Here is a 144,179-nt window from a genome sequence, read left to right as displayed (position 1 = left end):
CATACTTTCACCATCAAAGCTTCACCATCAAAGCTTCACCTAGCAAGCTTCATCTACAAAGCTTCATCTACAAAGCTTCACCATCAAAGCTTCACCTAGAAAGCTTCAACACCAAAGCTTCACCTACAAAGCTTCAACACAAAACCTTGCTCCAAATAAACAAATTTTGTTCACAAAACCTAAACATTTTTTGTTTTACACCCACAAGGGCCCAAAATCTTCCTTCTTATTTATTCACTTATATATGTTCCCAAACATATTATGATAGATCAAATAATAATTCAAAGTCCAAAATTTAGTTATGGACAAAAATACAAGCAATTCACCAGTACTGAAGTTGCTACAAAAACTGGAATCTTCCCCAGCCTAGAAATCCAACAAAGCTTCGCCTCCTTTTCTCTATCAAATTTTTGCAGCTGCTGCTTCTCTCCAATGGAGCTGAATTTTGGACACCCTCTAGTTCTTGAGCAGATGAACAACTTTCAAGAAGGAACCATTTCTGTTTGAGCCACGGAAATTAAAGTGTTGAAGCTCCAAGCATGACAGTCGGATTCTTGCAGATTTCGAAGCTGCTGTGATGTTTCGAAGATCTGGAAATATTTAACCATTAGTTCATTCTGAATTTTTGATATGTTATGAAAGAGACGATGAGGAACAACTTCAATGAAGAAAGTATGCTGATCTGAACAATAGAAACTGGAGTTTCGAAGCTCACAACAAATCTGACGGGTTGACAGAAAAATAATAACCAGTCATTCATCATACCTGAATTTCTTGAGTTATACAGCTCCGAGGGATCTCAATTTTGGATATGTTGTAGTTCACAAGTTAAGGAACAACTTCGCGGAAGAAAGTTTGTTGATCTAAGCAAGAGAAAATGGAGTTTTTGAAGCTCACAACAGATCTGACGTGTTGACAGACAAATGATGAACAATCACTCGTCGTACCTGAATTTCTAGAGTTGTACTGATCTGATGGCTCTCAAATTTGGATATGTTGTAGTTAAGGAATTAAAGAACAACTTTCATGAAGCCAACTTTGTGATTCGAGCTACAGATGATGGTCTTATATTGAAAACCAATTCCGGGTGTTAGGGGAAATGAAAAACAATTCCACCAAAGAAACATCATTATGATGTTTCATCATTATGGTGTTTTCATCATTATGATGCTTTCATCATTGTGATGCTTCCATCATTGTGATGCTTCCATTATGATTGTAATGCACCAACGGTTACACCCTCTATCATAGCAGTATGTGTGTGTATCTCCCTATAGTCATCCTGTGCAAGACTATCGTAGTCAGATGGCTTTCCATAAAACAGCTACCAACCGTTACACCTTCTGCAATTCCACTTATTCGGGCCTAGCAACCTTCATAAACAAAATATATGAAGAAAAAGTCCGGGGCTACCACTTAGAAAACAAAAGAATGAAGTTTTGGTACTTACGACATGGACTCTTAGCAAGACACCTCATTCGTCAACTCCCTCGACTAGAGACTTGGGGGACTCCCACCATATGCTACTACGCCTTGGTACTCAAAAGTTCGTGACTACTCAGTGACTTGGATTTTTCAAGTCTCCAACCGAGAAGTTTTTCTCACTCGGGAAATTAAGGGAACACTACCTCAAACTACATGCTTCACTCACAAAGCTTCAACAATACAGGTTTCAACAAAAGCAAAAATTCAAAGAACTTTATGAAGAAGGCTTTGGTGTATTTAACACAATATGTTGAAATGAAGCAAAGCTTATTTATTAATATTTTCGATAAGCCACAAATATGTACATATACATGAGTCAAAATAAACAAACAAAAGGGAGCCTTCACAAAGGTTGCTTAGGGGAAGTCTCAGCAGTCGGTAGAGCCCCAGAAAGAGAAAGCACCGGAGGGTGGTTATCCGGAGCCTCAGTACTTGACAAAACCCCAGAAGGATGAGGCATTGGAGGTTCATCATTTGAAGCTTCATTACCAGGTACAACCCTAGAGGACGAAGGCAATAAATGCCTTTGGAACAAACCCACAAACCGCTGATGATCAAGTAAAACCTTACCATCAGATTCCTTCATCTGGTCAAGTTTCCTCTTCATGTTTGTAGCATAGTCATGGGCGAGCCGGTGCAACTGCTTATTCTCATGCTTGAGCCCTCTAATCTCCTGTTTGAGACTCATCACTTCAGCAGCTAATGATTCAACTTGGCGGGTTCTAGCAAATAGGCGTTGGGCCATATTAGACACAGAACCTGCACACTGAACACTAAGAGCCAGAGAGTCCTTAACAGCCAACTCATCAGACCGTTTGGAAAGTAGTCTGTTATCTTTGGGAGTGAGAAGGTTCCTGGCCACCACTGCAGCGGTCATATCATTCTTCATCACAGAATCCCCAACGGTAAGAGGACCAGTAGGGGATATGAAGGATGGGCGCCATATGTTGTCTGGAGAAGGCGTGGCTGTCTCTTCTCCAAGGTTCAAGTCAAAACGACGGTCGGAGGGTCCAGACATTTTCAAATGTGTTGAAGAAGGAAGAGGTCAGACAAATCAAGATCTTAGAAGTGCAAGAAATGAGCTTCTACTGGTAGAGATTCAAGTGTGCTGTGGAACTTAATGCCAGCCTCTATAAAAATCTGCACTCGACGGAGCTTCAGAAATCGAAGAGGCGTTTGCTTTCTCAAAAGCTGGGCTGCTCAGAGACCACGAGGGCCGATCTCAGAAATCGAAGAGGCGTTTGCTTTCTCAAAAGCTGGGCTGCTCAGAGACCACGAGGGCCGATCTCAGAAATCGAAGAGGCGTTTGCTTTCTCAAAAGCTGGGCTGCTCAGAGACCACGAGGGCCGATCTCAGAAATCGAAGAAGCACCTGCTTTTTCAGCCTCGTCAGCACCTGTCACATGCACACTCAGCTTTGCGGAAATTACGGGCAATCTGTCGAAGATTTCTGGTGAAGTAGAAAGCACGTGAATCTTACTGTTCAATCACCGCTCTCCATATGCACCATCAACTCCTCGGGTACCACATATAACTTTGTCAAAGATCTCTGACAAAGTTTAGGCACGAGAATTTCGAAGTTCCAGCTACCCTACTATTACCCATAAGGGTAAAGGAACAGCACCACTGCTTGACAACTGGAAAGTCCCTATGTGTGTCGACCTCCGTGTTTTGCAGCAAGACAGGTTGGCAAGAACGTCCAACCTTTACTCACATTCGAGAAAAGACTCCCAACATAATTACTTTCTCAAAAACCGGAGTAGCACCGCTTTCCGAATCTCGAGAGTCAGATCCTCGACGGGATTGCTTGTTCGAAAACCGAAGAGGCACAACTCTCAGAACTTCGAGAGCCAGATTTCCTTAGATAAAGCTTGTCTGTAATCTTCACACGTAATATCAGCTTTCCAGATACCACATACCACTTTTTCAAAGTGCTCTGACAAAATTAAAACACGTGAAGCTGGCAGCTCCCACTACATTGCTGTGACCAAGAAGGGTAAAGGAATAGCATTACTACTTGTTATTGGGAAATCCCTATATACATTGACATCCCTCCTCAACGGACAGGCAAACCTGCAAAAATGCTCAACCCTTTCTCGCATTCGAAAAGGCACCCTCAACATAACCTCTCGAAATACTCAGCTTTATTTCCCCCCGATAATACCTCAGCAAATAAGCCACACCAAGAACAAGAGTATCTCATATCATCAGGGTCGAAAGCAAGAGTATCCCATATCATGCTTTCTCCCTGTCTTTGTCTTTGTCCTTGTCCACACCTGCAGGACAAGGAGAAAGAGAGCAGTCAGTCGGAACCTGAAATCAAACCTCCAATTTGGAACTGACTGCCTGGAGCCTTTGCCTGGTCGCTTACTTAGCATTGCTCTCGAGTACTCATCCTCAACTGCTATCAAGGTCACGAATTCCACCGGCAAATACCTCATGACAGTTGATCAGATATTGGCTCTTTACACTGAAGCTGCCAAGCGTGAATGAGTCACTATGAAGGAATGTTCTGAAGGACCATTTAAATGCAAAGTTTGCACACCACTTCTGCCATGCAAAAGATTGAAGCAGAAGGTTCAACGGTGGGCTGAAACAGATCACTACAGCACGACACCTTTCCATACCACATTCATTATTCCGTCAACAGCAATAGTATCCCATATCATCAAGGTCGAACGTACTCTAGATTTGATGGACTTGTTTTGACCCTCAAATTTTTGAGTCGGCCTTATACTCTGAAGGGCACCAGAAAACCCTCCAGCACAGTTCAAGAATAAGCCTGTGGAAAGTTACTTCTTCAAAAGCAAAAGTATCTCATATCATCTCTTATCCATTTGCTTCTCCTTATCCTGGCAGTTGAATGAGAGACAAGGAGAATGAGAACAATCAACCGGAAGCCGAAGTCAAACCTCTGCTCCTGGTTTGCTTACTTGGAAGTTTGACTGCTTACCTTGTCTGTCACCTCTTTCGGCAGATCTCCTAGCTCGGCGACTTGGGGGACTCCTACTATAGGGTTTGTATCGCACTTGACCAAGCCCGAAACTACAAGTAAGCTTCAAGTGAAATTGATACATTACCTTGTGCGTCAACATCAGCTAAATACACCATTCCCGGATGGAGGAAAGGTACTTCCAGAGAAGGGCAGATGAAGATCAGACCACACTTCGGTACTTAGAAGTTTCGTGATTACTCAAGGGATTGGATCTTGCAAGTCCCCAACCGAGGAGTTTCCCTCACTCGGGAACTTAGGGGAGCACTGTTTGTACCATACTTGACCAATCCCGAAACTACCGAGCACCGGCCAACGCTATACTGTCAAGGACCCAGAAGAGTTCCCCTCCGACCAGGAGGCCAATCACTACTCGACACGTGTCAAGATTAGAAGCCAATCAGAGCGCAGCACGTGTCGACATCAAGAACCAATCACAACATGACACATGTCAATGTGACAAAGCTACAAGTTTTTCTATAAATAGGGGTCATTCCCCCACAATATTGCCTAATGCCATTTTGTGTTAAATCATTCACAAGAACTCACTAAATTGAGAGCTTGATCCTTTGTACTTGTGTAAGCCCTTCACTACTAATAAGAACTCCTCTACTCCGTGGACGTAGCCAATCTGGGTGAACCACGTACATCCTGTGTTTGCTTCTCTGTCTCTATTCATTCACGTACTTATCCTCACTAGTGACTGAAGCAACCAAGCAACCAAGCGAAGGTCACAAAACCTGACACTTTCTGTTGTTCCAAGACCTCCGGTTTTGTGCATCAACACTGAGTATAGTGATTTGAGTGATCTTAGTAAAGCTCTTCTAAATTGTTGACAAATGTGGAATGATAGAAATAATAAAGTTTTTAGAAGTATGAAACATAGTTTGGCTAGGAGTATCTCCATTGCCGCAAGTGTAGGCTTATCATTTTTTAATGTTAATTGTAAGAAGATTTCTAGGGGTGATGCTTACCACCAACACCCCATTTGTTGGCGTCCTCCTCATCATGGTTATGTGAAAATTAAACTTTGATGGGTATGTTAGTTCGGATCGTTCTACAGTTGCTTTTGTTCTTAGAAATGAAGAAGGGCAACTTGTTGGTGCTGGGGCGTTGAACCTTGATGGCGCCACCATTTCGGTTGCGGAGCCTGTTGCTTTAAAGGAAGGAGATTCTAAGCTTTTGTTCGCCAAGCGCAAAGGTGTGAAGAAGTTGATGGTGGAAGGAGATTCTAAGCTTGTCCCTCATTTTTAGGATTACTGCCTTCCGATTTTGGCTACAGGGACCTTTAATTTTGATTGTATTGGAAACGGTTGTATTATAGATTTTAAACTTTAATAAATTTCTTCTTCATAAAAAAAGAAAAGAAATCATTTTAAATACTTTTATTTAAAATTAAATATGAACAATATATGACGAAAACTGACCGTACGATATATGATAAACATACATAATTTAAAGATCTCTAGAATCCTCACAAGGAAAATCCGAAAAAAAACCCTCATTCCCCATCCCTACCTTCTCATTTTGCTACACACATTGGGGAATGGGTGCACCTCGTCAATCTTAGTAAAATGGGTCACAAAAGGGGTTAAAATTGGAAAAAATCAATTAATGTGTGGACCAAAACTAGGGCATGCCTAATTATCAATTATTTTTAGGTTAATTGTTTGTCAATTGCATATGATACTACGTACGTTTACGGTTCTACCATCGATTCTGTCGACTATTATTTTTTTTAAATTTATTCAATCTAAATACTAAAAAATTGAACACGAAAGAATAGAAAAGATAATGGGATAGAAGATAAGAAATAACACAAATTAAATGAAAATAAAATATCGACAGTAAAAGTAACTTAAAGTAATTTTGTTGTTAGTGTTTAATTTCATTATGTGCATTTTTGTCTTTGAGATGTCATAATTTCTCATTTTGGTTGTTGAGATTTAAAGTTTGTAGAAGTAGATCTTGAGATAGTCCGCCGTCAATCATTATGGCTCTTCTGTGAACTAGTGGTTTCTTAAATTTAACAGAGATTTTCACAAAAGGACCAAAATGATAAACGGTGGACAATCTCAGGGATCACTTTTATTAATTTAAAATCACATGAATCAAAGTAAGGAGTTATGCCAATTTCAGAGACCACTAGTACTACAATCTAGTGATATTTCTTTTCACTTGTAAGTGAGAGGTCTTAGATTCAATTATTGTCAAACGTGAATTTAAACCACATTATTGATAGCCCATTGTGAGGTTAAGCATATTTTTCATTTTAGCGTAGATAATATCGTTTGTTAACAAAATAAAAAATAAAAAATAAAAAATAAATTATTAAATGAGTTAGTGCTAGCAGATTTTGTTTAGTTCGACTACAAAGTTAAATCTCTCCCAAAAGGCTACCTTAACTTTGTATGTTAAGTTAATACTCGCGCTCCAAACAATTACTCTTGCAATGGGAGTGCCCGCACCGGAGTCGCGCATGTGAGACCAAGTGGAGGTGGTGTGGCCAAATAGTCAGAAGGAACACGTCATGCAAAAATGGGCCGTTGATCTGCTGGCCGGATGAATGGCGATGCGTTTAATGCGGTGGACTAGGAAAAGGACATGTTATTGGGGGGATCTGACGTGGTAGCCTCTTTTGAAAAAATGAATGAGATTCTCTTCGAATCTTTTCTATCAAGGTAAATCAAATAATCTGAGCTTTCAAAATTTCATTAAACGATCTACTTGTTATAATCTTATAAAAGTTATAATAATTTTTTACGATTAAATAAAATTTTAAAAATCCAAATTATTTGATCTGATGATCTTAATGGAAGAAATTTAAAGAGCATCACTTTCCTTTTAAAAATTTAATGGCGTGGTGAATAAGTCCAGGCAATAAAAAGCAACCTTACCCGCAAGGTTCTTCAAACACGTGGATAGCAACGCCACGTTGGTGGGCCCCAGTTGACGTGGACCTTAAGACAAAAGGTTTGAGATCCGATCTATTTTTTTTTTTTGGAACTGAAAAAAATAAATGCAAAAATATAATAAGAATGTGAAAAAGTAAAAAAAAAGAAAAATTAACGAAAAATCCAAAAAAACTTATCTTTTAACAAAAAGTTATTTTTAAAAGTATAGTAAATAGTACCAGTTAAAGGTAAAAATGTAGTTTTTCATTAAAAATGAACAGTATCATAAGTGTTTTGTTAAAATTTAAAAAAAAATAAAGTGTAAATAGAACTATCAATTTTTTAATATTCAAAGGCCCAATCATAAAAACGAAACAACAAAAGGCCCGCACCGTGAAAATTAGACAAGCCCAAATTGAAATGTGGGCCCAATTTTCCAGTGTAAATGTGTAATTTTCTCCCCTAGCAACAGAGACAGTGGCATTGATGGTGGTAAAGAGTCCAAACTGCAGTGCTTTGAGGATGTCATGAAGTTGAAGCAACTACTTCCGAAGTAACAGTGAGAAAGAAAAGCAAACAAAACCATGCATGAGGAGAAATATTATCTTGTTACTAATTCATTGTGGCAACCGTTTATTGGACAAGTATTCTACTTTTTGAATGTGTGACGAGCTTCTAATGGACGAATGACGCCATTGGAACTATGTATTGGCTGCAAAGAAAGATTGTCTCATGCATGAGACGTTCATCTCCAATCATGGTTCAAAGAGGTCTCAGTTCTCACGCATGTCCTGGTTTGATTCCTAGCACTGATGAATCGCACGATGATGACCAAAAAGATGCTGAAATGTCTATGTGAGTTACAACAGTATCGCAATAATGCTACACTCCTAAAAAAGGATAGTTGGAAATAAGAACCAAACATATCATAATATACTGAAGTAACTTCCAGCTCCCCTTTTTCTAGACATACAATTAAATAAATCAAAGAAAAACAATAAATAGAAACAAGCGAAATAATTAATAATAAGAAAATGCTAGTTCGAAAATCACTATCTAAAAACATGTTTCTCGTATCCATAAGAGTCCAACCCTAAACTTCTTCCAAACAAGGAAAAACGACTACCAATATAAGTCGAGAACAAAAGCTAGCCTCTTCGTTGGTTCACAGACTTTGCCATTTATTGGAATTCTCTGATCTTCAATGCTCATCGTCCTCCATTTCAGATTAAAATGTTTACGTTAGAAGAATAATGAAGATTTAACATTTTAACCAATGATCACTTTAAACACTTCATTGACATTGGGGTTTTATCTTTCCTTGTCTCTTAAAAGTGATTAGACTTCAAAACTAAACAACATTAATTGACATCAATATATATATAGCTGTATAAACATATCTAGAAGAACCATGCAACAAATTATATGCAGAGTTCACGCCATATAATTCTTTTAATGGAGGTATGAGATTTGAACTTGACAGCATGATCGACGCATGGTGGTGCGTAAATCTCTAAAAGGGTTGGGTTTATTGGATTTGGATTGAGTTTAACTAGATCCGTTAATCTAACGGGTCATCCGAACCCAACCCGTTAACAATATTTTTTTTTTCTTTTATTTTCTCTCAAATCAAATCAAATTAAATAATTTCTAGAGAAAACACTACACACAAACACCAAACGCAAACAAATCAGCAGCAGCAGCAGCCGCCATGGGAGACGTAATAGTGCTGTACGCAGCTCCAGGAATGGGTCAAAATATTTCAAATTTCATCTTTAGTTCATAAGTCAAAAACACATAATCTTTGGGAACAAAAAAGATACCATCAATGGAAAAAATTAAGAACCCAGGTGAGTTGCATGTTTGTTTTTCTGGTAAATGTAAAAATTTGAGGCAAAACTGATGCAGAAAACAAAAACCCAGAAGCGAAAAAGGGAAAGAATTGAGGATTTTGAAGCAAACAAAGAGCTCAGGCCCCGCCTACATCCGCCGCATCTCCCACTCCCACGGTGGGAGTCCCACCCTTCCATTTCCTTCCCGCCAATTCCCTACAAATAAAATTACCCAAAACATCGGCACCGCAATCATGGTCGACTTCGTTCGCCAGGCCTGTGTTCCTCCATAACGGGTGTTAACGGGTTCGCGAGTTTACCCAAAATGATCCGTTATTTAATGGGTGACTGTTAATCACCCGATCCGTTTATCATTAAACTGAATACTAATTTTAACGGGTCGGGTCGCATCGGGTTAACGGGATGGGTTGAAAATGCCAGGTCTAGTGGTGCGAAAGTTTCTTGCGTCTGAACTCTGTAATTATGCGCCTCACCTTATGTATGTGTATATATATATGTGAACACGGAAAATTCCTGAAACGAAAGAGACAAGAACAACGACGTGCACAAACAAATATTTGTGTTTGATGATTTTGGGTTACAATCTCTCTCTATTTTGATCCTCTGATTCGATCTCCGTAAGGTGTTGATTTGTGGGATGTGCGATTGATCCAAGGGCCGTTGAGGCTTGATCTTGGATGAACGAGGATGAACGGATCTTCAAGGGCTTTTGGGCTTGATCTTGAAGAATGGTGATTGACGGATCTTCAAGGGCTTTTGGGCTTGATCTCGAAGAACAGTGATGAACGGATTTCCGATGGCTTTTGGGCTTGAACTCGAAGAACAGTGACGAACGGATCTTTGAGAGCTTTTGGGCTTGAACGGATCTTCGAGGGCTTTTGGGCTTGATCTCGAAGAACAGTGATGAACGATGAACGCTTTCTTCAAGGGCCGTCGGGGCTTGGGCTTGATGAACAGCGGATGAGCGGATTTGTTGGTGTTGTCGATCCAAAGGGGCCGTTGGGGCTTGATCCTTGAGGATGAACAGTTGATGAACGATGAACGCTTTCTTCAAGGGGCCGTTGAGGCTTGGGCTTGAAGGTGGATGATTGTTGATCCAAGGGCCGTCGGGCTTGATCTTGGAAGAACGATGAACGAAGAACGCTTTCTTGATTCTTCGGGAACCTGGATGCTTGAGAGCTTCGGAGTTTCAGAGCTTCAGAGCTTCAAGAGTTTTGCCTAATGATTTTTGGTTCCCCTAAATGAATGAAATTGGGCTTGTATTTATAGAATTTTCCAAGGCCTAATTTTGAATATAATATTCCAGATGAAATAAGTCGTTTCTGCCAGGTGTTGACACGTGTCCTATTTGATGACTTTTCCAACTCATTTCAATTTTCGTTGAGTCACACGCTACGTGTAAAATTTATGTAATACATGAGCGTTGACACTTTGATTTATCGGTCAACATTTATTTACCGAAATTTCGATGTCTACAAATGCCCCCACTTCAAGGCGCGTCGTATACATGTGATTGTCATGTGTAGGAGATGCGTTTTGAAGTCCCTTACTGTAGATGTCGATCCAAGGGCCGTTGAGGCTTGATCTTGAATTGGGCTGGAGATTTCTTCAAGGGCCGTCGAGGCTTGATCTTGAACTTTTGTTTGAAATTTCTTCAAGGGTCGTCGAGACTTGATCTTGAAGGTTGAAATTGGACCACAAGGAGCTTCATGTGGTAGATGATCTTTGGCTTTGGTAGTGGGTGAATCAGCACGTATTTTGTTGCGCTTTGTTGACTTTCCACAGCTTTGATCTTGAACTGGGTTGGAGGATTTTCTGGATTCCTCCACTTGTTGATTTTCCACAGCTTATTCTTGAACTAGGTTTTGATTCAAGAGTCGTAGACACTTGATCTTGAATCGGACTTGATTTCTTCCAGGGCCGTCGAGGCTTGATTTTTGAATTTGGCTGGAAGCTTCTTCAAGGGCCGTTGAGGCTTGATTCTTGAAGGTTGACTCGAACACATGACAAGCAGGCACGAGGTAAAGGCGACAACCTGTTTCTTTGTTCAATCTTTCTAATTCACACCTGAGCAGTTTGGTCGACGGTATGATCTTCAAGATTGATGAACTCTTCTTCCAGTTGGTGACTTGATCTTTAAGGATTCGATTCAAGGGTGGTGAATCGGCACGTGCAGCCCACAACGCCTAGTAAGTCGACCCAAGAATTTGAGGATCAAAACAAGTTCACTGTCCTCAGGCAGATGCGACATCTTCTCGAGTTCTTCATCTCAGACTCTTTCTGCTGAGTTGACTGTGCATGCTGCATTCTTCTCTGCTTGTTTCTTCAGGTAGATATGGCAGCTTCTCGAGTTCCTCAGTTCGGACTCCTTCTGCTGAGTTGATCGTGCAGACCGCATTCTTCTCTGCTTGTTCCTTCTGCACCTTGTCTCCACATGCTGCAATGTATCATTTTCACTTGCCTTATCTGTCCTCCAAGCAGATGTGGCAGCTTCTTTGAAAGTACAGCAGCAGTGGAAGGCGAGTACTCGAGAGCAGTGCTAGGTAGGCAATCAGGGAAGGGTTCCAAGCAGTCGGTTCCTTACCCGAGTTTGAGTGGAAGTTCCGGCATATTGTTTTCTTTATCCTTGTCTTTGTAGGTAGGAACAAGGACAAAGGAAAGGACAGGGAGAGTGCATGATATGAGATACTCTTGCTTTCTACCCTGGTGATATGAGATACTTTTTCTTTGGAGTTATTGGCTTGCAGAGGTACCCCAAGGAATAAGGAACACTGGGTAACTCAAGAGGCTTCGTTGGGAAGGCATTCTCAGAGATGAAGAAAGGTTCTGTATGTCTGCCTTGCTATGGAGGGTGAAGATGGACAGTTATAGGAAGTTCTTTAACACCTGTAGATGTACTATTCTTTCACTCGTGTCGGCAACCGTTGGATGATTGAACAGTATACTTCACGTGCTTTCTCCTTCACCGAAAATCTTCGACAAATTGCCCGTGATTTTTGCCAAGCTGAGTGTGCATGTGACAGGTGTTGACGCGGTTGAAAAAGGATGGCGCCTCTTCGATAACTGGGATCGGCGCTTCGACAAATTACCCGTGATTTCCGCAAAGCTGAGTTTGCGTGTGATGGGTGATGACGTGGCTGAAAAAGGATGACGCCTCTTCGATAACTGGGATCGGCGCTTCGACAAATTACCCGTGATTACCGCAAAGCTGAGTTTGCGTGTGATGGGTGATGACGTGGTTGAAAAAGACTGGCGCCTCTTCGATATCTGGGATCGGTGCTTCGACAAATTGCCCGTGATTTTCGCAAAGATGAGTTTGCGTGTGACGGGTGCCGACGCGTCTGGAAAAGCAAGATGCTTCTCCGATTTCTGAGCTTGCCTCTTCGATTTTTGAATGGCCTCTTCGAATTCTGAGCTCGCCTCTTCGATCTCTGAAATCCCATCGAGTGCTGATTTTTTTTTTATAGAGGCACGCTGTTCGTTTCAACGCACACTTGAATTTTCGCTTGTGAAAACTCCCTTCTTGCACTTCTAAGATCTTGATTTGTCCGATCTCTTCTTTCTTCAATACTTTGAAAATGTCTGGACCCTCCGACCGTCGTTTTGACTTGAATCTTGGTGAAGAGGCAGTCCCGCCTTCTCCAGACAACATATGGCGCCCATCCTTCATATCCCCTACTGGTCCTCTTACCGTTGGGGATTCGGTGATGAAGAATGATATGACCGCTGCGGTGGTGGCCCGGAACATTGTCACTCCCAAAGATAGCAGACTGCTTTCCAAGCGGTCTGATGAGTTGGCTGTTAAGGAGTCTCTGGCCCTTAGTGTGCAGTGTGCGGGTTCTGTGTCCAACATGGCCCAACGCCTATTTGCTCGAACCCGTCAAGTTGAATCGTTGGCGGCTGAAGTGATGAGTCTCAAACAGGAGATTAGGGGGCTCAAGCATGAGAATAAACAGTTGCACAAGCTTGCACACAACTATGCCACAAACATGAAGAGGAAAATTGACCAGATGCAGGAATCTGATGGTCAGATTTTACTTGATCATCGGAGGTTTGTAGGTTTGTTCCAGCAGCATTTACCTTCGTCTTCTGGGGCTGTACCGACTGCTGAGGCTTCAAAAAGCCAACCTCCGACGCCTTCTCTTCCTGGAGCTCTGCCGAGTTGTGAGGCGCCACCTGATCGTCTTTGAATATCCCCTCTTGTAAATTTGATTTGATTTGATTTTTATTTTATTTTATTTTATTTTTATGTATAATGCAAATTTATGTAAAATTTCTAAAAAAAAATAAATAAAATGGACCTTCTATTTCTCTCTATGCATTTTTTTTTTCTTTTTTTTTCTTTTTTTCTTTTGGTGCTGGATGCACCAAGTTCCATCATTTTTTTTTTAATATTTATTATTATTATTTTTTTTATTTTTATTTTTTACAATATTTTTTTTTTCTTTCTGCACATGGTGCCATGCACCACCAGAAACTTTTGATCTGCCATGGGGCTGTACCCCATTTTTTAATCCACCATTCCCTTTTTTTTCACGTGGTGCCAGATGCACCACCACCCTTTTTTTTTTTTTTTTTTTTTTTTTTTTTAATTGTATTTCTTTCTGTATAAATTAGGATGCTTGGCTAAGGGATTTGTAGGGAACGGAGCAAGGAGGACGGAGAAGATGGTGCTTCGAGCTTCACGACCGGCTAGTCGTTTGACGGCGGTTGTTGAAGTCATTGGCAGCTGCGAGGCAAGAGACGGAAGAGGTGGAGGTGACCTTGACGTCGGATCCAGCTAGAACCCAGAGCATAGCCACTGAGCCCAACCACTGAACACAGCCGCTGCACAACCGTTGTACTGCCACCGAGCATAGCCATTGCGCATCCGTTGCACTGCCACCGAGCACCGCCACTGATCGAGCACAGCCACAGAGCACCGCTACTGAGCACCGGCACATAGCACAGCCAACAGACTTCACCTTGTCAATTCCTACCGAGCCCATACCGTCATCATGCACGCCATTCCTCTGACAGCCGCTCATAATGTATTTACCATTTGTCACAGAAAATGTAGATGTTATGCAATACACTTTATTCACATGACCTGTATGAATCTTCCGAAGCCATTTCCCCTTTCAGTCGCGACTTCCCTGAATCTCAAAAACCGCCGCGAAGAGAAAGAATCTGCAAACGATGGCCACCGTCGATAAGGGAGTAGAGATTGGCAAGGAGAAGGAACTGAAGCATCTAGGGTTTCTGAGGGTGGCGGCGATTCAGACCCTGGTGTGCGTTTCGAATCTGTACGATTACGCCAAGCAGAACTCCGGGCCGCTCAGATCGACGGTCGGGACGGTGGAGGGCGCGGTCACCGCCGTCGTTGGTCCCGTATACCGGAAGTTTAAGGGTGTTCCTGACGATGTCCTCACTTTCCTCAACGCCAAGGTGGATGAAGAGGGAGAGACCCGTTGCTTGATGGGCTCCAAGAGCCTGACGGTGAGGTTGAGGTATGGGATCGGAATCTGAAGGGTTTGGTGGGTTCTAGAGATGTGACTGTACTGTTTGTTGTCACCGTGTCTGTAATCCCGTCGTCTTTGGATATGGTTCTCACGGTTGGTTTCTTGCCATTGCTCAGATGGCCTCTTGCAGCAACTTTCTGCTCCAAATTGTATAGCCACTGACCTGCTTATCTCGGTTTTTTCTTCCAAACCCAATACGTATCAAGGCCTTGCCTTAAGAAAGAGCCGACACTGAGCTTCCCAACACCGTCATTGCTTGCACAAATCCTGGAAGCGTAATCTGCAAGCTTACTGTATTCAAAATCACCATTGCACTCTCTCTCTGGACTTTCATCAAACACCTGCTTCACCTGAGCATAATCCATCAAGTTCTTGAACAGAGACGAAATGGGGTCCCCCACATCCGGTTCCAGCTCCAACCCACCTTCCGCGACGGTGGTGGACTCATCGGAGGACCCGTCCATGCACTCCCACGGATGCGCTGACTCGAGGGCATTGATTTCCTGAGCAATTTTATGAACCGGGCTGCCTCCAATGCCTTGGATCTAGGTAGCTCCCATCTTAATCCGGTCGCCGCCGAACTCCGACGTGTTGATTCTGTCGCCAATTCTCTGATAATCCTTTCCGTCGGCATGTCGAAACCCTCTGGAAGAAATGGCAGTAGACAACCGCAATTTGATGTCTGATGAAGGCAGTGAAGTGGTCGAAGGAGTCCGGGTCGACCCGGATGAGCTGAAGCGATCCGATGACGGGAGGGTCGGTGGCAATGCTGTAGAAGCAGATATCGGCCTCAGAGTCGGCGACGAATGCGAAGAGATCCGAGTAGGCGCCGGTGCGGGCGAGGTCCTCGGACCACGGGGAGCGCCAGGAAAAGACAACAGTGCCCTTGACGGAGACGTCGAAGGAGGGGGAGTGAGACCTGCCGTCGTAGTTGTCGTAAACAGTGAAGGTGCGGACGTAGTAGCGTCCGGAGGGCAAATTGGGGATTATGTAGCAGTTCTTTTTTTGCCAGAAGATAGAGGGAAGTAGCGGAGGGTCTTCTCTTGTGGGTGGTGGAATTGGAGAGGCTCGGAGACGACGGAGGTTGCGCCGCCGGTGAAGAAGCGGTCGGAAAGCACGGAGGCTTTGGGCGAGCTGGAGCTGCTGTTTAGAGGGTGAGGCTGCTCATGTTGTTGACGGCGCTGCTACAAGCGTCAAAGACGATGCTAGAAAAGGAGCAGGAAAGACACGGGTCCAGTGGTTGCTGGAATTGGGCTTGGAGGCTGTCACTTGGGCCTGGATGGCCTCTTTTTGAGAGGCTTGCTGCTGATGGACATTCATACACATATATATATATATATGTATATGTATGCATATGTATGCATATGTATGTAAAAGAAATCCCTTTTTTTTTTTTTTTTTTTTTTTTTTAATACATAAAACATATGTATATATATTTTTTTCTAATAAAACATTATTATAATAATTTTTTTTATTTGATGTGACTGAACTTGAAATTGAATATTCAAGCTGCCTACGTACCCTTCCAAAGAGATCAAGTCAAAACGTAGTTCAAATGCATATATTTTTTTTTGGATTTTCTTTTCTTGTGCCGTTTGCAGTTTCAGCTCATGCAGGCAAGGAGCGTTGGTGTTGCCTTTTATGCTCGTGCAGACCAGGAGCGTTGTGCCATGCAGTTTAGGCTCGTGCAGGCGAGGAGCTTTGTGTCTTGCAGTTTAGGCTCGTGCAGACAAGGAGCTTTGGTGTTGCCTTTTATGCTCGTGCAGACCAGGAGCGTTTGGTGCCGTGTTGCAGTTTCAGCTCGTGCAGGCAAGGAGCGTTGATGTTGCCTTTTATGCTCGTGCAGACCAGGAGCGTTTGGTGCCGTGTTGCAGTTTCAGCTCGTGCAGGCAAGGAGCGTTGGTGTTGCCTTTTATGCTCGTGCAGACCAGGAGCGTTGTGCCATGCAGTTTAGGCTCGTGCAGGCGAAGAGTGTTGTGTCTTGCAGTTTAGGCTCTTGCAGACAAAGAGCTTTGGTTCGTGCAGTTTTAGGCTCGTGCGAACAAGGAGCATGGTGAATTTGTCAAGTAATTTTGGAGAGGCGTTCCTCACAATCTTCATAGCAAGGAGCCTTGACCGAGTGATTGAAGAAGTATTCAGGAAAGAAATCACGCATCGTGATGGGGATGGACGATCTATGTGTCGAAATTTCATCATCTTCAACACGTTCATGTTGCTTTGAAGGTTGACAAGAGCTGCTTTGCCCCCTTTCCGATTGGCGGACATGTGGAGGAGACGTATGCTTCTTGTGCAATTTCTTAGGAGTGACTTGAGTCCATCCTTTAACTTTGCTTGTCTTGGACGATGCCCCCAGCGGTTGAGGTGAAAATTTTGAGTCGGAAGAGCCAGAAGTGAAGGTGGTATAGTTTGACTTCACCACATCGTCAAGATCTAGCTCGATGATTCCTTTCTGAGCCAGCTTCATGATGAGATCTTTCAGCACGAAGCATTTTTCTGTCGGATGACTGATGAAGCGGTGGAATTTACAGTATCTTGGACTGTCAGTACGATTCATCTCTTCCGGCCGTCTGCACTCAGGCAAACTGATCACTTTCTTGTCCAACAGGTCATCTAGCATGGCAACCACATCAGAGTCGGGGAATGGATAAGTCTTCTCCTCAAGCTCCTTCAAAGTGCGTCTACGTGTCTCTTGATCACGAAAGCCTTCGGCTTGAATCGCCTTGCCTCGTGTGGAGATTTTGACGGGAGCTGTGTTGACCGTCATCGCTTCCTTGGTGGGTTTGCATGCAGTCTTCTCCAACTTTGGCCCAAGAACTTTGTCGTTCTTGTAGTCAGCGATCAGTTCTTTCTTCCCATGATGGGCGATACTCAACTCCATGTCATGGGCGCGAGTGGCCAATTCCTCGAAAGTCCGTGGTTTAATGCCTTGAAGGATGTATTGCAAACCCCATTGCATGCCTTGGATGCACATCTCGATTGAAGAGGTTTCCGAGAGCCTGTCTTTACAGTCGAGGCTTAGAGTGCGCCATCTGTTGATGTAGTCAATGACTGGCTCGTCCTTCCACTGTTTTGTGCTCGTTAGCTCTAGCATGCTCACAGTGCGGCGGGTGCTGTAGAAGCGGTTGAGGAATTCCCGCTCCAATTGCTCCCAGCTGTTGATGGACTCGGGCTCCAGGTCCGTGTACCACTCAAAGGCGTTTCCTTTTAACGAGCGCACAAACTGCTTGGCGAGGTAATCTCCCTCCGTCCCTGCATTGTTGCATGTTTCCACGAAATGTGCGACATGTTGCTTCGGGTTTCCCTTTCCGTCAAATTGCATAAACTTCGGCGGTTGATAGCCCCTCGGCATCCTTAAGGTGTCGATCTTCTTTGAATACGGTTTTGAGTACAACTCGGAGGTATTTGAGCTCCCTTCGTACTGTGCCTTGATGGTGTTGGTGATCATCTCTTGCAGCTGCTGGATAGAAAGAGATCCCATGAGTGCCGCTGCTTGATCTGGCTCGGGCTTCGCATCGTTTTTCTCCACCTGAGGCTCATCTTCTGGGTTAGGGTTCTCGTCGTCCTGTGGCTCCAGTCGGCTGACGAGTGCAGCGATTTGCAAGTCTTTTTCTTCCACAGTTCGGGTTAGCCTTGCGATTGCTTCATTCATTTGAGCCAGCTGCTCATCGATTGAAGTTGCTCCAATGGTCATGACTTGCATGGCTGAACCGTCGCTTGAATCGGCATCCGAGAGCATGGATTCGGAGTATTTCCTTGGGCTTTCCCCCCTTGGTGCCCTTAGCGAGGCTAAGGTGATCAAAGGCTCGTGCCTTGGGTGCTTTTGTTCCCTTGGCATAATTGATGCAGAGGTGAAAGAGGCGGCAGAAGTAGCTCTTGCCATGCTTCGAGTCGTGATGCCTAAAGTGACACCAGTTGCGACGAGGACGCTTTTGTTCTTTGCGCCGGTTGCGGGAACAGTTTGAGCCTTCCTTGATGCCATTAATTTTGGAAGTGCGCTTGAATTTCTTGAACGGAGAAAGAGATGAGAGGCAGAGATGGTCCCACTGGGCGTGCCAATTTGTGAACACGGAAAATTCCTGAAACGAAAGAGACAAGAACAACGACGTGCACAAACAAATATTTGTGTTTGATGATTTTGGGTTACAATCTCTCTCTATTTTGATCCTCTGATTCGATCTCCGTAAGGTGTTGATTTGTGGGATGTGCGATTGATCCAAGGGCCGTTGAGGCTTGATCTTGGATGAACGAGGATGAACGGATCTTCAAGGGCTTTTGGGCTTGATCTTGAAGAATGGTGATTGACGGATCTTCAAGGGCTTTTGGGCTTGATCTCGAAGAACAGTGATGAACGGATTTCCGATGGCTTTTGGGCTTGAACTCGAAGAACAGTGACGAACGGATCTTTGAGAGCTTTTGGGCTTGAACGGATCTTCGAGGGCTTTTGGGCTTGATCTCGAAGAACAGTGATGAACGATGAACGCTTTCTTCAAGGGCCGTCGGGGCTTGGGCTTGATGAACAGCGGATGAGCGGATTTGTTGGTGTTGTCGATCCAAAGGGGCCGTTGGGGCTTGATCCTTGAGGATGAACAGTTGATGAACGATGAACGCTTTCTTCAAGGGGCCGTTGAGGCTTGGGCTTGAAGGTGGATGATTGTTGATCCAAGGGCCGTCGGGCTTGATCTTGGAAGAACGATGAACGAAGAACGCTTTCTTGATTCTTCGGGAACCTGGATGCTTGAGAGCTTCGGAGTTTCAGAGCTTCAGAGCTTCAAGAGTTTTGCCTAATGATTTTTGGTTCCCCTAAATGAATGAAATTGGGCTTGTATTTATAGAATTTTCCAAGGCCTAATTTTGAATATAATATTCCAGATGAAATAAGTCGTTTCTGCCAGGTGTTGACACGTGTCCTATTTGATGACTTTTCCAACTCATTTCAATTTTCGTTGAGTCACACGCTACGTGTAAAATTTATGTAATACATGAGCGTTGACACTTTGATTTATCGGTCAACATTTATTTACCGAAATTTCGATGTCTACAATATACTTACATTGGAGTAAGCTTGGTATTATATCATTCTGTCTAGCTACTGAAAAAATGAGCCTGTACCAAAAATTTGTGTACTCAACAAGATTTTAATCGTCTGGATGACAGTGATCGCAACTTTGAGTTGTTTAGGTCATTCTAAAAGTGAATTCGAGGCAATTTTCAATTTTGAAAATTCGAACTCAGATACAGGCCGATTTTGGGCAGCTTTTCTGGCGCAACCTGGACCCTATGGCATGACATACTTCAAGAGACCTGTTGGTCGGGCAACGGATGGGAGGCTCATTGTTGATTTTCTAGGGAACTCACACAATCTTCAGTTTGGTGTTCTTCCACTACTTTATCAGCCAAACAGGGGACTTTGTTGATTAGGAGGTCAGATTTCATGCATGTTTAGTACTTGTACTTGTTCAGCAATTGTCATTTGGCTTGATATTTTCCTAATCCTGTAGGATATGGGAGGCCCTACATTTGACAGGTCAATTGGATTGTTTTATTAGGCCCTGTAGGATATTTATATCACTAATTATATCACCAATGATGTAGATGTTAAGGGATATAGATATAGAAAATATCTAAATCATCATAGGTGAAGTTATATTTTTATACATGCGGTAGTCAAGCTTGTACTAATTTATGAGAAGGAGATTCAACTTAGGGGCATACAGATGACACGCTGTTCTGACTAATTGACTTAACTTACATATGTATACCTCCTAGGTAAGCTAAACTGATTGTGTCAGAAGCAAAATTACTTAACGGTAGATATGCTTCTTGATTCTTTGCTTTTGTTGAACTTGGCAGCTCAAGCTCTAGGGTTACCATTTATAAGTCCATATCTGAAATCAATTGGATCTGATTATAAACATTGGGCAAACTATGCAACACTAGCATCCATTGTGCTTTTGCCAAACACTTCATTGTTTGTCACTGGAATCAGCCCATTCTCTCTGGCCATCAATGAAGGTATTCAAGACCCAAGTTGAAGAGTTTCACCATTCCTCGGATCAACAAGGTAACATATACGTATTAGTACATTGTCTTGACTAATTGTCTTAATTAACATATATATGTGAGTTTTTGTTAGTTCCTGACTCTGATTGTTGCTGCTTAGAACTGAAGAGACTTCCTTCCTTGGATATTTTTGGGAAATCAGTCTACACATTCTATATTGGCCAAAACGATTTCACCTCCAATTTGGCAGCCATCAGTGTAGGTGGAGTGAAGCAATATCTTCCTCTGGTCTCCCAAATTGCTGGTACCATCAAGGTGAGTCAGTTCTTAATTCCATATATGGTCATGTGCGAGTCATGTGCTACTCGCATGATATAGTAAATGTGAGATATGTTGTTTCATGCAATGGGTGTAGAAAAGTTTTTCTACTTTAGAGAAGATGCAAAGCATGCCTTAGTAAATATTGCATGCAACGTTTGAGAAACAAAAAAATGTTTTGAAAATGGTTTCTTATTAGATTGTCTGATAATATAAAGATCATTTTTACAAAGACTGAAATTGGATTTCGTTAAAATATATGAATCAAATTCACAATATGTCAGCGTAACTATTAGTCCGGCAAGAAAACATTACTGTATCGTTACAATAATAACTAACTTTGCTTATATTGGTTTTCAAAAATTATAGGAGCTTTATACATTAGGAGGGCGTGCATTTCTGGTTCTTAATCTGGCACCAGTGGGTTGTTATCCATCATTTTTGGCGGGGCTTCCTCCTTCAGAACTCGACGCATTTGGATGCTCAATTGCTTACAACAAAGCGGTTGTGGACTACAACAACTTGTTGAAGGGGGCACTTAGCCAAACTAGAGGCTCCCTCCCAAATGCTTCCCTCGTATATGTGGACACCTCCTCTGTTTTGCTTGAGCTCTTTAAGCATCCCACTTCCCATGGTATAGCTCCCAACAATGGCGTAGCCAGAAAAACTTTGAAGGGGGTCAACTTTAAATAACTATAATATTAAACGATAAAGAAAAATTGATATAAAAATAACAATTCTTAGTCTTAGTAAATATTCATAAAACATGTTGTCATTCATCCACATATCTTTTATTTGGTTTCGCGAATCACTTTCCAATATATTCATAGTAGAAAAAACTCTTTCGGCACTAACTCTATGAATTACAATGTTTTTTTTATTAATAAATAATAATAATAATTCTCACCAATAATTAAAAAAATCAAAAGAAAATTGTAAACTAAGAGTTGAGAATTACCTACTAATTTGTTGATTCATAAAAGAATTCCAAAGATGAACTAATGAAGGCTTGCTATCTTGGAGGTGGAGATGCCTGATTCTTTGAATAGGAGAAGTTTAAAAGTATTTTTGATGATGGAGGATAAGTTTAAAGTTTAATGCTAATTGATTAATTACTTTTTCAATTTGTGTAATTTCTTTAATTTTTTAAATATTTTAAATGCATTAAATAATGAAAGAAGACAAATGTAAGAAATAATTCTTCCATATTGGGCCTTTTCGGTCAGCTAACAAATAGGAATTAAGTTGTTTAGTGGGCTACAAAGGGCAATATATAACAATACAACATATCATTAATAAACTATAATATAATACATGTTGTAAATATTATGTGGATGGTCCACATGAATAGTTTGTTACTATTTATGCACAGTATTTTCACTATTCATTTGTGGAAAATTTGTAAAGTGAATAGTGCTTTCTTTTGTTTATATAAAGGAAGAATAGATAGATGAATGGGAGGAGTTCACGGGAAGGAAAGAGAGGAAGGAAGGAAGAGGAAGAGAGAGAAGGAAGAGGAAGAGAGAAAATAGAGGAAGATGAGAGGAGATAATAGAGAGAGTTATCTTTGTACTCCTATTATTTCAAATTATAATGAAAGCACCACTGCTGCCCCGAGGACGTACTCCAGTCACACTGACTGTAGAGGAACCTCGTAAATTTTGTGTCTTGTTTCATTTATTCCACTGCACCCACAGTCGATTTTACAACACGTTATCAGCACGAGAAGCTCTCATGTCAGTGGAAAGCACAACGCCACAAATCCTGTTCACCTCCTTCAGCTGGAATCTCACAGATAAGAAACAATTTTCATTTCATCTTCAAATCTCAGTACAATTGATTTACTTGAAGCAACTATATATATTGTTGTATGACTGTATATCATCATTTGCAGAAGCAAAAGAGTACATACTCAAAATTCGTAAAGAATTTGACAGCCATGTAAATAGCCTCGGAACTCTAACTTGCGGACCTCGGATTGAAATACTTTCTTTTTGAAAGTTGTTCGTCTGCTCAGTATCTACAACATATCAAAATTTCAGAAAATGTTAACGGTGCGATCGTGGCAGATGTCTGAAATACCAAACCAGTTTCCAATTTCCGCAGAAAACTGGGCAGCCACCTTATGAGTACCAAAACGCCATTTCGATAGCTCAAATCGAAATTGTTTCTTCACGAAAGTTGTTTGGTATCCTCTTATCCATATCATACTAAATTTTGAATTAAAACTAACGGTTAGATCTTCTCATAAGTTGCAGACACTCTTGACTCCAAAACTTATGGGAACCGTTTCGACTTTTTCGAAACTCACCGGAGGAGGAACACCAATTGGAACTTATTGTTACTATTATTTACTGAGTAACCAAAATGACTTCGAACTGTGAAATAATAATAAAAATAAAAGGGATGAAACAAAAGAAGTGGCAGACCAAGAAAATGAAAAAGCAAAACATGAGGACTTAATCATTGTATTTTCTGTTTTGGCATATTTATGTGCATGGTGTTGGTTTAAAGCCCATGTCACAAGTTCTATTTATTTAAAGCAATTTATTTATAGTGGGTAGAATTATTACCCTTTGCTTTAAAGCTTTGATATTTATGTGAATGGTGCTGAATCAAAGCCCTTGTCACAAGCTTTATTTACTTTAAAGCAATTTATTTACCATGGACGGTTTTACCGCCTATTGCTTTAAGTTTTGATGGTGCTGAATTAAAGCCCTTGTCACAAACTTTATTTACTTAAATGCAATTTATTCATTATGGCTGGAATTACCGTCTATTGCTTTAATTTATTTATTGTACTTATCTTTTGTTACTATGAGTATATACAGGACCTGAAGTTCCTTGATCAGATCAGAACCTGCAGTTTCTTGATCCTCATCATATAAAATGATTGGACCCGAAGTTCCATCATACAAAAGGATCTGGCATGAAGTCCATTGATCCTGAAGATCAGGACATGATGTTCCTAGATGAGTACCATTAGTTTGAAGTGCCGCAGTGCCTTAACTTAATTGTAATAAAAGCCATAAGAGTCTCAGTTTACAGACTATTAAATAAGGACCAGAAGTTCCTTATGTCCATACTCAAAATGGTTTAGCAGAAGCCTTTATTAAGCGAATGAAATTGATTTCCCGCGCTCTGCTCATGAAAACGAAATTGCCAATTTTCTACATGGGGACATGTAAACTTTACATGATGCATTATTAATTCGGTTGAGATATGTTATCAACCATCAATATTTCTCAGTACAACTCGGGTTTGGGAACCAACTAAACATTATACATTTACGAGTTTTTTGTTGTGTTGTCTATGTGCCTGTAAGACTACCACAACGTACTGAAATGAGGCATCATTGCAGATTAGGCATTGATGTTGAATACCATCTATCATTCAATATTTGGAATTCTTGATTGGGGATATGTTTACCGCATGGTTTGCATACTGTCATTTTGATAAGACAATTTTCCTGCCATTAGGGGGAGAAAATAATATCGTTCCAGAAGAACGATGAGAAAATATCATTCCAAAAGAATGATGAGAAAAGACCGTTCCAGAAGAACGAAGAGAATTTGTCTTATTTTGATTCACGAAGCAATCAATGAGAAAATGAAATATGAATAATTGAATGATGCAACGAAAGTGATGAAATCATATATACTTACTGCAAATGTGCCTACAAGAATTGATGTCTCAGTTGGATAAAATAATGAGACAGTAAATGATTTATCTGTTGCACGCCTGAAGCATGGCAGATTTTTAGACTCAAAAGGTTCAGTTATTCGAAAGAAGAATAATATGGCACTACTGAACTATTGCATTCCCGAAGCATAACTGTTGCATGCCAGAAGCATGACAGTCACCGCATGGATACACGTCCCAGATAGGACAATCCACAGACATGGGAATGTTGATGTCTCATACATGAAGCATAATAGACATATAGGTTCCAATGACTTAACTCCCGGAAGTGGAGATTAAAATCCAAGCTCTATAACACTCAAGAGGAGGTTATGATCCACATTCTCTCAATTATGACTATCCTGGAAGAGATAGCGTCATGCCCTTGAAGAGGCAATGGATATCCAAAGAAATGAAAAGCTTTTATGCATGCGCATGCACATGAGAATATGGGATCACAGATTGATGATAACCAATGGTAATTTTGGTTTTTACAAGTAGCTACTAAATTCATCAATGAGCTGTGTTAATATTGAGTCACGTTCTTTTGTTCGTCGACAAAAGAAAAATTATTGGCCAAAATGGAGAAAGGCAATTCCATTACAAATTTTGTAAGAACGTGGGCAAATGAACCTATATATATTTGAATACAATACAAATAGCCAAAGAATGTTAAACCAAGGAGGTTATATATGGGCATTTGTAATATAGTTTAATACACTTACATGATATGACACAAGGTTGTAAACGAGTTCATATGAATGGAGAATTATATACGAAGGGTTGTGAGTCGCCCACATTATATTTCCATAAGTAAATCCCTCAAGTATACATGGGAGCAAATTGCTCTGTATAAATTCCAAAGGAAAATGTGTCATGAAGTGTAGAAAACCCTTGAAGGATTTAAATTGCTTGAAGTAAGCCTCTGAAGGGTAAAACATAAAATATGTACTCAATACCAATGGATGATATAAATTGCCTTAGTGAGTACTATCATTATGATATTGTTGCAACATACTAAAATCTCTTGCAAGAGTCAATAACATTAAATTATAACTCTTGAAGAGTTGATGATATTAAATTGGGACTCCTGAAGAGTCTAGAAAAAATTATAAAGTGTTGAAGGAATTATTGTCTCGAGCTGCAGATCGAACAATCTACCAACACGAATCTTATCCATGATATTTATGATATTAAAAGAACCATATGGTTTGAAGATTATGAGTTGAATACTCATATGATGAAGACACTAAGAATAATCATTTATCTTCGTGAGGGTAAAGATAAATTAATATTTGGTCCAGAAGTACCACATCTTAGTGAAGTATATGCTTTATTGTATTTGGCACAATACATTGAATGAAATAAAGCTTATTTATTAATATCTCCAAGAAATTACAGATATATACATACACATGAGTTAAAACAAACAAACAGGATGGAGCCTTCACAAAGGTTGCTCATGTGAAGCCTCAGTACTCGGAAGTACCCCAGAAGGGGGAGGCACTGGAGATTGATCATGTGGCACCCCAGTACTTAGCAAAACACCAGAAGGGGAAGGCATCAGTTGCTTTCGGAATCTAGCAACGAACCTCTGGTGATCACTTTGAATCCGACTTTCGGATTCCTGCAGTTGGACGAGCTTTCTTTTCATGCTCGTAGAGTAACTATTTGCAAGCACGTGTAACACCCTATTCTCGTGCTTAAGCCCTCTGATCTCTTGTTTAAGACTTGCCACTTCCGCCATCAATGATTCAACTTGGCGAGTTTGAGCAAGTAGGCGTTGACCCATATTGGACACAGAGCCAGCACACTGAACACTGAGAGCCAATGAGTCTTGAACGGCCGACTCTTCAGACCGTTCTGAAAGGATCTTGTTATCCCTTGGAGTGAGAAGATTCCTAGCTACCACAGTAGCGGTTATGTTATTCTTCATCATAGAGTCCCCAACCGTAAGAGGACCATTAGAAGATAAGAAGGACGGGCGCCATATATTATCCTGACGCTGCTCGTCTGTATCACTCCTAAGACTCAAATCTAAGCAAATGTTAGATGGGCAAGTCATTTTTCAGAAATGATGAAGGAAAAACAGAGGTCAAATAAAATTTCAAAGGTGCAAGATAGGGGAAATTTCTACAAGCAGCAACTTTCTGAGCATACTCTTGAACACAATTGATGTCTCTATAAAAGAAGAGGCAGCAGAGCCACTTGTTCAAAGATCGATGAGGCACCGCTCTCCGAATTTCAAAAGCCAGATTTTCCTGAATAAAATTCGTTGGCATTTTTCAGACGTAATCTCAGCTTTTCAGATATCGCGTGCAACTTTGTCAAAGATCTCTGACAAAGTTGAAAACGCGTAAATCTTACTGTTCTATTTACACCACAGTTGCTGACAAGAGTAAAAGCACAGCACCACCACTTGCTATTGAGAAATCTCTATATATGTCGACATCTGTTCTCCATAACAAGGCAGACTCGCAACACTGCAAGAATACCTAACTCTTCCTCATCTCCGAGAATGCATCTTCAACATAGCATCTCGAAATACTCAGTTTTCTTCCTCTCCGAGAATACATCTTCAAACATGTCACACCAGAGCAAGATTATCACATATCTTCAGGGACCAGAGCAAGATTATCTCATATCATGCAATCTCCCTGTCCTTTCCTTTGTCCATGTTCTTGCCTGCAAAGACAAGGATAAGGAAAGCAATATGTCGGAACCTCCACTCAAACTCCCGGTAAGGAACCGATTGCCTGGAACCTTTCCTGATTGCTTACCTAGTATTGCTCTCAAGTAGTCATCTTCAACGGTTGGAGTTGAGTCTCCAGTCACCAAGAAGTGATGAACCATCCAAATGCAAGGGTTTGCATTCCACTTCTGCACCAGGGGACAAATCCTACAAGAGAAGATGCCACATATGCATGGGGGGGGAAAGCAGTGAAAATACTACTTAAGCAAGGGGAGCAAGTAAGGAAAGTGAAAATGATACATTGGAGCATGTGGAGACAAGCGCAACCAACACGTGCTGATTCATCCCCGACAAAGTCGAAGAAGCTCTTCACGGTACAATTTCATTCAAGATCAAGCCCCGAAGTCCTTGAAGAAATCACAAGTCCGATTCAAGATCAAGTGTCCACCACTTTTGAATCAAATTCCGCTCCAGATAAAAGGAGTAAATTCCGATCTTCGATGCTAGTCTAGCAGAAAGTCCTACAACCCAGTTCAAGAAAAAGGCTGTGGAAAGTTAACAATAAGTAAAGCAACTCTTTTAGCAACTCTTCTTACTAAGAGACTAAAGCAGAACAATCAACGATCAACCTAAATGATTTGAAATCAGGGGGAGATACTCATCAGGGGGAGCATCCAAGACAGATCAAGATTTTAACGAGTCAATCCAAGACTTGTGGCCATCCAAGGGGGAGTGTTGTAAATATTATGTGGATGGTCCACATGAATAGTTTGTTACTATTTATGCACAGTATTTTCACTATTCATTTGTGGAAAATTTGTAAAGTGAATAGTGCTTTCTTTTGTTTATATAAAGGAAGAATAGATAGATGAATGGGAGGAGTTCACGGGAAGGAAAGAGAGGAAGGAAGGAAGAGGAAGAGAGAGAAGGAAGAGGAAGAGAGAAAATAGAGGAAGATGAGAGGAGATAATAGAGAGAGTTATCTTTGTACTCCTATTATTTCAAATTATAATGAAAGCACCACTGCTGCCCCGAGGACGTACTCCAGTCACACTGACTGTAGAGGAACCTCGTAAATTTTGTGTCTTGTTTCATTTATTCCACTGCACCCACAGTCGATTTTACAACAATACACACTATTTTAGTGAGGATCATTACAATTTCACAAGGGTCAAATGACCACTCTAATCACAAGGTGACTCTGCCCCTGGCTCCCAACCAAGGTTTTACCATTTAATTAGGTTTTATATCATTAGAGAAATGTTTTTTTTTTTTTTTTCTTTCGCCATACTTAAATTGATGGACAAATACTTATATTGTCAGACTGTAAATCTGGATCACACATTAAAAAACAAGTCAAACTAATATGTGGTGTACAATCAATCTACTAATTGTCACGTAGTCTAGCAAGAGAACATTTCCTGATAACATATCATGTCAAATAATGTGGCCGACGAGAATTTTTCATGTCATCAAGTATATTTTATGTTTTTATGTTGTAAGTTTAGTTTTACTTTGTTTTGAAACAGGTTTGAAGTATGGTACAAAATCATGTTGTGGGCATGGTGGTGGTACCTATAATTTTGACCCCCAAGTTTTTTGTGGAAATACAAAGGTGATCAATGGGAAACCTGTGACTGCAACTGCTTGTAGTGACCCTTACAACTATGTGAGCTGGGATGGAGTCCATGCCACAGAAGCTGCAAACAAGCTAACGACATTGGCTATCCTCAACGACACTTTCTCAGACCCTCCCTTTCCCTTTGAGCAGTTCTGTGACCTCCACGGTATTGCCTGAGAAATCCTTTTTCTTTCAAAGATTGGATTGGATTGGATTTTAAAAGTTGTGTTCTCTACCTGCAAATCTCATTCTGCAAGAATGTAATAACTTTGTTTTCCAAAGTATTTGGTTCATAAGCTTTTATGTTATGGGAGATCCCGCAGTTTGTTTTACATTATGGGTTTAAGGCGGCTTCAAAACCCGATAGTTAAACTGTAATTATAACTGTACTGATTTGATTGATAACACAAGGTACAAATATATACAAGTCAAGTGACTTGGTGTAGAAGTAAACTTAAGCCCGCATGGATGTACATAACCTAGCCAAACAGAATCCTAACTAGATTCTCTATATTAACAGTGCCCCTCAAACTTGGTGGTCGTTGAGTGACAAGTTTGGACCAGAGTGGGTTGAACCCCAAAGTCGGAAGACCCTTGGTGAGAACATCCGCTGGTTGATCAGTGGATGGAATAAACTGTACCTCGTGGGAACCAAGCTTCACCGTTCACGAACGAAATGATAATCAAGCTCAATGTGCTAGCAATAATATGGGGAGGGGGTTGGGTTTAGCCTCACAATAGGCTAGCAATAATATAGTTCAAATTTTCCTTTGGCGAGAATTGAACCTAAGCACTCTCACTTACAAGTGAAGAGAAAATGAAAAGAAAATAGTTTTTGGAAATCAAAGTTGTAAAAGCACTAGGGTTCCGTCATTACCTTAACAATCCTATGTAGTTTTATCAATTACTTATGAATTACACATGCAACTTTGAAGGTTAGGTTTTCCTAATGCATATTCTCCTCGTGATATTCAAACAAGAAGTTATATCTAACATGCAATCCATTTGTGATATTCAAATGAAATATGGACATGTGAGACTTATTAAGTTTTGTGATTTTTTTTTTGAAAAACCATGCAACCCCTAAAATGTGATATTCATCCTAAGCGAAATTACAATTATTAACCACAAAAAGCAATACTCAATCCTTCGGTGATATCTGACCGAATTGCAACCAATTACTTATCTAAACATCTTAATGGTCGTGAATCACTAAGACATAAAGATAGTTTAAACACAATATTTAATAATTCAAAGTATGCATACATAATATCATAAGTAATTAAATAAAGACTATATATTCATACTAAGACTTATGACTTCGCCTGAGCAAAAGAAAGTTAGGTACGCATAATCATAATTAAAATCAAAAGGAATTTAATTGAAATAGAAAAAAATGGAAACACCTTGAATGTAAAAGTTTGAAATCTCTAAGCTTTGGCCTAATTCCTCTATCAAAAATTGCATAGAGAAGAAAAATAGGGCCGGCCACAATGGCTTATTTATACTACATAGAATATCAAATCCTTCCTAGAAAAGGTCTTAGAATAAACTAGGAAACCAAATAAATTAAAATAAACTAGGAAACATAATTCTAAAGTGATGAGGAAAATCTGCCTGTAATATGAAAACCCACATTTTGGACCCAAATCTCTTCCAAAACCAACCCAAGATGGCTAGATTTAAAGCTTGAAACATTTTAAACACTTCTCCAAAACGGCCTGAACCCAAAAGAGGTCTTCTTGGACTCTAAAAAATGCAATTAAGGCCGAAAACGCCACTTTTCCAACACCGTATACTGCTTTTTTATTTAATCGCTAGAAAATAACCGTTTGGTAGAAAAATCTGAAACTTTGATACGATCAAACTAATGGACTCACGAACGTCCTCCAATTTGAATCACTCCAAAATTCGTCTGTTTGATCAAGTTTTGCTCCAGAGGAAGTCGAATGTCCTATATAATGCAAGGTATCAAAAATTACCAAAATAATAACCAAAATTTACTAAGATTAGAGTAAAATATATAATATAAAATTGACTCATTAGTCATTACGAGCGTTTATATATACATATTTTATTTATTTATATTTTCACACTTGTACATTAATTAAAAAAAACCTAATCTTCTTAAATCCTTACCGGTGGATTCTATCTATTATTATAACTTTTTTTTTTTTTTTGCATATCCTTGAACATTTGATATTTTGTAGTAAGGTACTAATGCTTTTTCATTAGGCTCTTATTTTAGATATGTAATACTTGAAAGGAAAATATGTTTTTATGTATTGGAGTAATATTTACGTGACAATGTGGTATGTATATACTAATTTAGTATTATATTTTTCATTTGATTATTTATTGATTTAAAATATATTTACTTTAATGGAAAACGGTTTTGGTAATATTACCCGTTAATATTAACGGGTCGAGTTCGGGTAAGTTCATATTACCCGTTCATTTTAATGGGTGTTACAGGATACGACCCGTTAAGATGTCGGGTATGATACAAACAAGAAAAACACGACACAAATGTCAGGTCTAATTTATGGTGATAAAGAGTGCGAACTGATGTGCATTGAGGATGTCATGAAGTTGAACCAACTATTTTCGAAGTAAAAGAAAGAAAGAAAAGCAAACGAAACCATTTATAAAGAGAAATATTATCTTGTTACCAATTCACCACATAGGAAGCGTTTATTGGACAAGTAATCCACTTTTTGAATGTGTGATAAGCATATAATGGACGAATGACACCACTAAAACTATGTATTGGTTGCAAAGAAAGAACGTCTTTCATCGCCAATCATGATTCAAGAGAGTCTCATTTAGCGGGAAAGTGCTCAAAACCCATCTCTAACAAGAGTGGGAAATCATAATCAGTAGGCTAAACAACTATGAAGCTTAGCCATTTCTTGGAATTCTCTGATCTGGGTGTTTGCTACATCTTCAATGCTCATCGTCCTCCATTTCAGATTAAATGTTTACATTAGAATAATGAAGATTTAACATTTTAACCAATAACTTTAAACACTCCATTGACATTGGGGGGCTATTATTCCTTGTCTCTTAAAAGTGATTGGACGTCAAAACTAAACAAAAATAATTGACATCAATATATACAGGGTAATGTTAGAGAGATTAAACTTTTAAAGTAAATTTGCAAATTAAATGATGTGTCACATGTGGATGCAAATTTCCGCATTCTTCTTGGACAAAATTGCACCTACAAAACAATTAACATCTTAGGTCAAGGCCAAGAGCCTCACACACCCACGATGAATTGGGGGGGGGCTTTGGCCGAAGAACCTCTGATGCCAAAGTTAGAATTTAGAGAGAAAAATATTTGGAGAGTTTTTGGGAGTTTTGCAAGAGTATGGAACTTAACTTTTTAGAAGAAATAGGGTCATATATATAGGGAATGGGGTGTGGCCGGCCTTTAAGTGTGTTTTGGGGTGTTATTTGGTATTCAATTAGCAATTAATATATTAATTAGGTATAAATATATTAATTGGCTAATTATCATAATAAAAGAAATGTTTTGGGAGGTTTTTGGAGGTTATGGTATGAGGATGGATGAGACAAATTTGAACTTGTTACCTATTTTGGATACTCCTGATTTGGTTGATGGATGATTCTCCACTGCTCACGTGTAGGAGACCCGGTATGACTCGAGGGTAAATTTGTCATCTTCACCCAAAAATCCACATGTTGCTTTGTGATTATTTTTGGCTCCACAAATGCCCCCACACCTGCTGGGCTGCTCATAGGAAAGGGTAGCAGGTGTAGAGATCTTCTTGCTTTAGGAAACGCAGGACTGCTTCCTATTTTTATGTAGATTCCCTCTTTAATAGGAAATTAGGTCCTTCTAGGAAAGGGAAATACATTTCTCTCAAAGCCTATTTAAGTCCACCTTAAGTGGGTTATTAAATTAACTTTGGAGAGCGATTTATTCTACCCTACAAGAGAGAGAGAGCTTAGAGGATATTTGTTCCCCCTCCTCTAGCAATCTTCTAGATCTTGCCCGTGCAAAAAACAGTCTTTCGTTGATTTCTTCGTCTTCTTCGTGCCGCACTAACGTAAGAAAAATTTAATTTTTTCTTGTCTTCTTCTTGGGAGGTGCTGCCACAGGGCAGGGTGGTATGGTGCGTCAGCTGGCATGGGCCAGGAATCAGTTTGTCATGGGCTAAAGAGGTGGTGTGGCAGGGGCCATTGCTTGTGCTGCTCAGCTTGATTGAAGCCAAGGATTAGCTCGGCATGGGCCGAGGAAGTGGCGTGGCATGGGCAACGGTTTAGGCTGCTTGCCAAAAATGAGGAAACTACTTGAGTTTGATTTCTCAGCTGTCGTAGATAGAGCAGTCAAGGATAAAGATGCCAAGATCAGAACTGCTGAAGATAAAGTGTCGGATGAGTGAACTGTTAAGGGAAAAAGTGGCTGTTGCCCCTGACCATTTGTTGCCTAGTTGATCTTCAAGCATTCGATCTTTTAAGCTATGTGGCATTCTCGCACTGGAGAGCTTACCCAAATGGGTGTCGGGGAATTAGTTTACCCTAACGCACTGAAGAGCAATTAGTTTATCCTCTCGCGTTGGAGAACAGACCTTTTTGGGTGTCGGGGAATTGGTTTACCCTCTCGCACTGGAAAGCAATTAGTTTACCTTCTCGCGCTGGAGAGCAGACCCTTTTGGGTGTCGAGGAATTGGCTTACCCTCTCGCACTGGAGAGTAATTAGTTTATCCTCTCGCATTGGAGAGCGAACCCGTATGGGTTTTTAGCAGTCGTTGTGGACAGCAGTTGAGCCATGCTTGTGAATAACTTCTTGAATCTTCATTGAGAATAAAGAAATAAATTAATTATGCTGGAAGGCAGAAACTGCATAACAAACTAGATAATCTTCGGCTTGTGAAGCCTTGTTCGTTGAGCTGCTTGAGACTTCAAACTTATTTGGAAAAACCCCAAATGAGGTTTAGGGGGTGATGGAGACTTCCCCTGCTTGTGTAGGCCGTTTCATTGACTTGTCAAGATACTCGTCGCATCGGCCCTTATTTGTCAGCTTCTTAAGATACTGCTTCCACTTCAGGCAGCCGTTGGTAGCGTGGCCTGGTCCTTGATGAAATACGCAATACTTTGTATGATCTAGCCTGGTAAGATTGGCTTTCATGGGTGGCGGCAGTTCGAACCAAGGTTCGTTCTTGAGCTTGCGGAGAATTTGGCCGATTGGAACTATGAATTTGGTGAATGTTTTAGGCGCTGAGTCTTCTTTGGTTGGGGAACGTTCCATTTGCTTCTTTTCTGACTTGTTTTTGTTAGACTGCTTGGCATCATCCCATAGTGCATGTTTTTTCTGCTAAAACATACGAAGCTGCTAGGGTCAGTTCTTCTCCCATGATCAGTTTTCCGAATAAAGGATGTTTGGTGGGAAGTCCATTTCTAAATGTTGCCGTTGCTGTCTTCGTTGCAACCAACAATCTTGACCTTCTCCGCTTTGAATCTCTTGACATAGTCATGAATTGTCTCCCAAAGGTCTTTTACGATGCTGAAGAGATGGTCGGATATCCTTTTGATTGAGCGGTTAGACGAATACTCCTTAGTGAAAACAAAGGAAAGTTTGTTAAAACTCTGGATCAATTACGGCAGCAAAGTGTGAAACCAGTCTAACGCTTCGCCTTGTAGAGTTGTGGCAAAAATTTTGCACATAAGCACATCGTTGTTCCTATAGAGGATCATGGTACTGCGGTAGTGCTTGAGATGTCGATCTGGATCTTCATCTCCCTTGTACGGAATAAAGTGAGGCATAGTGAACCCGCGAGGTGGATACGTCCGCTTGATCTCATTCGTGAATGGTGACATGCTTATGTTGGTCATGTCTCGTCGAAGCGCATCGTCAACAGCCTCGTTATGTTGGAAATTGTGCAATCGTTCGGTTATGAGTCTCTCAACTTCTTATTGAATTTGCCTTTGCTAGGGCAGTGGAACTTTCGGCTGCCTCCAATCGTGACCTATGGGTCTAGGCCGCTCTTCCCTACGCTCGACTCGTCCATGTCGCGGCTGCGGCGCATGTGGCATGTACTCGGCAAGCAAACGGGTCGTTTGCAGGCTGCCGGTTAAACTTGAGTCAGATTGAGTGACTGCTTCTCTCTGTCTGCCATGTTGCCTACTCCGATGTGAGGTGGAGAATGCTCCTTGTGAGCCTAGTTGTGAATGAATATTTCGCCTGGAAGGTTGTCCATGTTGATAATCAGAGTATGACCTCAACTGTGAACGTATGCTCATCCGTGGGCTTGATTGGGAAGACACGTTCCTTCGCGCGCTAAGATGAAAGTATACGCTATCCCAAAGACCCAGGCGGGAGCGTAAACTGTCAGAACGCTTGGACTGTGGCTAGTTAAGGGGCTGTTTACCGGAACGCTGGTGGAGAGGTTCGTCTGCCCTTGTCCTACTTCAGGACACCTCGTCCGGGGCACATTGGATCTCGGTGCGTTGCAAGAGTTGATTCACGAAGGTTGTCTGTTGTGCAAGGGCGCTCGTCAACTCTATGACTTGTCGAGACAAGTGTCGTTCGCCATTTGGATTGGAAGAGCTTGGAAGGAATGTGCCTCCTTGAGCAGTGGAAGTGTGGTAGACTCCGGATGCAAGATTTGAATTAGGAAATGTCAAATCCGCGGAAAAATATGGTGAAAATACCCCTAGCTCGATGGTTACTCCGGATAGTTGAGATATTCTTGGGCTAACTTGAGCTGCTTGGGAAACCATGTGAGGTAGGGTTGCGGGAGCAGGCTGGATTACGGGAGCAAGCAAGGTCGCAGGAGCAGGCAGGGTCACGGGAGCAGGCTGCTCAATGCATGGTGCATGCGATTGCGAGGCTTGGGCTTGGGCCTGTGCAAGCTTGGATGGCATGGCTTGGGCCATGGTGGAACCTTGTAGTGGTGGTGCCACTCTGCTTACGATCACATTTTGCCTCATGGATCTCTGTGATCTCATTTCTTGAGTATTGGAATTTTCACTTATGGAATTTTCTAAATTTCTAACCATTATATTTTTCCTATACGTTTTATCAAAGAACCTTTGCAAATAAAAAATTCTAATAATAAGAACGTATGAAAAATATTCAAATGGACTAGAAAATAGAGAAAAAACCTTTTTATGCGAGAGTCTTATACGAGTATGGATTTCAACTCTCAATGAAAACACCAATTTGTGGATGCAAATTTCCGCCTTCTTCTTCTTAGACAAAATTGCACCTACAAAACAATTAACACCTTAGGTCAAGGCCAAGAGCTTCACGCGCCCACGATGAATTGGGGGGGCTTTGGCCGAAGAACCTCCAATGCCAAAGTTAGAATTTAGAGAGAAAAGTATTTTGAGAGTTTTTGGGAGTTTTGCAAGAGTATGAAACTTAGCTTTTTAGAAGAAATATGGTCATATATATAGGGAATGAGGTGTGGCCGGCCTTTAAGTGTGTTTTGGGGTGTTATTTGGTGATTCAATTAGCAATTAATATATTAATTAGGTATAAATATATTAATTGGCTAATTATCATAATAAAAGAAATGTTTTGGGAGGTTTTTGGAGATTATGGAATGAGGATGGATGAGACAAATTTGAACTTGTTACCTATTTTGGGTACTCCTGATTTGGTTGATGGATGATTCTCCACTGCTCGTGTGTAGGAGACCCGGTATGCCTCGAGGGTAAATTTCTCATCTTCACCCAAAAATCCACACGTCGCATTGTGATTATTTTTGGCTCCACATCACCAATAAGAAATAAGCACGTTAATCAACACTTAAGTAATAATCTAATCGTTAACAACCACATCATTTAGTTTATAAAATTTAGTCTTCCTAACATTAAAAAAAATAATTCTGAATCAATCAACTATTACAAAAAAATTCTCAATCAATCAAGTCAGTCTTCAAGATATGAAACATATCTAGAACAACCATGCAACAAATTATATGAAGAATTCACGGCATATATTTTCTTTTGACAAGGGTAGGATGTGGAGCTAAAAATATTTGAGAGGCGACACATGGATTTTGGATAAAAGAGGGCAAAAATACCCTTGAGGCATATCGAGATTACTACGCGCGAGCAGCAGGCAATCATCCCTCATCCAAGTCAAGAATGCCCAAAATAGGTAACAAATTCAAAATTATTTCATCCATCCTCACCCTATATTCTCCACAAGGTAATTATTTCATAACCTCGAAAATATTCCTTTTAAATTATGTTAATTGGCTATTTAATGAATTTATTACCTAATTAATCCATTAATTGCCAATTAAATCACAAATTGCACCCAAAAAATACACAAGAGACCGGCCACCCTCTCTCCCAAGAGGACCGGCCATGCTCTATATATTCAACCTCATTTTCTCTAAAAAGGGAGGTCTTCACTCTTGCTAAAATTCTCAAAAACTCTCAAACACTTTTCTTTCTAAATTCTAACTTTAACATCGGAGGTTCTTCAGCCAAAGTCCCCCCCAATTCATCGTGGGCGCCTGAGGCTTTTGGCCTTGACCTAAGGTGTTATTTGTTTTTTAGGTGCAATTTTGTCCAAGATCAAAGAGGAAGAAATTTGCATCCACAAATTGGTGCTTTCATTAAGAGAAGAGTCACATACTCGTAGAAGACTCCCGCATCAAAAGGTTTTTCTATTTTCTTGTCCATTTGTAGATTTTTCGTACATTCTTATTATTAGAATTTTTTATTTGCAAAGATTCTTTGATAAAACGTAAAAGAGAAATACAATGGCTAAAAATTTAGAAAATTCCAATATTCAAGAAATGGGTCCACGATGATCCATGAGGCAATGTGATCATAGGAGCAGCACCATCGCTACAGGATGCCACCATGGTAACCACCGCGGTGGCCACCACGGTCACCACTACTCGCGGCGAGGTCCATGGCATCGCTACCACGGCCCGAGCCATGCCATCCAAGCTTGCACGGGCCCAAGCCTAAGCCCAAGCTGTGACATCCGAAGCCCATGGCACCAAAGCCACGACCCAAGCCTCGCACTCGCATGCATCACGCACTTAGCAGCCTGCTCTCGTGGCCAAGCCTGCTCTCATGACCAAGCCTGCTCCCACGACCCAGCATGCTCCCGTGGTCTCCCAAGCAGCTTAAGCTGGCCCAAGACTATCTTAACCATCAGGACCTACCATTGAGCCAAGGGCATTTTCACCATATTTCTCCATGGATTTGACATTTCCCAACTCAAATCTCGTGCCTGAAGTCTACCATCATTCCATTAAGGAGGCACATTTCTTCCAAGCACTTCCAATCTAAATGGTGAGCAACACTTGTCCCATCAAGTCATAGAGTTGACGAGCACCTTTGCACAACAAACGACCTTGGTGAATCAGCTCATACAACGCACTGAAATCCAATGTGCCCCAGACGAGGTGTCTCACACTAGGACAAGGGCATACGAAAAGCCTCTCTAGCAGTGCTCTGGTAAGCAGCCACTCGACCAACCACGAAACGAGCATTCAGGCAGCATACATTTTCGATTGGGCCCTCGAGATAGCGTATACTCCCGTCTTAGCATGCGGAGGAGCGTGCACTCTTGACTAGGCCCATGGGCAAGTATTCGTTCATGGTTAGGGCCACGTTTCGATAATCAATATGAGCAGCTTTCTAGGCAAAGCGTTTATTCACGGCTAGGCCCGCAAGAAACATTCTCCACATCATATCAGAGCAGACAACACGACGACAGAGAAAAGTAGTCACTCAATCCATATCAAGTTCAACCGGTAGCCTGCAAAGAATTCCTTTGCCTGCTAGGGATGGACCATATGCACCACCGTCGCAGCATGAACAAGCCAAAGACATGGAAGAGTAGCCTAGACCAGCAAGTTAAGACCGAGAGCAGCCAAGAGCTCCGCTCCCCAACAAAGGTAAATCCAAGAAGAGGTAGAGAGACTCTTCAACGAACGATTGTGTGATTTTCAATGCAACGAAGTGGCTGATGAGGCATTACGGCGGGATATGACCAATATAAGTAGATCACCATTCACGGACGAGATCGAGCAGGCAAAGCCTCCACGAAAGTTTAGCATGCCACATTTTACATCTTTCAAAGGAGATGAAGATCCGAAGAAGCACTTGAAGCACTATCGAAGCACGATGATCCTTTATCGGAGCAATAATGCCCTTATGTGCAAAATATTTGCCATTACTTTACAAGGTGAGGCGCAAGATTAGTTTCACACCTTGCCACCATGATTCATCCAAAGTTTTGATAATCTTTCTTTGGTTTTCACCAAAGAATACTCAACCTACCGCTCGATTAAGAAAAAGTTCGACCACTTGCTTAATGTGAAGAAGAACCCAAAGGAGTCACTCCGCAACTACATGAAGAGGTTCAAAGCGAAGAAGGCGAAGATCGTCTAATGCGACGACTCAATAACAAGTGTAGCTTTCCAAAAAGGACTCCCAACAGATTACCCACTGTTCGAGAAATGATCATGAAAGAAGATCTAACTTTAGCAGACTCATTAGCTCTAGCAGAGAAGCATGCACTTTGGGACGAGGCTCGGCGAGCAGAGAAGGGCATCTGAGCAGCCTCGAAAAGAGTCGGTAGTGGCTCAAAGGAAGGAGGACGGGAAACATTCCAACAAAAGCAGGCATGAGGCCAAGTGTAGGGACAGACCCACGAACAAAAAAAGCCTAACGACCAAGAACTATTCTAAGTTCTTAATTTTGATCCACAAAATCCTTCGAGGCATCAAGAATGAGCCATTGTTCAAACTGCCGACACAATCAAAGGGGGATACTCCAAGTTGAATCACACCAAGTATTGCGCATTCCACCGAGGTTCCGGTCACATAACTGATAACTACTACACTTGGAAAAACTACCTAGAAAAACTCGTGAAAGAAGGCAAGGTTGACAAATACTTAGACAAGCCAGTTGCGCAGCTTAGAAGGAATGCAGACAACGATGAGAAGTCGCCAACCAAGATGATTCGAATTAATGGCATCTTCGCCGAATCCGAGCACTTGGGGGCCACCAGCAATTCCAAAAAAAAAGGAAGATTCAGCAGGCTCTACTAGTCTCACAGGTCCAAGCAGCCGACATCCAACCTGGACCTATCATTGGCTTCACCGAACAGGATGCAGAATGAGTTGACTTTCTGAACGACGACGCACTAGTGGTATATGTCCAACTAGCCCATGCTATAGTCGATAGAATGATGGTCGACAATGAAAGTGCAATCAACCTACTTCAACTTTCAGTTATTCAAAAGATGAGCCTAGAAAGCACAATCATACACCGAGTAGAGATACTCACCGGATTCAACGGGAATACCTCAACTGCCATCGACCATATCATACTTGACGTGAAAACATCTTCAGTTGTCTCAAAGCAGATGTTCATGATCGTAAGCGACCCATTTCCCTATAATGGGATTCTTGGAAGACCTTGGTTGATCAAGCTAGACGCCGTCACTTCCGTCAAGTACTAAAAAATCTGATTCTGCATCCTGGGAGGAGGAGTTGGAGAGATCAAGTCTGACTAGGCCGTATCTCGACGATGCACTGTGAAGGAGTCAAAGAAGAAGACATTTACTCCCGTAGAGGCTACTGAGATCCAAAGGGATGAAGAAGCTACAAAATAGCAATTACAGCAAGCAAATTGAGAATATGACGCACAAACAGACGAGATAGGATGGAAACCCGAAGAGGATGCCGATGACATCATTCTTGATCCCCAACAGTAAAAAAGGACGGCCAGAATCAGATCACGTCTAAACCCAGTCGAGAAGGAAGAACTCACAGCTTTCCTTAGGGAAAACCGAGATGTTTTTGCATGGTCATCGTCTGACATGCCGGTATCAATCCTGAGGTATCCTACCACAAGTTGCACGTCAATCCCACTGCCAAACCGGTGATCCAAAAGAGAAGACATTTCACACCTGAACGAGTGGCGATCATTGAGGTGGAAATTGACAAGCTATTGGAGGTTAGATTCATAGAAGAGGTAGCACATTCAACATGGCTTGCTAACGTCGTGCTAGTCATGAAAAAAGAGAAGGACAAATTGAGGGTTTGCGTAGATTACACTGACTTCAACAAGGCATGCCCAAAAGATTCTTATCCTGTCATTTGAATCGATTTATTGGTAGATTCAACTTTTGGGAACCAGCTGCTCAGTTTCTTGGACGCATACTTAGGCTACAACCAAATAGCCATGTATAAACCTAATAAGGAGAAATCCGCGTTTGTAATCAAGCGAGGCACCTACTGCTACAAAGTTATGCCCTTTGGCCTCAAGAACGCGGAAGCCACTTACCAAAGGTTAGTAAACATAATGTTCAAGAAGCAAATAGGGGTAACCATGGAGGTCTATGTTGACGACATAATGGTAAAGGGCAAACAATGGTTATATCATATCCGTAACTTGGCAAAATCTTTCAGCATTATTAGAAAGTACAAGATGAAGCTCAATCCTACCAAATGCACATTTGGGGTATCTTCAGGCCGATTCATAGGGTACTTAGTAACCCAACAAGAAATATAAGCACATCCCAAGAAAATCTGAGCGATCATAGAGATGAAGTCTCCAACCACCTTGAAGGAGATCCAAAGCTTAACTGGACGAGCGGCAGCCCTCAATCGCTTCTTCTCACGGTTCACCGATTGATGCAAACCCGTTTTCAAAGTTATTAAAAGGGCACAACGAGACAAGTGGGATGAAGAGTGCTAAAGAGCCTTTAAAGACCTGAAGAAGTATCTCACATCACCTCCTTTACTATCAAAGCTGAAAGCAGCGGAGGATTTATACATCTACTTGGTAGTCTCCGAAGTAGCAGTGAGCTCTGCCTTCATACGAAAAGAGTTAGGGGCCCAACTGCCAGTATTCTACACTTCTAAAGCTCTTCTCGATGCGGAAACAAGATATCTGAAGATTGAAAAATTAATTTTGGCATTAGTTATTGCGGCTCGGAAGCTCAGACCATACTTTCAAACTCATGCAGTCATTGTCATAACTCAGTATCCTATACGATCAATCTTACATGGTCCAGACGCTTCTCAATGAGTGATGGAGTAGGCGTTGGAACTCGGCCAATATGGTTTAGTTTTCCGACCTCGCACGGCAATAAAGGCCCAAGCCTTGGCAGACTTCATAGCAAAATTCACGCCTAGCCTAGGCGAGTAACAGAGCGGCCTAACAACGTCCCAGAAGCGGCCAAGCACACCTTAGCTGCGCTTATTTCATCCAATGGAGACTTTTGGCATTTGCATGTCGACGGAGCATCCAACTACAAAGGCTCAGGAGCAGGCATGGTCCTTGTCACCCCATATTGTTCAATGCTCGAGCATGCGATCACTCTAGGTTTCAAAGCATCCAATAAAGAAGCAGAATATGAGGCTCTATTGGCAGGCCTCCGAATGGAAAAAGACTTGGTAGTGACGAAGCTTGCAAATCATTCTGATTCCCAGTTAATCACCAGCCAAACCACTGGGGAATACACGGCAAAACATTCGAGGATGGCGTAATACTTAGAAAAGGTATGCAAGCAGCTTGAGGTATTTCAGACTTACACTCTCACTCAAATCTCGCAGGCAGACAACCGCCATGCAGATGCATTAGTCGGCCTAGGCTCAGCCTTTGACCACCAATTCAAATGCTTTATTTCAGTGGAATATCTAGACAAGCCAAGCATAGAGGCTGAGCCAACGACTGAAGTGTCACAAGTTAGTATAACTCTCAATTGGCAAAGTTCTATTATAGACTACCTGGTCAACGACATGCTCCCCTAGGAAAGATTGAAGTCTAGGAAGCTCCAAATCAAGGCAGCATGCAGTAATATGTGGAATGACATTCTCATCTGAAGATCTTACACCGGACCACATCTCCGCTGCCCAGCACTTCCCGATAACTTAAAGGTTCTAAGTTCAATCTATGAAGGCTTTTGTGGAAATCACTTCGGAGGTCGATCCTTAGCACAGAAAGCTTTTAACGCAGGCTATTATTGGCCTAGCATGCACCAAGATGCTAAGGAATTAGTACACAAGTGAGTTACATCCGCAAACGAGCCCTTGGCTGTTCATGCAATGGGCAATCGACCTGGTAGGACCTATGCTGCCTGCTATTGGAGGGGCAGAGGCATGATGATCATGGCAACTAACTACTTCACCAAATAGGTAGAAGCAGAGCCCATGACCACCACGAATCAGACGAACGTAGAGCGCTTCATATGGAGGAACATCATTTACCGATTTGGCATCTCTTAGTCCATCATCACAGATAACGGCCCACAATTTGTGGGCCAAGATGTGGCGAAGTTCTTCCAAAAGCATGGCATCAAGCAGCACATGTCCATGCCAATATATCCTCAAGGCAGTAAGTGGGCCGAATCATCCAATAAGATGATCCTTAACTGCCTTAAGAAATCTCTCACCAACAAGAAAGGAAAATGACCAGACGAACTCCGCGGATGTTTATGGGCATATTGCACCACCAAAAGACGAGCAATCGATGAGACTCATTTCTCTTTGGCGTTTGGCTCAGAAGCAATCATTCATCCCAATGTCATCAAGCGAAGTATCACCGCTCTACTACTAAGCATTGAGCAGAACAGTAAGGAGATGGCCACAAGCTTAGATCTGGCACAGAAGAAGCGCGGGCGTACCATCACCTACATCGCAGCCTACCAACAACAGCTCATTTCCAGTTACAACAAAAAAGCTAAGATCCGGCAGTTCCAGCCCAAAGATCTAGTCATAAGAAAAGCCTTCATCACTGCTCGCAGAGAAGGCTCCAAAAAGATGGATCCCATCTGGGAAGGTTAGTACAAGATCAACAGAGTAGGCTGCAAGAGTAATTACACCTGTGCCACCATGAAACGGTAAAAAAATCGAAAAACAGTGGAGCGCTTACAATTTGAGGAAGTACTATGTGTAACCTCCCGCTACATCAAAGCCTGAAGATTCAAGCAGCTCGACGGGTATCACCTCACAAGCTGAGGACTATCCAGTTGTTATGCAGTTCTTACCTTACATCTAAGTTCTCGTTCGTTTCACTTATTTTTCAATGAGGAATTCAGAAGTAATCACAACTTGGCTCGGCTACATGCTTATAACAATTGATCACTCCTGCACTTTAAAAGAAGACCGCACCCTTCTTAGGGATTCATCGTAGGAATTGCGCCCCCCGAAGGACCAACCATACTCTCCAGTGTGAGAGGGTAAATCAATTCGCCAACAACCATATGGGTCAGCTCTCCAAGACGGGAGGATAAACTCTACACTCTGAATATCCAGACGTGGATGACCCTGGCTACCCTAGTATAACTAGATGCACGATGGCTTGCGCCGTGATTCCTAGAAGTAGCCACAATGGTCTTTTTCAAGGCTTAGCGCACTGAAGGATTTTGGGTCTCTTGGCTTAATCAGCGTAGAACCGAGCCCTAGAGACGGGGGGGGCACATTACGCAGTACGCCCTACAGACGGCTGCCCTGGAACCCTAAAGCTACTACCGAGTGCACTAAGGTAGCCTACGGTTTCCGGAAGACTGCCTACAGCTTGCCCTTCGAGCAGTAAAACCACGCTAGACTTATACAACCGCACATTCTTGTGAAAGGTTAAACAAGCTAGCGTGCATATACAAAGCTTTATCCACTGCCGACATGCTACGTAGTCGATAAGCTTTACATCTGCCAAGCGCAGAACAACCTACACCAAGGCCTAAAGTGTTGTGATACTTGCTACGCAACCTACGAAATTGGAGAAAGTTAGGGTTAACAACCTAGTGGTTACGCATACTTGTCTACTTCTTTAAGTGAGGCATCAGGCTGCCAACCCTATAGCTAACAACTTTGCAAAATTTTACACCAACACCTACGGCTGCATAGGCTAACTGGGCCTGTCTGCTTTAGAAAAGTAGCACGCTTGCCACCGGTCTATAAAGTCTAAAGGTTAGGGCATGAACAAAAGAAGTGAAGGTAAAGAAAAGCGAAGGAAACATGTTTATAAACAACTAACAAATGCCGAATGAGTTCAAGCAAAACAAGAGGTACAAGGAAAAACAAAAAAAATTCTAAAGGCTACTTAGAAGACTACATTTCAGCAGCTTGGACATCCCACGACTACTCGGTCGCCACACATTCAGCAGTAGCGACGCTCTAAGCAGTTGCATCATCCAGCGCTTCACCCCCGATTGCCCCAACCTAGGCACCAACTTCTCCAACTACTTCACCAATGGAAGCTTCAAAAGTAAAAGCAAGCAAGTTTTTCGAAGAAATAAAAAAGGTCTCGAAACCTCGAGCCCATCATTTTCACCCTTCAGCTACTTATCCTCATCGAGCAGACCAGCATGGACGCGCTGCAACTCGTCCACTTCATTCTTGAGACTTTCGTTGATATTCAGTACACCTTGAAGTTCCAACACTTGAGCTTCAAGCCTATTAATGATTCTCTTGAAATGGATCACTTGATTATAAGAAGCAATTAACTATTCATCCTTTACATAAGTAGCGAAACGAAGCTTAGAAACTGCAAACTCAAGATCTTAAATCTGAGGTATGTAACATCCAATCTCTTTCTCTGCACTTTCATACTTAACTTGGATCGCGTCAAGCTTAGTCTTCAAGTCAACAATATCTTGGCGAGCGGTCTCAAGCTGCAGAGAAGTGGGGGCAGAAATATTAAACCCCTTCAAAGCAACGAGCTCCAAATCCAACCTCTTGATCTCCTCGGCCAAGGAATAAGCTTCAGTTGCCATAGTCTTCGCCACCTCTTTAACAACCTTGCTATATTTGCAACATAGCAAGCAGAACAGTCATTATATGTTGGGTCGTATGCTTCGCAAAGGAACTTGGGCAAACAAACCTTTCTAAATGCCATCAACAAACTTGGCACAAACGTCTATGTCTTCAAGCAGATCTGGTTTCAAGAGCACACAGATCTCAGCAGCCTCCCCAGAAGCAAGCTTAGTGGATTTCTCACAGCAGCCTACGCGAGCAATCTCCTCATTCCCAGCAGGTAAATCAATCTCAGCAGCAGAGGGAGTGGGCCTTAGCGCCACTTTAGCAGCAGAGTCCACCTTATCGCTTTTCATAATAGAAAGTCTCTCCAAAGGTGAACCAGACTTAGCTCCCAACGGACATCTTGGTATAAACTTCGTCACTAGGGGCATAACATGTCATCTACGCTGAGCAATCCTATCAGCAATCACACTAGCCATTCCTCACATGGCAGGCACCACATGCTTAGATCTAGTGGCCTCATTTTTCTTCCCATTAGAATAAGTCATGTCAATCATAGGCCTTTCGGCAGCAGGCAGACCCTCATGAACAGCAGAGGAAGTCTTCAGTTTTTTCTTAACCAACATCTCTTGAGCAGACAGGGAAAATCTCTTCTTTCTATCTTCATTCACAGTAGGCTCCATGACAGCGATTAGACGAGCCAAAGTATCCGCCTTGATCCTTTTTACCTTCTCTCTCGGGAGCAACCCACATTTCTCCCGGCGAATATAACTAAGCAACCAACGCTATTCATGGTACTCAGCAGAGGAACTCAACCTATGTTGGCTTTTTCCTCATTTTTTCTCTCAAACCAGCAGGCAGAATGCCTGCATGCCCAGCATTTCAGCAGCCTATGAGGCCCATGACCTCCACATCTTTCTTAATCATTGGCCTGGCCCCCGTCAGGTTCAAGAACTTAAAGGACATAAGCCATGTGGCTCGCCTGGCACTAAGTCCTAGCGCCTCAATCCACGGCCCCAGCCACACAAACTGCCCTTGGCTCTAGCCAAGCTGAGCAGCCTAAGCAGTGGTCCCTACCACAATACCTTCTCGGCCCATGTTAAGCTGACTCCTGGCCTCTGCCAGCCGACATGCCGCACCACATAGACAACTGCCCCGCGACAGCACTATCCAAGAAAAAGACAAGGAAAATTAATTTTTTCTTACCTCGGTGCGGCGCGAAGAAGACGAAGAAAGCAACGAAAGACGATCCTTTGCACGGGCAAGATGTAGAAGATTGCTAGAAGAGGGGGAACAAATATCCTCTAAGCTCTCTCTCTTTCTTGTAGGGTAGAATAAATCGCTCTCCAAAGTTGATTTAATAACCCACTGAAGGTGGACTTAAATAGGCTTTGAGATAAATTTATTTCCCTTTCCTAGAAGGATCTAATTTTCTATTAAAGAGAGAATCTACATCAAAGTAGGAAACAATCCAAAGTTTCCTAAAGCAAGAAAATCTCTACACCTGTTGCCCTTTTATGCGATCAGTCCAACATGTGTGGGGGCATTTGTGGAGCCAAAAATAATCGAGAGGCGACACGTGGATTTTGGATGAAAGAGGACAAAAGTACCTTTGAGGCATATCAGGATTCCTACGTGCGAGCAGCGGGCAATCATCTTTCAACCAAGTCAAGAATACCCATAATAGGTAACAAATTCAAAATTATTTCATCCATCCTCACCCTATATTCTCCACAAGGTAACTATTCCATAATCTCCAAAACATTCCTTTTAAATTATGTTAATTGGCTAATTAATGGATTTTTACCTAATTAATCCATTAATTTGCACCACATAGGATATTCGAACTTGGAAGTATTTTACGAATTGAAAATAATTGTCAATCAACGTATACATCAAATGTGGGCAACAACCTATGTGGGACAATTCATAGCATGACCGACACATGGTGGTGCTAAAGTTTCACGCGTCTGAAAAAATGAGCCCGTGTGGAATTATGTGCCTCACCTTATATATATGTATATATATATACTGGAGTAAGCTTGGTATTATATACCAGTCATTCTATCTGTTACTGAGAACATGAGCCTGTGTGTACCCAAAATTTGTGTCCTCCACAAGATTTTAATCGTATGGATGACAGTGGTGGCAACTTTGAGTTGGTTATGTCACTCTAAATGTGAATTCGAGGCAATTTTCAATTTCGGAGATTCAAACTCAGATACAGGTGGTTTTTGGGCAGCTTTTCCGGCGCAATCTGGACCCTATGGCATGACATACTTCAAGAGACCTGTTGGTCGGGCTACAGATGGGAGGCTCATTGTTGATTTTCTAGGTAACTCACACAACCTTCTGTCTGGTGTTCTTCCACTACTTTGTCAGCCAAACGGGGACTTAGTTGATTAGGAGGTCATATTTCATGCTTGTTTAGTGCTTGTATTTGTTCAGCAATTTTGTCATTTGGCTTGATATTTTCCTAATCCTGTAGGATATGGGAGGCCCTACATTTTACAGGTCAGTTGGATTGTTTTATTAGGCCCTTTTATACCACAAGACAGAGACTCCACAACTGGACAAAGTTTTGACTAATCAGTAGTCATTTCTTGTTCAATTTTCCTTTATATCACTAATTATATCACTAATGATACAGATGTTAAGGCATAGATATATAAAATATCTAAATCATCATAGGTGAACTTATACCTATCTTTTTGTACGATAGAAGGAGATTCTAATTGAGAGCATACATACGATATACTGCCCTGATCAATTGACTTAACTTACATATGCATGTCTTTGAGCTAAACTAAACCGATTGTACATTGTGCGGAGCTTTTAGAGCAATGCAATATTTGTTAGAGCACACTGCGTTTGTTGCTAATAAAATTACGTCACGTGATATCGATAGCATGAAGATGTGTATTAATGTCGACACAAAAATACTTAACAGCAGATATGTGTCCTGATTTTATGCTTTTTGGTATTGAACTTGGCAGCTCAAGCTCTAGGGTTACCATTTATAAGTCCATATCTGAAATCAATTGGATCTGATTATAAACATGGGGCAAACTATGCAACACTAGCATCCACTGTGCTTTTGCCAAACACTTCATTGTTTGTCACTGGAATCAGCCCATTCTCTCTGGCCATCCAGCTCAACCAAATGAAGGCATTCAAGACCCAAGTTGAAGAGTTTCACCACTCCTCGAATCAACAGGGTAAACATATACGTATTGGTACACTGTTTTGACTAACTGTCTTGATTTATGTATATATGCTGAGTTTTTGTTAGTTTTGATGACTGCGATTGTTGTTGCTTAGAACTGAAGAGACTTCCTTCCCTGGATATTTTTGGGAAATCACTCTACACATTCTACATTGGCCAAAACGATTTCACCTCCAATTTGGCAGCCATTGGTGTAGGTGGAGTGAAGCAATATCTTCCTCAAGTGGTCTCCCAAATTGCTGGTACCATCAAGGTGTGTCAGTACTTAATTCCATATATACTTTATGTTGAACAGATGAGTTTTGGGCTTGATTATCAAAGGAGAAAATGTTTACTTTTGCATAATAAGGTTTCTCACATATATGGTCATGTGCTACTGGCATGATACAATACATGTGAGATGTCGTTTCATGTAACGGGTGTAGAAAAGTGTTTCTACTTTAGAGAATATGATGTAAAGCACGTCTCAGTAAATATTGCTTGAATCTTTTATTGGATTGTTTAATAATATAACGATCAATTTTACAAAGATTGAAATTGAATTTTCATTAAAATAAATGAATCAAATTCACAATTTTGTCAGCATAAATATTTGTCTAGCAACAACTTTACCATTACAATAATAACGAACTATACAACATTTACACTTTGCTTATATTGGTTTTCAAAAATTATAGGAGCTATATGCATTAGGAGGGCATGCATTTCTGGTACTTAATCTGGCACCAGTGGGTTGTTATCCATCATTTTTGGCGGGGCTTCCTCCTTCTGAACTCGACGCATTTGGATGTTCAATTGCTTACAACAAAGCAGTTGTGGACTACAACAAGTTGTTGAAGGAGGCACTTAGCCAAACTAGAGGCTCCCTCCCAAATGCTTCCCTCGTATATGTGGACACCTCCTCTGTTTTGCTTGAGCTCTTTAGGCATCCCACATCTCATGGTATAGCTCTCGACCAAGGTTTTACCATTTAATTAGGTTTTATATCATTAGAGAAATGTTTTTTTTTTCCTTCTGCCATACTTAAATTGAGGGACAAATACTTGTATTGTTAGATTGTGAATTTGGATCACGCACTCAAAAACAAGTCAAACTAATATGTGGTGCACAATCAATTTACTAATTGTCACACAGTCCAACAAGAAAACATTTCCTGATAACATATCATGTCAAATAATGTGCCCAACAAGAAATATTCACGTCATCAAGTAAAATTTTATGTTGTAAGTTTAGTTTTACTTTGTTTTGATACAGGCTTGAAGTATGGTACAAAATCATGTTGTGGGCATGGTGGTGGTGCCCATAATTTTGACCCTCAAGTTTTTTGTGGAAATACAAAGGTGATCAATGGGAGACCTGTGACTGCAACTGCTTGTAGTGACCCTTACAACTATGTGAGCTGGGATGGAGTCCATGCCACAGAAGCTGCAAACAAGCTAACAACATTGGCTATCCTCAACGGCACTTTCTCTGACCCTCCCTTTCCCTTTGAGCAGTTCTGTGACCTCCACCGTATTGCCTGAGAAATCCTTTTTCTTTCAAAGATTGGATTGGATTGGATTGGATTTTAAAAGTTTTGTTCTCTTCCTACAAATCTCATTCTGCAAGAATGTAATAACTTTGTTCCAAAGTATTTGGTTCATAAGTTTTTATATTATAGGGTGAACTGCCAATTTAGTCCCTAAATTATCACCTGAGTGAAAATTAGGTCCCTAAACTATTTTTTTTTTCAGAAAAATCAGTCATTGAAGTATAAAAACTTGCCAATTACATCCCTAATATTATATTTGAAGCTACTATATTCATTTTTCCGTCAATTTAAGTCACGTTACTTGCATGTAATACACATTGGAGGGTAGATTGGTAATTTTACATAAAGAAATAGTGTACGGAGTTAACTTTGGAGGGTAAATGAGACGTTAGATTCGCAACCTATATGAAATGTTAAGGGCTTATAGGCGAGAAAAGAACGGTATTATACTCTAAAGTGTGTCAAGTGACCTAAGTTGATGAAAAAATTGGATAAAATAGCTTTGAATATAATAGTAGGGATGAATTTAGCAAATTTTAATGAATTTAAGGACTTATTTTACCGAAAAAATAATTCATGGACCTAATTTTCACTGAGGTGATAGTTCAAGGACTAAACCGGCACTTCACCCAATATTATGGGATTCCACAGCTTATTACATTTTGGGTTTAAGGTGGCTTTGGAAACCAAGAGTTAAACTGTAGAACTATAACTATATTGATTTGAACGATAACACAAGGTACAAATATATACAAGTCAAGTAACTTGGTGTACAAGTAAACCTAAGCCCACATGGATGTACATAACCTAGCCCAATAGAATCCTAACTTGATTCTTCTATACTAATAGGCCCCCTCAAACTTGGTTGTCGTTGAGTGACAAGTTTGGACCGGAGTAGGTTGAACCGCGAAGTCGGAAGACCCTTGGTGAAAACATCTGTTGGTTGATCAATGGATTGAATAAACTGTACCTTGTGTAAACCAAGCTTCACCCATTCACCAATGAAATGATAATCAAGCTCAATGTGTTTAGTCCGGGCACGAAAAATATGATTAGCCGCCATAAAAGTAGTACTCAAGTTATCACAAAAAAGTAAAGTGGGAGAGACAACCGGATTACTGAAGTTCGTAGAGAACACAGGAAAGCCAAATGGATTTGGCACAAGCATGAGCCAATACCCTATATCCGGATTCTGCACTAGAGTGAGAAACAATCGATTGCTTGGTGGAGCTCCAAGATAGCAAATTAAGGCCATGAAAAATCTAGAATCCCGATGTGGATAGGCGAATGTACGGACAACCAGACCAAAAATAATTGGAATAATCACGAAAGAGAGAAGGGACAGATGAGCACCGAAAGGAAATCCTAGAGAAGAGACAGATGAGCACCGAAAGGAAATCCTATGTTCTATGGAACCTTTGACATACCTCAGAATACGCTTAGCAACAATAAGATGGCGTAAGTGGGACGGGACATGAACTGAGAAATATGATTCACCGCATAGGCAGTGTCCGGTCGTGTTAAAGTGAGATATTGTAGGGAGCCCAATAAGTGACGGAAGTCAAATGGACCAGAAAACGGGGTACCATCTAATAGATAACACTAGCGACACATCAGCTTAAGTGAGCTGATGTGTAGTCTTAAGATAGTTAAGTGGTGTAAATATAAGTTTGCTTTATGTAATGAGCTATATATACTATCGTCTGTAATGTTCATTCTTTACGTAAATAAGAAAATCAATCTTCCTCTCTTAGCTTTTATCTTCAAGCTCTCTCTGTTACATTCATGGTGGTTTATGATTTCGATCATGGTATCATCGTGAGCCATATGCTTAGCAGCGTTTAATTTCTTCGTATCTCGTCGTCTACGCTTCGTTTGGTACTCATTCTTCAGTTCGTCAACTCCGCGATCTATCTTTGGGACTTCACAATTTTTGCTCGCCATTGAGGTTTTGCTTTCGGATTTGATTCTTGTTGCGCTCTGTTATTTGTGGAATTTAATCGATCTTGCTGATATCTACGTTCTTGTGCACTTCAATTTTATTTTTAGTTGTGTGGGATGTTCTGATTGATTTAGACTTCGAAACCTTAGCTCTTGATCTTTGCAATTGTTTTGAATCTCTGATTTTGGAAAATTAGTTGGTGCTGATTCTCTGATTTACTGTTACTTCTGCTAAAAGTTGTCATTTGTCTGGAATTCATCAATTGTGCAAGTTTATCATGAAGGAAATTTTGTGAAAAAACATGTTCATTTGAGCAACATCTATGGCATGCAATTAACAATCAAAGGCGGAATCATGCTTGTATGCACTCAAAACAAAACATTACCCATGAAATTTAAAGCCTAGTAGAAAGGTGAACCAAGACTTAACTTAAGAACATAGTGAGTTAAGATATTTTATACCTTTTTTGATTCCTTTTTGCATAAGCAAAGGCTAATCACCCAAGGAGAGGGCCTTCATTCCTTGCTTCTTAGTTCCCTCGATTTCTTGGAGGAGGATGGTAGAAAGGATTCTCCAAGTTCCCAAAATTGAGAACCTCTAATTTTTCCACCCCAAGGAGGGACTTGAAGAAGAGATAAGTGACCTTGGAGTATGAGAGATTGCTAGCTAATCTCCTCCAAGGGGGCCGGCCTCTTAGAGAGAAAAGGAGAGCATTGTGTTCTCATCCTTTCCCCAAAAGAAAACCCTAAGGATGAAATGGCTATAAAGTTGCCTTTATACCACCTCATAATGGAGTGGCAAACTTGCAATTAAAGCAAGTTCACTACCTTCCTCTATTTGGCCGGCCTTAAGGGTTTATTAGGCTTTCAAGCCCTTTGTTTATTCAAGTTGTCATACAACTTGAGTTAACGGGCTTGACATTCCAATCCCATTGGGCCTTGTGGCCCAAAACTAACCCTAGGTCTATAACGAACTTATTTGTTTTATTAATTAACATATTAATTAATCCTAGCCATAAATAATTAAACCATTTAATTATCCTTACTCATCTCCGTTGTTTCTTCAATCTCTACCTTACACGGTGTACGATCCATTAGGTTCCTTTTAGCGAGGCAGTGGGCGATAGTTACTCTTAACGATCGATTGTGAATTGAAACTTACTTTCAATTCTCCCTTTAGTGATTATACACATTTAGGGCTTCCACAAACCATGAGTGACACCTAGCAGTATGTCATGGTTACCCAAGCTAATTAGAAGAGGTGGATAACCTATTCAGTTTAGGATTACAATGCAATACGGTCTTTCTCTAATACAATACTCTTGACCACATTGTTTGGTTTGATAGTTTATTCATGTCTACTATCCAATGTGATTCATTTACTTATATGATTACTTTGAATGTGATTTGGAATGACTTCCTAAATCTCATTCATACTCTGGCCAGAGATTCTTAATCATATCATAGAGTATTCTCCTTTAAACGGTTTGAAGGTTAGAGATCCCTTGTTGCGCATTCACTTGCCTCCATGGCTAAGTGGCTTAACCCCAACTATGCCGTGGACACCTCTGACAGAGTGACTTTGACATAGTCAAAGATCAAGGACTTAACCACAAGACAACTATGATGCCTCAGGTAAAAGGACTACTTTGCATTATCCCAACCATGAGTTCTCATGTGACATGAGTATGAGAACTCCTCGTTGATCGTGTTCAGTGGACTCATTCTGTATTGAGCACCTACATGCTTGTCTTGGTGTCAATCACAGCAATGACTCGAGACCAATCACTTTCCCTCAGAGAAGACACATCACGTACTATTCTTAACGGACTGTCAATGCCTAATTGGCAATCCTATGATCAGGAACGTTTAGGATATGTATACGAAAGAGAATGGTCTCATGAATCTAACTTCTTTAAATTACATTCTCCTAATTACATATTCCTTGGACGGCTTAAAAACAATAATCTTTGCCCTTGATATCAAACTAGATTAGTTTAACATGTGAAATGTCCGTAAAGTATCATCATATGATTGGTTTTAGGGCACATTTCCAACATATCATGCCTATCTCTAAATCTTTGGCTATGGATATTCTTTGCAACATTTCTGATTTCATATCGATTAAATTGGATGACACAAATTATGTGTCTTGGAGTGCTAAAATCCAATGATTGTTGAAAGGATATCATTTACTTGGGTATATTGATGGTAGTCTTCCATGTCCTGATTCTACCAGTGAGTCATTTCAACAATGGCTTGATCATGATACCGCTATCATGAAAATGCTTATTGCTACCATAACTGAGGAGGCATTTTCTGAAATAATGAATTGTGAGACTTCCCTTAAGGCTTAGGTTACATTGCAGGAACGTTTCTCTTTTGTTTCTGAGGCAAGTCTTATGCAATTGAAAACTAATTTGCAAACCATTCAGAAAGGATCAAACTCCATTGAAGTATATTTGAGCAAAATTAAGACCGCTCGCCAACGTTTAACTTGTGTGGGTTTTACTGTCACTGATAAGGATATTGTTTTGATTACATTGAATGGCCTTCCGGTTGAATATAATCACTTCCACTCCCATATTCGAGCTTGACCGCTTGCTATTACTATATCTAAGTTGCGTTCTCTACTTATTGCGGAAAAGAGTGATATTTCTAAAGCTAATACTATCATGAACGCTCCAATGCTTGCTGCCATGGTTACTAAGGGTTTATCTTTTTCTACATCTTCCACAACTGAACCTGTACTTAATTCTTCCTACAAGACTTATTCTTCTGTTAACTCAAATTTGTCTGAACATATGCTTGGAAGTTCATCTCAGCCACCATATTCTCAGGGCAATTCATATGACACTTCTTGGTCTCGTGGAAGCTATACTGGTGGTCGATTTAATCGTGGAAAAGGAAATTACAGAAACAAATATTATGGAGGGGGTCGATATAATGGAGGTTATGGTTGTTCTCAACATTCTGGCCCATTTCCAGTTGGTGGACCTCAGCTATTTAATGGCGGACAATCTTTTCACCCTTGCAATTTTCAAAATCCTAATGGTGGTTATAATGGTGGACAATTTCCTTCATTTCAATATGGTGGATTACAGTTTTATAATGGTGGACAATTTCCTCACTCTGGTGGTTATCAAGGTTCTTATGGTGGTTCCCCTCAATTTTCTCATGGAGAATGATCTTCTTCACATAGAGGTGGTTCATACTACCATGTTCCTCCACATAATGGACAAGGAGTCCTTGGTCCAAGTGCACCATCATATCTTGCACCACCACCATCTCCACCAGTTTCTAGTGTCTCAACATCTAGCTCATCCACAATACCTTGTCAGATTTGTAAGCAGCAAAGTCATACTGGTGCTGATTGTCCTCATCGCTACAATTATGATGTGCAAGGAAAAAGTCCCCCTTCAGTGCAGGCCTTCACTGCCATGTCTTTAGTGCCATTTCAACCTCCAAATATTTGGCTCACAGATAGTGGTGCAACTCATCATATGGTCTCAGATATCAGCTGTCTTACTGCAGTGCGACCTTACTCTCCAACTGATACCATTACAGTAGGTAATGGTGTTGCACTCCCTATTTTACATATTGGGGATGCTACTTTAACTCTTGGTTCCCGAGTTTTTCATTTGCATAATGTGTTGCATGTTCCTCAACTAAGTCAGAATCTTTTATCAGTAAGATGATTTTGTTTGGACAACAAGTGTCGTTTCTTATTTGATGAGGTTATTTTTGAAATTCAGGACAAAATGGGGAAGGTTCTATACCAAGGCTAGAGCACTGATGGCTTGTACCCCATTCCTGTCCAAATTAAGCTTAATCCAACTTTTACCAAATGTGCTTTTCTTGGTTAGAAGATCAATTCACACCTGTGGCATCAACGCTTTGGTCATCCTGCTAATGATGTTACTTCTATTATGTTGTCTCATGCTAATATCTCTTGTTCTGTAGATTCATCTTCAATGATTTGTCAAACTTGTTTGAAGGGTAAAATGACTCGTTTGCCTTTTTCTCCTTGTGTAAATAAAGCTAGTGAAGCTTTTCATAAGGTCCATACTGATGTTTGGGGGCCAAGTCCACATGTTTCTATCTCAGGATATTGGTATTATGTTGTGTTTGTTGATGACTGTACTCGTTACTGTTGGATCTATTCGCTTGTGAATAAATCCGAGGTTTTTGGAGTTTTTGTTCAATTCTATGCATATATTTCCAATTATTTTTCAAAGTCTATAAAGATATTACAGATTGATGGTGGTGGTGAATTCATTAGTAAAGTGTTTCAAGAATTTCTTGCATCTAAAGGCATTCAACACATGAAATCATGCCTATACACTCCACAACAAATGGGATAACAGAGAGAAAGCATCGACACTTGGTTAAAACAGCTATTACTCTTCTTTCTACAGCCTCATTGCCTCTGAAATTTTGGTTTCATGCTTGTTTTACAACAAACTATCTTATTAATCGGATGCCAACCAAAGGTCTAGATATGAAGTCTCCTTTTGAGAAGCTTTTTGGTTCACTTCCTGATGTTACTACTCTTAAAATTTTTGGTAGTGCGTGTTATCCACTATTGCGACCCTAAAATCACAATAAGTTGTAAGAAATGATTGACCAATGTGTGTTTATTGGGTATACTCTTGATTACAAAGGTTACATATGCTATCATATTGCATATGCAAGGGTTTCTGTATCAAGGCATGTTATTTTTTATGAAGGAGTGTTTCCTTTTACATTAATTAAGGCCATTGATCCTGCACTGATGACTAGTGCATTTTCACTCCTCTTAGGCCTGATTTGGTATTGAGGTAATTATGAAAAAAGCTGATATCAAAAAAAGCTAGGAGCTTTTTTTGTATTTGGTAAACATTCAGCTTCAGCTTTTTTTTCACAGTTTTGGATGAAAAAAAACCAAAAACAAGAAGCTGTAAAACCTAGCTTTGAAAAACCGGTTTTTTTTTTCACATCTGGTTTACATAAAAGTTTACCAAACACCATAATACTGCTTTTTTTTTTCAAAAGCATTTTTACAAAAAAGTTTACCAAACACTATACAGCTTTATTTTACAGCCGCTTATTCTCACAGCACAGCAGAAGCAATTTTTTTTTTTCAAAGCACAATAATACCAAACCAGCCCTTACTCCTTTATGTGCTGCTCCAAGGCCTTCAGAAGCTATAAATTTGGCTCTTATCCATATGCAGTCTGATGATACTTCTAGAGTGGTACAAAATACTCCTTCTCCAGTTAATCAAGATTCACAGCCTCCAACTGCTCATACTGTTCCAGAGAATCATTATGGTGCTTCCATGTCGTCTGCATCCACTACTTTAATTCCTCACAATCACCATCATATGATCACTCAAGCAAAGTTATAAATTACCAAGAAACGTACACTTCATGCCTCAATTTCTCCTGACCCTAGTCTTGTTGAACCCAAGACATATTGACAGGCCATGAAAGTTCCTAAATGGTATACAACAATGCAAGAAGAATACCAAGCTCTTCAACAACAACAGACATGGTCTCTTGTTCCACTTCCTGCTTGAAGGAGCTTAGTTGGTTGTAAGTGGATTTTTAAACTCAAGAAGAATGTTGATGGTTCAGTATCTAGACACAAAGCCCGATTAGTTGCCAAAGGTTATTTACAAGAGGAAGGAATGGATTATGATGAAACCTTTAGTCCGGTTGTTAAGCACACTACTATTCAACTTATTCTTGCTCTTGCTACTAATTTTGGTTGGACGATTAAGCAATTAGACATCAAGAATGCCTTCCTTCATGGCTTTCTTTTTGAGGAAGTATACCTGGCTTTGTGAATTATACTTCTCCTCACTTGGTTTGCCGATTACACAAATCTCTATATGGTTTAAAACGGGCTCCACGGGCCTGGAATAAATGTTTCACTACTCATGTTTTGGGCTTGGGATTTCAGCAATCACAATCAGATTCTTCTCTGTTTGTTCAACGCACAGATTTCATTGTTATCATTTTATTACTCTATGTTGATGATATTCTCTTAACTAGGAATAACTCTGCTGCTTTGGATTCCTTTGTCAAGACTCTCAGCTCCGAATTTGATATGAAAGATCTTTGGTCAGTTGTCCTATTTTCTTGGGCTTCATATTCATTAGGAACTTGAAGGTATCTTTGTGAATCAAGTTACATACACAACTGAGTTACTGTCGAAAGCTGGTATGACTAAGTGTAAACCTTGTGCAACTCTTCTTGTTCCAAAAGCCAAACTATTAAAGTATGAAAGAGAACCTGTAGTTGATCCATTCTTGTTTCGGAGCTTGGTAGGAGGATTGCAATATCATACAGTTTGCCAATTCATGCATAGACCCACTACACTTCATTTCATGGCTATTAAACGTATACTAAGGTATCTTAAGGGAACCATTGAGTTTGGTATTCAATTTTCTAGAGGCAATTTAGATTTGCAAGCTTACTCTGATGCATATTGGGCTGGTGACCCCAACGACCGGCGTTCTACATCTGGTTTTGTTATCTTTTTAGGCCGCAATCTTATTGCTTGGGGTGCAAAGAAGCAGCCTGCCGTGTCTCGCTCTTCGACCGAGATAGAATATCAAAGTTTGTCTCAAACTACTTGTGAGTTACACTGGATTCGACAACTTTTATGTGATCTTCATCTTTATCTAGCTAGACCTCCTAGTTTGTGGTGTGATAATATCTCTGCAATTGCCTTAGCTCATAATCTTGTCTTTCATGGTCGTACTAAACACATCGAGGTGGATGTTCATTGCATTCGTGAATGTGTTCATAAGAAAGATTTGGTGATTTCTCATGTCTCTAGTTCTAATCAAATTGCAGATATTATAACCAAAGGGCTTCATTCCCCTCAATTCTTATTTTTACGCAGCAACCTCATGCTACAAAATCCTACCATGAGGTTGATGGAGGCTAATAGATAACACTAGTGACATATCAGCTTAAGTGAGTTGATGTGTAGTCTTAAGATAGTTAAGTGGTGTAAATATAAGTTTGCTTTATGTAATGAGCTATATATACTATCGTCTGTAATGTTCATTCTTTACGTAAATAAGAAAATCAATCTTCCTCTCTTAGCTTTTATCTTTAAGCTATCTCTGTTACATTCATGGTGGTTTATGATTTCGATCACCATCTTGATTGGATAGCTAAGCATGAAAGGTTATGGGGGTGCTACACGACTTGCAGTCAACCATATTTGTCCTTTTAAGTAAATTAAGAGCATATTTAGTCAGAGAAAGATGAAGGCCATCTGAAGTAGGACGAACCTCAAGATCCAGAAAATAGCAAAGAGGACCGAGGTCTTAAATTTCGAATGTGTGTCCCAAAAGATCCATAAAGCGCAGAAGGGCCACATAATTATTCCCAATTAATACAATATCATCCACGTAAATTAATAAGATAAGATGAGTTGTACCATGACGGAATATGAACAATGAGGGATCAGCCAGGCTTTGCAAATAGCCATAACGTAGAAGAAAAATGTTGAATCGCTGAAACCAAGCTCGGGGAGCTTGTTTGAAACCATATAATGCCTTATGTAACTTACGAACATGGTGAAGGCTCTATGGATCGACAAAGCCAAGTGGTTTGAGTATAAAGACATCTTCCTGTAAATACCCATGGAGGAAGTACATCAAGCTGATGAATGGACCATCCATGAGTGATCGCTAAACTGAGAACAAGGCGAATAGTGGCAGGCTTAACAACCGGACTAAATGTCTCATCATAATCAAACCCATATTATTGATGAAAGCCTTTAGCAATCAAGCAAGCTTTATAGTGCTCAATAGAACCATCTGCATGATTCTTAATAAAAAAAAATATATATCATTTACAACCAACTAAATTTTAAGTGGGATGAGTTGGAACAAGAGACCACGTACCATTTTTAAGAAAAGCAGTGAGGGCACGAGGAAAATGATAATGAACCATGCCATCGGTGTATTGTTTGGGTGCAGAGTGATTAGTACGAGGCCGATCTGTATAGGATGAAGAGACTGAGGTAGGGACGGATGAGATTGCATGGGCACAGACTGCAGTGGCTGGATCGGTGGAGATGACCCACTAGAAGAAGCAGGACAAGCGAGCTATATGGCAGGGGGCTTGAGAGACATCATGAATAAAAGACCCAGATACGCACTAACTGGGTACAAGCTGGGTTGTGAGAGCACGTGAGGGTGGTTTTCGTGATGGGCTACAAGACTTGGAGTGGTGGGCAACATCGTGGGTCCAAAAGCAAGAGGTGCGGCAGAGTGGGCTAAGCCCAGGTGAGTAGGCGCTACAGGAAGAGAATGAGACAACATAGGCTGTCGTGCGAGGGCTTGTTGAGACAAGGCCTGACTTGGTTTCAGAAGAAGAGGCATAGTAGACATTGTTGTAAAGGCAGCAATACGACCAAGAGGAAAATTAGTTTCGTCCAAGGTAAGATGATGAGATATATGAATCTGATTGGTCTCTAGATCGAGGCACCTATAGCCTTTAAAATGCAAGTTGTAACCTATAAAAACATATTGTTTGAAACAAGATTCCAATTTGTTAGTAGTATAAGCCCCTAGGTGCAGGTAACACGGATAACCAAATGTACAAAAAGAGGACAAGTTCGGGTGACAATAAAAAAGATGGGAGAAGATTAATGATAAATGTGGCAGTGAGGGCGATTTCCACCCAAAGAGAGAACAAGGCATGAACAATATTTAAGAGTAGGTGAGTGACGGTGGAAATATGACGGTGTTTTCGTTCAGCTAGACCATTTTGTTTAGGGGTGTGAGGGCAAGAGACACAATGGAGTCTTGTTTTATGCCAAAAGGTATTGAAGGAATGATTTATGTATTCCGTAACACCATCAGTTTGAAGAATTTAATGGAGGAATTAAATATATTTCTGACCGTGTGGTATAACGATTCGAAATGCATAAATACTGCGGATTTGGCATGCATAGGAAAAATCCAAGAGTAACAAATGTAATCATCTGTAAATAAGACATAATAACGAAAACTGGAGTTTGATGGAATAAACGACATCCAAACATCTGAATGAATTAAATAAAATGCATACGGAGCAATAACTTTATTTGATAGTTTGTGCAACTTAGAAAGGGCATGGGGCTTACAAAACTCTTTATTTAAAGTAGATAGAACCTCAAGACAATTTATATAAAACTTCGGAGGACGGATGACCAAGACGAGAGTGCCACAAGGAAGAGGAAACGACATGGAAGGCAGAAGAATGAGATGGAGACACTGGGTAGAGATGTTGCTTACAGCGGTCCTGAAATAACAGAGAACCAGTGTAAAAGTAAGAAATAACTTGACCAAAAGGATGAATAATAATTGGCACAGAATTGTCTTTAGTAAACTGAGAAATAGACAAAAGACTGTTTTTAAGAGAGGGAACATGTAAGACATTATTTAATTGAAATTGATGAGAACCCAAGTTAAGGGGAAATAAGCTAGTGTGAGCAATAAGAAGAGAAGCCCTATTACCAACAAGAACAGAATCGTTACCAAGATATGGAGACATGTCCTGAAGAGTAGACTCGTTATTAGTTATGTGATGAGTGGCTCCCGTATCAAAGTACCAAGTAGGATCTTGAGTCGCACTAAGTGGAAAAACATGATAGCCTGCAAAGAGAAGTGGTGGGTAATGAGGGCAAGTAGAAACATGATGACCTGGAAAGTTGCAAAAATTACACCAAAAGCCAGGAGGGGTATCGAGAACACCTTGTTGTTGATTATGATGAAAAGCCCATTCATTAAATTGTCAACCACCATGACCACCGCGACCACCATTGCAGAAGCCAGCATGACCATCACCACGACCCAATCGCCACTAAGACATTTTTTAAAAAGACCACAACCTAGAAGAGGCATGTTGTAATTACCTTTACGTTGGGCCAACTATGCAGGATGGGGAAAATGTTGCAGTGTTGGGCCTTAGGCCTGGTACGCAGTAGGCTGCTATTGTAGTGTGAAAGACTGATGTGGCAATGGGCCAAAGGCTACAGTTAGGCCTATGCATGAGCAAGTTCAAATAAAACATGGGCAGTTGGCTCAATTCGAATTTAGGACTCAAATTGCAAGAGACGAGATCGAAGGTTAGGGAATTACAGCAAGAGATGAGAATTAATTACAGGGGTCACACACATTGAGTTGTCAGGTCCAAGGCCTTTGAGAACAGAGCTCACCAAATCAGTATTAAAGACAGGTTGATTAATAGCAGTAAAAGAGTCAACGATAAACTTAGCCTGTTGAAGACAGTCCGAGATGGCATGTGAGCCCTTTGTAAGTGCCAAGAGTTGAAACTGGAGATTGGTGGCATTGGCAAGAGAATCCAAAGAAAAATGTGCATGAAGACACTCCCAAATTGCCCGAGAATAGGTTTTGCCAATAGTGAGTAACAAAATAAGTTTGAAAATAATGGAAGTTAAATAGCTGACGACCAGCTGATCAGTTTGAAACCACAAAGTGAAATCCGAATTTGCAGAAAGAGTAGTGGCATGAGCCTGAATTGTGCCATCCACATAACCAAATAAATTATGACAAAAAAAAAAACGGCTTCATCTGACTAAGCCAAAGGACGTAGTTGGAATCAATGAGTTTGAGAAAGTGAGCAACACCAGAGAGAAAGGGTCCAGTGGAGGTAGAAGAGGAAGAGGCCTGAGTGGCCATGAGTGAGACTAGGCATGGCAAAAAGAAGTGTAAGGAAAAAGAAGTTTAAGAAAAGTGTTTTAGGAGGGGGAATGTCTAAGGGAAAATAAGACTAGGGTTTTTGTTAGGAAAGGGAAACCTAAACGAGGAATAACATAGAATTATAACTGTATTGATTTGATTGATAACACAAGGTATAAATATATACAAGTCAAGTGACTTGGTGTACAAGTAAACCTAAGCTCACATAGAAGTACATAACCTAGCCTTAGAATCCTAACCGAATTCTCCTATCCTAACATAAATGTTGGGAAATAATAGTATTTAGGTTTAATTTTGGATTTGAGCCTAGTCCATTAAGATTAGAGATTATAGTTTATGTCTCTATAAATATAGCTTGTAATTTAGTTTGAGAAGTAAAAGTTAGTCAAGATGTAGTCTTAATTTGTAACTATTTCGACATTCTTGTTTATTGTTTTCCTGTCAATAATATTCTTAGTTTCATACTTTTTTTGTTCATCTGTTTGGTACTCTAATTTTCTATTTAGTACTACGGTCTAATGATATTTCTCTTCAATTGTAAATGAGAGGTCTTAGATTCGATTCTTGTCAAAGACGAATTTGAACCATATTAGTACTAGCCCATTGTGAGGTTTAGCTCACTTCCCACCCTTATATTGTAGACAATATCGTTTGTTAAAAAAACAAAAAACAAAAAACAAAAAACAAAAAACAAAAAACAAAAAACAAAAAACAAAAAACAAAAAAACAAAAACAAAAAACCACAAAACCAAAATTGTCTTTTTTTTTCCTACAATTTTTATTATTATATATTTTTCTAAGCTACTATAATTTATAATAAAAAAATGCAAACTTAAGTGCAAAATGACGGACATATTTCCATGTCCAACTAAACCTAACCCACATCTGCATCGTTTCTCCTATGTATATCTAACAATGAACATGTGCCTATTCAGTGGCACATGCATGGAAATGTAATGTAAAAAAAGTATAATTAAGGTGCCGACCCAGCGTTTTGTGGGTTGACAATGAGGTTATTCTTGAAAACGCCGTCTGGAATCTTGGTTTTTTTTTTAATTCACTATTCACTGATCATGAATACGATAGGCCATAAAGCTATATGCTAAACCAGGTCATTTTCTCATTAAACAACGAAAATTATTCGATGGTGGTTGATTGGGTTGCTGGTTTATATAGAATAGTTCTTTTACAATTTCAAAGACTGCAAACTACAAATTATATTCTGCTCAAACAACCCTTTAAATTTGTCTTCTACATTTTATCTAATGAATGTTATAGGCACAAAAGCCAGGTGCCGTCCCTTCTCTAAAACCTAGCCAAGTAATCAAGCATACATGCGTGCAATTTTTGGATTCAATTGAACTTAAAAAAGTACTTACCAAATTTTGCAGAAGCCCATATATATTTGGCAGCAAAGTAAACCGTGGCGCCTCTCACTTGTTAGTCATGTGATAAGAGAAATAAGAATGAAAGAGGATATACAACCAGTTCCGAGGCAGATTCTCTTCAAAGGTAGAGATGCAACAGCCACATTGGTACGACCTTACAAACTTGGAAATAATGTTTCTGTCATCGTTCTAAAGTTCATAAATTAATTTAACTTCGCTATTACAAATTTGTATGGAAAGGAAAGAAGCACACAAAGGGAAAGGAAGTAAAAATAAAACTTGGGTCAAGGAACATATTCATGTTCAAGGTAGGGTTGAGTTCTAGTCATGGATGCAGAAGGCATTTTACTTCTCCCAACCCAAACTGTATCAAACGCCACATCTTTTTCGGACTGCTTCTCCATAGATTTAAGTTTCCTCCTCGTCAGTAACTTGAATGTGACTGTCATTACCAACCCTAAAAATGCTAACCCAAACACAATTCCAACCACAAACCATTTCCGGTTCCTCTTTTTCTTCACTGGCGCCGGTGCTGGTGCTGGTGCTGGCGGGGATGCAACAACAATGCTAAAATGCCCTATACCATGTGTAATGCACTCATTTTCACTAGTCATGTTCGTGATCTCAAAGGTCCTCCAATCACCAAATTGGACACATTTTTGTGTCATATTTTCCCCTTGAGCAGCATCAATGTGAGGAAACCGGATTGTGATGGGGTCACCGTCGGCAGTGAACGTGAGCTTCTGGTTGCCAATTACAGTTCCATTTGGAGAATCATAAGCCATGAATCCAACAACAGGAGCAACCAATGTGTAATTTGATACTTTGTAGTAAAGTGAAGACCAATTGCCTAAATTTTCAAACACTATAGCTAACCTTCTGCCAGAAGGTATTGGTATAACCTTTGGTGGGATATAAAATGAACTGAAGTTTGCGCCTCTACTCCAAAGCTTTGTGCTAAGGATCCTAACAAATGAAGCTTCCATGCCAGAAAAATTAGCCGGGAGAGAAATATTGTACAGCGTGCCGGTGTGCGGGTTCCTTAGGCTTGCATTTGCATAATCATGGAGAAAATTTGTCAAGGACAAAGGATCATAGCCATTGGAGGCTTGCATGAATGACGGTGATGGCAATGACAGAGAAAATAAGATCATCAGCCAGATTATGTACCGGTTGAAGAACTCCATCAATCAATGCAACCCTGAAAGTCTCCTTGTGATTTTGTTGTTAAATTCTTCTTGGATTGAAATCACATGTATCCATCTGTATTCCACATCCATGAAAGCTCCTATTATACAAAACTTCCACAATTCATAAAGAATCTATAAAAACTCCACAATTTCAAAAGCAATAAACAATTTGCATGGTGAAATGAAAGAGGTGTTAGGTGTCTGCAGAATATGCCCAAGAAATTAAGAGATATGTAATGTTGACTTAGGTTTTTAGAAGGTAAACCAAAATCACATCACCAAATGAATATTCTGCAAAATGACAGCCTGCTGTATGAGTCTGAATTCTCCAAAAATGTACTCATTTCGTCGCGATGTTTTTGGAGTTTTCCTAGGAAATAGAGGGCAGGCGTTGGGGTTGTATTGGAGAGGTTGAGGGAGGAGAAATGGGGGAGAGGAACATATGGGATTTGGAAGAGTTCTGGTTGTTGTTTGTGAAATGTATTCTATGCATATGGAAAGTCCATGCTAGTTGGGCACCAAATAAGAAGGTGTCCAATGGATGAGTTGTTTAAGATGTTATTTTAATTGTTGATCATAAAAAAAGATGTTATTTTACTATTACAATTGTCAATTTTTGTTTTTTTTTTTGTTTCTTTTAAATTCCTAGTTGGTTGAATTAGTTGATGAAGGAAAGAGAGGGAGTGGCTTGGTTGCTTGTGCTAGCAAATGCTTTGGAGGGTTATAGTTCCACAATACAAGACAGAAGCTCTGGACCTTTTAAAGTCTACAGTTGAGCATTATTTTAGGCAACTGACTTGTGACCCTCTTGCCACAAAGAAACTCAAAAAAGAAAAAAATTAAGATAAAAAAGGGGAAAGAATAAAAGGAAGGGCAAGCAAAGCAGAAGAATTTACTTATTACAGGGTTTACGTATATCACTTTTTATGTGAGTTTTTAGTTATGCATTGAGAAACAAAAATGTAGTCCCTTGATTTCATAGTTCATAGTGCATACAGCTGCATATTTCTTTCTTTTCTCTCTCTTTTTCTCCACAAGACTTTTTATAATTTTATGTAAAGAGATTTAGCATAGTTTAATAAAACTATAGAAGGGAATCTGCCCATGATTTGAGTTGGCCTTTGTAGTGGTTTGGTTCAAATGTCATATCCCATACTTAAAATTAAGAAATAGGTAAAGATTCCAATATCCAACCACAACAATGAATAAATAAATAGGGCAATAATAAAGATTTAATCTGTGGAAAATTTACTAAATTGCAAATTTTTTTTATAGAATATAGTTGTCACTCCATTTCATATATTTAATCAAGCATGTTAGTAAGAGGTCCAAAAGTCCTTTTCCATTTCCAATTTTATTGCCAAAAGAATTGGCTTAGTCAACTGTTTAATAACAACATCAAAGGGAGGAAGGTCAAGAGGTACTTGTTAAAAGTGTTTTAAAAATGGGCCTAAGCGGCACTTAGGTGTTGGATAGTGAGAGTCTGTGGTGATTTTGTACAAAATAGTTACTAAAATCGGAAGGACTAGCAGCAACTTAGACAGTCCATGCGGTCTAGGTGGCCGCTAGGTAGTCTAGTCGACATGCTAGGCGGTTTTAAGTTTTTTTTAATTAACTGATTAAGTTTTTTCTAATTAAATAATTAATGCCTACTAAATCAAAATAAGGAGGCTTATGAATTAGAATAAGTAGTTGTGAAAACTCTTCCTTATATTTGTAATTTGTTAATTTGTTAACTTAGCTTATTGGCTTTTGGCTTTTGAATTGTATATTTGGTTACTAAGCTTATTGGCTTTTATTCCATTTTTATCTTTGTTTATTCCTAATACAAGTATTTTTTTAAAAAGTATAAATAGGCACTGTCACTTAGTATCCCTCTAGTGTAAAATATATCATTGTACTAAGAAAGTGTATAAATAAACATTTATTTATATGATAAATTCACTTAAATCTGTCGAGGTGCTAAACCTCAGCCTACCACGTGTCATTTAGAATCACGCTTGTTAATTAGAAGTCATCGGTGCATTAAAATTAGTTTTGAACAATTGTTGTACCACCTTCGTAAAGTACCATTTGAGTTGAGAGTTATTGGCTAACCAATGATCCAATTTTGTGTTTTTCATTTATATTAAAAAACCTCAAGACATGAAATTAGCTTGTAGTCTTGCAGAAAAACTGCTCACTGCCAGCATGGCAGTCTTTTTCATTATATTTCTTTAATAAGGTCACTAATCATAACTGGGTCGTCCTTGATTACGATTTAAAATTGTTGCTTCTGTTGTCAAGACATATTTTTGAGGTGTCTCAATGACTCAATTGGGCTTCGACAAAAAAAAAGGACTCAATTGGGCCTATGTAGTGGCTCATTAACAGCCCAAGCCTCTCAAAGAAGCCCATATACTTTCTTGAATTGGGTTGGTTTTTAAGAAACAAAAACCTAAACAATCACTTCAAACCTTGCGCTTTACTTTTTTTTCTCACACACATATTCGACGTTCTCTTAGAGCTTTGCTCACCCGCACCTCCAGTATGGACATGGTTTGTGCAAGACCGGGTAGATACTATATTGACAACTTAACTATATTCATAATGTATAAATAATGTCTCGTTATTGTACTGTCATATGGTGGAGATACATTGTATTAATTGGTCTTACGCGCAACTTAGGTGCCTAAGTGAGCATTTTCACGTTCTCTAATACTTAGTATTTGATTCGAACACAATATGTAACTAGATTATTATAGCTAGATTGAATAATAGTTAAATTTTTTAGGGTGAACTATTATGATTAAATTGAATAATATCATGATAATCTTGCGTAAAAACATAGGACAACTTAACTATACTTACCGATTAGTTATTAGTTTAGTAATATTTTTTGAACTTTTTATTGTTAGAGAGGTTTCAACTTGAACTCAATGCCCTTCAACTTAAAAAGGATGATATAAAATAATTAAACATGACCTAGCATTTTTAGTTTTGGGATTATCTTTTAAGTGTGTCTTGGGAAATCCAAAATACCTTTTATCTAAAGTTCAGTTTATACCTTCAAGTTTGAATACCTCAAATTTAAAACATTACAATGTTGTACATAAACTTATGAATTTATTATAATGTCATACATTATAGTTCAAATGCATAATCTAATGGGTTTATGAGTACTCCTCGTCGAGGTTGCCGAAATCCAGGTGGCTCACATGTCGAACTTATTTAAATTTGACTTACATATTATCTCGGTCTTAGAGTTGTTAGCTCAACAACATATCTAATTGCATAATAAGAGAGACAAGCATATAGCTGCACACAACTTGTGTGGCATCCAAGAATCTCAAAATTTAGCATCTTTGCTCTTTCATAACATTAACCAGAAAAAAAAAGGCATTTCAAGCAAAAGAGAGGGTATTTTGTTTTGAGCTTTGACAATTAAACGTGGATTTCAGATAGGGAACCACCCAATCAAAAAGGATTATTATGCCACGTGTCAAGCTTTCCAATGAGACTGAGGTACCCTACGAGGATAACGAGCGAACCAACACCCAACACCCAACACCCCACATTTCGAGAGAAAAATAAACAAATCGTTGCAAGCAACCGAAGCAATCAACAAAGTCAAGCAGCTGACGATACGACTCGATACTCATGGCAGCGACAGCCTCAACCATGGCGGCCACCGCCGTCTTCATCCCACGTTTCCCCACCAAACCCACCTGCTACTCCGCCTTGCCTTACCTCCCTCCTCGCCGCTCCTCCTCCCCTTCTTCCTTCCCTCTTAAATCCTTCTCAGGTGAGCTACTTATCAAGCTTGTATTTTTTTGAGTTTATTTCTTAACCAATATGGTTTTTTTTTTTTTGGTGGGGTTTTCTCCAATTTTGTGTTTTTTTATGTGCGTTCTTTCACTTGCACTTTTGGGTTGCTGAGGAAATGTGGGTGGGAGGGACATTTGTTTGTGATTTTTATTTATTTTGGATATTGTTGTGTGGGTCTCAATGGAATTATCTGCTAGTATGTTCCCTGCTTTTAGTTGTTAATGTTTTGGAAATTGTAGTAATTCATGAAGGAAGAATTTTTATTCAGTTATTTTTCTATATTTCTCCAGCTAATAGATGTAGAGGAAAGGTAAAGTCTTGGTTCTGGTTCTTAAAGCAGAGGTTTTGAACCTTGCTGTTTCGATTTTTTCAAAGTAGGGTGTTGATTGAGACTAAGATAACTGTCCTGCATTCCTGTGCTGGTGCTTAAAGTTTTATTTGAGAGGCATTGATTAGGAGGAATCTGGTGGATATACTGGGTATGCAGAAGTTACGAGAAGGAATGGATGTTCCTTAGTTGGTTAAGTTGGATTATTGCGATAGTAACTTACTTTAGAATGGGGCTCCAAGATTCTGTCTTTAGTTTCATACGGAACTAGTCTCAATAGAATTTAAGGTTGGGAATGAGTGTCAGATGTTTTTGGTTTTTAACACGTATTTAGGTATCCAAGCATTTAGGCTTATAGCTGATTGGTTCATTGACTGCATTCGAAGTAAATGAACTTAAAACCGCTATTTTTGGCTTCCAGGCTCCAATTCCACTTCAATACCTTTCATAGCTTTGATCAAATGGTAGGAGAAGGGAACCTTAGTGCTCAAACTGTGAAGCGGAAATAATGCCTTCGCAGCCAAGTTTGACGCATGTCATGTTTATTTGATAGTTGTTGATATAGGTTGTGGGACTCAAGTACGCCGTTCTGTGAAAAGGCAACAGTCATATAGTAAAGTAGTAATTGACCGATCTCATATATTGCTCCAAATTTGCTGCAACTCTGGAGCACTTATGCGCAATCCAACACACGCAAACAAAGATGATATTTTAAAAAACTTTTGGAGTGAATTTTTGTCTTTCCGGTTTGGCAGACCGTTTGAAAGATAAAAATAATTGATTAAGCTTAGAGGAAATCATTGATATACTTAGATTTTCTATTACTTTTTCACTCTTTATATAAACTGTTAAGAATGTGTTAATTATAAGCTTAAGCAATGACTGTTTTTCTTTCAAAGGGTCCCGGAGGCTTTCTCTTCCGGTCAGAGCTTCATCTTCCGACGAGACATCCACATCCGTCGACACTGGTGAACTTTTATCAGACTTGAAGGAGAAGGTAAGAAAAGCTTTTTGTCTCCTTTGTAGTGAATCTTATGACAATCATTTTCTAAGTTTCCGCTACTTACAGCTATTTAGTTACCGACTTTCCTTGATGAAGTGAATCCAATAGTTGGTTTAAAAATGATTGCCTTTATGTTCTCCTTACCAGTGGGATGCAGTTGAAAATAAGTCTACAGTACTTGTATATGGAGGTGGGGCGATAGTCGCTGTGTGGTTGTCCTCAATAGTTGTTGGCGCCGTCAATTCAGTGCCACTTGTAAGTGATTTCTCTGGAAACCACATACCTCTAGGTTTTTCAATTTTGAGTCCATTTGATGGAAAATGATGAATCTATTTTTCAACTACAACTTTGTGCGTGTCATTGAATTACCTCCTCTTTGGAAATTAATTGAACTACTCTGAATTGGCCTTCAGCTTCCAAAGGTCCTGGAATTGGTAGGGCTAGGATACACTGGATGGTTTGTCTACCGTTACCTACTCTTCAAGGTTAGTTTAAAACTCCCAACGGAAAGTTGACCTATTTCTGTTTTCTACAAGCAGGATGCATTCCTTTACAGGAAATAAGATCTGTTTTTCTTTTCATATTCGCCCCGTTATAGGATCTTGTACCCTGTTTTCTTTTGGTCATGTCATTCACGCAATTCCCCCGTCCATCCATCAATGATTTTAATGGTTATAACAACGTATTTTCTTTCTGCATCTAAGCACTCGATCATTCTAACAAGTGCATTTTGTATTTGGTATCACCCTCAGTCAAGCAGAAAAGAACTAGCTACAGACATTGAAGCACTGAAGAAAAAGATTGCTGGAACTGAATAGATCCACATGACGCGGTGTCAAAAGTACATTTATGGTCGCCATCCTTTCGTTCTGATTCATGTATGTCCACTGTGAGAGGCATTTGTGTCCTGTAATCAAAAATAGGTTTATATTTGATTTATTGTTGTAGTCATGTTAATGTGCTCCCACTTCACCTTTGAAATAAGATTTGGCAATTTTATGTCTGTGGGTCTGTTGGAATTGGTTCTAGCACTTCTAATTAGATTTTTACTTCTTTCAAAATTGTTGGTCATTACTTAAAAATTGTGAGCTGTGTTTAAATTGAAAATTGATGTCATAAGAGGCTTCAGTAAGAATGACTTGTTTGAAAGTGCTTTTAAAACGATCAAAAGTGCTTTTCATGAAAGTGCTTTCGGAACCAATCTTTGGTAATGTTGCAATTGAATTTCGAAAAAGCACTTTTACCAAAAGCGCTTTCAATCATTTTAGAAGCACTTTCAAACGAGATAACTGAAACACATCTCAACGAAACCGAGCATCTCATTTTGGTCAAAGAAATGGGTTGTTTTTCTCGAAATTTTTATTTGTATTTTGTCAAATAAATGGGTTTTGTTAAACTGCCATGAATGAACCTTTTGTTGTCTGTGGATGTCTCCAAATAATGATATTGGATTCATGCATGAAAAACACCAAAGCCTGGGATGGTGGTGAGCCATACTAGCTCATCTATTTGCTTATAAAACCATCTCAAGTAAATGTTCCAGAGATAACACAACCCAATAGAGAAATTCATGTAAACTGTATCAAGGCTAGAGAGAATAGAGAAAAATAGTTAGAGTTATCTTTATGCTCCTATTATTTTATATAATTTCAAGAAACTGCTGTTGATATCCCGAGGACGTAGGCACACTTGTTTGAACCTTGTAAGTGCCTTGTTTACTTTATATGCCACTATACATATATCATCTGTTTTGCAGTACGTTATCAGTACAGTAAGCTCTCATGTAATTGGAAGCACAACGTCATGAATCCAATAAAGCACTCTCTGCCTCTCATAACTCTCGGCTGAAATTTCACTGATAAGAAAATATTTATCTTCATATCTCAATATGACTAATTTTCTTAATTTTAAAAATAGCACAAACATCACTTCAAGAATAGTGATTATTAGGAGCGGTGGATTAGATGCGGATATAAAGATTTGTCCCTATTAATCTTTATTAGGGGCAGAAATATAGATTTGTCTCTAGTGATTGTAATAGAGGCGAAACAATAAATGCCTCTATTAGTGTTACTATTAGGGGCGGAAATAAGTGCTTATTTGCCCCTATTTATTAAGGGGTGTGATATCCACACACCCCATTTTACTTCTCACACACCCTTCTAATTTTCGGTCGTCGGATCGGATGAATAGAAGAAGATCAACGGATAGAAATTAACAAAGGTGTGTGAGAAGTAATTTGGAATGTGTGGATAGCACACCCCTTTATTAATAGTAGGTGTAATTGCAATATTCGCCACTCCTAACTATTAGGTGCGAAAATCCTCAATTTTTGCCCCTATTTCTAATTAATAGGTGCAAATGTATTGACCTCTACTTGTTGCAAAAAGAATGACGAATAGTGATGCAACACCAACTTAAAAAGATAATGCAACATTCAATGATGAAGAAGAAAAGAAAGAATACAAGATTGTGAATCATAGTGTCGGCAAAAGGCGGAAAAGGGAGAGTTGGTACTTGTTTGACCAACTAGAAAGGAAGAAACAAAATATGGGTAGTGATTTAGGGATTTGGATTCCATCCCCATTTTTTGGTTAAAAATTATTTTAAAATTTTTATTTAAAATTAAACACAAAATTGTAACTAATGAAAGCTAGCCACACAATGGACAATAAACTGATATGATGTGAGGATCATTAGGATCCTTACAAAGAAAATCCGGAGAGGATCCTCATCCGTGACCAAGGAGAAGAAAAAAGAGGAGACAATTTCCTACTCTTTGTCTTTGTTTTATTATATATATTAATTTTGTTATTAATGTGATTGGTGCGGTATTATCACTCATTATATTATATATATATATATATATATATATATATATATATATATATATGGTGCGGCATTGTCGCCCTTCGCATCATAACAGTCATTATTTTTAAGTTTTGATGATTATGTGAATGGTGCTGGATTAAATTCCTTGTCACAAATTTTATTATTTAAAGCAATTTATCTACAGTGGGTGAAATTATATATCGCCATTTGCAATGATTTATTTAGTGTACTACATTTTGTTATGATGGTTATATAATAGAACTTGGAGTTAGGTTTGGGCATGGTGCGTTCGGAGCGGTTCCACCCTCAAATTGGAATCGGAACTGGATCCAGGAAATATCAACGGTTTGGTTCAGTGCGGTTCAACTTAATTTATTACTAGAATCGTACGGTTCGGTTTACACAGATTCCGGTTCGGTTTTTGCAGGTTTACGGTTCCAAATACGAAATTATTTGAATACAAATCAAATGGTATTTTCAAGTTTACTTGTTTCTTTTTTCTTGATTTTTGCATGCTTGCATTCAAATATGTTTTCTAAAATGGTTATACAAAGTTACAAACAAAACAAATCATTTGCAAATACTAAATCAAAATGCAAATGTCCTTTGCACCAAGCAAACAAAATGTCCTTTGCAAATAATAAATTAAAAATCCGCAGTCCTTTGTTGTGATGTAGAATTATGAGTTACCTACCTACTCTATTTGTTCATTTCCCTTGTTTATCTTTTTAGGTACCGAGTTTTTAAGTAAAATACATTAACCGTTCAAAGTCCAAGCAAACAAAAAATACTCAAACCCTAAGATCACTGAGTCTCTGCAACAAGAGAGAACCCAATCTTCTTAAACGCACAAAGTAAACCAAAATTCAACAAATCTGAGCTAACATAAACTACGTGAAACAATAAACATCCAATTCAACTATTTAATTTAAGTGATTATTATATTCATGGTTCCATCCGGTTCTAAGTTATTCTGTCAAAATGAAAACCAGAACCGGGAACTAGTATAAATAGTTCAGCTTGGTTCTTGAACCTAAGTTGACTTTTTTTTATCAACATGATTTTTTACGATTTATTTTGTCGTGGTTCGATTCGGTTTAGCGGTTCCACAGTTTTTATGCCCATCCCTACTTGAAATTCCTTGATCCTCATCATATAAAAAGATCGAACCCAAAGTTCCTTGATCAATAAAGCATGATTTTTTTTAATCAATTGAGAGAGCAACAATTCCTCAACTTAATTAAATGACAGCTATAAGCACCTCAATCCATATATTCTATTAAATAAAGGACATAAGTTTCTTGATTCATGTAAATGAGGACTATGAGTTCCTTAATCCATGTATAATTAAATATGGGAAATAATTTCAGAAATATGAACTTAAAGGTTCTAATAATGTAGATCTCAGGAATAAACTTTGTTTGTACCATACTTGATCAATCCCGAAACTACTGAGCACCGGTCAACGTTATACCGTCAAAGACTCAGAAGAGTTTCCCTCCAACTAGGAGGCCAATCACAGCGCGACACGTGTTGACATCAGAAGCCAATCATAGCACGACACGTGTCAACATCAAAAGCCAATCACAACACGACACATGTCAATGTAAGAATGAAACTAGAAACTGTCTTCTATAAATAGAGATCATTCTCTCACAATATTTCCTAATGTCATCTGTACTAAATCATTAACTAGTACTCACTAAAGGAGAGCTTGAACCTATGTACTTATGTAAACCCTTCACAATTAATGAGAACTTATCTACTCTGTGGACGTAGCCAATCTGGGTGAACCACGTACATCTTGTGTTTGCTTCCCTGTCCATATCCATTTACATACTTATCCACACTAGTGACCGGAGCAATCTAGCGAAGGTCACAAACTTAACACTTTCTGTTGTACCAAAGTCCTCACTGATTTTGTGCATCAACATTTGGCGCCGTATGTGGGAACGACACTTATTCCCACTTTCTTCATCTTTGTTAAGCTGGTTTCCACCATTCGTACACTCTTTTTTTACCAGGCATCCCTTTCCAACATGGGGAGCGAAGGAAGCCATAACTCACAGAATGACACCCCTCTTGCACCTGGTGCGAAGCAATGAAAGAAGGAACAAAAGAAGTTTGATCTTCAGGCTAAAGTCGATGAGCTGGAGGCTCAGAACAACAAGATAGCGATGAAGAATGAGATCCTCCAAGAGCAGTATGAAAAGGTCTTTGAGATGCTCCACGAGGCTAGATATACTAAAACACACGAGCTCATCACCTTTGTGGAAGTCAACCATCAACTGGGTGCCCCCCAACACAGATGGTTATTTGCTCTTGACATGGGTATTCCTGTTGAGGAGCGAGCTACCCATCGAAATGGCGACCAACATGAGACTTCTCTCAACCTAGCTGCTTCAACCCGAAGCAAGAGGCGTGGAGGAAGGCACCTTCTTACAGAAGAAGTGGAAGGATCGAAAACTATCTTTCACGACTGTTGAGACTTCCTAAAGCAACGTCGAGACAATCCCATCCAGGTAAGCTCGAAGATCAATGACCCAAGGGTCTCTGAAAGACTCGATCCCCTCCCATGTCCCAGGCCGGCTACCAATTTGGGGAAGGTCCAACAAGTCATAGAGAAACACGAAAGTATAGGGGACTTATAGATGTTCCGACAGATATACCTTGGAAGTCAGTACGGCGAGTCCAGGGAAAAATCACATGCTCTTGATCAAACCTTCCTACTTCCAAGAGGAGATGAAGATTTACGAAAGAAAGCTCCAGTGGTACATGACTCCACTTAGGACCCTCTTTTCCTATAACTCCTTAAGGAAGTAAATAAGTTGAAGGCCGAATGACAAGCTGAGATACCTGATTGGAACTAACCTAGGCCTGGCCCTCTTACAAAGAGGATCCTCGACACCCCCCTCTAAGCAAAGACAAAGCAAAAGCTTGGCTTGCAACTCTATACTGGAAATGAGGACCCGATTGAAACCTCTTTGAGTCCACCATGGCATACCGGATGCACACCGACGAAGAACGATGTCTTCTTTTCCCCTCCACCCTCTCTGGTGGAACTCTAAACTGGTATTGCCATTTTCCACCTAAGACTATAGACTCATTTGAGGAAACTGTTTATTTCTCAACACATTTTCCAGATCAATCGCTTACACTCTGCGGATGACTTGTACACTATTCACCGGAAGCCAGACGAGTCATTACGTATGTATACTGGCCGCTTCAGCCATGAGTATTCCCGTTGTGCCGAGGCAGACCACAAGACTGCCCTCAAAGCCTTCACAGTAAGCCTACGTGACTGTTTCTTTGAGTACATGATCAATGCCAACACTTGGAAGACTTATTCTGAGGTGATGGCGTAGGCTTATAACCATGCCTCCGCCGAGGCAAGGATATACCAAGAGTGATAGGAGCATATTTATGCGACTGAGTTAGCTTGTTCTCATGCATTTGTGTTGTTATTTCTTAGTTAATTATGTATTTTAAGCTATTTTCGTGTGTTTGTAGGTCCTAATAACAAAGTTGGCAAGAAAGTGCATTTTGGTGCATTTTGGAGCAATTTTGGGCTAAAATGGATTGCATGCATATGGAGCAAGTTGGATGGACGTTTTTCGTGTTTTCAAAAGGGTTTCAACATATGCAAAAATCTGAATAATGAAGTTGAAGTGTGGAAGTGTGCAGATACATACACTTAAGGAACAATTTGAAAGGAAAAGAAGTAAAAGATGCCATTTGTTGGATTGCTTTACAAGTTGTATTCACATTTCCAGCAACTAAAAACATAATTGCAAGCTGAAATGATGCATAGCATGTGTGTGAAAGTATCTAGTAGCAGGTGCATGTGTGAAGAGGTGTAAAGTGGCCAAAAGTTGGTGTTTGCAAGATGAAATGATGCAAAACATGTGTGTGAAAGTTGTCTACCAGCTAAGACATGTGGAAATGAGCTGGAACACAAGGCAAAGAGTGCAGAAATCCACCCATGCCGTGCACTCCATCCATGTTCAATTGTTGCAGCAACATTCCACTTCATTTCCTTTGTCTACCATGCATAATATTCGTGTCCACTCCTTGCACTCATTGATGCACCATCCCTCACCTTTTCTTCCCCATGCCATGCACACTCATCCATGTTCCCTACCAGATTGCTGCACCATTTCATCACTTTCCTTGCCCATGCCATGCACTCATTCTTATCCACTCCTTGCACTCATTGATGCACCATTCCTTCACCTTTCCATCCATGTCGTGCATCATCACCCTTGTCCCCTTCATGCACCAGATTTCTGCACCATTCCACTCATAATATTCTTGTCCAAACCATTGAATCATTGATGCACCATCCCTCACTTTAACCCCCCATGCCGTGCATCATTACTCACTTTCACCTTTGAATCATTCTAGCACCACTTCATTGAATAATTGCTGCACACACCACTCCATTTTCTCCTACAAATGCCATGCACTTCCTCTATAAAAGGAAGTGTGTGTAACAGCCATAGAGTTCAGATTTGGTTAGATCATTCATCACCATTTCAACACTACACTACATCACAAACACATTCGGCCATTCTTCCATACAACTCACCACCCAAACCTTACACCAAACCTTGTGCCGTGAGTGAAGAAAGAAGGAAGAACTCTTGGATGTTCAAGCTTGATTGTTAAAGCATTCGAGGGTAATTCGTTTTATACTTACAATGTTTAAATTCATTTTCTTTTGTTTTGTTATGAACATGAGTGGCTAAACCCCTCTTGGCTAGGGGTGATTTCAAAGTCATGATTATGTGTGCAATATGATTTGATAAATTCCAGTTATGAGTTCTTGAATCGTGAATGCAATTGGCTTAACTATTTGATTGATAACTTATTTGTATTTGTTGATTAAGGGTCGACACTTAATTGGCATGCATAAATCCATTGCTAGAATATAAGAAAGTTTCACATAATCATTACAAACTTATATTTACAAGTAGTGGAGGTCGCTTATAAACGATCGCGTTAAGTTTAATTCCTAGCATGAGTGACATGATGTCATAGTTGCAAGTGTTTTGTCAATGCTTATGATTTTCATTAAACGTAATGATCTTTGATTGTATCTCTATTATGATGTCATGTAGGGAACTTTTGAAGAATGTTTTGGGTTGTCGAATGATGTCATCCAATCCAATAAAACAAGGAAAATCTGAGAGTTAACTAGTGATGTCACGGTTAATTTGGGGCATTGTCGTTCATAATTCAATGAAGTAGTAACTGGAAATCGAGTTGTTTGCATACATGTCATGTATGGAGAAAAAGCCTCTAGCTATCCCATCATCCATCTAATTTCCTAAATTTGTTTTCAAACCTGTTTTTAAGTTACAATTTGTTTTGTTATTCTAAGTTCGTCCAAAATACAACCCCCCGTTACTTTCTTGTTTCAAATTGTTTTAAACTTGTTTTGTTTGTGTTTTAAGTGTTTTGAGTCAAGCCCAAACTTTATTTTTGTCCAAAAATGTGGTTAGTGTCAGAAACTGCCTAGTTGGTGTTTTTAGACAGTTTTGAGTGTTCTTAGCTTATTTTGTGTCTTGTGAACTAATTTTGAGTCTTTCGAATCTATCCTAACCCTTTTAAGTTTGTTTTTGTGTCTTTGAGTCAGTTTAGAGTCAATTAGCAATCCCTCCTAATCCCCGGCCTAGAACGATCCCTACTTATACATATACTACAATTGTCAAAAGAGGGTTTAATTTGTGTGTTAAGTTAATTTTCGCAACAAAGAGAAACCCCCAACAACCATCCCTTATCAGCAAGTAGGGAGTAGAAGCCAGACCCACCCAAATGAGAAGACCTCAACCTTCCAAATGGCAGCGGTGCCTCCCCCTGCCTTACTTAATACTTTGCCAAGTCAACAAACATATCAATCTCAGGGCAAAAGTAAAGATTTTCATCCTCACCAGTCTCATTTTAGTAAAAGGAGTAAGGGACACTATCGCAATAACCAAGGGTATCACCATGATAATGTCTGTCCCCAGGCAGTCAACACAATGGGCCAAGCACGTGTTAGGACAGGCCCTACCTTGAGGTATGAGATATGCACACCTTTGAACGCCACATGCGTGGCCATTTACCCCGGCATAACACACCTGATACTGAAGCCAATGCCGAGGCAATCAGGTTACAAGCCCACAAAGAACACGAGCACGTTTTGCTGCTACCACGAGCATAATGGCCATGACGGCAAGAAGTGTATCACCCTTCGTGATCATATTGAAGCCTTGGCGCGTGAAGGAAAAATTGATCAATTCCTCCTTCACCCTTCAAGGGATAACCGTAACCAACGCCAAGTGAATATGATATATTCCATAAGCGGCGGCACACCCATATCTGAATCTTCTAACAGAGCCATGAAAAACAACGAACAAGCTTTAAGGCATGGTCACCAAGTGTTTCACGTGAAAGACATCAAGGGAGGCAAGTGTCAAAAGCCTAACTGGATCCAATATGTTTCTACCCTGAGGAAGAAAGAGGTATCATATACCCTCACAATGACCCACTGATCATGGAAGCTCACATAGCCAACTTTGAAGTACGACGAATCCTGGTAGACACGGGGGCTTCGGTCAATATCATGTTTGGTGAAGCTTTCAGGGCACTTAATGTAGCTGAACACTTGCTCGATCGCTCGATTTCTCCTCTGATAAGCTTCTCCGGTGATATCGTGCAACCTTTAGGAAGCATACACTTACCTTTCACCATTGGTATAGGCCCTTACATAGCTACCATTACCACTAACTTCCTGGTGGTTGATTGCCCAACGACATACAATGTCATCTTTGGACGCACGGGCATCAATGATCTCAAGGCCATGGTATCCACACATATGTTGTTGATGAAATTTCCAACCCCCTATGGCAATGGTTACATCAGAGGAGATCAAGTTAGTGCACGGTCATGTTACAACACTTCGGTCAAGCAATAACACCTGTCTGTGCGCAAGGAAACCCTTTCTATATATGACAAAGTCATAAAGATCAGCCTAGATGAAGCCAACTTGGATCTTCACGGTGGCAACAGTCAACTTGACGATCCTTGAGACAACTTTTTCACCCAACAAGCACAACCTGCTGAAGAGTTGGAGAAGGTTTCTATCTCAAAAGATTATCCAGATCGCATAATGAAGATTGGCACCACCTTGTCACCACCCATTCGGTTGGCATTGATCTTTTTTTTTTGCAAGAGAACACTGAGGTCTTTGCCTGGTCATACAAGGACATGCCAGGCATCTCTCCCGATATCATATGTCATCGCTTGAGTATTGACCCCAAGACCAAGCCAATGAGACAGAAGCGAAGATCTTATAACGCTGAACGATACGAAGCAATAAAGGTAAAAGTTGAAAAACTCAAAGGCATAGGCTTCATCCGCGAAGTCAATTACCCAACATGGGTAGCAAATGTGGTCCTTGTTAAGAAAAATCCGACCAAAGAAAGTTTCCTGCTCCAAAAGGTCTTGTGGAGAATGTGTGTCAACTACACCTACTTAAATAAAGGGTGCCCGAATGATAGCTTTCCTCTTCCCCTCATTGACAGACTTATAGACTTTACGGCAGGGTGTGAACTCTTGAGCTTCATGGATGCTTACTCAGGATACAACCAAATCCTCATGAACCCTCTGGACCAAGAACACACAGCCTTCATTACTGACAGGGGACTATATTGCTATAAAGTCATGCTCTTCGGCCTAAAGAATGTAGGAGTAACTTATTAGAGACTAGTCAATTTAATGTCCGCCGACCAGATTGAGAAGAGTATGGAAGTTTACGTTGATGATATGCTAATCAAGAGCAAACATGCTGACCAACACATCACCAACCTATCTGAAACTTTCACCATTATGAAGAGGTATCGAATAAGGTTGAACCCTAACAAATGTGCCTTCGGCGTAGGCTCTGGAAAATTCTTAGGCTTCATGATAAGCCAACGAGGCATTAAGGTGTTGGAAATGTGCCCTAAAACCAATCATATGATGATACTTTACGAACATTTCACATGTTAAACTAATCTAATTTAATATCAAGGGCATAAATTATTGTTTTAAGCTGTCTCATATAAATGTTATATGCTTAAACGATGAGTCTAAGGAATATGTAATTAGGAGAATGTAATTTAAAGAAGTTAGATTCATGAGACCATTCTCTTTCGTATACATATCCTAAACGTTCCTGATCATAGGATTGCCAATTGGGCATTGACAGTCCGTTAAGATCAGTATGTGTTATGTCTTCTCTTAGTGAGAGTGACTGGTCTCGAGTCATTGGTGTGACTGACACCAAGACAAGTACGTAGGTGCTCAATAAGGAATGAGTTCACTGAACATGATCAACGAAGAGTTCTCATACTCATGTCACATGAGAACTCATGGTTGGGATAATACAAAGTAGTTCTTTGACCTGAGGCATCATAGTTGTCTTGTGGTTAGGTCCTTGATCTTTGATTATGTCAAAGTCACTCCATTCGCGGGTGTCCACGACATAGTTGGGGTTAAGCCACTTAGCCATGGAGGCAAGTGAATGCGCAACAAGGGATCTCTAACCTTCAAACCGTTTGAGGGAGAATACTCTATGACATGATTAAGAATCTCTGGCCAGAGTATGAATGAGATTTAGGAAGTCATTCCAAATCACATTCAAGGTAATCATATAAGTAAATGAATCACATTGGATAGTAGACATGAATAAACTATCAAACCAAACAATGTAGTCAAGAGTATTGTATTAGAGAAAGACCGTATTGCATTGTAATCCTAAATTGAATAGGTTCTCCACCTCTTCTGATTAGCTTGGGTAACCATGACATACTGCTAGGTGTCACTCATGGTTTGTGGAAACCCTAAACGTGTATAATCACTAAAGGGAGAATTGAAAGTAAGTTTCAATTCACAATCGATTTGAAAGAGTTCTAATCGCCCACTGCCTCGCTAAAAGGAACCTAATGGATCGTACACCGTGTAAGGTAGAGATTGAAGAAACAAAGGGAATGAGTAAGGATAATTAAATGGTTTAATTATTTATGGCAAGGATTAATTAATATGTTAATTAATCAAACGAATAAAGTTCGTTAAAAGACCACGGTTAAGTTTTGGGCCTCAAGGCCCAATGGGCTTCGAATGTCAAGCCCATTGACTTAAGTTGTATGACAACTTAATGACAAATAATTCACAAAGGCCTAAAAAGCCCAATGAAACCCTATGGCCGGCCATATAGATAAAGGAGTGGATTTTGGACTTAATTACAAGTTTGCCACTCCAATGAATGTAGGTATAAATATGACTTTATAGCCAAAATCCATTGGGGGTTTCTTTTGGAGAAAAGATGAGAACACAAACTCCCTTTTCTCTCTAAAGAGGCCGGCCACCCTAGAGGAAAATAGCTAGTAATCTTACTTCCTCTAGGTCACTCATTTCTTCCTAAAATCTTACCTTGGTGTGGAGACTTAGAGATTCTCAATTTTGAGAACTTGGAGAAACCTATTCTTCCATCCAAATCCATGGATCTAAGAAACAAGGAATGAAGGCCCTATCTCTTGGGTGATTATCCTTTGCTTATGCAAAGAGGAATCAACAAAGGTATAATTTCTCAACTCACTCTGTTTTGAGTTGAGTCTTGGTTCACCTAACTACTAGGCTTTGAATTTAATGGGTAATGTTTTGTTTTGAGTGCATGCAAGCATGATTCCGCCTTTAATTTGTTAATTGCATGCTATAGATGTTGCTCAAATGAACATGTTTTTCACAAAATTTCCTTCATAAGGCTAATCCCGAGAAGATCAAAGCAATCCTTGACATGAAGGAACCGGTAACTTCAAAAGACATCCAGAGCCTTACTAGCAAAGTAGCAACCTTAACTAGGTTCATCTCCAAGGCCACAGACAGATGTGCTCATTTCTTTAAAGCACTTAAGGGAAGTAAGAAGTACAATACATGAACTGATGAATGTGCCGAGGCATTCAAGAACCTCAATGACTACATGAGTAAAGCCGTGACACTCTCATTATCTATCTATCGGTATCGACTTCAGCAGTAAGTTTCGTTCTCATTCGAAAGAATGGTAATGTTAAACGGCATGTCTACTATGCTAGCAAGGCCTTACAAGATGCAGAGACATGATACTCTAACATTGAGAAATTGGCTCTAGCATTGGTTATGTCTGCTCGAAAACTTCACCCTTACTTCCAAGAATCATCGTGCTTACCAATCATCCTCTTCGACAAATACTCCAAAGTCCTGACACTTCGAGGCGAATGATCAAATGGGCGATAACATTGGGTGAGTTTGACATCTCATACTAACCAAAGCCAGCTGAGAAGGGCCAAGCAGTGGTAGACTTCATCGCCAACTTCACATATCATGTTGACATTGTTTCTACGCCTAGAGAAGTGGTTTCATTACCCTCGGAAGCTTAGAAAATAAAACCAACAGCCCCAGCATGGAGTTTATATGTTGATGGCTCGTCCAACCAATAAGGTTGTGGAGCAGGACTAGTCCTTATGACCCCTAACAAAGTGGCAATGAAGTATGCTCTTAATTTCAAATTAAAGGCGTTGAACAATGAGGCCGAATATGAAGCCTTCTCAGTGACTCCCAATTGATGGTTAACCAAGTCACCAACAACTTTGACGCTAAGGATAGCTCAATGGCAGCATATCTAGCACAAACACAATTGTTGCTCAAGCACTTCCATTAATAGATCACCCAAATTCCTCGAGCGGCAAACAATCATGCAGACGCTTTGGTTGGCCTCGCCTCAGCAATGGAAGACAAAATTGGGAGAAAAATTCAGGTCCAATTGTTGGCAGCACCAAGCACCATGGCAGCGGAAGTGTACAACTTACAACAAGGGGATGGTTGGATTACCCCGATTTATAAATTCCTTGCGCATGGCACCCTCCCAAATGATAGAATGCCTTACGCCCGCGGAGGCGGAAATTATTTTTCGGAAAATACATGAAGGAGTTTACAGGGAAGGGTAAGGTCCGCTATGCAATCATTGTAGTTGACTACTTCATAAAGTGGGTTGAAGTAGAACCCTTGGCAACCATTACTGAGGCAAAAATAGAAGATTTCCTATGGAAGAACATCCTTTGTAGATTTGGCATTCCCAATGCGATACACTAACAACAGGCAACAGTTCGACAACAATAAGTTCAGGATGTTCTGCTCTAAGTTCAACATCAACTTATGTTTTGCCTCCCCAGCTCATCCCCAGTCTAATGGACAAGTTGAAGCCATCAACAAAATAATCAAGCGAACTTTGAAAACCAGCTTGGACGAGGCTAAAGGTTGTTGGCCAGAATTTGTACCCCAAGTTCTTTGGTCATACCGCACTTCGTATCAGACATTAACAGGAGAAACCGCATTCTCACTTGCCTTTGGTACAAAGGCAGTTGTCCCAGTTGAGCTTGAGCAAGCAACATTCCGAGTCCTAAACTACGTGTAAAGCGAAAATGACAAACAACTTACCCTCAACTTAGATCTAGTCGAGGAACACAGAAACCAGGCTCACTTGAAGAATGTCGCCTACAAGCAGCGCATCTCCAACTACTATGGCTCAAGGGTCAAACCTTGTTCTTTCAAAGTGAGGGACTGGGTATTGAAGAAAAGATTACTATGTGACAGAGTCCCGAGTGAAGGAACACTTAGTCCAAACTGGGATGGACCGTTTGAAGTTATTAGCATCAGTCGCCCTGGCTCCTACAAGCTTAGAAGCTCCGATGGCAAGACCCTTGGTCATTCATGGAACGCTGATCACTTGAAGTACTATTACAAGTAAACTCACATTGTACAAGTGTTAAACTCCAGCCGTTCGGCATCCTATGTAACGAAGACTATTTAGCATGAATTCAATAAAGAGGTGATTTAGACAACTCGGTCCTAATCCTCTTACATTCCTAGCAATGAAACACTCAGGTTCAAAGCTTCCACATGAATGTTTCCAACATGAAAGAAAGTCTAAGTATATGTCAACAAGACTATACAACTAAACGAACAGCTTCACAGTATATTCGTTCAATCATACATTCTAACACATTCATACATAAGCCAACTATGCTTCAAAAGGGTTCAACATACTTTGTGTCATTCGACACTTGTTACAATGTGCCTCAACACCTTGCCCTTTTTCTCACCAAGGATTAAAATATCGATATTATCGGCGATATTTCGCCGATAATATCGTTTTTTTTAGATAACGATATTTTTACATATATCCACTTAATTATCGTCAAAATATCGTGATATTTTCGATATTATCGATAATATCGCGATATTTTTTATATTTTCGCGATATTTTTGCGAAGAGGACACGCCCGACGAGGAAGAAGAAGGATCGGAGCTAGAAGAGGCGGAGAGGGCTTACTGAACGGTGGAGAGGGAGTGGAGCCGTCAGAATCCGCCGAGTGCGAGGACCACAGATCTCAGTTGTTAGTTGCCGCAGCCGATGTTGGCCCAGTGCCTGGTGCATATCAGCTCCCAGAGCCGCTCGTCCTCCGCCGTCTTGTGCCATTGCTTGCTCACGCACGACACCGTTCGTATTTGCCAATCGAATCCTCCGGACCGCCAATCACAATCACCATCGCCGAAATTCCCCCAAATCCCCAGAAACAAACACGAAGTTGAAGCAAACCCAAATTCCAATATATCAAATTATGGAATTACAGTGCATAATGATTCAAAAATTACCTTAATTTACACAAAAAGCTTCAAGATCTAACAAGAATTACATATCCAAAGTAGGGAAATTTAGGGAAAACCCCACCGAATGTAGTTCATCTTCTCGTAAAACCGAATCGAGAAAAGCGAGAGCGACAGATTCACCTCATCCTTTCCCCACCGAATCGAATAGTCCCCCGATGATGCTCTCTTCATCGAACGATTACAACCCACCAGTTTGAATCTTCCTATCGATCGCTTACAATCGGAGGTTTTAAAGTAATTTTGGGAAGATTTGTTGGGTAATCAGAAAACCCAAAGCCCAAATTGTATGAGCTGTGGGGGTGTGTGGAGAGAAAGGGGTGGGTAATGTGGAGGGAGGAGGAGGAGGGTGGCGATGGATATAGAGGGTGGGGAGGGGTGGGTAATGTGGAGGGAGGAGGAGGAGGGTAGGGAGTGGGGGACCTATTTTTGTGCGTTTTGGAAGACGGAATTTTTGTGAAATGAATAAGCCTATGGGTTTGTGTGTCTCATTTGACGAATATTCCCACTTTTTTTTACTCTGCTTTTTCTCATCTTTTACCTGCCCAGTCTCTTTTTTATTTATTTGTCTGCTTCCTTAACTTTCCTATGTGAACAACAAAAATTAAAATTGTTTATTAATCCAATACATATGGGCAATTGTGTCCTAATTCATGTATCTTACCATGCAATGTATAAAGTGTAAAATATTATACTAATTCATTATATATAAATGATTATGGTGTTTAAACTTCTTTCATTAATTACTACATAATTTCTACACTCACAATGTTTGCCAGCTCGCTATATAATCAACTTAAATCAGTTAAATTCATCATGCAATGCATTTCCTTCCAATTTTTTATGATAAACTAATAAATAATTAACTAAATAAACATCCTGCAAAGTTTCAATAAAAATTTCTAAGTTTTTCTTACAATTTCCATGGTTTCCATATTATTTTTATCGATATCGATAATATCCCGATATTTCCATCAATATATCCGTGTTTTTGGACTATCGATATTTCCGATATCATCGATATTTTATACCTTGATTCTCACCAACCAGGTGATGAAATGTGAAGAAGGAACTCATCTTCATGCCACCAACCAGGTGATGAAATGTACAACTCGTACTCTAATATCATTTGGCAACTTGCCACTCATGCCACCAACCAGGTGAAGAAGGAACTCATCTTTATACCACCAACCAGGTGATGAAATGTACAACCCGTACTCTAATATCATTTGGCAACTTACCATTCATGCCACCAACCAGGTGAAGAAGGAACTCATCTTCGTGCCACCAACCAGGTGATGAAATGTGATGAAAGGTGATGAAGGAACTTACCTTCGTACCACCAACCAAGTGATGAAAGCAATTCACCATTCATTCCACCTACCAGAAGATGAGTGGTACAACTTGTACATGTGAACTCATAACATTCACAAATAATAAAAAACCCTTAAACTTGACAACTCAACTAAGGGAGCACTTATTCCCAACAAGAATTATAGTCACCAACAAAGTCTTATTGCAAGCCAACAACAACTTCAGTGTATGGCATACGAAGATCAAGCTATTCAGCCATTTTGCATCTGCTTCAGACATTTTTCCTCTGTAACAATGCAAACACTACAACTCGTAGAAATCTTCACACACTCTTGATCAAGACAGTGTGAAGCAAAACCAATTTATGGTGCTAACAAGAGCTTCATCAATGGACGGCAACCACAATTCTCAAAAGCTTCACACACTCTTGATCAAGACAATGTGAAGCAAAACCAATTTATGGTGCCAATAAGAGCTTCATCAATGGAGAGCAACCATAATTCTCAAAAGCTTCACACACTCTTGATCTAAACAGTGTGAAGCAAAACCAATTTATGGTGCCAACAAGAGCTTCATCAAAAGAGTTCAACCACAATTCTCAAAAACTTCACACTCTTAATCAAGACAATGTGAAGCAAAACCAATTTATGGTGCCAACAAGAGCTTCATCAATGGAGGGCAACCACAATTCTCAAAAGCTTCACACACTCTTGATCAAGACAGTGTGAAGCAAAACCAATTTATGGTGCCAACAAGAGCTTCATCAAAGGAGTTCAACCACAATTCTCAAAAGCTTCACACACTCTTGATCAAGACAGTGTGAAGCAAAACCAACTTATGGTGCCAACAAAAGCTTCATCAATGAAGGGCAACTACAACTCGTAGAAAGCTTCACACACTCTTGATCAAGACTGTTCAAAGAAAATTCAATTTATATGGTTCATCCAAACCTTCGACTGCTACAAGGTGTGGCTTGCATCACAATCTCTTGCTCAACAGTGTGGAAGCAAAATTTGTATATGTTGTCTCTCCCACATTTTCAAATTTCTAGTTTCCCAAAAAAAAAAATGGGAAATTCAACAAAGCTTCATCAATGGAGGACAACTACAAATTCTTAAAAGCTTCACACTATCTTGATCAAGATAGTGTGAAGCAAAATCAATTCATGGTATCCAACAAAGCTTCACCACAAAAGCTTCGCCAGCAAAAGCTTCACCAACAAAAGCTTCACCAACAAAAGCTTCATCAATGGAGGACAACTACAAATTCTCAAAAGCTTCATCAATGGAGGACAACTACAAATTCTCAAAAGCTTCACACTATCTTGATCAAGATAGTGTGAAGCAAAATCAATTCATGGTACTTAACAAAAGCTTCAGCTCCAAAACTTCACCTACAAAGCTTTAACTCCAAAGCTTTACCTACAAAGCTTCAACACAAAAGCTTCACCCCCAAAAACTTCACCCATAAAAGCTTCACCCACCACAAAAGCTTCACCCACCACAAAAGCTTCACCTACAAAAGCTTCACACTATCTTGATCAAGATAGTGTGAAGCAAAATCAATTCATGGTACCCAACAAAGCTTCAACCTCAAAACTTAACCTACAAAGCTTAAAATATATATATATATATATTTTCGGAAATTCGAAAATTCAAAAAAAAAAAAATTGCCTAGGCCTCCTCTTCTTTGGGCCTAACAACTTTCATAACAAATATATATGAATGAGGAGTTTTGGGCTACCACTTAGAAAGGAAATGCCTCATTCGTCAACTCCCTCAACCGGAGACTTGGGGGGACTCCTACCATATACTACTGCACCTTGATACTCGCAAGTATCACGACCACTCAGTAACTTGGATTTTTCAAGTCTCAAAGCTTCAACAAAAGAAAAAATTCAAAGAACTTAGTGAAGAAGGCCTTGGTATATTTAACACAATACGTTGAAATGAAGCAAAGCTTGTTTATTGATATCTCCGATAAGTTACAAATATGTACATATACATGAATCAAAATAAACAAACAAGAGGGAGCCTTCACAAAGGTTACTCAGGAGAAGTCTCAGCAGTCGGCAGAGCCTTAGAAAGAAGAGGCACCCGAGGGTGATTATTCAGAGCCTCAGTACTAGGCAGAACCACAGAAGGAGGAGGCACCGAAGGTTGATCATTTGGAGCTTTATTATGCGGTACAGCCCCAGAAGACGAAGGCAATAAATGCCTTCGGAACAAACCCACAAACCTCTGATGATCAAGTAAAATTTGACCATCAGATTCCTGCAGCTAGTCGAGTTTCCTCTTCATGTTTGTAGCATAGTTATGTGCAAGCCTGTGCAACTGTTTATTCTCATGCTTGAGCCCTCTGATCTCTTGTTTGAGACTTATCACTTCAACCGCCAATGATTCAACTTGGCGGGTTCGAGCAAATAGGAGTTGGGCCATATTAGACACAGAACCTACACACTGAACACTGAGAGCCAGAGAATCCTTAACAGCTAACTCATCAGACCATTTGGAAAGTAGTATGTTATCTTTGGGAATGAGAAGGTTCCTGGCCACCACCGCAGCGGTCATATCATTCTTCATCACAAAGTCCCCAATGGTAAGAGGACTAGTATGTGATAAGAAGGATGAGTGCCATATGTTGTCTTGAGAAGGCATGGCTGCCTCTTCACCAAAGTTCAAGTCAAAACGACGGTCAGATGCGCCAGACATTCTCAGAAATGATGAAGGAGAAATGAGGTGTAATAAATCTCTGAAGTACAAAAATAAGGGGGGAAATTCCTGCAAGCAATAACTCTCTGAACGTATTTCTTGCACACAATTGGTGCCCCTATAAAAGAAAGGGCAACAGGGCGTTGGTTCAAAAATCAAAGAGGCACCACTCTCTGGATTTCGAGAAGCAGATTTTCCTGAGTAAAATATGTCGACAATCCCCACACGTAACATCAGCTCCTCGGGTACCACAGATAACTTTGCCAAAGATCTCTGGCAAAGTTTAGACACATAAATTTTGAAGGTCCAGCTACCTTACCATTACCCACAAGGGTAAAGAAACAACACCATTGCTTGATAACTGGAAAGTCCCTGTGTGTGTCAACCTCCGTGCTTCGTGGCAAGGCAGATTGGCAAAAATGCCCAACCTTTACTCACATTCGAGAAAACACTCCCAACAAGATTGCTTGCTCAAAAATCGAAGAGGCACCGCCCTCAGAATCTCAAGAGCCAGACTCCCAACAGGATTACTTTCTCAAAAGTCGAAGAGGCACAACTCTCCGAATCTCGAAAGACAGACTCCCAACATGATTGCTTTCTCAAAAATTGAAGAGACATCATTCTCCGAATCTCGAGAGCTAGGTCCCCGATAGGATTGCTTGTTCAAAAATTGAAAAGGCACTACTCTCTGAACTTCGAGAGCCAAATTTCCTTGGATAAAGCTTATTTGCAATCTTCACACGCAACATCAGCTTTTCAGATACCACAGACCACTTTTTCAAAGTGCTCTGACAAAGTTAAAACATGTGAATCTTGCAGCTCTCATTACATTGCTATGACCGAGAAGGGTAAATGAACAGCGTTACCACTCGCTTTTGGGACAATTCCTATATATGTCGACCATCATCCTCCACAACCAGGCAGACCTGTAAATAAAAAAAATGCTCAACTTTTCTTCACATCCGAAATGGCACTCTCAGCAGAGTCTCTCGAAATACTCAGCTTCTTTTCCCCCGATAATACCTCTGCAAACAAGCCACACCAGAGCACGAGTATTTCATATCATCAAGGTTAAAAGCAAGAGTATCCCATATCATGCTTTTTCCCTATCTTTTCCTTTGGCCTTGTTCTTACCTACAAGACAAGGAGAAAGAAAGCAATCAGTCAGCACTTGGAATCAAGCTTCCAGTCAAGAACTGACTGCCTGGAACCCCTTGCCTGATTACTTACATGGCATTGCTCTCGAGTACTCATCTTCAACATTTTATGCTTCCAGAGAATATACCACATCTGCCTGTGGAACAAATAGGGCAAGTGAGAAGGATACAAGGAAGCATGTGGAGATAAGCGTAACAGAACACGTGCCAATACATCTACTACTTTGTCAACAACAAAAGTATCCCATATCATCAGGGTTGAACGTACTCTAGATTTGATGGACTTGTTTTGACCCTCAAATTCTTGAGTCGGCCTTATACTCCAGAGGAAACTAGAAAATAGAAAACCCTTCAGCCCAGTTCAAGAATAAATCTGTGGAAAGTTACTTCTTCAAAAGCAAAAGTATCTCATATCATCTCTTCTCCATTTGCTTTTCCTTATCCTTGCTGCTGTTTATGACACAAGGAGAAGGAGAACAATCAACCGGAAGCCGAAGTTGAACCTCCGATCTAGGTTGCTTGCTTGGAAGTCTGATTGCTTACCTTATCTGTTACCTCCTTCGGTAAATCTCCTAGCTCGGCGACTTGGGGTACTCCTACTATAGGGTTTGTATCGCACTTGACCAAGCCCGAAACTACAAGTAAGCTTCAAGTGAAATTGATACATTACCTTGTGCATCTTCATCGGTTAAAGATATCACCTTGGATGGAGGAAAAGTACTTTCAGAGAAGATGCCACATCTACATATGAGACTGATAAGGCAAGTGAAAATGATATCACATTTCGGTACTTAGAAGTTTCGTGATTACTCAATGGCTTGGATCTTGCAAGTCCCCAACCGAGAAGCTTCCCTCACTCAGGAACTTAGGGGAGCACTGTTTGTACCATACTTGACCAATCCCGAAACTACTAAGCACCAGTCAACGTTATACCGTTAAGGATTCAGAAGAGTTTCCTTCTAACCAGGAGGCCAATCACAGCACGACACGTGTCGACATCAGAAGCCAATCATAGCGCGACACGTGTCAACATCAGAAGCCAATCACAACACAACATGTGTCAATGTCAGAATGAAACTAGAAACTCTCTTCTATAAATAGAGATCATTCTCTTACAATATTTCCTAATGTCATTTGTACTAAATCATTCATTAGTACTCACTAAAGGAAAGCTTGAACTTATGTACTTGTGTAAACCCTTCACAATTAATGAGAACTTCTCTACTCCGTGGACGTAGCCAATTTGGGTGAACCACGCACATCTTGTGTTTGCTTCCCTGTCCCTATCCATTTACATACTTATCCACACTAGTGACCAGAGCAATTTAGTGAATGTCACAAACTTAACACTTTCTGTTGTACCAAAGTCTTCACTGATTTTGTGCATCAACAAACTTCATGTACATATGTATAATATTTTGACACGAAGTTCAAAATATAAATAATGTTGCAAACTTGAAGTTCTAACACTTTGAGTGGACATATATTTATATGGAATGAATTGATTATCAGAAGTTCTCTCATACCCTTATTTTTTTTTTTGGAATAAGAAAATGGTGAACTTATCAAAACTCGATTTGGTTACTATCGAGATCTTGGGCATGTAATGCCTTTCATGGATTCCAAATGCCAAAGAATTCATATAATTAAGCGGATGATATTAGGAGAGACCTCGTAGGATGACTTGAGGCTCTCAATCATTGATTGTATAATTTGATTTTGACTTAAAAGCTCATTTGTACATTTTAGTCAAAATTAGAAGTTTTCATGATCAATATATCTATCAAGTTGAACCAGAAATTTCAAGCATATATAAATAAATGATAATAAGTTCAATAAAGGAGAGGAAATTTTTCTATACATGTGCATATACATGAGTTATAGCTACAATAATGGAGCTTTCACGAAGGTTGGTCGTGTAAAGCCCGAGTATTTGACAAAACTCCTGGAGAGAGAGGCACCGAGTGCCTTCGGAATCTAGCCATGACCTCTGGTGGTCATTTTGAATCGACTTTGGGATTCTTGCAATTGGTCAAGCTTTCTTCTCATGTTAGCCAAGTAATTAGTTGCAAGTCTGTGCAACTCTTTATTCTCGTGCTTGGGTCCTCTAATCTCTTGTCTAAGACTCACCACTTCAGCGGTTAATGATTCAACTTGGCGAGTTCGAGCAAGTAGACTTTGGCTCATGTTGGATACATAACTCGCACATTGAACACTGAAAGCCAAAGAGTCTTGAACAACCAACTCATTAGACCTTTTTGACAATAACATGTGCTCGAAGCATTTGTCCATAAGTAATTCTTTGAAGTACACATAGAATCAGCTCTATTTAAATTCCTAAAGTACAATGTCTAAAGTGTAGAAAATCTCTGAAGGATTTAAAAGCAAGCCCTGGAAGGTTTATGGTAGAAGATCATTAGTTGATATTAGATTGAGTTTCTTCCACGTCAAGTGGTGAGGAGTTTAGGAAGATCATAAAGTATTGAAAGACAAATATTGTCTCAAGCTGCATATTGAGTAATACGCCAATGTGATTCTTATCCATCAATAGGATTATGGATGAAGATCATTGGTTGAGCACACAAATGATTAACCAATATTTAGATACTAAGATCATTCATCATCGTAAGTTAAATGATGATCGATACTTGGTCTAGAAGAACCTATCTTAGTGAAGTATGTGCCTTATTGTATTTGGCACAATACAATGTATCAGATATCACATTTTTTAAGAAATTATGGACACGTACTTGTTCTATTTTGATGAACTCACTAATAACCATGGTCTTATTGGGCAAGAAAATTTTGAATCTCTGTCTAACGTGCATAAAGATTGCTCACATAAAGAATTAGTAATGGAAGCTTGAGAAACATGTTTAATGCTAATATGACACACAACCTTACCAACTATGTGTCAAAGTTTTCATTTCAGAAGTTCAAGAATTGCATCAACACATAGGCTTGATGACAAGTTAGTTAATCCAAGTTTATTGTAATCAGGGGAGGTGTCGATCAAGGGATCATCTAATTAAATCGATCAACTTACAGATTGAGAGTTCACTTTGAAAGAATGTTACTTACAAGTTACAACCTCATGAGCAGAAAAATATAAAAATTAATATCTAAATGAAAAGAGGGGTTAATTTCATTTTTGTTCGTCAATTCATTCAAGGACCAAGGTGGATACAACAATCGGATTCATAAGTGACTTGGACTTCTACAACCATGTAAAATTTGTGTTGCAAAGTTAATGGACGAGATTACCACATTATTATGGCTAGTCGTGTAAGGCTTAGTTCACTCTCCCAACCTCTTAGTGTAGATAATATCGTTTCTTCAAAAAATAAAAAAGTTAAGGGATGCGATTGTGTTCTTGTGTCGCTAACGCCCAAGATTAATGGAACAATATGGAGTAAAGAATTTGACAAAAGGAAAACTAATGAAAAGGGCTTGAAAACTTTGAGTTTTAATGATAAGGACAAAATAAAGGGTAAAGTTAATAGTACCAGGATTGACTTTTTAGTGTAAAAGTGTGATTTTTCATTAAAGTAAACAGTACCAGGAGCTTTTCGTTAAAATTCTTTTTGACAAATCACTAGCTTATTTATTACTTTTATCAAAGACGATATGATTCCGTCATGTTTCTATCAAATTTGATCTTTGTGGTTTTCTTTAATCCAAAAGTTCCAAGTCACAACCACTCAAAACACCACCAAAACCATAAGCACCCACACCGGAAGAAAATAGAGTCAGCCACGGCCAATACCATACGAAATGAAACAACCATGGCCAATAAAAACTGAGCTATTAGACCTTTCCAAGTATGGTACAGCCATTAGACCTTTCATGTTTAAGCCCCCAAACGGAGAGCGCTACATCGTGTCTAGTTATTACAATGCCTTCTCCAAGTTTGGACAAGGATGGTAAAACGCAAACACATACAAACAAAATGAAAATGGTCGCGGGGGTAGATAATCAAACTACTGCTTCGACAATCGGCTGAACACAGAAGTCAGTGTTTGATGGTAAGCTCCGCTCGAAGATGAAGGACGCCATTTATGAAGAAAGGACTATCCTCGGCCGTGAATGAAGTCCATGGTATGGCAAATAAGTTACGGTACCCTACTGCCTTGCCCCCTGTAAATGTGTAGTTGCCTTTGTATTTGCTAATGAATTCCTCAGTCGGCTTTGATCTCGCTGCAAATTCGTAGTCCACTGCAAAACTCACTGACCCTTTTTCCTGCATCCCCAAAAACAGCCCAAAACAATGGAAAGAACTCTGCTGGTCCATGTTGCAATGCGCAGAGAGGAAGAACCCTTGCCCACCCAAGTGGAATGCCTGAGAATATACCCGTCCGGATGGGAATAAATTTGCACACTCCTCTCGCTTCAAGTCCAGGTACACCACACACTGCTGTCTGGGAAGATCAAATTCCACCACCTTAACAGGGCGATACTTGTATGCCCGCTCCACAAACCGACGATTCAAGGTAGCAGACTCTTCTGCTGCCAGAATTCGCTGCCTGTGCGGAGCCTCGGCCTTGAAGAAAAGAGACTCAAGGACAAGCTTGGATGCAGCTTCGTGGTCAAAATCATTACAGGTTAAGACCTTTTTCAGCTTTCGACAAGTCATGTATGGGAAGCGAATGTAGCGTGCAAGTCGAGCACCCAAGATTTCTCGCCTTTCCTCCAACTTAGGGTAGTGAGTCCTAGACCATTTCAACACAAAGTCATACACAGCATCCTCTGATGCAACCTGGAGTTCATCACTGGATATAATTGCCTCTATTCCAGCTAGGGGTAAGGCCATCACCTCTTCAAAAAACCTGGTTGAAAGAACCGACTGTAAGAAATATATCTCCTAAAATTTGAAACAACTTTAACGAACAAGAATTTAGTCAGATCAAGTCCAACTGCGAGTCACACGGAAATTTACTTGCTTATGTCCTTGTAACGGACAGCGAGGTACTGCTTTGCAGCATCAGTCAACGCCTGGACTGCTTCAGCCATTAAAACACTAGAAGGAAGCTCTAGATAAAGCAACGCAGATTCAGGTGTCATGGGCATATTCCTCAGTAGCCGGCTGCAATACCTCATGCATGAAGCTACCTCAAATTTGTCAGCAGCCATCAACACGTCCAGTAGAGCAGGAGCTGTGGTGGTGGATAAGGTATTGCTGTACATAAAATTTAGGAGCTCCATGAGGGCAGCTTCTTCTGCACTCGGCGAAACAAAACAATACTTGTCAGGTAACTTCTTCACGATCAAACTTGTAAACTAATAGTTTCCATGGAAGCAAACATTTCAGGAACAGTAAGCTTCTAATATTTTTTCTTACCAGACGCACTGATTCGCAAGGTTACATGTCGCTGTTCAGACTCCCTCATCCCATTTGAAAAGAGCTGCATAATAATACAAAAGGACAAAAATGAGAAAAACCATCCTCTGATGATAACAAGCAAAAAAAAAAAAAGGAATATATAGAACCAGAGGACAATTACCTTATAGAAAAAAGGACTCTTGGCTGCCAAAATTGGAGAGCTAATGTGCAATGTTTTAACTCTCACAACTGTAGAACAATCCATTCCCCAGTCTGAGTCATTGCTGTTTGCAGCTTCATCCCCTATAAGAATATCCATTCAAGCTTAGAGCACTTAAAACACGACACCACTATAAAATTAGGAATTACAAAGCAGATCACTTAATACGACCATAAACATGACTCAAGGCAAGACAAGGATATGACATAATGAAGTTCTAAGGACTCATACTGATAGTATCAGGGTTTCACTCAGATAACATTATTCTCATAAATTTACACATTCTAACTCAGAACCCTCACAGACACAACAGATAAAAAGAATTATGTTTAAGCAGTAATTATTTTATTTATATGACTTCCTATAGAGCTCTAGGACACAGAGGAATATGCATATGGGACAGATCCAGATCCAGTAAAGCCATGATCTTATGTGCTTTGCTAACATCACTTAAGACACATTCAGATACCTGAAGGTGACTCTTCAACCATTGCAACTGGTTCCTCATCTTGATTTTCACAGCCCTCGCAATCATCCATATCAGGCTGGTTGTCATTCAAGATTTGCTCCTCGGGGCATTCGGCGAGATCCAGAACTGAACAAAATTTAAAACATTAACCAACATTACCATAACACCACATCATGTGCATGAATAAAATGTATGGGAAGTGAGAACCATGCATGTGACTGATGAATACCCAGATAACAGAAATCACAATCCCAAACAATCAAGGGAAAAACAAATCAACTGAGAAGCGGAACCAATCAAAAGTTGCCCAAATGATTACATTTGAATTTTAAGCACAATTATTAGGGGATAAGCAATATCAAAATACGAATTTCACTTCTATGATAAATAAACACCAAATTTCTAAGCTTTTCAGCTGAACAAGCAACAAAATGTTTCAAAGTAACCCCCAATTCGAAACCCTAAAACCCCAAATGTTCAAACTTTCCCTAATTTCTCGGAAACCAAACAAAGCCCATAAAAATTCAAAATTCAAAACTCAAATTGAAAAATAAAAAGAGAACGTACTGTTTTCCTTCTTGATGTCTTCTCTCCGCCGCTTCCGGTGGAGGGCCCAATCAGCGATACTGGTGCAAGCCTCGGAATCGGGTCTGGACTCGGGTGTGTCACCCATGATCTCGATCCGAAGCTGTCGGTCGGAGAAGTTACTGTCGTTAAAGGCGAAGGCGAAATCGTCGCCGTCAGCGTCGGCCAACGGCGTCACGGCCCGCGAAAAGTCGGGTTCCATCAGCGTAGTTCTCGGGTCGAATAGATCCGTATTCAATTCCTTCATGATCCAACCCCCAACAGCTAAAACCCCACAGAAGAAGACGACCCGATGAGGGTGTGAGAAGGCAGAATCTGGGAGGAAAGAGGGTGAGCAGAGAAATGGAATCAATGAGAAACGAAGAGGATCGATGAGGAGGAGATGAGGAGGGAGCGGGTCATAAAAGTCGTCATAATAAACCGAAGCGGCAGGCGACCCTTCTCTCTCTCTCTCTAAACTTTCCCTGTGTGTGTCTCTCTCTCCACCTCCTTTTGTGTGCTTCTTTGGTTTTGTTAGTTAGTGTTCACTGAAATTTCTCTCGTTTGGTAGGAGTTGTGTCCGACTTGGATTTTATTGTGGAGATTTTGTTTTAAAGCAAGGTAAACATATGTAATTAGGGGTTGTGACAGGTCAATTAAGGTGGCCATAAATACAAACCCTTCAAAAAATTGTCCCAATTTTTGGGAACTTTCATAACCATTACTGCCTTATGTTGAGTACTAATTTCACTTTAATAACAAATTGGGTTTCTTTGGGTTCATTCCACACGGTTAAAATTTTGTTATGACCAAACTTGATGGGTGAAGATGCAAAAACCAAATTACATTCGGTGAATTAAGATGTTTAAATTCTTTAGCATGTTGTAAAAGGGGTTGGTACAATTTGCTCATGTTTGTACCGTGATACTGAGTGATGCAGGATTTTGTCCAAGTACAATGTGTATCATTTTTTTATTTTAAAATTGGGATGAATGATAGGGATGGTAATATTATTATTACTCTCTTCAAAAAACAAAAAAAAATATTGTTGCCATATGAAGGTGATATGGCATTAATTAGGTTGTGGTGTGTAATTTTTTTTTTTTTACTAGCGATATTATGGGGAGGGGGTGGGTTGCCTTACAATGAGTTAATAGTAACATGGTTCAAATTTATTTTTGGTGAGAATCGAACCTAAGACCTCTCACTTACAGATGAAGAAGAATACCACTAGACTGTAGTACTAAGTGGCGGTTGTGGTGTGTAACTTTGATGTTTGAGATTTTCGGCCGGCAATTTTATCTTAGGGCATTTAGATTTGGGTCCAAAAAATCAACATGTTAATAGGTTAAGTCGAGTAATGTTTTTTTATATTTTATACTCATTTTATATTTTTGAAAAATATTACACATACTTCAGTTTCATGCACCTTCTAATTCCAATAAATCAATTTAATATCTTCTAACAAAAAACTACTATGCTAACATAAATCCTACAAAAAGTACAATCCTAGCTCAAGTAACAAATATATGAATGTATATTATGCTCATAAATAAGATATGAAACCTAACTAAAAGGTACAAAAACATAATATACTTACAATTAAGACACAATAATCTGTGATATAGTCTGATTATAAAATTAAAAAAAAAATCTATAAATGAGGTTCAAAGTAGGAAGAAAGACAAAATAACAAAATGAAGACAAAATAACAAAATGAAGAAGAAATAATTAAAGAGATAATTAAGAAAAAAATTTAGTTTTATAGTAAATTTTATCATTAAAGGGATTATTAATAATAAAATAATCCTAAATTAAAGGGATTGGCTCATAAAATTAGACTTATATCAAGTTTTACGTTTCATCTTTAAATGGTGAGGCTTTTTCTAGAAAGAAATTTGATATTTTAGATAGCTGAGAGTAATGGTATAGGGGTTATCTTCTTCTGTTAAACTTAGTTTTTTGTTTGCTAATGAACTGTAATTACCATTTTAAGGGGTTCTCTTCTGTAGAGGGGAAAAGGATAAAAGAGAATATTAGTTAAGTGACCAAAATCCAAAAAGGAATAGTAATATATTCTAAAGGATGGGAAGTATATCGGCTATAGTAGTTTAATTAAAGATTTCACAGATATTTTTTTTATTGAGTACAACGATCTATTTTACATTAAGGAGAGGAGGAGTTCGGTCAAGCCACATAATGGGTAATCTAATTTGGTATCGAATTTTCCATGTACAATATTCGAACCTAAAACCTCTCACTTACAAATAAAGATAAATGTGTATAAGTGAATTTTACAGCTTAACTACTACTCATAATTAGTTGAATAAAAAAAATACAGACAAGTACTAAAGATGTTTAAACTGTAAGAAATCCAGACCATTTTCTGTGGTCCAATAATATTATTAGAGCAACTCCACCCTTGGAGCCCTCCCCCCTGGCAATTCACTATTGAATCCACCCTATTGAACAGTAACTGTCTTTAATGAATAGTAACTGCCATTAATGAACAGTAACTACCTTTTGCATCTCCACCCTTGGAGCCCTCCCCCTGGCAATAGGTAATAAAATATTAATTTCTTTTGTTTGTTTAAATAATATAAAATAGAAAAAAACATGGAAATGGGGCTGCAGGCCCTTGAGCTGACACAAAAAAAATAAAAAAATGCCTGGCCATCGGGCTGCAGGCCTGTCAATTACCCACCCCCTTGTGCTCGGGCTCCCACCCTCACTCAGGCTCTCCAAGGCTGGAGGGTTGTCCACTGGGCCTCGGGCCCTTTCCTGGTGCCTGTCCCCCGAGCAATCCACAAGGGTGGAACTGCTCTTACAAACGTCAAGTAAAAAACTATCAACAGTACTCCAACTAAATATTGTATATGTAGATTCATTTTCACCCAATCCCCAAAATGAAATATAAACAGTGACAACGAGTACTAAAAGTGGTGCTACTTGCGTAGTTTCCATTTACTTCGTGAAATGCTCTTAGGACTTGTTTAGTGACCATAATCAAAATAGGAAGAATTGAATTGGGGAGGAATCAGAATCAGATTCATGTTGAATCTGTTTACTTGAATGTTATGAAATCGGAATAAAAATAATATTGATTTCATTTGTGTAGTTTACTAATTCACATAAATCGGAATGAATATCAATGTGATGACTAAAATACCCTTATTTATATAATAATTAATTGGATTTTTTTTAAAGTAAATTAATTATATTATTATGACCAGGAACATGACAATATTAATTTTTAATAGACTTGATTTTGTTGGAACATTTATAAAATTTGTAATCTTTTGTTTATGGGCTGGTTAAAGAGGGAAGAAATTCGAAGATAACATAACCAGCACAAGAGGTTCTATCATCCGTCAATCTGAAGTGATTTGCGTTGCAAAGTTTTTGTCACGATACCACATAATGTACTTTGGCATGTCAAGAGACAACAAATTGTGTGGAAAATGGAGCATCAATGAATCTCCTTTAACTAATAGTGGTCCAATAATTTCCTCTAACATTTACAAATCTAAAGTCAAATTCCAAGCCATGACTATTGTTGTGGCTAACAAAATATCATAATTTCATGCCATAATTCGTCAATAGCCAACTAAACCAATCAAATTTGTAATTGTAAACTTTTCCCGTCAATTCTTTTCATCAAACGGAAAAAAAAAAACTCAGCTGGAAAATCATTTATATTAAATGAACTCAAATTTCATTCATCTCCATCCACCAATCTAATTACAACGGGCAAACCACAACCATAGTTTATAATTTCATTCCCCCTTTCAACAAATCACCATATCTTCCATAAATATTAACATTTCCAACCACATTTATCGTTGCCCATACATTTTAACATTTCTATCCACACTTATCATTAACAAGCGGAAATTATAATGAAGAAGTTATTAACGTCTAAAGTCAAAGATATATTGGTAATTTTAATTCCATTTAGAAGACTCTAAAAATTTGGAGCAATAAGTTGTGCTACATGTGTGGCTATGATGAAAGGAAAATAAATGATGGGCGGCTGAGATTGAAAGAAAAGAAAGGAAGGGAAGGAAGAAGGAAGGAGGGGAAGGTGACCAATGGGAGAAAGGAAAGGAGGGAAAGGAGGAAAGGAAAAAAAAGAGAGGGGAAAACGGGTCATCCCTTGACCCGCGTGACCCGATGAGAACCATGGCCAAATTCGATCATTTTTCCGGAAAATGAAGGCAAACCACTACCTCGAAACAACTCCTTAGCATTCCCTCTTCCATTTACACCTAAAATTAGAAGAAATTTGGGTTTATTTTGGTGGGAAACACCTTAACGGGATTTTATGGGTGTTGGCGGGAATTCCGCTGTTTTTGCAGGTGATACCATCCACCACCACCCTTGTTCAACTCCTCTTGAGGCCTAGAGCAATGCCCAAACAAGATTTGGGGCGGCAGAGCTACGATTTTGACGAATTGAGGAATATCCATTTCTAGGGTTTCCGGCGGTTCATGGGTTTTTCCGATCACTTCCCGCTCGAACTAGGCTTCGGCTCAGGTATGATAGTTATTCCTCGTATTAAGATATACTTTCTTGTAAAATTTGGTAATTTTTTAAAATAGTTGAAATTTTCAGATGAGCCGGGGCGGCGGGTGCAGTGAGTGCGGCGGGGCACGGTCAGGGAGCCAATATTGTGTTTTTATGTGAATTTTGTTATTCTAATTATGCTTTTGAGACTTAACTACTGTGGTTTGAATATTAATACAATTGTGGTATATGTTGGATTGAATGAATATATTCGGATTTGGTTTGAATTTTGGAAATGTGAACTACGAATGGCTTGATCCCTGTTTAGGGTACGTAGGCAGTCTAACGAGATGTTAGATGCAACCATAAAACAAGTAAGATTAAATAATCAAGAATTAATTTATGTTAAGAAGTTGAGTTATTAGAAGTAAATTTTGACTAAATAGAAAGCCTAGGCACATGTCTTATAAATTAATTATGTTTATGTTTATGTTTATTGAAAGGGAGTTAAGGAATTTAAATAAAGAATCGTGATTTAAAATTTTGCGAAATAAAGCAAAGTTTTCAGGCTGTCACCAATATCATTTCCCAAAATTAATATTTTTGAGCCTCGGGCGTGACAAGTTTTGTCTCGGCATGGTATTATTGATGCAGGGAGAAAAGAGATGGAGACGAAATGGTGCTGGGTAGTGGGAAGCGGTGGGCGGGGAAACTGTAACTTCAGAAATTATTTAAGGGCATAATGGGCAAGAAAAGTTGATTCCCTATCCGGGCTTCACCCGGAATTGAATTCCTAAATTTGTGTGAACTCTAGATATTTTTTATTCCCTAATATTTAGTAAATGCAAGAGTAATTCGTAATCGAAATCCAACTCTGCCATTTGATACGGCTACGTAAACATGCTATTTGTCACATTCCGGCCCGAGCTCGACTCCGTCGTAACACGATATTGTCTGCTTTGGGCCCTGACCACGCCCTCACGGCTTTGTTTCTGGGAACTCACATGAGAACTACCTAGTGGGTCACCCATCCTGGCATTGCTCTCGCGCAAACTCGCTTAACTTCGGAGTTCCTACGGAATCCGAAGCTAGTGAGCTCCCAAAATGCCTCGTGGTAAAGGAGGTGGGTATGTACATATAAAGCATAGAGGATCCACTCCATTGGGCGACGCAGGATCTAACACTATTAGAATTAAAAGTAAGTATGCTTTGTGCATGCTAGGGTTTGGACTTGTGCTTTACGAGAGGCCATACATATTTTGTGGATTTAGTCACAACATTGTGCAAGTGTTCAAAGGTCGAATTAAGCCGTTCTCACTTCCGAATTCTAGTGATATGTAGATAAAGTCTTTGTTAGATCCCACATCGCCCCAGGGGAGTGGATCCTCTATGCCTTATATGTACATGCTCACCTTCTTTAGCATGAGGCCTTTTGGGAGTTCATTGACTTTGGGTTCTGTAAGAACTCCGAAGTTAAGTGAGATCACAGCGAATGCAATTCTAGGATGGGTGATCCAATGAGAAGTTCTCGTGTGAGTTCCTAGAAACAAAACCGTGAGGGCGTGGTCGGGGCCCAAAGCGGATAATATTGTGCTACGGTAGAGTCGAGCCCGGTATGTGGTGGAGCCTGGGTCGGGATGTGACAATTTGGTATTAGATTCAATCCCTGGCCGGAAGTATGTCGACTAGGACGTCAGGCTTCTAAGGGGAATGAATTGTTAGATCTCATATCGCACAGGGGAATGGATCCTCTATGCCTTATATGTACATGCTCATCTTCTTTACTACGAGACCTTTTGAGAGCTCACTGACTTCGGATTTCGTAGGAACTCCGAAGTTATGCGAGATTGCAGCGAGAGCAATCCCAATATGGGTGATCCACTGGGAAGTTCTCGTGTAAATTCCTAGAAACAAAACTGTGATGGCATGGTCAGAGCCCAAAATGGACAATATTGTGCTACGGCAGAATCGAGCCCGTAATATGGTGGAGCCTGGGTCGGGATGTGACAGTGTGAAGTTGTACACGAAATGATAAAAATATGGTCTACATGCAATAGTTATAGAATAATTATGCACTTCAAAATTTTTGTTTAGAAAATAAAATATTTTAATGAAGAGTGCACAATTAAATTTAAGGTGTCGATAATAATTTTTATATTTTATTGTAATTTTTTAATATTTTCTTGTCTTTATCACAGTGGTGGAAAGATGTTTAGTTCTTACATAACAGTGTGGATTCAAACCCATAACTAATCTAACATCTAATCTAACAAAATCTATTGTTTAACAATAAAAATAAAAATCTTCAATTGCTTAATTACCGTTGTTTAATGGGCGACCAACATTCGGTTTAGTTAGATGGCTGAAAGGATGCCACGAAACAGTGAATTGTTCTTTATTTAATATTCTATATTAATTTAAGAGGGGAAATGATTTGAATCTATAACTCAATGAGCTGAATATAAATGTTATAATACATTTACAATGAGAAAATTAAAAAAAGTGACCTTCACATAATTTTTTAACTTCTACCTTTTTTTATTTATGATTGTCGAATTGAATAAATAAATGATGTCAAAAATCAAAATTAAACATGAGTGCATAAAAAATTAGGGTAATGTTACTAAATTTACAAACTAAATTATGCGATCACTGATAGAAATGCACACGTTTATTAACACTTAAGCAATAAATCAATCATCAACTTTTATGTCTTTTAATTTTTAAAATTTAGTCTACAAATTGAATCTTTCTAGCATTACAAAAAAAATTAAAAATAATTTATGGTAATCATTTATCGAGAATAAATTAGTTACAAACTTTAGACGAGAGAAATAAATTAAATCAATAAAATGAGCCTTTTATTAAAAATTCGGAAAAGGTACGTTGACTACCTCAAAGGTTGCAAAAGGACACATTTAGAGATGGACGGCCAGCGTTCACAAGCATGGACCAAGGTACTCAAAATCTAGATAAAGATGATATATGTCTAGACCAAAAAAAAGATAATGTTGAAAAAATTAAATTTGATGATAAAATTTAAAAAAAACTAAAAAATATGAAAATTGATTGATCTATTATTTAAACATTAATAAACATACTTATTAATATTAATGACATATCATTTAATTTGTAAATTTAATTTTCAAATTAATCTCCAGCATTATTACTCGACCAAAAATTGTGTTCCGATTGAATGATGAAAATGCGTATGAAGAGTTCACATGAACTGTATACCCGTGATTACTTTAAAATGAAGGGGCTTTTTTATTTTTTTTATTTTTTAATCGAGTTAGGCAGGCAAATGGCTATTGACTAAATTATCCAGGCAGCTGTGACTATCTTAGATATATATATATATATATATATATATATATGTATATATATATATAAGTAGCTACGCATTCAAATATTAACCGCGGCGAAATCCGATATTCATTTTATAAAAAGGAAAAAAGAAGAATGCGCCAGAGATGGTACTTTTCTACGGTCATCTGGGATCAGATCCAAAACCTGAACGATGGATATGGTGTTTTGTTAAAACATGATTACTATTTATCTAAATTAATTTACAGAGTTATACAGTCAGAAAAAGCGCCATAAATATTCCCCTGGCATATCTGGACAACAGAAAAATCTGGATTTCGTAGATTAACACAAGAAAATGAGAAACTAAATAAAATGTGCTCCGTCCGGATCTGGATATGCATGCTCTTCTACGTATTTCAGGTTAAATTTCTGATGAATCCTGCAGTCACAAAAACCTTCGCAAAGCACACTACAGGTCAGAAATATTTATAGATACATACATACATATAAATAAATGAAGTTTCATAAAGTTAAAAGAATAAATTGAAATAAAATATGAGAGACACAGGACAGTAAAATAGTATTGGAGCTCCCTTCAATCCAAGAAAGGAGAGGAGAAGGAATTCACATCTCCTGGGCCATGCAAACCCTTAAGCTGCGCAGTTTCCTTATCGTGCGCACCTCAGGGGCATCCATGAACCAGCAGCAGTGTAAAACCCTCTCTCCCTCCTGCTTTTGAATCAAAAGGAGCTCCCATTTACTCACACTTTTTACAGATCTACAAACTCCAACACCCCAATAGTAAACAAATACTAAAAGAGATAGGGGACTCATGGGAGTAATGAGATAGAAACCCTAGTTCTAGTTGTGAAGGAGGGTGGTAGTCCTAAAGGGCCTTTAAATAGAGATGGGTGGTGAAAGAGGACCACAGGAGAGGACTGAGAAGTAAATATGGACATTGAAGGGGGGTCTGAAGAAAATCTGAGAGCTAGATTTTCTATTTATTAGTTTCTGACAAAGTTGGATGCATTGGGTTGGTTTTGGGGAGGGATTTTTCAGTATTATTATTATATTAGGTGGTACAATATGTGTTTTTTAGAAATTATGGATTATGTGTATTAAAAAATTAATAATAATTACATAAAAACATGTAATATACTATCTGTATTTTTATCATAATTAAAAATTTCTCGATTTTGGAAACAGAGAATGGTAAATGGCAGACAAGGGCATCTTTCTACATTTCTCCTTTTGATAAAGGTAAGAAAAATCTGGCTCAGGGATTCAATAGATAATACTTTTAGCTATTCTGAAAGAGAAGGCCGATTCTAGCTTTACAAATAGATAATACTTTTAGTTTGAGATTTCTGTCTCGTCATTGTTTATTTTTTAATTAAATCATTTTTTAGTATTTAAAGATTTTATAAAAAAAAAGAACCAACTAAATATAAAATCATGTAGCCATTTAACAGTTACTTAAATCAAATAAGCACTAAAATTTTGTCAGAGAAAGTTGAAATGCTTTTATGAGTCTTCTCGATTTCTAGAATGATGAACAGGGCCGGTCCATAGATTTTTGAGGCCCGGGGCGACGTAAAAAAAAGTGCCCTAACTTCATGTAAGAAAATTATTTATTTTCACAAATAAGACATCGATAAAATTATACTTACAAAAACACTTCAAATTCAATAATTTGGAAACACGAAAGACTAATTTATTTTGTATTGAGAGAGGGAAACAAAAAAACTTCGGGCTTACAAGTAGATAGATGATGAGTTTTGTTTTCCATCTGAACTTTGAATGTGTTTTTGAATAAATTGTGAGGTGTTTTTTTTTTCTTATTTACTAACCTTGTCAATATAGTACTAAAAAATAATGATGTTCTCGAGTCTTTAATTGATATGTATTATTGATGAATGGGCACTAAATTAAACATTTTGATGACACGTATTATAATTTGGAAATTTGGTCTACGTATTACTCTTTGTTGAAGATTAGACTTGAATTAAAATGAATATTTAAAAATAACAACCCACATAGCTAATAGATAGTAACTAAAAATAAATTGACAACCAAACAAAAATTTTAAAAAATTGAAAAGAATAAACATGCACATAGCATTTCAAACTTAGAACCTCTTGTTAATTTTAAACAATAAAAATCATTGTTTCTAATTAAATTTCTTGATCATTTAACCAAATTTTATAAATTTGTACTCTTATAAAAAGAAATTTGTAAAAAATGGAGAGTAAATAAGCACACATGGTGTTTTGAACCCAAGACCTTCTCATTATTTTCAAATGACAAACCACCACTTCTAGTTAAATTTCTATGTTTTTGAACCAAATTTTATAAATTTATACTCTTATAAAAACATATATAAATATACCGCCCTAATAATTTTGGTGCCCTTAATTTTTTTGGGCCCCGGACGGTCGCCCTGCTTGCACTGGGCCTGGGCCGGCCCTGATGATGAACTACAATGACGAAACCACCAACTAATCATCTTTTTCAAAAAAAAAAAAATCAAATAAGCACAAAAATTTTGCCCAAGTAAATCGAATAATCTTTATAGGATGAATTAAAAAGTAACGTTGTTATATACGTGCAACATTATAAATAAGAAATAGAGCCCAGTATATAGAACGAATAAGTCTCATTGAGAAGAAGATAAGTGGGATAAAAAATAAGTTAGCTTTTGCTAATGTGAATAATAGTAAATGGGTTAAAAAAGCAAAGAATTAACGGAATCATAAATTTGGGGTTTGTTAAGCTATATATGTTAATTATGTGTTACGATTTTCTTAATTGATGTAAAATCTCTATAATTTAACGCTGCACAATGAAGCTGGTGGTGATATATAAAAGGTTTATTATATTGAAACTTCACATATTGTTAAATACATATCACATACTTAATACACTTCACATTTACTTTTTTAATTAAAACTTATCGTAATACACTCTCATTTACTTTCCCATAATATCTTCACATCCCACACTCTTGAGTAATTTTTCCTTATGACCGGAACACGGGTTGTACATAATGTGTTTTTATAAGTAGTGAGAAATTGTATTTTTTAAGTTATTAACTTTTTAACACATATATCTCACCATTTGTGACACATGATGTACCACATTGTGTTCCGGTCATAAGGAAAAATTACTCGAGAGTGTGGGATGTGAAGATATTATGGGAAAGCAAATGTGAGTGCATTACAATATGTTTTAATTAAAAAAGTAAATGTAAAGTATATTAAGTATGTGAGATGTATTTAACAATATATGAAGTTTTAATATAATAAGCATTTTATATATCACCACCAACTTCATTGTGCAGCGTTAAATTATAGAGATTTTACATCAATTAAGAATATCATAACACATAATTAACACCTATAGCTTAACAAACCCCAAATTTATGATTCCGTTAATTCTTTACTTTGTTAACCCATTTACTATGTTCCGGTCATAATGACGTGTCTTTATATATTATGATACCGCTTAAGCCAAAAAAATCACCAAAAATGAATTTTTTAGGATTAGTTAACGGGATGAATCTTTTGACTGTTAGAAGCGAAAAATCACAATTTAACGGCTACTTTAGCTCTGATTTTGATGATTTTTTACAACTACACTCCTCGATCCTAGAAGACTACAATGAACAAATCCGATCATCTATTTAAAATATTTTCGCTAGTGGTTACTACAAAATCTTATGTTTTACTTAATGGAGGTATAAAATAAACTCTAAATGTTTGTTGAATCTATTTATTTTGACAGGATACGCAGTCTATGAAACTAATTTGAACGATCCAACCATCAAACTTATCATATATACTCTGAGACCGCATACGCCACACCAAAAACAAATTTTCAAGGATTAGGTAACGGGACGAAATTTTTCAGCGGTTAGAAACGAAAAATCACAATGAAACGAACCTGATCATCCATGCAAATGATAGTTATATTGGTGGTTACCAAAAAAGCTTATGTTTTACTTAATGGAAGTACATAATAAACTTTGAGTGTTTGTTGAATCTATTGTTTTGACGGGATCCGCAATCTACGAAACTAATTTGAAAGGTCGAACCGGCAACTTGTGCATATACTCAAATATTGCATATGCCAAAAATCACCAAATTTTTTTTTTTCGAGGATTAGGTGAAGGGACAAATTCTCTCGATGGTTATAAATGAAAAATCACAATTTAACGATTATTTTAGCTGCGATTTTAATTTTTTTAAGGACGCTAATTGAGAGTAACCACATATTAAAGGGACCTGATAATCAAATTTGCTGATCTTTTAATCGTTTGAAACTAAATAAAAAAAATACGAAAAAAAATTTAAGTTTGCCTGACGAACTATGTTTACATTGTCGACTCTCCGAAGGTCAAATTTTTTTTATTATTCTTTTTGTGATTTTTAGTGTATGTGATCTTGGAGTATATGCAAACAAGTTTGCCGATTGGATCGTTCAAATTAGTTTCATAAACTGCGTATCCCGTCAAAACAATAGATTCAACAGACACTAAGAGTTTTTTTTGGACTTCCATTGAGTATGATGTAAGTTTTTTTGGTAACCACTACTATAAATGTTTTGCATTGATGATTAGGTTCGTTCATTGTATTTTTCTAAGATCGAGGAGTGTAGTTGTAAAGTAGTATCAAAATCGGAGTTAAAATAACTGGTTAATCGTGATTTTTCATTTCTAACCGTTGTATGTTCTTTTACAGGTTAGCGAGTTCCAACAAACATTGTTTAAGAGCAGCATGTAATTTGCTTTTAGAAGCTCATTATTTAAATAGCGGAGGTTAAACCTTAATGAATATTTTTAATTTATGTAATACCCTCATTGGTTTAATTTTTAATTTTTATTTATTATCCTTGTACATATATTTTCTCTATGTTAAAACATCTAAGACCTTTGCCGATGGAATGTTTCATCAAGCAAAGGTTTAGAAATTATGTCATGTGTTTCTAAACCCTAAAATTTCATCAGGCAAACTAAAACATTTTGTCGACCAAAGGTCACTTAAACATGTCAGGCCAGTTTAATTTTTGATGAAAAAATTTGTGGGAAATAAAGTTTGCCCAACAAATTTTATAGTATTTCGTTAAGCAAACCATTTTATTTGGTGGAAAATTTGACTTTTGGGCAAAAATGTGGGGATAATTGTGCATTTGACCGACGAAAAGACTTATACAGTGGATAAGAGAATAAGTACGCGATCTTGGTCTCCAGGGGGAGGGGGGAGGGGGGAGAGGGGGGGGGGGGGGTGTGCCGGTCAGTCGGAGAACCGACCAAAGAAAAACTTGACCGTCGTAGTATATGCAAAGACACTCCAACGATAAAAAACTTTCGAGGGGGTGTGCCGATCAAAGGTTTTTTGATGGTCAAGTTAGTAAGCGATATTAAGACTCAAGCAGTGGGCAAGAGAATAAGTATGCAGAGATTGTATTACTAGAGATGAACCCTAGAAGAATGTATTTATACCAGTTGAGGAGAAGACCTTTTTGGATAGTAGAATTCTTATGAAACCAGAAGAATCTCAGGTATATCTAGGAAGTATATATTGCATTATTTGAGGAGTGTGATTACGTGCAGCTCACACCAATCCTTAGTTTGTAAGGACGTTAAGATTATAAGAAACCTATTGATTTCCTATTGGATTAGGTTCCTGAATCTTGTGGAATAAGCATGGCCTATCTCAGCGAGATCGATGAACTTCGCCACCTGATTCGAGAACAAGATGATGGTGGCATCACCAATCCATTTAGTTAGCTCTGGAATGGAGGATGTTAAGTCTATGACGTGATTTCTAAGGTAGGCGTATTCCAATCCACCTTATTCTAGTCCTGGAAAAATCACGATCCCACAATTGTTCCTAAATAGACATTTGAAAACACTTGTTGTCCTTGAAGATGGGTAGTTACCTAGAGACCATGCCTCACAGAGTAAGTAGGAAAACGTACCGTTTTCTTCTACGCGTGGTGTCCTAGCTTTGTTTTTAGCAAAATTTTGGTGCTCGGGATTCAGACGTGCGGTCTCAAATATTGCAAAGAAGAGACAAAAATGATGAATGACATCATGATTAAGAAGACAAGGAATCAATAGAAATCAAGAGAATAAAAATCTCACCGAGACAAAAGAGATGGTAGGAGTTCAACCATGAAGGGTCGTCGGATGGAGTAGATTGGGCCCGGTCATTCGCCACTAACGCGATTAGAGTTCTTCTTTCAATGCGGCAAGAGTTTTTGGCTCTCTTGACTCTACTGAATTCTATTTAGATACATAGAATAAAAAACAATGTTGACACACTACTGAATTCTATTTAGATACATATAATAAAAAATATTGTTGACACATTCTATGAATTCTATTTAGATACATATAATAAAAAACATTGTTGACACATTCTATGAATTCTATTAAGATACATATAATAAAAAACATTGTTGACACATTCTATGAATTCTATTTAGATACATCTAATCTAACGGGAATTAATGACATATAAGATCACCCTCACTTTAAGGGGTGAACAAAAATGTACCCCTGATCAGTGGCGAAGCTACAGAGGCACAAGGAGGGGTTCCCGCCCCTCCGCTCGTTGGAAATCACCACTGAGAGTAAGAATTTCGCCCCTTTGCTTTGCCGGAATCTAGGTTCATTTGGTTGGGGTGCTATGCTACAGCGATGAAGCTGTTGTGTTTTTAATTTTTATTAAAACACCTAAGCCCAAAACGACGTGGTTTTAGACCGATGGAAAGGAAATAAATGAAACATGCGTTTTGTTTTGAGGCCTGATATTAGATCTCCACTGTTAACCCTCTCTCTAGTCTTTGTCTCTGTCTTGAATAAGCACCCCACATATAAAGAGATGTTTTTTCTTTCTTTCATTTAATCTTATAAGTGGTGGTTGAGATTGGCATTGAATATTTGGCTTTATTTATCTCAAAACCTCCTCATTTGTGAAACTTATTAAGCTCTTGGTTGATGGGCAATGCATTTTGCAGAGTTATACTTGATGATTGATTATCTGAAACGTAGAATTTATGAAATCTTTTCAATTTTTAGAATAGGTCATATGGAGATGATTTTCTAACTTTGGCTCACATTTCAGAAAAACTTGAACATTTGAGGGTCTTGAAGTTGACGCCTTGGCGTAAGTCACTAACTTAAGTTAGTGTCGAATGCTTCAAGTATGGTTCATCGTGTTTCATGTGTTTATTTCAAGTGTATTCACATGTTTGTTATTCAAGTCTTGGTCTAGTAGCAAACCAATCTTTCAGCTTTTGTATGCCCTTCTCCATTTGGTCAATACTCTCTAGTCAGTGAACCCTGTTGAGAATAGCATTTCTAGTTTTTTGTGGCAGTCAAATGGAAAAATGATTTCTTTTGGTTTTGTTGTGTATTTCTTGTGCCTGTTGTTGTAAAGAACACTTTCTTTTTAGTTAAGTTTTATTGGGACCTTTTAATTAACCTTTGAAAATTCGCCCCTCCTCCCGACAATTCCTAGCTTCGTCACTGCCCCTGATATTTGCTTTTACTATTGTTTACTCAAGGAAAATTTGCTTCTTTATTCGTCTAGATTCTACTTGGATTTCTGGAAATTTACTTATAAAAGCCTAAAGATAGAAAAACAGGTAGTAAAAGATGATCAATCAACGCTTCTCTTGTTGAACAAGAAAATCCCCTTCTAAGATTTGTTCTTTAATATCACGATATCTTTCAAATTAATGGCATTAATGACCATATATTTTGTATACCAGGCATGTTTTTTTTTTGTTATATATATATGTGTGTGAAATAATTTACCTACATTTATATGTAAAATATAATTTGTTGACTTAACTAAGCATGTATTATTACATATATTAGGCATGTTTTGTTGTTATTATATATTAGACAATAAATTTATTATTTATTATTTTCGTAAAATAATTAATAATCCCTTGCAATCTATATGGAACTAATTGTGTACATCAAACATTTTAAATATGGGTGTTTTGGGCATCAATTTTTTTTAAATGTGTAAAGTCAAATATAATTAATGAATTTGCTGATGTGAAATCTAGTTAATGAGTTTTATTTGAATAAAAAACTTATGATTGGTTTTATGTGGAGAAAATTAAATTTCAAGAGCTAAAGTCATATTTTCGGTATATTTTTTTGAGGTAAACTGTGATTTAATTTTCATTGTTGGACATTTATACTCACTTTAAAGATGATATAATTTATAAAATTATTTATTTTCTATCATGATCTTTAATTTAGATGCATATCTATATGTTCACAAGTTAAAAGTCGTGTAAATGTAACGTTACTGATGAGTTGCTTTGCTTTTTATTTAGCTGTCTAACTAAATACAGAAACATATTGTCACTTCATTAAGCATTGAGTCACTGACTCTACAGATCGAGACGTGCGTATGAAAAATCAGCCATGGCCTGGACATAATTGGAAGTCGAAGCTAGAAAAGTTCCTTCTGTATTTCTTTCGAGTAAAGCCTGACATGACGATGGGCGTATAGCACTTGCATTCAGGAAATTTCGTTTTTTGGTTTAAGTGATTGTTTATCGTGATGTTTATAACATTATATTAATCATATGAAGGTACTACTTTTCTTGGATGTGAGTTGTGACAATGACCAATTTCTCCAGCCTTAAATACGGAAATTTTTTAGTTTTTTTTTTTATATAATTTTTTTCATTTTAAAAAACGATAGTATCTACATTAAAATGAGTAGGAAAGTAGGCTAAGCATTATAATTAACAAGTCATATTAATGTGTTTCAAAATTTGCTTTTGACGAGAATCGAATTTATAACTTTTCACTTACAAGCATTGTTATAAAAATCTCTGGCTAGGGTCGCCTAAGCCCCTGCCTAGGAGCTAGGCGGTTGGCCACCGTTCCGATTAATGCTTAGGCGTTTGAAAATTAAGAAATGGTGCCTAGACCTGCTAAGGTGCCCGCCTAGACTGCCTAGGCACCCGCCTAGCCCGCCCAAACCCGCCTAGGTTGCGACTCACTTAGACAGAAAATAGATAACTTTCATTTTGCATTTTGTTTTTTTTTTCAATAAATTGTAAGAGACTTGTTGAATACTTAAATGACGACACGTTATATGTGTGTTCCCCATGTTTTCATTATGTTCCAATACTTCATAATATATATGTCACTCTATTTTATAGTTTATGAAGAAATTATATATATTTCAAGTATAAACAGACACTTATTTACACGAAATATAATGTATTTACTTAATCCGCCTAGATGCCTGCCTAGACCCCGCCTAGCCGCTTAGGCGCTAGGCCCCAACTCGCCACTCGACTAGTGCTTAGCATCTTTTAGAACTTTACTTACAAGTGAAGATAAATACTATAAAATACTTGTAATAAGACATTCTTCCTTCGAAATATGAAAATCCTTTTATTGTCATGAAAATTCATCAACATTAAATTTATATTATATAAAGGGTAAAGAACGTAAAATATATTTCATCTGACACAATCAGACAAAAAAGGATGACCAAAATCTCAATGCATCTATTATTATTATTATTATTATTAGTATAAAGAGAATGGAAAAGGTAAATAGTGATTTTGTATCATCATGCTTCAACAAAAAGATTTGGATAAAAATGCCCTCAAAATAAAAAACTTTAAAGGCATCCCGAAATAATGCATCAAATAAGGCAGGGGTATTTTCATTATTTTAATAGTATTTTTTTAATAATTTACTGTTTGGTGCTCTTTTATTTTATTTTAATTAGTACCTCACAATATGCTAGCAATAATGTAATTCAATTTCTTTATTTTTAAATACGTTCAAAACATTTTAAGAGGCATGTAATGCCGGTTATAAAAAAAGGTTTTTCGCACGCGGATAATAATGTGATTAAATGTCAAATGATTTTTTTTTAACAAACGATATTATTTACACTAAGGGGGAGGGGGTGAGTTTAGCCTCACAATGAGCTAGCAATAATATAATTCAATTAGTTATTTATTAAATATTATTTTCTCTATTTTAAATAGATTCAAAACATCTTAAAAGACGTATGATGCCGGTTATAAAAAATGTATTTCGCACACATATAATAATGTGATTAAATTAATTGTCAAATGATTGTTTTTTTTTAATAAACGATATTAGCAACACGAAGGGGGACGAGGTGGGCTTAACCTCACAATAGGTTAGTAATAATATGATTCAATCAATTGTTTATTAAATATTATTTTCTCTATTCTTAATGTAAATTCTATAGAGACCAATTTTATTATGTGAATTTAACTGCTTTAATTGGCTTATGAGGGGTTTCTTCATAATCTAAAATTATTCATTTACTTCAAATATTCTACTTTCATTTTGTCAATTTACGCATATAAATACATTTAAAATGTGTAAATCGTGAATAGCACGCCGTGATTCAAAAAATACTTTCTACACGCGTATGAGTGCATGCATGAAGACTAGTCAAGAATAATCTAAAGGGAAACATTCATATTTGACCTAGGGTAACGAAAGAAGCCATACTTGCGCAATCCTCGGCTGGGCTTGTGCTTGGCCAATGGTCAAGTTTTAAAACCAACTAGGCTATGTACCGTCAAAGTTTAATTTTTCTATTAAAAGTGCAAGCTTTTTATTGGCTAATATCTTAGACTATGGATAAAGCGTGTCTATAAATTTCAACTTAATTTTTAAGTTGGAGACATTCTAAATTGGATTGTTCATCCCCGTGGTCATAGGATACCTGCATGATGACCCCCGTGGTGAAAAAACTAGGAATTAAACCTCTGTGGTCTAGAATGTTAGCAAATTTAGTTCAAAAGTAAGATTTATGTTAAAGGACTGTTAAAAGTTGGGGTAAAACTGTATTTTCTGTTCCAATTAACATTGAATTGGGGCTTTTTTTATTTAAAAAATTAAGCATTATTTTTTTTGTTAATTGTTATAAAAAAATTATTTATTTTAAATGTCAATTGGAACTGAAAATACAGTTTTACCCATACTTTTAACAATCATTTAACAGAAATCTTACTTTTGGATTAAATTTGCTAACATTCTTGACCACAGGGATTTAATTCCTAGTTTTTTCACCACGGGGGTCATCATGCAAGTTTCCAATGACCACGGGGATGAATAATCCAATTTGGCCTTATTTAAATCCATATGGTTGTTGCAATCCTATTAGATTAGAAATGTGATTGTGTAAATCATAGTAGATATGGGAATGTATCTTATATTCCTATTAGGAGTAGATTGCCTATTAAATGTTGTAATCCTAAAGGGAAAGATTTTTACCTATCCTACTACTATAAATAAAGGCACAATGGGGTGGAATAACACACACCCACAATTACACATCTCTCCCTCTTCTTCTCTATATGCCGCACCTTCCCTCTCTCTCTTTGGCCTTCATAATTTTTCAGTAAATTATGCCTACAACACGTTATCAGCACGCTTTTGACGCTGTGCTAAAGAGAATTTATTTTTCGATCAGGGGAGTATTACGTTTTAATCATTCTTTTTATGATTAATTTATTTTATTAAATTGATCTACATGCTATTGATTCAATTTAATTTTTCTGTGTTGAACGTGATACAACGCATTTGAGATGCAATTCCGGCTTTCCAAGAAGGAACTTCTACAAATTCAAAGGCTTTTGTTGTTTTCTGCCAATCAAGTACGCTTAAAATAAAGTAAGATATTTGAAACGACTGTGAAGCATGAAAATATTCCCCATGATGCATGAACCCCCTACATTTATATTTACATTCCGATATATATATATATATATATATATATATATATATATTGTATATGTTCATATATTTGTCAATATATATATATATATATATATATTTGTTTCATACATTACGTAATTATGCTAAGTGGAATTTGTGAGTCAAAGAATTAAAATAAATTAGAAGCATATTTAGGGTTTTCCCTAAACCCTAAGGGATTTTGAAAAAAAAAAAATAGGGGAATGGGATGTGGTGCGGCATTCCACTGCACCACCACTGTGCATGCCATCATCAGGCCTTGGCCAGGGATCAATTTGGGGGGCATGAAGCCCTAAACCCGTTTGTACCCTAAACCTGGCTTGTTGATATTTCTAGGACTGAACCAAGCTTTGGCTTGGGTCCAATACCACACGGGCCTATAGCCTTAACCTCGGCCTGCGTCCAATCTAACCCAGTTGGCTAGGCTTATCCCTTCCTGACCCACGGGCCTGTATTGCATCACGCCAGCCTTGTGGCTGGGCTTTCCCGCGCAGAAACCAACAGGCTAGCTTTGCTGGACTTGACCCGTGACCCCCCATCGGCCCAAATATGAAACCCAAGTGCGGCTGGGGTTTCTCTCAATCCCTGTGGCCAAAAGCTCACACCCAAGGCCCTTTTGGGCCGTGCCTCTTACTCTAGGCACCCAACCCAAGCCCAAATATTATTTTGGGGCATTTTTTTTCAACCCACATGCTATTATTTTAGCATTCTAAATAATTTAACCCGTATGTTAATATTATTTTTGCTTCTACAATCGACCCCGTTTGGTCCTGATCTATTAAATTAATTAAAAGTGACATGCAGTCTATTAATTTGATAATGAATCCAAAATTATTGACCTGAAGATCACTTTTGGAAATTAACGATTTAATAATTTATTTCTCTTCTTTGAAATGTCACATACTTTCATAGTAACGAAGCTATCACACTTGAGTTCCCGAAGAAACTCAAATCCACTACACTTAGTTGTATATTGCATTCTGTGTTTCATTGCAGGAACCTCTTTTTTATGAACTAACCGTTCATAAACTAAATTGAACCTGTAGTTTCAAATTTAGTGCCTTTGAAACCTGAAGTTTTCATAAAACAATACACCCATGAAAACTCGACGTTTTTCATGAAAACCATGTCTTAGAACTCGAATGTTCTAACTTTGATGCTTATGGATGATTCATTCCTATAACACCAATCACAATCTTGTTCCCTCCAAATTTAGTGGATTGTCGAACCGTCACAAGTTCGATTTTCCTGATTTGGACGTTTTAATAAAAACCACTTTATGTGGGGTACAAGACGTGAATCTCCACTTGACTATCAAGAAGTTGAGAAACCATTGAAGCCAACAATGGCATGGAAGAGCTGATTAAGCCTCCGCCATGATCTTCATTTGAAGACTTATGCTCAAAGTATTACAAATGGAAATACCTCTCGATCGAGGATTCCATGGCTATTTGGCTCGCTTCTACGGACTGTTTAATCATGAAAGACATTACCTGAAGCACACCATGATTACGTCCATGAATGAGTACAATTCTGAAGTTTATAAATCCGATCGAATTTTGGCTCAAGAATACTTTTCTCGTCCTTCTTTGTTTCTAACTCGCTCCTGAAGCAACAAGTGTAGAAAGCGGAAGTTTACCAAATTCTTGAATCTGATTACTACCACAAACGTGAGAGAAAGATATGGACCCAGTTCGGCTGGAGTCTACTGAATAGCTCAAACCAGTTCGGTCAAAGCCTACTGAATGGTGATGCACTACTTCAGCAGGGATACATCGAATGGCATATTCTCTCACAATCCAATTTCGAGTTTGTTTTTACAACATATGGTAGAATCAGGGCCTGCCAAGGTGTGGCATCATGCCCGAAGCATGATCTTTGGCATCTAAGACCTAAAACTTCAAGAATAAAGGGATAATATTCCCGAACCTTAACCCTACAAAATCTACTTTCGTCTTGATGGAATAGATCATTGGTTATGCACCCGTTCGTGCCCCTACCAATGTTGTTGAGGTGTACCATTCTAGTAGTCAATATATGAGACTAATTTTGCTCCACCGAACATCGTTGGAAGAACATAATTTTGACATGGATGGCCTTGTTGGCCGAATCCCCTCAGTAAACCATTTACTTTGTGAACATTTTTCCATGTTCTTGGATTCTAGTTTAGTGTATGTTTTACTTATGGATAATTTTATTGATATTGTCCTCGAATATGAGTTAATTGAATCATGTTTCTTAATACATGTGACCGATTCAATTAAACATATGATTAGGTAGAAATGTGGAAAAGTTAGTTGTCTGGATGAATGCGTATTACGCACACTAACTTTACACCTAAATCACATCTCTAACAACAACTTCAGGTCTATCCCACCTAATTAAGAGCATTGGCACGCTCCCCATTGTATGAATAGTACTGAATCACCATTTAAGGGACCTTAAATTCTCCCTGACGTTGAGTTTTTAAGGATATTCGAGATGACAATGATCATAAATGAAACCACTAAAGAAAATAGAATGGAATATCTTTGCATCATCTCCAAAAATGAGCCTGAAGCTTTGATTTGGGGCCAATGGGTTGTCTCCCAACTGGAAACATGCCACATGTGGCCGGCCTGAAGCTGGGTGATTGAGCAGTTTACTTGTTTTGGTACAACCATTTGTGACACTTAGGTCGAACAATGATGCTACGATGCATCTCCTTACCCGAAGTAAGGATCTTGTGCCTATAAGCACACTTTACCAAGCATGCTCATTAAGGAAATTGATTTTCTACATCATTCCTTGCAAAGATACGACACGACTCTCTTTCCACAGTGGATTCAAGGGAATATATGTGGACTAATCCAACCAAAATGCGGACCATATAAATACTTATGGTTTTGGTTGATGAATCGACAAACTGGTCACATGTTTGTCCACAAACATTACTGCTAAACCTCATGGCCGATTAACGGTTCACCACCCTACTTATCCCTTAAGGTTCGGGAGACTGGATAATGCTGGAGACTTTATATCGACGGTTTTCAATAAAGTATTGCATGTCGTTTTGGGTTTATAATTGAACATCAAATTCCCATGTTCACCCTAAAATAGCCTAGCCTAGTGATCATAAAGCGCAATTTACATGATCGCCCGAATTTTGGTAAACGTACCAAGTTTTCAGTTTCTGCCTAGGGTTATGCAATCCTTGTATGCAGTTATGTTGGTCCGCCTTGAGGCCCATTGCCACCCAACCTATATGACATTACAGTTGGTTACTGGGTACGAACTTGACGATTTTCGTATTTACGCATTTGGGTGTGCATCCCATGTGCTAAGTTGCGCCGCTGCAACGTACCACCATGGGTCTTCAAAGAAGGATGCGTATCTTTTATTGATTATGATTCTTCTTCACATTAGCTCTTTTCGAGCCCTTGCACGTGATCTCTTTACCGCTCATTTGCGGGTTGTCACTTTAATGAGACAGTTTTCCCGCTGTTAGGGGGAGATAAAAACATCAACGTTCCTGGAGAACGACGGGAATTTGCGTGGACGTTGCCCACTATGTCTCATCTCGATCCTCATACCGCACAAGTATGATAAGTAAGTGCGATGAATTCTAGTTTTCAGAATGTTGCTCCAGACGCATTACTCTGATCTAGCTAAAGTGATGAGATCATATACCAGCTGCACACATGTCTGCAAGGATAAACATATTTAACAGATGTCGAGTCAACATCCTTAGAGGGTGTGCCGCCCCTGTTGGATGGTTTGGACACCCCTGTTGGACGGTCCGGTACACCGGCGGATATCCAATCAATCTTTCTTGGCCTGGAGTATGATTCACTCCCCTAGAAGAGGAAGATACAGCATAACAATGAATCTAAACTCTATCGCTGTTTCAAATCATTTCTATCTCATGAGATTAATCTGGATTTCTCCCAAGACTTAAAGTTCTTGGTCCAATATACTAGTTTGGATAAGCTAAATGGAATTGAAATGAGATTATCATCGATGATGTTTTCACTTATATGGTAGCTACTGACATAAATGAAAAGCGACGATATCGAACCTTATTCCGTTGACTAAGTGACAATGTAGAACTGATTGGACAACCGAAATTACAATCCAGGTCAAATTCCTTATCAAAGTGTGTATTGGACTTGTCGTTCCTACTATGCCCAAGATAACCCTATTGTGTTACAAGTGGGGAAAGAAGCGTTATGAGATGAATGAAATAGTGCAATATGATGCATGACTTACGGCGCAAGGTTTCTCTCAAACGTCCTGTGATTGATAGCAACATTATGAAATGTGGTTAGTATTTTCTCCATGGGGATATAGATACAGAGATTTACATGTAAGTTCCTGAAGAATTACATGGACTGGTTCAAATAGTTTCAAAACCACGGAACACCCTCTTAACTTGTTTTGAGGCGTTCACTTATGGATTGAAAAATCCGACGGATGTGGTATATCTGTCTACGTGATTATTTGATCAGTCAAGGATATGAATCATGCCCTTACGTGTTAAGCTATAAAGTTTTATTCCAAATTGTTAGAGTTACAGTTTATGTCGTTAACACGAATCTCACTAAGACTCCGGAAGAGCTTGAGCAAAATTGCCTCGCACCTGAAGATGGAATTTGAGATGAAGGATCTTGGGAAAACTTGTTTATGCCTTAACTCGAAGTTGAAGCATTGTTCTGACGGTATTTTGGTATACCAGTCGAACTACACCCTGAATATGTCATCTTTCAGTATACCCTTGATCGTCCATACGTTATATGCAAATGAGACCCTTGAAGAGGTTATGGAATCCGAAATTCCATATCTAAAGTTCAACTTTGCGATTCGATGTACTTAGCTCATTGTATTTAGACATGACATCTCCTTCGCTGTTGGTCTTGGTAAAGATGCAGCACTGCGCCTACACGCAACCACTGAATTAGTATTAAAGACATACCCTGAAGGTACTACATGGGCAAATCCTAACACATCCAAACGGATCTAACCCCCATGATCCTCGAAATGATGTTTGCCTTGTTTGTTATGCTGACGCAAGTTACTTATCAACAACACAAGACAAAATCCCCAAATGATTATGTCTTTACCGTTAGGGATGTCGCAATATCTTGGAGGTCCACGATATGACCTTAGTTGCGAAATCTTCGAATACTCACCTCACTTTACTACGCCACAAGTGAGACATGGTTAGGAGTTCTTGTTGAGCATATTCGAAGTACTTGCTGTGTTTTCATCCATCGTTGAGTCCCATTGACAATCCATGAAGATTATGCCGCATGTATCAACCCGACAAAGCCATGATACATCAACAAAGTCAACACCAAGACATATTGCGTCTACGTCTACATCAACAAAGCATTAACAGATTGAAGTCATGCAAGCCGATCCCAGACAACCTTGTCGACCTTTACACGACGTCATTGCCGAAGTCAAACTTCCAGAAGCTTATCCGAGGAATTGGTATGCCTAACTATTCATATGCGATGCTTGTAGTTCTCATTTGGAAGTTATGTCAAACTCAAGGTGAATATCCAGAAGTATACTCACTTGATCTTAATGTACTCTTTTTCCCTACGATTGGGAGCATTTTTCCCACTGGGTTTTTGCTACCTAACTAGGTTTTAATGAGGCACCTATCCTGGACTGATCATACCCTTGTGAGCTATTCTACTTGCGTCCAAAAGACGTATAGTTTTGACTTAATGCAACTTCTCACGTTTCTCCTTAGACTATGGGTTTTTCCCTACCTTGGGTTTTACCATAGCGAGGTTTTGTGAGTTTTACTTTTTATGCATTATTCTGTTGATTTGAAACTCGCATTCGCTCATTGTGCCGACGTCTTCATCAACTGTACTCACTTTATCGATGAAGACCTAATGCGCTATTTACTTGAGTATTTACACATTCAAGGGGGAGTGTTGCAGTCCTATTAGATTAGGAATGTGATTGTGTAAATCCTAGTAGATATGAGAATGTATCTTATATTCCTATTAGAAGTAGATTATCTATTAAATGTTGTAATCCTAAAGGGAAAGGTTTTTACCTATCCTACTACTATAAATAAAGGCACAATGAGGTGGAATAACACACATCCACAATTACTCATCTCTCTCTCTTCTTCTCTTTATGCCGCACCTTCCCTCTTTCTGGCCTTCCATAATTATTCTGTAAATTATGCCTACAACAATAGTCTCTTTCTAAATTTATATTATTTTTAATTAAAATCAATATATTTTTAAACTTAAATTTACTACTTAGCTTATCCTCACAAATCCAATTCAATATGTAATTTATCATCACACGTATTTAGAAAATAAAAAACCAATCTGTTTGGCTCCTCAGTGACTCTAGTCACTGCTGCAGACTTTCCAGGCATCAACACGCTTGGCCTCTCAATTGCGCGAACAGACTTGAGAATCGATGGCTCGGTGAGCCTCAACTCCCACCCCCGGGCATTCGAACTGTTCTTTGTGAGAAAATGAATTGTGCTTGCTGGGTTTATTAGCACCCAAAACCGGCCATTCCAAAATGTTCTTATAGAAGGCGATGTGTTTGTTTCCCAAATGGTTTGCTTCGTTTCTCTCTAAATGCTGGGTATGATTTCGCCACTGTTTTCTCAATTTTCAGCCAAAATCCAGGTTGAGAATTTTTAATGCCAGGCTTCATTCTGATCTGGATGTGATTGACAAGATGACAAAGGGGTTTCTCACTCATAACATTGGAAATCTCACTCTTAGCAAGCAGAAATTTAGAAATTTAAATCGTATTATTTCAAGATAAATTGTTCTAGGTGTATGATCTTGTAGTTAAATGCATAGGAGTGTTTGAATAGGAGTTTTTGAAGTGTGCCACAAGTCTCATGTGGTTTGAGATTAAATGTTATCGTATTTTAAACTACTCGAATTTATGGGGAGGGGTTTGAACTTGAGTACAAAGGGATGGACACGCTGTCTTAACTAACAGTCCTAATTCACATATACAAAAGTGATTATAGAGAAACTTAATTAGGAAGCAAAATGACAAACCAACAAAATCTTGAATAAGAAAAATAAATAAAAAGACATAAAATGCTTATAAATTACTAATACCAAATGAACAAGACAGCGAAAATGAATTCAACTCAAAATATATACCTATTCCATCGGTTCCCCGAGTACAAGGGAAGGAACATGTTGGACTTTATAGAAATCCTCTCCTCCTTCATTAAGCCTAATAAACAATTTTAGGCGGACATTTGGAAAAATCGGATATTTGACGGATACTTTCGTAGTACGGGTTCAGATAAATTTTTTTCTATCAACTTTCATACTAATGCTTAGTTTTAGATCTGGGTGTCGAAGAGATTATTTTGCGGACCATTTAATAAGATTCATATTTATTGGTATAAGAAACTCAAATCACGTCATCATATATCTTTAGGATATTGTGAGATCAATACAATTGCCTAGTCTTGGAAACAATTTTAGTTTTTTTTATTGGAACAAATGACATTATTTTCAGGGAGGGGGTGGACTTAGCCTCACAATGAGCTAACAATAATTCGGTTCAAATTCGCCTTTGACGAGAATTGAACCTAAAACCTCTCACTTACTAATGAAAAGGAATACCACTATACCGTAGTACTAAGTGGCCAAAATCAAATTGTTTTTGGATTCAGTAAAGTATTCTTTTGACATCTTATTTGGGCTATAGGTTTAATAGTAAATCAATTTAATATTATTTACTTGAGTAATTTATGCGTAAGAATCCGAATTTTTATAAATTATTTAATAGTGCAGATTATATGATTTAACTTGCTAAATTAGCGTTAGATTAGTGTGTAAATTAGTTTTATTTGTTTGGGATTCATTAAATGTATATTGTGTTGTGGTTTATTTTATCTGAGAGACAAGGTGTGGCAGCAGTTGAGAGTGGAGAAATTGTAGAATGCTTAGGGATTGTTGTGATTCTCCCTATGTCATCACTAGAATAATAGATAATCTAGAAACCAAATCTATCTAGGATTTACACAATCACAATTTGATAATATTTATAACATTTCCCCTTAAATGTGTAAATACTCAATTAGATTCAACATCAGGTTCGGCAAAGTTGAGGAAGTCGACTTGTTCACACTTATCTAGGAACACAATAGTCTCAAATAAGGGAACTTGTAGAGTCTATGGCCAAACTAAATATGGGAGAAAAACCCATAGTCTAAGGAAAAAGGTGAGTTAATGCAAAGTCAATTTTAACATCTATGGGACATAAAAAAGGATATGACCAGCCCATGATGGATGCCTCGTTAAAACCTAGTCAGGTAGCAAAAACCTAAAGGGATATATGCTACTAATCGTAGGGGAACAGAGTACACTAAGATTAAGCAAGTATTCTTTAGGATACTCTCCCTGCGTTCTGACATAATTCTAAAGAGAACTAACAATTTTATAACTCAGAAAGTTTATTCATACCAATTCCTTAAATAAACTTTTGGAAAGTAGACTTGGGTAATGACTTGGTGAAAAGATTGGCCAGATTGTTTTGGGAACAAATTTGCTTGACTTCAATCTTCTGATGTTCTTGTTACTGATGAGAGAAAAAGAACTTTGGCGCAATATGCTCGGTATTGTCTTATTTGATGTATCCTTTCTTGGGGTGTTCAATACGTGTTGCGTTGTCTTCATAAATCAATATCCCAACGACGGAAGAAAGTCCGCAGGTGCTTCGTATATGTTCCATTACTATTCTCAACCAAAAGCATCCTCGAGTAGCTTCATGTAAGGCGAGAATCTTAGTATGGTTTGAAGAAGTTGCAACTAAGGTCTGTTTGGTTAACCTCTAAGATATTACGGTGCCTCTAACGGTAAAGATGTAACCCATTTGAGAACGTGTCTTGTGCAGGTTAGACAAGTAACCAGTAACCTGCATTAGTGTAACCAACAAGGCGGGAATCAACCCGAGAACGGAAAGGGATATTGGCTCCACTCGAGGATTCGTAGGGATAGAACAAACCCAAATATTTTGTACCTTTGGAGATAGCGAAAGATGTCTTTAACACCTGTGCAGTGTTTGCATGGAGGCATAGTTCTATATTCTTGCCAAAAGGTTAACGTTGAAGGAGATGTTTGGGCCACTGTAGTGAGCTAAGTACAATAAATCACAAATTGCAATCGGGTATGGAACTTCAGGCTCCAAGCCTCATCCTCATCCTCTTTAGAACATAAAGGATCTCGTTTAGCATCTAGTGTTTGGACGACCCTAAGAGTACTCGAAGGCTTCACGTTATCCTCATTAAAATGACACAATATCTTCTGGGTGTTGTTGTATTGATGAACAAGAATTCCATTGAAACAATACTCGATCTCCAGGCTGAGACAATATCGAGTTTTCCCAAGACCTTTCATCTTAAATTTTGACTTTAAGTGCACGACAATTATCTCAAGCTTTCCAGGAGTCTTAATGAGATTCATGTCATCGACATCAATTACAACAATCGTAAAATCGGAATACGACTTCTTCATAAACATGCATGGACATAGTTCATTGTTCTCATATCCCTGACTAGTCAAATATTCACTCAGATAATTATACCACATCCACCCGGATTGCTTTAATCCGTAGAGTGAACGCCTCAATCTAATCGAGAGGGTGTTTCGTGGTCTAGAACTATTTAATCCAGTCAATGGAAGCCATTTAGGAACTGTCATGTAGATTTCTGTATCAAGATCCATATAGAGATACGCATTTACCACATCCATAAGTTGCATATTCAAAATTTTGGCATAAGGTAGCGGAACGTTACGACGTCTATTACGGGGATTATGTCTCCTCATAATCAATCCATGCGCATTGGAAGAAGCCTTGCACCATGAGGCTTGCCTTGTATCACACTACTTCATTTTTCTCATTAGTTTCCTTACGAAAACTCATTTCTAGTCAACGGGCTTCACATGGAGCTATGGGCCTAAAAACCTTGCATTTCGCAAGGGAATTAAGTTCAACCTGGATTTCTCGTTTCTAGTTTGACTAATCTGTTCAATGCGGACATTCATCAACAAGATGTGCTTCAATGTCATCGCTCATCATGATATCAGTAGTTACTGCATATGTTAATGCATCGTCGACTATCATTTGATTCCTATTCTAAACATCATCCAAGCTAGCATAATGGACCAAACTTTCTCAGTTTTTGAGAGGCGGATTCATCTTTTCTAGACGCTTCCATGATCTAGTATATCCTCATGCTTTGGATAGGATGTGTAGGCGATGGTCGGATTCACGTTAGTTTCACTAGGATGCGTCGTGAGTTTCCTTTTCTGGGGTTGTTGACTCATTTGAACCAACATGTCTGTCACACTTTTAGATGGGAGCAGATGATTGGCTAGCCACCAACGTATTGAGATTGGTCACTAGTTATGCAACCTACCTTTGGGAATTGTCTGATACACGTTAGTGGCGTCCCGTCCTTCTAGGATAATGGTTTGACATACGTTAGGTACATCCATCTTTGCAAGCACGTTTGCAATTGGTATATGTGATCTCGTCACTCTCGTTACATCAATAAAAGTATTCGACATGCTTTGAGAAACGCTTTTAAAGCTAGGATTCGTCGCGATTCAATTTCAGATTGTGCAATGCGAAGATCTAAATGAGATAAGTGGGAGTCATCCACGATGCTTCGCGTTGTTCTTAGGAAAGTTGACGTTTTTATCTCCCCCTAACGATAGGATGACTGTCTTATAAAAGTGACAATTCGCGAAACGAGCAGTAAAGAGATTGCTTGTCAAAGGTTTTAAGTAGCAAATGATTGAAGAGAATTATAACCAGCATAGATTGTCATCCTTCTTTGAGGACCCATTTTTATACATAAGAGCAGTGCAATAGGCACATGGACCGCACAACCAAAGACATGCAGATGCGAGATGTCAGGCTTGTATCTAATTACCAACTGAAGCACATAATAAGGTTAGGTAGTGATGGCCTTCAGGCGGAGCAACATAGCCGTATGAAATATGCATGGGCCTAGGCAATAGCCAGGAGTTTGGTACGTATGACCAACGACCGATCAATTGAAGGTGCTTAATGAACACTTCTGCCAGGCTATTTTGGGTTTGAAAATTGAGGTACAAGATGTTCAACTTTAATCCAAGCGGACATACTAGAGAGTAACAATTGATGAATTAGCTTTTTGGATCCAGATTTATAAAATTTATGAAACTTTATTACAATTTCTTATCTTTTGTTAAAATCTATAACTACAATTTTTTCATATTTAGTGAATACTATATACACAGTCATTGCTCCTTATACAAATGCCCGTTAAAATATATTATAGGATGACACATTTTTGTGTAAAGCATGTATGTAGCGTTTTGACACTCATATGAATGGTGACAGTGCTTGTCCAAATTGTGTCAATCAAATGCACAAAGATCCAACGAGTGGAGAACTGGTTTGCCAAAAGCACTCGAACCAGATTCCAACACCTTGGTAATATCTAACATGCTCTATTTGAATTTTATATCCCGCAGATTCAAATACATCCTATATTTTTTTTTTCTCTATGGTTTATGATAATACAATTAATGATTTAAACTCTTCCCAGCTTAACATAGATATTATTTCACATTTAACACATTGATCTAAAAAAAATTCATATATGAGTGATAAATTGTATCAAATAAAAATCACCTCAATTTTTAACTGTAGGTACAAAGTAAATTTGGTTATGGAAGATGAAACCAATGAAATCACTGCTTTGGTAATTGGTAAATGTGGTGAAAAACTTTTTGGCGTGCCTTGCAAAGATTGGTGGATCAACAACAATTGCCAAATGAGTTTCTAACATTGCACTACTACAACACTAGCTTAATGTGTCGGAGTCTGGTGGCTATTTTATACAATATATTGTCAGATAGGACATTTTTGACAACCTTTTTACATTATGTCAGATGACAAAGTATTACTGTTGGTTATAACCGGCGTAAACAAAAAATGTCAGATATAACCAACACTAAGGCATCGTTAACCGACATAAATAGTGAAGTGGAAAATTCCCGCCCTTTACCATGTTTTCGTCAGATAGTTTTTAATTTTTTTAAATAATGGTGTCGGATACAAGGAAAATAGTGGCACTTTTAACTGACATAAAAATTATTGTCGGTTAAAGAACTATTTGTGGCGCTTTTAGCCGACATGATTTGTTTTTATTTTCAAACTTCCCTTCCCTCTTGTTTTGCACACGGAATTGGTGGTGTTGGTTGTAACCAACGGAATTAGGAATTGCGCAGAGTGATGTTGGTTGGAGCAAGTGGTGTCGGTTAAAACAGTTTGTGTCAGATATTGATTAATGCAGGTTTGTCATTTTTCAGAGTTGGTGTTGGTTTTTTCTGACATAATGTACAATTACTGGTAGTTTTAATCGATGCCAGGTTTTCACCCTAAATAAAACATTTCTCTTCCCCCATTTCTTTCGTGAGCCCCTATCCCTCCCCGTTTCCTTTTTCCCCTGCTTATTTTTCTTCAATTCTCATTTCTTTCTCCTTCCCCCTTTTCTTCTCATTTTCTTCTCCTTCCAGTAGCCTTCACCACACCTTTCGCCTTTTTATCTTTAACCTTTTCATCCTCATCCTCCAAGTCCTTCTCTTTCAGCCCTCCAATCCTGTTCCAAAAACCCAATCTTCTTTTCCCGAAATACAATATTTTTCTCCCCAAAAGATCCAATTTTCAGCTTAGAACATCCAATGTGTACAAATGGAGGCAGAATCTCACCAGTGCTCCGGTGAGATTCACGTCATCGTCGGCCCCATGTTCGCCGGCAAGGCCACCACGCTACTTCGTAAAGTTCAGTCTAAGAGAGCTGACGGTAGGTTTGACTCCCCCTTTTACTCTGTTGCATTTTTTAGTTTTGAAGTATGAATGTTTGATAAAAAAAAAAAGGTATGAATTTTCATTTGTGCTGAAGAGGAATAATTGGGTTGACTGTTTGAGTGACTATGAAGATGTTGAATGTTTGGATGATGTCTGTAGTATACGGAGAAATTTGAAGTTCACTGAGATTCACGTCATTGTCGGCCCCATGTTCGCCGGTAAGACCAACATGCTACTTCGTAAAGTTCAGTCCGAGAGAGGCGACAACAGGTTTGACTCCCCCACTTATTCTGTTGCATTTTGTAGTTTTGAAGTCTCAATGTTAGATTAAAAAAAAAAAAAGGGTTTCATTTGTGCTGAAGAGGAATATTTTGGTTGACTGTATGAGTGGCCATTAAGATGTTGAATGTTCAGATGATATCTGTAGTATACGGGAGAAATTTGAAGTTTCTTATCTTTTTTTTTGGGTCAAGAAGTTTCTTATCTTTTATTAATGGTTATATATATATATATATATATATATATATATATATATATAGGAATTGCTTAAGGGGAGGGATCCCCATTTTTTCAAAAAAATGGGGACACGCTCCCCACCGTTGGATTTGAATTAAATGAAATCCTGTGGTTGAGATTCTATGGCCTGTGTTTTAATCTCAACCACACAATTTCATTAAAGTCAATCTAACGGTGGGGAGTGTGTCCCCATTTTTTTTGAAAAAATAGGGATCCCTCCCCTTAAGCTCCCTGTATATATATATATATATATATATATATATATTAATGGTTAGTTGTGTTATACAAACTGGAGTTTCAATGTCACTTCTATTCAACGCTAATGTACTTTTATCTGACACTACTGTCCTTTTTTTAATTTTAAAACGCTTTCTTTTTTCTTGGAAGATTAAGGGAACTAACTGACAGAAAAAGCCTTTTCATGACGCCATCAATTTTGTCGGTTCTTTTATCGGCCATTACACGAATTTCTGTCGAATTTGTTCTAATATCTGACAAAAATGGATTTTTCTTGTCGTTTTTTTAAATGACACTACTGGGTACTTTTTAGTAGTGTTGATAGGGCATAAGAAAAAATTTCACTTGCATTTTGAGAATAAAAGAAACAACTTTAATTCAATTGATGTTCTCATTTACAATGTCTCTGAAGATATAAGTATGGAAGCGACAACTCCATGTAAGACATATTCTGAAATTTCAACAAGAAGACATTAGGATCACGAATATAATGAATTGAATCAATATAAAATAGAGATGAACTAATTATATTGAACTTATTTATAGAATACGGAAGACTTGACTCTTCTGAATGACAACAGAATTGGTGTATGCATAAAAATGTCTTGTACTCTCTCCAAACTATATGTTCTTACTATGAATAGGTTTTAGCTCATAATAGAACAATTATTATGAGAGCAGGGACAATGCTTGTATAGTTGCTAGTATATCTCTCAATTAAGCCTATTATTAAATGAGAAATACCATTATCACAATTATATATATTTATATCCCACCATAATAAGTCTTACTAAATAGGGATTACGTAAGTGGTCAATTAGAGTTAAGACTCTATTATTCTAGCCATATTAGGGCTGCAAGATCACTGGAATCAAGTGATGTAATTGACAAAGTTATTGATACTCACAATAATTCTTACACTCCACTGACCAGGTTAAGGGAAATTAATGTGTCCTCAACCGTGCTCTCATCTTCTACATCAACATCAGACATAACCGCGCAATCATACGAATGAAAAAGAGAATTAGTGAGGAGGCCTCTTTTTATCAGCAGTGAACAAAGGTTTGTTTGCTATCTTTTATCTTGTATGAAAATTTTAAACGATCATGCATTCATTTTTTCTAATATTTGTCAAGTATTTAAAACAGTGACATAGAAGAAATATCGGAGCCAAGTGTAAAAAAATTTGATCAATTTCCCATCAAATTGTTGAAAAAAAAAATCATCTTCAACTGGTTGGTCCAAGATTCCACTCCTCCAAAAAAGAATAGGTGACAATATCATGACTTTTTCTTTTCCCTTTGTTTAGGTTGCTTTATTAACGGTGAAGAATGCTCCATCAAAACTTTAGCTATTCTAGCTAAAAAAATTTCCACCCTTTCTTAATGCACATCGGACAATCTTTCTAATATTTTTTGGGATGTAAATAGTTCTTTTTAATCAAAATTGTATTGTATTTTTTTGCATGTGCATACACCGGCATTTTGTAATATTTTGAATCCAAATGCTAGTCCTCATTCAATAGTAGAAAAAACAGCTTGCACGACGAACAATATTTCGTCGCGCTAGACGTACTTGAGCGACGAAAAACAAACTTCGTCGCGCAAGAACACTTCGCGCGATGAATAATCTCAAAAAATTGTGCGACGAATAATCTCTAGTGTCGCGTAAAGTGGGCAAGAAAACGTGGGGTGGCGCAAAAAACTTGTGTGACGAAATGGAGAATTTGCGCGACCAATAATTCGTCGCGCAAGTTCCTGTCAGTTTTGACCATTTACTGCAGGTGAATTCGAGGAATTAATACCACATTTAATACATGTGTTTGCGTGACAAAGGATTCGTCGCGCAAAGTTCCTAATCCACCTATAAATATTCGTTTCTGCTGTCCTGATTCTTCACAATTTTTAACACACCCCAACCTAAATCAAGGCGTGCTGGCCGTCACGCAAAGGTGATGTAGCCATGTGCGCAATGCGGAAGTGATAAGGATATGAAAATGTGAGTAAATAAAAACCAAACTAACTAATTTATACTAAACAAATATGTAAGTGCGAGTGAAGATATTTAAGTATAGTTACACTTATTTAGAGCATAGGTAACCTAAGTGTAGTCCAGCAGGTCAAGTACTAATTATACAATACCAGAGAGATGATCCTGCATTGATTACAGTTTGTTAGAACCGTCGTCAATTCCTCGTAAGCCACCAATAAGCAAGCCTACATAGAACCTGGAGGGGCGTAAAACAAAAAGTGTGAGTGGGCAAAAATAAAGCTTTTAAAAACCATTTCTCTTTTTCAAAAATAATAACTACTCGCCGTAAAACCCATATAATTTCCCAGAAAATAAAATAAATACAGATATTGAAACCATACTCGAAATACCAAAATCCACATGTATGCCATGTCAAATATCTCAGCATAATGAATAAATAAACCAGGTGAAGTAAATCAATGAAAAGTGATATGTTAGCCAGATCCACCCATTATGGCCTGTACGGCTGAACCTATAGCTTATCAAGTATGCCTGCACACGAGTCGGAATCACCTAATGTGGTTTGTATGACAGCGTTAGGTGTAATGAGTATGCTCAAGTGCTACAATCACGTGAAGGTTGTGTGATAAATTACAGGTCACCTACGAGTTGGAACCACCTATTGTGGTCTGTACGACAGGGCTGTGCACCAACTTGGATCCAAGGTGAGCGTGCGGTGTGGGAGGTGAACATCATGTGAAGTATTGTGCCCTAGCCATGAGCGGGAGCACTAACACCGGGGTGCAGGTTTATGAGCTCTAAATGCATCTATATATAACCATCATAATGCAACTCACAATCAATAACACATATACTCACCTGGAACTTACCTGAGCATCCGCAGCGTCAAATACTAACATACATAACTACTAATGCATATTCTAAAATATAAAGCATTTGACATGGCATCTAAAATGCAAAATCATTTAAATAAATTTTTCTGGGAAAAATGTAAGGCATATATACATATATTAAAAACCAAAAGCCCACTCACTGTTATGTGGCAGGTTCGTAACCCCTGAGTCTCGCCTGACTGGGTTCTTCTTCCGAAAACATCTCACCTGACGTCGTTAGGTATATTCCGTCAAAATTGACGGAATATTCGTCTTTTTCTCCAGTGGTTTGCTGGAATCCGTCGCCAATCGCCGTTGCACTCGCCCATTTATGTTAAAACTCCAAAATCCAACGGAAAATGGTCGAAAAAATTCTTGAAAATTGGCTATTCCTTACTAAGCCTCAAAACTAACTAAAACCTTCACGATCACGTTGGAGAAAATTACACACCTTGCCGGAGCTCGGGTATCTCGAGTTCTATCAGTCATCTCCTCAAACCAAATGTACGGCTGGACTCGTGGGGTCTAGAGAAGTACGATGATAGTAACCTTACACTCGATCTGTGAGGTTTTGAAAGGATTTAGGAGCTGTGAGCTCGGGTTGTATGGAAAAAGAGGGTTTGAGAACGAGAGAGAGTGTGAAGGAAGAAGGGCACACGTGTGTGTGTGTGTGAAATTGGTCACGGGTTGGCCAAAATAAAAGGAAATAGGACCTTGATTGGCCATAAGGTTTTAGGGCTAACAATTGATCCAATAGCAACCCTAAGTTCTAATTGGACCCAAGAAAATAGGAAGTAATGTAATTGGTCCATTTTCTTAGCCCGATATACATTCACAACACATTGATTCGAGGGCAAAATTGTCATTTCCACGTTTTCAGGGATAAAATATATTTTATTTCGGGACGGGTCGTCACAACCTACCCCCTTAAGAAAATTTCGTCCTCGAAATTTCATACACCAACATAACAACCTACTTATATTCATAAAACAAATATGGATACATATCTCTCATATGAGTTTCCGTCTCCCAGGTGGCTTCCTCCATTGAATGGTTCCTCCACAAAACTTTCACTAAGTGTACAATTTTATTCCTCAGAACCTTATCTTTCCAATCTAAAATTTTCATTGGTTCCTCATCATAAGTCAAATCTGGATTAATTTCTAGTGGTTGAGGAGGTATCACGTGAGATGGATCTGAGACATAATGGTGAAGCATAGAAACGTGAAAAACATCATGCACTTTAGATAACTCTGGAGGTAACTCTAGCCTATAGGCGACTTCATCGACTTGTTCAGTGATCTGGTATGGTCCAATGTATCTAAGACTTAACTTACCCTTTTTCCCAAACCGTACTACACTTTTCCACGGTGATAATTTCAAAAATACCCAATCACTAACTTTATACACCCTATTAGTGAAGTGTTTATTAGCTAGACTCTTTTGTTGATCTTAGGCCGCTTTCAAGTTAAATTTAATTACCTGAATATTCTGTGTAGTCTCATCTACAATCACAGGACCCACCAATACTCTTTCACCAACCTCCGACCATCATAAAGGAGTATGACAAGACTTACCATAGAGTACCTCAAAAGGTGACATACCAATGCTAGAATGGTAGCTATTATTGTAGGCAAATTCCATCAAATCCAAACGTCTATGGCCAAGCATCACTGTGAGAACCCGTAATTTTTTAAAATTAAGTCTTAAGTTATTTATTTAGCTCGTGGGAATTTTACTAGAAATTTAGATTGTCACTTTAAACCCATTAAGTATTGTTTTTAAATTGTTTTATTTGGTCACCATCGATCATATGTTTTCTACCCTAAGGACAATATATTTACATTTCCACCTTATGTATGGTTGGTTTTATAACTAAGCTACACAGCCACCTATTTGACTAGGTGTCCAATTTATAATTAGGGAATTTTAACGAAAAGCACCTGGTACTGTTTATTTTAACGAAAAACCACATTTTTACACTAAAAAGTCAATCCTGATACTATTCACTTTACCCTTTATTTTGTCCTTATCATTAAAACTTAAAGTTTTCAAGCCTTTTTCATTAGTTTTCCTTTATAATTATGCAAACCAATTAGCCCCCATGCAAGTCACTTGAGTTGGCCACGTAGTTGATAGGTGTCACTTTACATAGTGACTAAGGTTAAGCTGGTGGCAAATTATGCCGCCTTTATGTCCCTATAAATAGGAGCTAAGCTCCATTTGTTCTCCTGCCCGAGCTCGCATGCAACGCATGCTCTGGAGCTCACGTAGCGTGTACATATTATATATATTTAGAGAGAGAAATTAGAAGATAAAAGAGAGTAAAGTAGAAGTAGCAAGAAGTTTATATATGTCTAAGAGAAATGAATAAGAAGCTGCAAACTGAGAGAAGTCTTGTGGTGTTAACCAATAACATGTTATGTATGGAGGTAATGATCCCTATAGTTTATATCCTTCTCATTCTTAGATTACTCACTGTTATTCAAATTAATTTTTGAGCAGATTCTTATTTTGATCACATATAAAGAGATTTAGCTTTAAGTATATAGGGTTTATGGCTGTTATGGTATACTGTACCGTAGGTGGGTTCAAATACCAATAATGTCGGGTTCTGTATATTTTAGGGTTGTGCGATAAGGAAGGAAGAGAATGGAAAGTTTTCCTACATATTTGCATTATAAAACAAGAGGGAACATAATGTTTCGGATGTGTAGATAAATGGAATGGGTATTAGGAAGAAAGACAAGGAAAACAGAGAGATCAGGGACACTAATATGAGAAATACAGCTATTGAGATTTGTTTGACTAAAGTGCTCTTACTGTTGTTAATTCAGGATTATGGTTTTGTTCTTTGGCTATTGAATGCAGAAATGAATGTGGAAAACAAGAAGAGAACATCGAATTCCACAAGGTATGATCGGTGGGATTGGTTGGTACATGGAGCTAAGTTGTAGTATGACTAGCTTTGGACTCCAGGTAGGGAAAATAAGGTAGACCTTTACAGAAATTGATTTGATTAAATTTCATGAAGTGCTATAATATTCTTGATCTTTTTGGTTGATTTATATGATTGAGTTTAATTGGCTAATTGCTTCAGTTAAGTGTTTACTTGTTATTGGTTATGGAATTATTGCTGGAATGCTATTCGTTGATAATATACTGTGAAGTAGGCATCATTCATATTGATGTGGTTGGAATTTCAGTGTTCAGATTGGAAGTATGGAAATAAGGGTAGTTGGAAAGGATCTTTTGTGTAGCTAAATCTATTCATTGTGAAATCAGTTGCAGGCGAGCCCGATGTGCACAGTAGAATAGGATATCGACGGGAATTGTTGATGTGGGTGATTTGGGTTGGAGATCAATGAATTAGATAAGATGACTAGCAAAAGGGGTTTATGAACTTGGGATATCATATGGGGGTTAGTTTCTATAATAGAACATTCGAACCACCTCTGTAGGGGTAAAATGTACGGTATGGGATTTGTAGGTCCGAGTGTTTTATTATATAAATTAACGGGGGTAGTTGAAGAGGTTGCATTGCATTCATGCATTATTATCAATAATGATTTGATATTTGATTATATGATTTCATGACATTTAATTTAATGTTGTCAATTTACTTTGACAAGGTTAGGTCCCTATTGAGCTATTGAAGCTCATCCCTTTATTATTATGCAGGTTTATGAACTAGACATTCAAGAGAGTAGGCAAAATGAGATCGGATTAGATTGGAGAATAGAAAATTTATTCATCTATTTAATGTAGGTTGTAAAGAATTCTTGATTTGTTTGAAAATCATGAATTATTTTTAATAAGAGGAGTTTATTTTCCAACCCATGTCCATTTCCTTTTATTTATTAAGCTTTTAACTCACATTTCGGATTCGGGTTCGAATTTTTATTACCGACCCGGGTCCGGGGCGTGACAATCACCAAATTGCAATACAAAAGATCTTAGCATATCCTCGAGCGTTTGAATAGTCCTCTTAGATTGCCCGTCTATCTGTGGATGATATGCCGTACTATAAAGTAATCTCGAACCAAGAGCCTCCTGAAATGCCACCTAGAATTTAGAAGTGAATCTAGAATTCCTATAAGAAATGATACTAACCGGAATCCCGTGGTATTTAACAATCTTCGATATAAATAACTCAGCTAATCGGCTTAAGGACTATATCTCTCTTACTTGTATAAAGTGTGCTGATTTAGTAAGCCGATCCAATACCACCCAAATGCCATCGTAACCATTTCGCGTACGAGGCAGCTTATACACGAAATCCATGGTAATATCTTCCAATTTCCACTGGGGAACGGGAAGTGGCTGCATTAGCCCAAAAGGCTTATTCTTCTCAGCTTTGACCTGTTGACAAATTGCACACTTATTCACATATTCATCAATTTCTCTTTTCATGCTAGGCTAGTAGTAGAAAGGTCGAATAGTGTGATACATCTTAGTACTCCCAAGATGCATCGCATATGCCGATATATGAGCTTCATCGAGAATATCTTTCTTTAATTCTACATTATTCGGCACGTACATTTGACTTTCCTACATAAGCATAGCATCAGACTCCCGAATCCTTAGATCTTTCTTTTTCCCATGTGATCTTGCCTAAATTAACTCTTGAGTTTCTTCATCATTCATTTGAGCCTCGAGCACACGATCAATTAAAATTGGTCTGACCTGGAAACTAGTAAGTAAAGCTTATTCTCGATCTTCCACCCCTAACTTCACTCCAGTGGATCTCAACTCTGTAAGAAGGGGAACAAGACAAGTATTTAAAGCATTAATTTGGCCTTGAGATTTCCTACTAAGCGCGTCTGCCACTACATTTGCATGACCAGGGTGATACTCAATCGTGCAATCATAATCGTTGAGCAACTTTATCCACCTCCGCTGGCGAAGATTAAGATCTCTCTGGGTGAAAAGATAATGAAGGCTTTTATGATCCGTGAAAATCTTACACTTTTCTCCATAAAGATAATGTCTCCAAATCTTCAAGGAAAATACAATGGCTGCTAACTCAAGATCATGAGTTGGATAATTCATCTCATGAGGCTTCAATTTTCGTGAAGCATAAGCAATCACCCTACCATGCTGCATTAGTACACAGCCTAAACCATGCAAAGAAGCATCATTGTAAATCTCAAAATTACCACTGTCATCTTGAAGTGTCAAAATAGGTGCGTGAGTGAGACAATACTTTAGTTGCTGGAAACTCTGCTCACAATTATCATCCCACTCAAATTTAACATCTTTTCTAGTCAGCCTCGTCAGTGGTAAAGCTATGACTGAAAAGTCTTTGACAAACCATCAATAAAAACCTCAGCCTGATATACATTCACAACGCATCGATTCGAGGGAAAAATTGTCATTTCCACGCTTTCGGGGATATAATATATTTTATTTCGGGACGGGTCGTCACAATTTTATTATCCTTACTCTTCAAAATTTTGTTCGTGCTAGGATGGCAGATAAGAACAAGGGTGAGACTATACGTGATGCCAACCCGCATGATTTAAGGGATCATTTTGAGTTTGCGCATGCGATCGCTGTAGCCATGGGGAATAATTGTCCCACTGCTGAGTGGCGCTTTTTGGAATATGTACCTGGGAATGTGAAAAAGGCTGTGATGGATGAAGTATTAGTGAGTATATTATTCTTGATGGATTAATAATTAAGCTTGTGAAATTTTTAGTTATATGTTGAAATTAATTATTTGCATATATGTGTAACACTGTGAGTATACTCTTGATGATGATACGAACGAACAGTTGATGAAGTTGATAGATAATGTGTTGGAGGGAGGTTACAACCGATGGCATTATGAAGTCTTGTGGAATGAACCAGGATCATCCAAATAGTAGTTTTAAATTTATCTTTTGTATGACAATATTTAAATTTAAGGTGTTTTTTTTATGTTATGTATTCGGACTTCATTATGTTTCAATTATGTATTTGGACTTAATTATGTTTCAATTTATGTTGGTTTTTTTTATTGAAACCTAATGTAAGCACACTCTCGTCGGTTTATATGTGTTTACAATCTTCAATGAATATCGTACTTATGTTGTAAATAATTGAATGGATTAAGTAATTAATTATATATAGACTAAATATTTAAGGCATTAATTATTTATAGAATAATATTTCAGGTATTAATTATTTATAGAATAAATATTTAAAGTATGAATTATTTTTAGAATAAATATTTAAAGAATTTATTATTTTTAGAATAAATATTTAAGCTATTATTAATACTTTATTCGTCACGCAATATTTTATTCTAAAAATAATTAATATTTTATTCGTCGCGCAATATTCTGAGCGACAATAGCTTCGTCACGTAAGGAATCTTTGTGCGACGAACACATGATTTGTCGCGCAAAGCACGGTAGCATGCGTTTAAACCTTCCAATTAATTGCACATTGATGACGCATTTTGCGCGACGAACTTATAATTTGCGCGTCGCGCAAAGGTGTCCTAGTGCTATATAAACACAGTTTCAGAGCCCTAGTTTTCAAAAAAAAATTTGTTTCAAAAATGATGGCCAATTCTAAAAAAGGTTCTGGCAAAAAAAACTTGTAGTGCAAATAGAGAGGTATCGACGGAAGCAAGTGCCGTACTTTGAAGGCAAAAATTTGGATGAGGCGTATGCCGAATTTAAGTATGACATTGGGAATTTGGTGCGTAGGGATTGTAGTGCAGAGTTTGAGTCTTGGAAAAATGTTCCTGAGGAGTTAAAGAAGTCCATGCTGGGAGAGTTGTTGTTATTGGTATTAATGTAGATTCATTGGGATATTGATGAAACCGATGAGAAGTAACGGATTTATGTGGATGGGCTTTTCAAGCAGAGTTTTTGATAGTGGAAGTTTGATGTGTTGCGGGCGGAGGATCAAAGTTGATGAGGGTTGTTTTTTTTTTTTGAATAGGATTTTGTGGACTTTATATTTAATTTATGAATAAATATATGTTATGTGGATGAGTATTAATATTTGCATTAATTATAATTTCTATTTGGGATATTAAATTAGTTTTGTTAATTAATTTAATGTTTATTTAGGTTTGAGGTTTTGATTTATAATAAAATAAAATTTTACAATATATACAAATAAAAAATAGAAAAAAAATTAAAAAAATATGCATTGGGCGACGATACATTCATTCGTTGCACAATGTGTTGAAAAGAATAAATTGTAAAGTAAAGGACAAAATAAAAAAATGGTAAACTTGCGTGACGAATACTTACTTTTTCGTCACGCAAATGTCATTTGAGCAACGAACACCATCTTTGTCACGCAATGGTGTTTGCGTGACGAATACCTGTTTTGTTGCGCAAAATCGTTCGTCCAAAAGTGAAATTTTTAATCTGGATTCAGCCATGTGCAGAGGCAAACTGTAAAAAACAATTGCAGATTGTGCCTTTGCACTCATCCCTTCGATTTTGCTCAATCCGTCATCCGTCATTTTCATTTTCTCTCAATTTTATCATCTAATACTCCATCCATTTTCTTCTTTTGGTTGATCAAGCTATCTCGGTGTGTCTGGTAAGCGTTTTTTGTTGTTATAGTAAAAGTATTAATGTAAATTCATACTAACGCCATTAATTTTGTTGTCTATAGGGATATTGTGTGTGATTAGCGTTTGGTGGAGAACGATTGAGAAGGTATTTTCTTTGTTTTATTTTTTAAACATATAAAACTAATTAAATTATGTTGAACTTAGGTATTCAATTGGGAATTTGAGAGATTTAAATGGATTTATAAATTCATGGATTTTTATGGAGTTTAACTGATTTGTAGACATTTCATGTAAAATTTGGATTCAATTCCCTTGAAATCTCATGGGGAGAGGTGAGATTTGTGGATGCTTAAAATACACTACAAAATCTCTCAAATTCCCTCAAATTCCTCAACTTTTCCAAATTCTTTAAATTCAAATTCTAATTGAATACACCTGGAATGTTATAAACTTCTTTAAAATTCTAATTGAATACACCCGGATTTCTAAGGATTTTAATAAACTATCTTAAAATCCTGATTCAATACACATTGAATTTTAGATAATCACTTAAAATTCTGATTGAATACCCCTAGATTCATTAAAAGAATTAAAATCCCTCAAAATCCCAATTGAATACACCCTATTTAGTTTGCATTGTTTATATTGTGTTGTGAAAGTATATTTATATTATGTTGTTAAATTTGTACGTGACGTACAAATATGTGTTGTGATGTACGAAGTTAATTGAAATTAATTTCGTAGTTATTTTTTATTTTTAGTAAAACTTAGTTTCCGTTCGAGGATTAGTTGGATTTCGCACATGGATGCGAAAGCATGACTGCGGTCTAATTAATTCTTGAATTGTCCCATTATTTGGACAGTTTGTGAATGCACAGTTATGACGCGTAGTGTATGGTTGAAAGATTAGGTTTTGATTGTGGAGATTTCAGTGTCATCTCTGTACGTTTTTCAGATTGTATACCTGAAGAACTGTATCGAGATGCTGTCGAAATTCATCCACTTCGAAATCTATTCTGATGTAGCCGTAAATTACGGGACATGACTATGCATTCCCGAATGGGATAGGGCCCTTACCAGAGTCATAAGGTGACATTATCATTTTGTATGAAGTTGTTGTGATTGTTGTATTGTTATTGTGGTTCCAGGAATAATGGAAAAGACATGGATATAGAACCCGAATAGATGCGCGGACGAATACTTAGATGATATCGAGGATTTTATTGACTTTGCTCGTTTACACAACCTGGGTGAAACTAGAATCCGGTGTTTGTAGAAGGTGTAACAAAACATTAAGAGAGACAATTGAAAATGTTCGATTTCATTTAGTAATGAATGGAATGATTGAGACATATAATACTTGGAACCATCATGGGGAACAATTAGACAATGCTTCGTCTTCAAACGCCACAAGAGTGGATAATGTTGAACCTATTGCGGATCTTAATGAACAAGTCATGGATATTATGATGCTTTTCCATTTGCATCGATAAACACCAATTAGGAAGGGGAAGATGACGTGCCTACACCAATGGACAGTGCAGATTTCGAACAATATGAAAAACTATTAAAAAATGCCAACCAAGAGTTATACCCGGGGTGCGAGAGCTTTTCTATTCTCATGACCATTGTGGAACTAATGCATGCAAAAATAAAGTATCGTATGTCGAACCAATGTTTCGATTAATTTTTGGGGATTTTCAAGAGAATGCTTCCGAAGGACAATTGTTTGCCGAAAGACCATAAACACGCGCAAAAGGTGTTGAATGGTCTTGGATTGGGTTATGAAAAAAATTCACGCTTGCAAAAGCAATTGTATTTTATTCTACAAAGAGAATAAAGCATTGGATAAATGCCTTGTATGCAATGAGTTGAGGTTCAAAATGACATCTCAGAATAGAACGAATAAGATCCCACAAAAAGTTATTCATTATCTGCCCCTGAAACCTAGGTTGCAGCGATTGTATATGTCGACGCATACTGCCATAGACATGAGATGTCATAAGGAAAAATGGGTAGACGACGATGTGATGCGGCATCCTGCAGATGGGAGGCAAGGAAAAAGTTCGATCGAACGTTCCCTGAGTTTGCTGTTGATTCTCGTAAAGTTAGATTGAGAATTGTCACTGATAGATTTAATCCATTGGGGTTTTAAACCAACACCACAGTACTTGGCTGATTTTCGTATTTCCGTATGATTTGCCGCCAAGGAAATGTATGAAAAAAGAATACGTGATGATGACTCTATTGATAATTGAGGATCCTGGTAGGTCAATTGATGTATACTTACGGTCGTTGGTGGATGAGATAAAAGATTTATGGACACACGGTGTACGCACATACGATAAATGTACTGGCATGATGTTCAC

The 144,179-nt window shown here is 38.5% G+C and overlaps 4 protein-coding genes, 1 long non-coding RNA gene and 1 pseudogene across 5 annotated transcripts in view; 3 read left to right on the top strand and 3 right to left on the bottom strand.

Annotated features, from left to right (window-relative positions):
• Nucleotides 1–844, bottom strand: part of LOC126630817 (uncharacterized) — a 1,048-nt gene extending 204 nt beyond the window's left edge. Inside the window, exons 1-2 of the long non-coding RNA XR_007626121.1 lie at nucleotides 766–844; nucleotides 96–590 (exon numbers count right to left, since the gene is read on the bottom strand). This is a non-coding gene — a long non-coding RNA (uncharacterized LOC126630817). The remainder of the gene's footprint in view (nucleotides 1–95; nucleotides 591–765) is intronic.
• A 19,678-nt stretch (nucleotides 845–20,522) lies between these two features.
• Nucleotides 20,523–29,310, top strand: LOC126630813 (GDSL esterase/lipase At4g01130-like; annotated as a pseudogene).
• An 18,479-nt stretch (nucleotides 29,311–47,789) lies between these two features.
• Nucleotides 47,790–50,666, top strand: LOC126630812 (GDSL esterase/lipase At4g01130-like). The gene is made up of 5 exons (XM_050301017.1): nucleotides 47,790–48,089; nucleotides 48,751–48,972; nucleotides 49,076–49,233; nucleotides 49,658–49,922; nucleotides 50,235–50,666. Exons 1-5 carry the CDS (start codon nucleotides 47,837–47,839, stop codon nucleotides 50,501–50,503), a joined length of 1,167 nt encoding a protein of 388 aa, XP_050156974.1. The 5' UTR covers nucleotides 47,790–47,836; the 3' UTR covers nucleotides 50,504–50,666.
• Nucleotides 50,667–64,717: 14,051 nt separating this feature from the next.
• Nucleotides 64,718–66,394, bottom strand: LOC126630815 (uncharacterized). The gene has a single exon (XM_050301018.1). The coding sequence runs from the start codon at nucleotides 65,739–65,741 to the stop codon at nucleotides 64,839–64,841; it is 903 nt and encodes a 300-aa protein (XP_050156975.1). The 5' UTR covers nucleotides 65,742–66,394; the 3' UTR covers nucleotides 64,718–64,838.
• Nucleotides 66,395–69,275: 2,881 nt separating this feature from the next.
• LOC126630816 (protein CURVATURE THYLAKOID 1A, chloroplastic-like) lies at nucleotides 69,276–71,943 on the top strand. The gene is made up of 5 exons (XM_050301019.1): nucleotides 69,276–69,528; nucleotides 70,779–70,876; nucleotides 71,030–71,137; nucleotides 71,296–71,367; nucleotides 71,635–71,943. Exons 1-5 carry the CDS (start codon nucleotides 69,384–69,386, stop codon nucleotides 71,698–71,700), a joined length of 489 nt encoding a protein of 162 aa, XP_050156976.1. The 5' UTR covers nucleotides 69,276–69,383; the 3' UTR covers nucleotides 71,701–71,943.
• Nucleotides 71,944–95,408: 23,465 nt separating this feature from the next.
• Nucleotides 95,409–98,749, bottom strand: LOC126630810 (BTB/POZ domain-containing protein POB1-like). Its single transcript, XM_050301014.1, has 6 exons — nucleotides 98,199–98,749; nucleotides 97,632–97,757; nucleotides 97,124–97,245; nucleotides 96,961–97,024; nucleotides 96,559–96,838; nucleotides 95,409–96,448 (listed from the first exon to the last, which is right to left on the bottom strand). Exons 1-6 carry the CDS (start codon nucleotides 98,461–98,463, stop codon nucleotides 95,635–95,637), a joined length of 1,671 nt encoding a protein of 556 aa, XP_050156971.1. The 5' UTR covers nucleotides 98,464–98,749; the 3' UTR covers nucleotides 95,409–95,634.
• Between the last annotated feature and the right edge of the window lie 45,430 nt (nucleotides 98,750–144,179).

Source organism: Malus sylvestris, chromosome 7 (assembly GCF_916048215.2).
Source record: "Malus sylvestris chromosome 7, drMalSylv7.2, whole genome shotgun sequence".
NCBI lineage: Eukaryota > Viridiplantae > Streptophyta > Magnoliopsida > Rosales > Rosaceae > Malus > Malus sylvestris.
The sequence above is the reverse complement of the archived record's forward strand: the minus strand, read 5'-3'. Positions and strand labels throughout refer to the sequence as shown.

Coding starts and splice junctions, on each gene's coding strand:
- LOC126630812 (XM_050301017.1), top strand. CDS start 47,837: ATGAGCCTGTGTGTACCCAAAATTTGTGTCCTCCACAAGATTTTAATC. Junction 48,090..48,750: donor GCTCATTGTTGATTTTCTAG/GTAACTCACACA, acceptor TGAACTTGGCAG/CTCAAGCTCTAGGGTTACCA. Junction 49,923..50,234: donor TAGGCATCCCACATCTCATG/GTATAGCTCTCG, acceptor GTTTTGATACAG/GCTTGAAGTATGGTACAAAA.
- LOC126630815 (XM_050301018.1), bottom strand. CDS start 65,741: ATGGAGTTCTTCAACCGGTACATAATCTGGCTGATGATCTTATTTTCT.
- LOC126630816 (XM_050301019.1), top strand. CDS start 69,384: ATGGCAGCGACAGCCTCAACCATGGCGGCCACCGCCGTCTTCATCCCA. Junction 70,877..71,029: donor TATCAGACTTGAAGGAGAAG/GTAAGAAAAGCT, acceptor TCTCCTTACCAG/TGGGATGCAGTTGAAAATAA. Junction 71,368..71,634: donor ACCGTTACCTACTCTTCAAG/GTTAGTTTAAAA, acceptor TATCACCCTCAG/TCAAGCAGAAAAGAACTAGC.
- LOC126630810 (XM_050301014.1), bottom strand. CDS start 98,463: ATGAAGGAATTGAATACGGATCTATTCGACCCGAGAACTACGCTGATG. Junction 97,758..98,198: donor AGACATCAAGAAGGAAAACA/GTACGTTCTCTT, acceptor AATTTTGTTCAG/TTCTGGATCTCGCCGAATGC. Junction 96,449..96,558: donor CGTTACAAGGACATAAGCAA/GTAAATTTCCGT, acceptor TCTTTCAACCAG/GTTTTTTGAAGAGGTGATGG.